Below are 143,503 nucleotides of genomic sequence, written 5' to 3' on the forward strand. Positions count from 1 at the left end.
TGTAACTCACTGTCTCACTCTTTCCTCTGCTCAGCCTGACAGCTGTGTTTGAGCAACATGTCTGAAATGCTTTAATAATGGAGAATAACTGCTTTCTAAGGTAGCAAACAAACTGACAATATCTGGTCTATCCCCATTAAGAAGCTGCTGTCTGTTTTACACACATAATCCACTATTTGGTTCCCATCCAGTCAACCTACTTCTATTAGTGCTTGAGCTGAACTGTAGCACAGAAGGCTAACCCCCCATGACACTATCATTATCTGGACCGAAGCCCAAGAGCTCCAGCTCATTCACATTTTAAATTCAGTGATTCTTTTGACACCAGCATCCCTCTAACAGAGTCAATTGGCCAAAGAAAATGACAGCCTATCTCTATTTTTCTAATAGTGGTCCTCCCATTCGGTCTCTAATTAATGGATAAACCAGCCAAGGCTGACAGCGGCCCTTTGATGCAGGGCTATCAGCAGTAATATGCCCCTGCGGCTGAGTTTTTATTAGCCAATGTTTTGATATAGTGGGCTGAGCTGAGGTTAAGGGGCTGCTTTGGCCCGACGTCGCTGCAGGGAGCCCGTCTAATAACCCAGATTCCACCCTCCACTCCATCCTAATCCCACATACCTCATATGCTGATGGTCAACATATTTTCTTACTACCTCTCGATTTCAGTCTTTCCTATTAGCCTCTCTCTGTGGTTCTCTCTCTGACAGCTGTCAATCCCATGCAGACATTTGGTGGCTTCATTGAGACCAAATAGAAATGTGAAATTGTGCAGCAATGCCAGTTCTTCCTACCAGTTACAGTCGACTACCCCTGAATGCATGCTGCCTATATTAAACTGGAAAGTAATTGCATGTATCCAGTGAATGTACGACTCAGTGAAAAGAAAATGCATTTGATGTGTTCAGACAGAATTACAGGACTACATTTTGAAATGTTTTGGCTGTCTGACATAATTGCAAATGTATCCAACACCCATAATTCAGTCCGAATATTATACACCAGACGAAATGAATAATATCCTCTATAGTTGTTTACTGCGAAAGCATAAGATGTTCAAACATGCTGTCTTCAGATAATGGATTTTTATTCCTTCTTGTCCAAAAACTTCAGATGAGCTTGTTTGGTTCCTCATCTGCAATATTTAGTTGTACCCGAGTGGAAAATTGAAAATCATGTTTGCCTTCTGCAGGAACCATTTCTGTCTGTCACAGCTTGGTCAGGTGTACCTGAGGAAAATACCTCATTGATTCTCTTTACTCTATATGTCTATTTTTTTTAGAGCACTGAGTCTGCGAGGAATGCCAGAATGCTGTGAAAGAGAGCAGTGCTGTTACACAGACTGTCACACACCTGAGGCAACTGTGAGGAGAAAAAAGCGAAAGGTTACGAAATTAATGGCAGAGGAAAGGCAAAGTATGCTTATTTGATGCAGATAGCATGTGCAGACATGGTCATTACTGCAGGCAATGCTCCCTTAATGAGCCACACTCTGGAACTGGTATTGAATTACTATTACTAATGACCTCCCATGCTCCTATATAGATGAAATGCAGAGCTGGTGTGGAGAAGGTTTTGCAGTATTTTTAAAAGAGAATCTATGTGATGCAGCCACATTACTGCATTGTTATTTTGGAAGAGTTAACAAGCTTCTGTAAAATTGTCTGCAAGCAATTTTAGCATTCACTCTGATGTCAGATACCAGGCAGTGGCGATTTTCAGCATCAGATAATATAGAGATGTGCGCATCACAAGCATAAATGGGATGCTGCACACAAATGAGTTCTCGTATAGAACTGATAGCTTTGTGAGCTTTGACAGCAGCCAGTTTTTACAAAAATGCTGTTTTCCTTGTGGCCGTGCTGATAGTTTCAGTTTAAAGGGAAGCTCTGAGATACGATATGCTGCTGCATAGTGCTGTAAAAAACAACAAAAAGAAAACGATCAAACAGATCTTTTGTATTTTAACTCAAAGTTTGGTAAGGGGAAGTGCACTGGCAGGATAAGAAATAACACACTCTTTCTTTAAATTAAAAATGTATTCAAATGCAGCTCCCATAGCCTAATCCTACACTACACTGTGAAATCAATGTGGTTCTGTTCGTTCTCTTTGTCTCTGCTGAGCTCACTTTAGTGACAATAAAACATGTAACTTCAATGTAATGTTTCAGTTGTGTTTAATCTGTGGTGCCAAATCAAAAGTGCTTCAAAAACATTTTTTCTCAGGTAGTTTGGTGTCTGCCTAGTTTCCTAATGGGCCAAAGTGCCATGCAAGAGATCAGTATGATGGTGTATTGGTCAGATGGCGCTGCTGAAGTACAAGGCGCCGCTTGTTGGGCTTATGCTGCAGTCCATTGCCGGTCGGGAGTCAGTATTCCTGGGGTCCCAGTGCATTTGCTCAGGAAAACATGGAAGCCAACAGCAAACAGATGTTTGTATGGCAAGTCTGTGAACTTAACAAGCGAGACAGGAGGAATAGGCTCGGAAACTAGAAAGTTGTTGTTATAGTATGTTTCACAACACAGACACTACATGAAGTAAAAAGTGATGAAAAAATAAAAGGTAATTGTCCACTATATGCACGTGTTGTCATGTATGTTTATGTCGGTGAAGTCAGGCTTGGTGGATCTTGCCCTAGCTTCCAACTCTGAATTCCAACAATGACTGTTTCCGTTTTGGAGGTCCATTTTTCCGAGTTAGGAGTGCAATGTATCGCACAGTTAATTTTTGAATAAGACATGACAGCCCCATGCTGAGACAAGCCCTTCTATCTCACTCCCCTTGAGACTTCTGTATATACAAAACTGCTAACCATATGGTGCACAGTTCCAGAGACAGTCCTGTCCATGATACTGGAGTCAATCACTACACACAGTGCCTGTTAGCCTGTAGTACTATTATTACAGTAGATAGTTGCCTAATTGTCTTGCAATAGTGAGACTCACGTTGTACTTAATATAATTGATCTGCATATTCATTTCAGCCTGTAAGAAAAACATTTTTGTCCCACATGTAAGCAGTGGAAACAAGCTGTGACTTCATCATTGGCATATCAAATTGGCATGTCCAATATTAACTCTCCTTTTGGCTCAGTTTTTGGTCTCTACCAACTCCTGAGGTAAATATCTGACTCTCCAGCAGCTAAATGCTTCACTGTGTCCACAGTTAGTCGCTAAATGGGTCTTTCTGCTGTTTGGTGCTGAGCAGGTAGTGTGTTACCCCGTAGTCATTTCATACACTATTACTCAGAATATCGATGAAAGCCACTTCCAATTCGCTGGTAATCATTAATGCTACTCTTGTGATACAAAATGCAAAAAATGTTGGATTTATGTTTAGTGACTGCAAAATAAAACACAAAGAGAAGAGGGGATTGCTCACAGTAAGTGAGTGATTGGGAAACTAGGTAGCCGGAGAGGGGTGGGTTGTACACTGACACACTTTCACACACACACTAACATTAGATGCACAGAAACACAGATAGCAAAAGTTATTTGGAAGGTCTGTTTTTTTATGAATTTGACAAAGAGTTTTGTTCTAATCAGTGGGTGTGTATTTGATGTAGCCATATCTCTGACTCTTGTCTCAGTTTTCCAATATGTACAGTATCACATAGGCTAATCATAAGAAGCAAATGCATAGTGGGCGACAAATTTGCTTCCTTTATAGCTTTAGGGTGTAATCTGTCCCCTCAATCCCCCACAGGAATAACACGCCAGGGTTATGTAGCTTGGGGCCAGGCCTAGTTTTGCCTTTAGGGTAATCAATTTTTAAAAATATTATTCTTAAATTAATCAGGAGCTGGTGAAAAGAGGCCAAGATAGGAGCGATAAATATAATGTTTCCTTGAGTTGGTTAAAAAGCCTTGAGGCTCCATTTTGAACCAGCTGGGACAACTCTCAGTTTAGGCAGGCATAAATGAGATAAAAGCATGGATAACTTGCTGAAAGACACCAGGGCATTAATACAAGGCTGTTTTACCGAGATATAACCGAAAATGAGAAAGCAAGATTGTACAACCCCTAACACCTGAGCAGCTAAACAAAAGACTGTATCACATAGGTCCGGAGCTGGAAGCTTTCCACTGGCTGACAAACAACTGCCATTGTGAATTGCCCTAATGCATTAAAATGCATTAAACTCCACTTATCTGGTGTTCAAAGAAGGAGAAAATGAACTCTGAATAATCTACTATACAGTTGATATTGAAAAAAGGTTTGGGACTTTACAATCCCAAGGCTCACTATATACAATACAGTCTATATATAGTGTGTATGTGTGTATGTGTGTGTTTTTGTGTGTGTGTTTGTGTTCATGTGTGTGTGTGTGTGTGTGTGTGTGTGTGTGTGTGTGTGTGTTTGTGTGTGTGTGTGTGTGTGTGTGTGTGTGTGTGTGTATACACCAATGCACCAATATGTGGGGTATGTGTGAGGGTGCTTGCACACGTCTATGTCCATGCTAATTAATTGGGACAGGAACCAAGGGAGAGTGGATCTCCAGCTGCTGCTCCCTGCCTCTGTACCCCTGGGTTAACTCGCTCCTCTGAGACCAATACACACACATGCACATGTGCACACAGAAACACAGGAACACACACAAGAAATAGAGAAAAAGAAAGAGAGAGGCGGTGTCAGTGGGAGGGAAAGAGAACAAGAGGTTAAGACTGATAGTTTAGAAGAGGCAAAATGGGAGTCAAAAGTGACATTTGCAGCTCTGAATAGACCACTCAACTTGCTGTCAGAATCTTATTGAGAAAACAGCCCCCAGGATACTACTACAGAAGCTGGGTGCTGAATACAAAAGTGCTCTGGCCCAGCCACAGCAGACTTTAGATGTACAGTGATCCATGACACTTTGACTTTGGGCCTTCTTGCAGGCCAAGATAACCAAGTGAAAATAATTGTAGCCCAATGGAGTGTCCCAGATTATGTTAAAGGTTTCTTTTGGTGCTGGTGATATGAACTCAGTGCAGTAATAGAGAAACTATGATGAACTAAAAAATGTATCCTTTCAGTTGAAATAAATGGTCACAGAAATGGACTCAATTTTGCAGCTCTTCAAGGAAAGAACCTTATATGACAGTGAAAAAATAGAGACAAAGCTAAAGCCTGCTGCCCTCTGAGTGTCATTCAAGGCAGTCGGTGATAAAGGTACCCAGGGAGACATGGGTCGAACACAGGTGCTTGGTGTGAAGGAGATATAACTCTGTCGACTCCAACAGAGATGATGACTTTACAACTGACTGCAACACTGACAAGTCTGACACTCCAGTGAAGAGAGCTTTATACTGATGGAGACTGAGACTGGTGACAAGTGATTGGCAAAACTGATGCCAGCTCTTACAACTCCCTGACAGCTGGTACTCTGTAGGTACTGTATGGCTTCCAGTCAGGTATAAATTTAGAGGCATGTAAAACATTGAGTGAACTACAGATAATATACACAGCCATCTTATTAGTTTTAACCAGACACATATCAAAATATTGGTTTATAACGTTGTGCATTTGGATCTGATATGCAGGAAACACAACACAATGCACAAAGAGGGAATGAATACAAAAACAAAAAGTAGGTTTTTTTTGTTGTTTTTTTCTTCTTGAATGTGTCAATGACAGTTGTGGTACTGTACAGTCGATCTGTTATTGCACAGCATGTTGTTATGAAACTGTAATTACCTGGTAATAACAGAACTATCATTCTAAATGTTACAATCTTGATCAGACTTACAGATGTGTTCTGGCATGTGTTCTTCTCAAATTTCCTTTCTTCCATTTCCTCTTTACCTGAGTGAAAATGTACTCTGACTTCTGCATAAACTAGATGGTGTTTTAAACTCTTCAATCTTAACATTAAAATCTGCTGCAGAAAAAATTATGAATTACTTACTTTTGCTACTTTCTGGAGTTCATGTGAGCCCACTCTAGACAGAGAGCCATGTCAGAAGTGGCAAAATTGACTATGCAATGTTTATTACGTTTAACTTCTAACTTTGTCTGCAGTTTCTCAATTCCTTCCTGTGACAGGTCACATTGATGTTTTATGTTGTTATACACCCTAAAGGCTTCCCTGAGCACTTCTACGCTGATGATAGTCAGTTATTCTTGTTATTTCCCACCATGTATCGCTTATTGTGCGGCCCACATTAAGGGAGAGGCAAAGCATCACCAAAATCTTGCCTTTACCTGGACAAGACTGAGCTTGTGTTCCTTCAGGGGACACCCACTATCACCATTGACCATACTGAGGTGATGTCATCTGGAGAAGTGAGAAACTCTGAGTGTGACCCAGGATGACAAAAATCTAAACAGCATTTGTCCCTTCTTCACAGCTCAGATGCTTATCAAGGCATGTAGAAACTCATGATGCCGAGCAACACAGCTTGTGGCCTTCATTGGGGTCATCATGAAACATATTACAAACAACATTTAAGACATGAAGTGGAAAAATTTCACAATGTAATCAATCTTATACATCCATACACATATCAGCCAATGTGGCACCAACAAATATGGGTTTGTCATATGGTCATGGTCAATGCAGGCCAATCGTTGACCTGGATGGGCTGAGAGGAAAGAAGAGAGCCAAAAAGGGACATGGGTGACATTGTATTTTGTCCATAAAGTAGAGGAGAGCAACTAAGAGGTGGCCATAAATGTCCCTATTTGATATGGCATACTTAAAAAACACAAGAACATTTTAGAAAGAGCAACAAGATACATGATGAAACATAAATAATACACCATAAAAAAAACCCCACATAGGTGAAAGATGAATTAATTGTCTTCCTTTATGTCACCTGGAAATAAACTTTTTAAAAACAAAATGAAATTTGACACAACCACATCTTTGACTGGAGTTAATCACTTCCATTCCTTGCAATATAGTTTCTATATACTACAAGTGTTGCTGGAGTTGTGACCTCTGTCGTATGTAATGTAGTTACTGCGGATACACTAATTAAGAGTGCATGATGTAATGAAGACATGTAATAAACTGTAAAGTAATAATCTGACTAAAGTGTAATTAAAATGAGCTTATAATGGGACAAGTTTTAGCATTTTATGCAAGAAAGACAAGTGGACTCGTAATTTTTTTAATAAGCAAGCTTCCATGCTTCCCCAACTTAAAACTATTCTGGACAAATACAAAAAGGTCTTTGGTGTTGCAGTATTCACTTTCAGGAATTCATATTCATCAGGACAGTTGTCACAAACATGAAAAAGGTCCTTTTTAGCTTCAGTGTAATAAAATATGTCGTAGTATTAAAATACTTTGTAGTATTTTTGTAGTATTTTATTATTTCCCTGGACCGTGAGCCATAATATTTCTCAAAAAGATACACTTTACAGGACTGGTACCATAACAGGTCCTCAGCATTCACTGCATGGTGCCTGACAAGAGAAAGTCACCTTTGCATTATGACCCAGAATCACACCATAAGCAAAAGCTGTTTTGTAGACACCCACAACATGATTTATTGTTGCTTTGCTCGTGATCATGGTGAAACTCGGGGCACAACACATTGCAGTACATTTTAGATCTTAACTCAGTGAGACCCATGAGGTTCCTTTTTGAAGCCACTGAGATGTAAAGCAATGCTGGCTTAAAGTTTTATTCAATTCGCTGCCTTAAGATAAGAAGGTATATAGATTTCCCGGCCTGCTCTCTCTCCCTCTCTCATATGGATGGTTTCACATAAAAACATGGAGCGGACAAACTCTCACCAAGGTCTTTTTCATTGCCATGAGCCAGCTTTAGCATAGGGCCAGGCTAATCAAGGTCCTGTCCCTCATCTGCTTACTGTAGCACTTTTTCTCCCTCTTGAACAGGATGGAATAAATTCAGGTGTGTCAGATATGGTCTCCTTTTGAATAATCTGTAGGGAGGTTACACGTCACTCGGGGAAATGAATCACTGAGTATGTGTGGCCCTCACTGTACTGAGCACATTGATGTTACCCCTCTGGACCCCGGCTCTTATTTAATCATGTTTGGCTCAGACTCTTTCCCTTTGATTGCTGCCTAATCATACAGGAGAAATATGTGATCTACCTTACCTGATAGATTGCAGCTATTAGTACAAAATAGGACTACAGAGATGCATTGACTTATAGGGGGTGCAACCGTTTCTTTACTGCCTGTGCCTTTAATGGCGCAGGCAGGCTAAAAAAAGGGGGTTAAGTTCACAGAAATCAGCAAATAGGGCCAGTAGACGAGCTCCACTGCTTCTAATGACAGCATCATCTATCACTGTCATTTAAAGGCTCAGGGAGAAGAAGGCTTGAATCACTTTCAAGTTAGCCCCAGATGGCAAAAACTGGGCTTGCTGTACAGTACAGTGAGAGCCTTGTTCTCCATGTGCACGTGGCAGCACTGAGACAGGAATATGGAAAATAAACACATAGAGACAGTGGCTGTTATTGCTGAAACAAAAATCAAACAGTCTACAGAAATCTTGATTCCTCAACACTGAATATTTCATATAGAATATTTCGGTGTTACAAATGTAAAATATGCTTTCTGATGCTCTTTATTAACTTTTAATGTAATTTCCCCCGTCGTGTCATTTGAAAGAGCATTACAAATAAGAAAACAAGAGTGTTTGTGTGACATTTGCGCTGTCAATCTTCGAAACAGCATAAAACCTGTATACAAAATAGGCACTCCCATTACCGTGACAGTGCTGACGAGTGGATTTTTCAAAGGGGCTCTTCTTCGCCACTCAGAGTATTCGCTTATGAATATCATTCAGGCAGGAAAAAAAGATTATTTTGAGGCATTATGAAACCATCCACTTCTGTCAGTATTTTTACATTGTTTTGTGTGGTCATTACTCGAGCCTCTGTATCACAAGCAGACAGGGAGAGGGAGAACGAGAGAATTGACCTCTTGATATCGTGGGTGGGCATTAGCACATCGAGAGCTGGTTGACAGGTACAAAAGGCTTCAGCTTACTCCAAAAAAGTCGATTGGATATTGAAAAAGCGACAACACATTATTATGTAAGTGCACATTACAAGCAAAGAAGAGTTTTCCCATAAGAGTGCAATGCGCCGCCCAATTATACATAGCAGCTCTGAGTCTATTTCAGAGAAAAAAGATAGAGGCAGAGGCAGAAATAAAAGTAAGAAAACAAAGTTTGCCTCCAGCTTACAATATTAGTATGCACGCAGACTTTTATTTATCTGTATAAAACAATAACAGCAAGATCCCACGCAGCACGGCAGATCCCATCATCACTCTTCTGGATTTACAGTCAACACGACCTGATGAGTGAAGTGCACCCATGTGTCAGCAAACAGTTTTATTGAAGAACAATGAAGGTAAAATAGCATGACAGACATGCAGGGTCTGTCTCTGCTGTACCCTGCCGGAGTCACCATAACATTCAGGTCACGTGAATGTAGTATATAATCCAAAATTATTCAGCGATAATACATTAAGGAAAGCGTTGAATAAGGCACATGGTAAAATGTGCTTGCTCATGGTGAAATCCTTTATCCTTGATCTGATGTGCTGTAATGAGCAGCGGTATTGTGTTAAACTAGATATGATGGATACAGACTAGTAATGAGTGCAAGTCGGACATTACATCCATCTCTCCTCTTCCAGAGTGAGGAGGAGGCAGCGTCTGTCCTGCATTATAAGTCAACTCATAATGTCCTCCAGTAGCTCCCATGTTAAAACTGTATTGATTATTGTGGAGGTGGAAGGTCTGTACATCAGATGCCTGGGACGTGGACTCAAAGTTCAAACTATTAAGCTTAAGTTTTGATATCTTTTATTAATGTCTGGTTTCACTGGGGGTAAATCAGTTGTTACATTTGTACCTAGCCCCAGCATTACATCGTGACGACAATGTTAACTATAGAAATGTATATTTGTACACTACTGACTTAATAAAAGTTAATATTTGAGGTTGAGTCAAAGTTTTTTCTGCACTCCTTACAGGCCATTCATTCCATTTATGTCATTCATTGATTGGTTTTGTTCTGATTCTGGTTTTGCAGTGCTACCCACTCAGAATCATTAACCCACGTCACGCTGTCAATATGTTTCATGTCAATAGAAGGACGTTTGTCTTCACATGGGGTTAAAAATACTTGAAGGCCCCGAAAACCTGTTTTATCAATCAGCTTCTTACCATTTGCGTTTGGTAACTTCACGAACACCACGTTTTCAGCCAAAGTTTGAACAGAGATTTCTGTATATCTTCATTTCCCAGTGCTTTTCTCACTGGTTTAAAGTAGGCAGGGTGCTGAAAATCCGATGACATTCTTGAGGTTGCTACTGCAATGATTTGCAGACAGTTATGAGACAGAAATCGATGGGAGCCTACAAATACAGCTTAGAATAAACTGAGTGAAGTTTCCCAGGATTTACGTAATAGGCATCCCAGTTACCATGACAGTGCTGACAAGTGGATTTCGTAAACAGGATAGTAGACAGAAAACAGAAATAATCTCCAGGAGCTATTGTGCATGCCTAGCACCAGCCCAACCGGCTAGCAAGCTAGAAGTTAGCTCGCTAGCCGCAGGAGTTCAACATCTAGCTTGATAAGTGTAGTCAGTATGTCAACAAGCTTCAAGAACCAATTCATTTTGCTGTATCTCTCTCTGTAATGACTAGCCCTTACAGTAAGATGGCACAGGCATGACCATATTCTCAACCTGACCCCAACCAATCTCACTCCTTGCCTTAACCTAACCAACCCCAAACAAAGAATGCATAGTGTACTACTACTACTTTCTACCTGCTGCGTGCAGGTCCATCTAAGGCTTTAGCATATTCACTTTCCTCCATTCCCAATGATTCCCAACCGGTGTTCTTCACTTCCTGCCCCACATCTGACTTTGACATGTCATCAGGATCACATGACTGCAAACAAGCTATAGGCTAAATGTGAATTAACAATCGACACAAAATGGTGGATGCACTTGGCACAGGTAAGTGTTGGATCCACTACACTGCTTTAAAAGTATGACAGGCCGGTGTTTCCTCCCTGGGAATGTGTACTTGTATGAGGAAAATACTAGCCCCCAGGAAGAGCGCCAGGCTTTGAAGCCAACTTTCATAGTGGCCAATTTTTGTAATTACAACGTTACGTGAATAAAAAAAAAACTTTTTCCATAAGCTTACATTGTGAAAGAAGTGGCTGTAAAACACTGGATCCAATAAAATACAATTGAGAAGGTCTAGAAGAGCCACAAGATTAAATAATTTTAATTCTATTCAAATTAGCTGGGCGCTAAACCGGATGTTAGCCAGCTCAGTCGGCGGAAGTCTCTAGTGGGCACACTCTATAGGCAACACAGCGCATAATATCCAGGTAATTTTATAGCCAGGTGGCTTCATGCGCCACCGAGCACCTGTCATAGGAATTAATGGGGCTCCGTCACTACTGCTGTGTCCAGATTTTAATGTAACGTCCTTGGGAAAATACTGTGATTATTATTATTATTATTATCACAGCTTAAATTAAATAAAGTAAAACACAATAATAATGTGACTTTTAAACAAATACATTTATAGTGATTTCAAACACAATTTTATGTTTTAATCAGCTCTTAAGAATTATTACTCATGAATGTATGATCTTTAAGTCTTATTACAGACAAATCACTATGTTTTTAACTTAAAACAGATATTGAGTTTAATATCTTTACATCACACTAATTTATACTGTGAGTCAAATCTGATCAGAGCAGCTATAGTATCCTGATGAAGCAGATTGGCTGAGTTTTTGAGTACCAAACTCACTAAATAAATAATACCATTAATGTTTTGGTTTGTTTTCTCCTTTAGCTTCAATTTAATTTACTGTAATACAGAAATTGTCATGGTTTCAAACTAGGGGTTTCAACAGTGAGGGCCATTTGGAGTCCATTCATGCCATTAGTTAGATTTTTGGTCGTGTTCAGGAAACATCCACACCACTCTGCCACTATAGTTGCCTGGTGCAGCATTCAGGTCATGAAGCATGCGGGGTCCTTTGCCATCTCCAGTGACACAAAATAAAATAAAATACTGGGTCGTGTGTGAGGAACAGTACGCACTGCTGCCGCCTCCAGACAACCAGTCCTGGAGGACAGGCAGACAGATGTACCAACAGACTGACAGACAGAGTGGTGCCAGGATAAAACTCCACCCTCTTTGGCATAACAGAAGGAGGACAGGATTGTCAAGTCACACTCCATGTGTCGAGCGGGATGACCGTCTTATATAGCTTAGCCATACAAACAACTTGGAAATTTGCACATGGATCCAGAACAAATCAGTATATCCAGACATACACAGTGATTTATAATGCGTATTGAAGGTCAGTCAGAAAAGGGCTTCTTCGGTGGTTAAGAAAACAACTCCTGGTCTATTCTCTGACCTCCAACATCTATTCTGCCATGGCTGTAGCTCAGAATACGTCATCTGTCTGTGTCACTGCCACCAGACAGATTGTTGCATATGTATGGTGTTTGCTTAAATCGTTTGTCATCACAAGTTTCTACCAGAGCTGTAGACTTTAGCAACACCTGACTTAGATTTACTGAAACACTGTATGCATTTAAACCTATTACTATGTAGCTGAATAAATAAAATCAATGGAAAGAGTAAAACAAGGACATGTAGCATAATTTAGTTAAAGGTCCAGTGTGTAGGATTTAGTGGCATCTAAGGGTGAGGTTGTAGATCGCAACTAACGAAATACCCCTCACCTAATACTCCTCTATGATGGCCACTAAAAATGTGTTTTCATTCTAACGTAATGAAAACAACCCATCACCGGATTAAATGTTGGCAATGTATGACTCTGTAAACCACAGCTGTGTTGAAATTTTTCTATTTTTACGTTTCCTTAGGTTAAATTTTATGTTGTGACAACGCTTTGCCTTATGATTTGGTTACATTCAGGCACAGCAACCACTTGGTAAGGGTTAGGAAAAAGATTGTGTTTTGGCTTACCTGGTTCTGCTTCCACCGACATGGCTGGAAAATGCCCCAGCGTCTTGTTAAAAACGTCTTGTTTCATGCTTACAAATGTTGAAACGCCATCACGAACAAGGTCTCTCCAACCCAATCACCAGAATAAATGTTAGCTAAGTATGTTTCTGTAAAGCCACAGACAAGTTAAAACTGGACGTTTCTTTACGTTACAACTTTCCGTTTGTCCAGGTTGAATTCTCTATTTCTCTTTTGTCACACACTGCGCTTACGCTCTGGTTAGATTTAGACACAAAAATCACTTGGTTAGGGTTGGTAATATTTATGGTTTGGCTTAAAATTCCTGTTTTGGTCACCACACTCTGCGGTAGCCAATTTGGCAGCATTGATAGCTTGTAATAACACCACCACCTTCCCCTTCACCTCCTGCTGCTTGCTTGGAAGCCATCTCGCGTAGCTTTAATGCCATCACTATCCCCTTCTCCTCTGGCAATTCAAGTCAACAGCTATAAGAGAAAATACTGACAATAAATCTTGATGCATTTTTTCTGCGCAATAAAAATGAAAAATAGTGTGTTTTCAAGGCCAGTTATATTACATCACATATTAGACCAGAAAGCTGTCTAACACACTCATGTGTGTATCCAACCAAACCGTGCATCCATAGCCTACCACACCATGATGGCCATACTTAAAGAGGTCATATTATACTTTTTGGATTTTTGCCTTTCCTTTATTGTAAGTGAGTTACCCGGAGTTACTCCTGCACTGCCTGAAACACCTGGTTTGGAGTTGAGCCTTTACTTCTGTAACTTATGTGCATCACTGTGTAACAGGCGTTATATAAATATATATTTTTATCTATTTATTATAATATATAAATACTCCAGTTAGTCAGCAGACATACAGTTGCTACTGCTGTAGCAGCGTTATTTTAGATCACACTACCTTGCTCGGCATGACCCGCCCTACCCTGCTTCTAATTGGCTACATCCTGCCCGTCAAGTAGTGCGCATGTGGAACTCTCACCAAAGATTGAACAGATGCGAGATGTCTCACTCTGTAGCTAAAACGGAGCGTTCAAGACACAGTGTGAAAAGGGCTGCTGCAGCAGTGCACCATAAAAACAGTGTTATTTGAGTATGTAAACCTGTTCTACGAGGACCCCCACATAAAAGTATGAACTGAAAATTTGCGTAATATGACCTCTTGATCAATGTTGGCTCTGCTTATCTAACTGTTCAGACCACTGCACAAATACGGGATGCAGGTTCTTGTGAAGAGTTTGCAGTGGTAACAAATAGTGTGCACTTATTCAGCCATTGTGAATAAATCATTGAATTCCGAAGCTGTGTACTGGTATGTACAATATCGGCCCTCTGCTTCGCTACAGGCCACTTGAGAAATGCAGGCACATGCTGTATTTATTAGGCCCTAAAGAGCTGCAGGAGTGAGAGTATTATTCGTGGGATTTTATCTTATCAAGTTTCTCAGGTGCAAGTAAATGTACATCTGTGTTTTCTTGTGGCCCAAATTTAAAGCAAAAGGTTTTATTTGACATTTTAATGGAGGCCATTAATACATATTAAAGGGACTTTTTTCAAATAACACTATTACCAAAGCTTCAGGAGAGAAATGTTGAAATCCTCTTGATCTAGTGCCATGTCATTGTAGCAACCTTTTTACACGCAGTTTTCTTGGGAGGGCTTGAAACGTGACTCGCTCTAACAGACTTGTGGCTCAACTTGGACTAAAACAGGTCCCATTTCCTCCAGCGTAACACAGCCTTCATAAAATGTGACTATAAAACTGTCACTTGAGGCCACATTTGCATCTCAGCAGCCCATTTACGCTGAAATCACAATGTTGTGTCATATTTAATGAGTCCACAGCAAAAACAAATACCGGGCTTACATAAAATGTTCCTTTGGCTGCCCGTGAGGAAATAATGATGGCGTGTTAGCCTTTAAATCAGCTGAGTTGGCTGACCTTTTGTGCTGTGCAACAGATACATGGAACCACTTAGCATAAAGTGTTGTGAATAAGTCTGTTTCTATTTTTTACTCTTTTTTTTACTGTTTTCTTTTTTGTCTGATGCTATTTTTGTGAGTTGGCTCTTCAGTTACAGAAGAAAACTGCATTTCACACAGCTTTTTCTCAGACTAAAGCATCTGTAGGGAGGAACGGATGGAAATCATACCGACACTCCAACGTCACATGGAGGCAGTGCACACATGAGAGTCAGGAAAAGGGGCTTTATGAAGGAAAAAGCAGAACTAGCAAAAAAAATATTAAAAAAAGAAAAAACTCACTGGAGAAAAGCAGCTTATAATTTTTTCCCTCTCTCTCTCACTCTTCTTATTTCCTACTCATTCTCCCAGTTCCCATGGTAGTGTTTGCATGAGCACCTGACTCACGGCAGCTCTCTGGGCTGTGGGGGAGTTATCAGAGAGCCAAGCCAGATGCCCTCTCTCTAGGTAGCTGGCTACATACTGTACCTCTTCTGCCTCTTCCCACACAAACTGTCCGCTGGGCTCCTAACACAGACACACCGTAGAGCCACGTTGTGAGTCTTCTCTATTTTGCTTTTTTTTTTAAACAATGCTGGGAAAAAAGGAGGCTTCAGGTGTCTTCAGTAGATCGCTGTGTACCTGACATCATCCGTTTAATGATTCCATGAAGAGAGCCAACACCAGCAATGGCTCTTCTGCTTTTTTTTTTTTAACCCCAACCCTTGTGGCTTCTAAAATAAAGTGTTGCAGCCCTTTCGTGCAACTCTCACCTGCAAAGAAGATGTGTCCTTTTCATTTTTAATGCGTTTTCATTTTTCACCCTTCAACCCTTGTTGAGGTGCATAGTAGAGCCCAACAAATATATTGTTTGGCGGATATTATTGGCCTATCACAGATATAACGGTATTAGCGTAAATGTTATCAGATATGCTGCGATATGTCTTCGGCAACTTTAGCTGCCGTTGACTAGTTAGCTCAGTTAGCCGTGCAGCTAGCAATACGGAATCGGTTCAGAGCACCAGGAGAGAAAATTCTTACATTTTGCATCTTTAAAGTGTTTGATAACCACATTTGAGGGATTATTACAAAACATGTGTTTTTATATTCTGTGTGTATATATAATAAAATAATATCGTCAGACATATCGATATAGATATTTACTCCCTAATATCGGTGTCGGCATCAGCCACAAAATCCAGTATCAATCAGGCTCTAGTGCGGAGTCTGCAACTTCATAGTAGGATCTATGAGAGGATCATCACTTCTAAGTAAAAAACAACTGCTTCAAAGTAAGATGTTGCACTGGCAGGCTGAGAGCACTGTGCAGAGAGCAGATGGCGTAATGAGATATACTGTAATAATGATCACACGGTCAGAGCTTCTGCCTGCATGAAACTGCACTTCCACATTGGCACAGCAATCATCACGGACCATGTGTTTTTCTATGAAATTGCTGCATTGTACAAATTACCACCAAAGCGTTTGGGGTCATAGTGCACTGTGGGGTCTGCCTGAAAGTTCAAAGCTATGCATTTTAAATGAATCTTATTGTTAAGTGCAGCCATGGGCTCATTTGGTATACCATAACATGCATACATGGCTTTGTAGGGCTCAGTTGGTACATCACAGTGTGATCAGTGCCAGGGTTAGGAGCTTAATTCACATGGGAGCTTGCCAGGCTAAAAATGTATACATTCACTGTACCGTAAGATGCTTTGGTTAACAACACTGTACATCACATGTTCCTTCTGAACTACACTTTGGACTTGGGGGTTCAAAGGTGTGCTTACAGTACAATAGACTGTCCTGAAAAGTCTGACCTGATTTTCAGTTGTCATATAAACAGCCCGCAGATTCACACAACTCCTGTTCAATTATGTAACTCCCTGTTGTGTAAGGGAAGTCAAGTGTGAAGTGATGGGGCTCTTTCTTCTTCCACTTCCCTTGTGCTGTTGGGAAAAAAAATGCATATCAACCATTCTTCTAAATTCATATATTTTGGAGGAGGCGACACAGGTAAGATGTTTTTAGCTGTTTGGTAAATCTGAGTGGAAACACATGGAGCAATGTGAAACCCGTTTGTGCTTTTTTTAAAAACATGTTTGAAAACATGAGGAGGGGGTGAGAAGGGATGGTTTCACAGTATGAGACAATACCCCCTCCACACATAATGGATGGCTCTCACGAGGGAAATGATGAGCTTCAAATGGGCTGTTGTTTTCTGTCAGATTGGGTTTCAGTGGCAAGGAAATCAGTTAGCGCCAACAATTGACAATTCTAGTGAAGTGAATATTAGGGTAGGCGTTTGATTGTGGTCTCTACCCTGCTGCAAACAGGATTGTCATCCGTATCAGCGATATGCAGGCAAAACACACAGATTCTGAGCAGAACAGAACACACAGCTGTGCTAATGTGCAATAGCAGAATTAGTACATGGTAGTAGAAACCGTTTGATAGTTGTAGTAGTGCGATGAGCAGACACCTGCGCAGTACATCTTTCTCACAGTCTGACCTTGAGGAGGAGGTCTGCATCACTATTCAAAGCACTGCACTCAAGTGTGCATCACATGATGTTTTACATTAATGAAACACATTCACACTAGAATATCAGGAATTTGGTTCAATAACTTACTAATATTATTATTATCAGTTAGGTAGTAGTAGTTGTTGTATTTCAGAATTTACTGTACATCCCTGATATTAAAAGCACACTAAATGTCTACTGTCAGTCTGATCTCACTTGAGGACCTGGACCCTGTCACAATGGATGTTGTACCACCATATGAGTAAGCCTAGTTTATGAATGCCAAGGGCACAACTCCATTCATGTCAACACTAATAGAGGGTCGTGTGTACAGGGAGGAGAAACCATCACTAACATCTGTCGCCAGTGGCACATGTATGTTAGTCAATCTCAATTATAAGTGTTGTGCAATCTTCTGGTCTTCCAGATGTTCATACTGTACATGTGCCTCCTAACACATGTGCACTACTGCTAGTTTCGCTGTTACCATCACCCCCAGGCACTTTAAGATGGGCTGCTGCATGACTGCACCATGTGCAGTGCAGTAGAGTGCTCACTGTATAATGTGCATGCAACAGAGGCTCTCTGCCATCTAGTGGTGACAGTGATACTAAAATTAATGCCGAACAACGACTCAGTGCAGGGTCACACAGGTTAACTTATGCAAGTGCATTGATTTCCATACAGTCAGTCTGCTCAGTTATTCATGTGAACATAAATGAGTTCAATGACAACAAAAATTCAAGTCATTTTGATTTCCTCGTAATTATAAATTTATTTCATTCTGTACAATAAAAAATATCCAGTGGTACCATTTACCATCAGTTTCTGAAAAAAAAAAGATTAAATAAATTAAAAAACAAGACAACTGATGTAATTAAAACTCAAGTGAGCAAAATACAAGAAGTATTTCCAGTCCAAGAAATCTAAAAGTAAAGTGACTCTAATCCAGCTAAGTGTATAAATCATGTTTGTAATCAATTCATTTTCCTCTCATTCAAACTAAAATACATTAAAAGCAAAGTTCTCAAAAAATCCCCACAGTTTCTAATACACCTCTTTACTGATGATACTGATTTTTAGCCCAGAAGATAAAACTGAAAATGAATCTCCAACCATGTTGAGTGTATACCGCAAGAAATAATCCAGGCTGATTAGTTTTACAGCTCAATGATATGCATGAAATCTCCGGACAAATAAACAAAACAAAACAACATTTGGGCTGAAATGGTTGATTCCTACGATGTGGTAGTCATAAGCCCACATATAGCCCTAAAAGCAACATCAAAGCATTGGAATTATCCAAAAATCCCACTTAATCTGACGCAATTTGTTTCCTCGAAACTGGGTTGTCACAAACAGACAAATGGGTCACCGCATGAATAGTGAAGTGTCCTGCCAGCTAACTTTGAAAGTCATGATTCAAAACCCATAAAAGTTACAAACGTTATCCAAAGTGCTGAGCCATGTTACCAAAGGTTGTTCTACTGTTCACAAATCAGTCGAATCACTTTTCAGTTCTACAGAATGTAAGGTGCCAGGGAGATAAACATTCTTCAGAGCTTCACTTGCGTCACCACATGATGACTTAATGCAAAATGTCTTGTATCCCACTGCAGAAGGCACATTAAGATCTGATTTGGATCGGGCGACGAAAACCAAATACATTTTGGTTTTTGAAGATTTTGGATTTAATCGACTGGAACAAAAAAAAAAGTGTGTGTATCATAAATGTGGGTGCAGGTACAAAATGGCTCCCGATTCCTCCAGTCGTTTTAAGGCTTCAGCTTCATGGCTGAGGTCATGGTAGGAGTTCTGCAACAGAGAGAAAGAAGAGGAGACTTAGTACCCAGACAACTGAATGCTTTTCCTGTGTGCATGTTAAAAAACACAGACTAAATTTGAAGTACTGTAAATGGATGTGACCCACCTTCATAGACTTCATGGTGTCATATCCGTAGTAATGGATAGGAATCCTTTGGCTCTTTGTGTTAGGGTAACCAAAACCAGCTATGTGGACCACATCACAGTAGTTGAGAGCAACAAACACAGCGAGGATACCCGTGGTAGGATGCACCGGCTGCTGGAACAGACGAAACTTAATGACAGCCTACTGAAAAATAAAGCCACATCTCCTGACAAACTTTTTACAGCTCCCATGTAGAAGACTTGAACATTTCTGACATCGGCGACTTGTAGTAGTGTAAAAAAAGAGAACCTGGCACCAAGAAATGGGCTGAAGGTACCACAAAGACTGCACCAAACCTCACTTGGATTTTGTCATTTTTTATCAAACAAAAACACAAGATCAGAATCAATTAAACATCCTATTAACAAATTGAAAACTTGAGATAGATTAAAGGTGCATAAAGTAAGAATTGGACACCTGTCGGATTCATACTCCTGCCAACTGCTGCTGACTATAGCTGCTTTTAGCTACTAAGCTCAGTTAGCCGTGCAGCTAGAGAGCGATCGCATTAGCTGTCTCTGCCCGGACTGGGAGCTCGGAGCACTGGGGGACTGTTGGTATTGTTTACGATCTGACTATCATCTCTTGAGGTCATCAAAGTAGCTGAGGCTAGCTGGTTAGCATGCTAACTTCCATAGATGTCTCCGATACGATATCCAAACAGTTTTTTCTACTTTCTTCGTAGATCATTTTAGTTTCACGTTTTTAAATGCAAATGATTCCATACTGCACCTTTAAGCAGCTCTTGAATTAAGCGGTTTGTCAATGAGTATGTTGTGATGTTAAATAAAAGGGGTTTTGAAATCCACACAACCTGTGCTGGACAAACAAAATAGGTTATTAAATGAGCATTTATGTCAAAAAGCACAAAAGGCTAAATGAGCCTGTTGTGTGGTGAAAGCTACAGTCAGCAATACTATGACTTAACTGCAGCCACTCATTACACCACTAGATGGTAATAGAGGGCAGCATTAACTCCCGCCCTTGACCTTAACAGTGAAGTTCATCAATACAAGACTTTTCCATGTGCCGAATACTATCCAGTGACCTCAGCGTTAATTGCTGTGATTCTCTAGGAAAACTTACAGCACGCTCACAATTTCTGATGACATCTATGGCTCTCGTTCCAGCTGAGGCTGAACACGCTTTGTGTCAGCCGCTTTGAGTAAACTCTCTGCCAAACTAATGTTATGTAATGTAAAACATGAAATGTCATGTAAGCTTCTGGCAAAATGAAACAAAAAACCTTTTAAAGGAACATAGCATTTCTTATAATAACATTATTAAACACATTTATTGAGTTTAACTAATTTACCAATAATGTTATTGGTAAATCATTACTAAGCTTTTCTTTTTGTTGCCTTACTATGATTAATACATACTTTCATATGCATTTATTGACAGTCAACTATGTGTTTTGCAGCTACTGGTTATAAAGTGAGAACAGTGAGTAATGCCTCGCAGGTCTGAGGCAGCTAATTAACACTGGGGTCAAAGCACAACACACTTGTGGGCACATGATGTGTTAATGCCGTCACTGCTGATGTGTTCAATGTTTTTCACAACACTACCTGTCCATGCAAAGCTCAGTGTTTTTCCAGCATCTTACTCAATACTATAATAAGATTTCTTGGAAGACAAGCACTCTCGATGCCAGTAACTACTGTAGTAACAACTCTGGGCTGTTTTCCAACTTGATGTTTTTTCAACAAAAGAATTGGGAAAGTGGTTGACCTTCAGCAAGTGCTCTCCCACAGAAAAAAAAATCAGAAAAGATTTGGATATTTCAAAAATAAAGAAGAAAAAAGCATTCTTAAAACCTTTACTGTTTTGTTCTTGGAGCAGATGACAAATCGTTTCCTGCTACATCTAAAAAAAAAACCCCCGAAATCAGTGACTGAGTGACACAAAACTGAGATTGAGCTCCTAACAAGAGCTACATCTTTCTCGGGATACATTTGAATCATGATTTTAATTGCTCAAAACAACACTTAAGTGGCTTTCAACCATTGCGTGACCATAGCCGTGGTCACACAGTGTTTTTCCTCCTCAAGGAAACAAACTCCTCACAAACAAACAAGAACTCCATCAGTAATCATGTAACCGAGGGGTTTAAGGTGCCGACCATGAAAAGCAGCATCTCCCGTTCAAATCCAGTCAGGGTCCTTTTAGCTGCATGTTGTTTCCTCATTTCCTGTCCAAGAAATGCCTTATAAAATCAACTTGAAGGCACTTTTTACAGTCCTTCCCACAATTTCTCAGACCTAATTGCTTCAGAAAGCTGCAGTTAGGATACCGAAATCACATAAAATCCCTTCATTTGCTGCCTGTAAGCAATTCAGTTTTTGTTCCCAGAGCATTCACCTCCTTTGCTCATTGCAACAAATTGATTAAACCTTTTTGGCAATGATGAACAGAAAATCTCTTCAATGAAGGGAATGAAATCTCAAGTATTGACCCCCCCCCTTCATGTCAATATTTGGTAGAGGCACTTTGGGCACACCTACTGCCAGAATACAGCTGATGTGGAGTGCTCTGCACATCTGGATAATGACTTTTCCCTCGTCATTCTTTCCTCATACATACTGTCTTCCAGAGGGATTGGTCAGAATACGAGATATAAAGACATATTACACAAACTCCCCCTTATTCCTCCTGGCTAAGTCAAATTCTAAAGAAAAAAAAGAAATCAAAGGGCATCCAAGTGGGCTAAGCATACCAAGTAACTACCCTGATTAGATTAGATTCCAGCGCGGGAGCTTTGTTGTCTTCTCCCTCTGCCGTTTCAAATGTTCCATGTTGGTTTCAGTGTCAAAATGCTTATTTTCAAATAAGGGGAAAAATGGAAATGTCCTGTGTAGCCCCCCACAAAAAATCTTTGTCCTAAAAACACTAACATCTGCATTTGCTTGTCACTTGTGATCTGCCTTTTGCTGAAAACAGGAGAAAAATAAAGTGACATTATCCGACCCCACTGACGTCTATTTTGAAAATAAAACTAATGCGCGATTTAATGAGTTGAGACGTGTTTGTTGTGTTGTCCCTGGCGGGCCCTTACTACAAACAGAGGTCTCCCTGTGTTGTTTGCCATTTCCCATAAGACTCTGTGAATGATTATCCATGTTCACAGGCAAGAAGAAGAATCACTTCCACATGACCGCGAGATAGACGAAACTTTCTTTTTCCATCCCTCCCCAAAATGCTGCGTGCTTTTCCCAGCAGCCTTTTCATATCTCTTTCCTCTGCAGCTTTCCATGTTATCACCGGGCTGCCTCTGCGAGAACGGGTGAATTGCTAGTGTTTACAGTGGCCTACCTCCCTTATTTCCTCCAGCCAAGGTTTACTGATTGCTTAAAACTAAAGGCTCTTTGTAAGCTTTGTAAGAGTTTGATAAAATGATGCTGTTACTGTCTGGACCTACACAACAGAGCAGCAGACACTCACACTTTCTCCGGGAGTGAAAGGGTGTCCCTTCAATATAAATGAGAGTTGGCAGCAAGATAACAATATAGGATTGGAAAATAAAGCTCTAAAGCTCTAAAGCTTATACTATATAACGTGTTGTTGTGGATTTACAGGGCGTTGCTGTTTATTGACCGGAAGCAGTGACTTCCTCAAATCTGCCGGCTGCCTGACAAAATGCTACTATTGGTTAACAGTTTTTGTCACCTATTAGCGGAACGATATGAGAGTGTCGATCTTCTTATCTAATTCTTGCCGAGAAAGGAAATAACCCCCCCACCCCAAAAAATAAATAAATAAATAAATAAAATATGCACTTGTATGTTCTTACCCTTAGCACTTAAACCATGTACTTAAGGTATCCTTGATAAATAGCAGCTACCATGCTCAGATGAGGGCTTAAAAACTGCTTCTATTTTCTCTTTTCTACTTTATCGAGGGTGATATGTTGTGGTTTCTTTCTTGTGACAAATGTACTTTGCTTTGGACGAAAGCGTCTGCTAAATGCCCTAAATTTAAATGTATTTGAAATGTAAATGTACATGTAAATGTAAATGCAAATGTATATGTAAATGTACATGTAAATAAGCATCCTGCAAGACCTTCACCAAAGCACAGTGTCTAATAGTTGAGACGATGTGCTAAAATAACTTTTTTCAAGTGCCCAGCTCTTCTGATGGTGAAGAAATTGGCTCTCTAACTTCTGCTTTATCTGATGAAAACCGAGTAAGAGCACAAGCACACATGTTTTCTGGCAGTGGGTGTGTGTGTCTTTGTTCAAGGTTTTACATGGTTACCTATTACTAAAATAGAGGTGTTTCTAAACAACCCTGAGCTCTGCAGCCGTTCTACAGAGGGTGATCTGACCATGACAGCCTTGATAAGAAACTGATACACATCCTCGTCCCTGAACTCTTCCTTTTCTTCTCTCCAAAAACATCACACCAAAACAATTCCCTGTTGCACTCTTTCTTCTTTAATTCAGAAACTGACGAGCACCCCGCAATGGGACACAGCTGACATTCTGTGTGTATTAGCCTCATGTGGTCGCCAGCACACGGGCGAACACCAGAGCTCTGCAGCGGCCCGGCGCATAGTTTGGACGCAGGCCCATGGAGCCTTGGTGAGAGGGAGGCGAGGGGGGCTGCATACTGTCACCACTGCAAGCCAGAGCTAGAAGAGCTCAACACAGGCCTGCGTTCAGGGAGACGGGTGTGAACAGTTGAAGAGTTGTGCGTGCGTGTGTGTGTGTGTGTGCCTGCAGAGCGAAAAAGAAAGGAAGGAAAAGGGGAGTGAAGAGAGAAGTGGTTGCATGTGTTCAAGTTTGTGTGTGTGTGTGTGTGTGTTGAAGGGGTCCTTGTGTATCTGGCAGGGTCATTAGCAAGGGAGGGTGGCGTGTCTGCAAAGAGGAGGTCTGCTACAGTCAGGACTCCTGCTGGTATTTGGCGAGGGAAGCAGTACCCGAGGAAGAGGACAAGATAGAATGAAGATGGTTTTCTGAGCATTGCTTGAGAACAAAATATATATTTGCAGCCCTGAAGAAGCTAATCTGTAAGCCCCAGATCTCACTATCGCTACTTCCCTCCATCTTTCTCCTCCTCCTGCCCACCATGCTCTTCCCTCCGGCCCTCTTCATGCAGCCTGTGCAGATGGTGCGGAGCTCCTGTCGGGCGAGCCCGCTGATCGAGCTGCCTTCCCACTGCTCACTCGTCTCATGCACCAGCCAGTTGTGTTTGTACTAAAAGTCCAAAAGGGTAACCCCCACCCCTCCAGCCACCCACCCACCCTTCCTCCCTCCCCTCGTCACTCTTTGACAAAAAGGGCTCAGGAGAGGGAACAACCAGAACCAAAACAAAACTTGGCTCGGGCCCACGTCGGAGACAATCCCCACCGAACACACAACAAGCCCCGCACGGCAGACGGGATGCAGCGGGCCAATAAAAGCTTCATTCTACATGAGTAATCGTCCAAGTCAGATCACGGGGTGTTTCAAAATCCAATCGCCTCGGCCAAAGAGGGAGATGAGGTCCAATTTGTGAAACAAAAACAGATCAATGGTACACTGGGAAAAAAAAAAAAAAGCCATGCGTCATGTTTTCTTATTGCAAAATCGCTGTTCTCCAGTCACAGCTTCGTGAGTGAGTTTACGGCTGTTTCCACTTATGTTTGTTGTGTTTTGATAAAGTTATCTTTTCATGTGTTCATACTCTACTTTCATATTTGTTTACTGTAACAGAGCATGCTCAGTGAACATGAACAAATGAAAAAACAGTGACAGTCACCAAATCTGTACTTGTTCCTAATAAAATGGCAGTTATTAACTTTGCAGAGAGTGTGCTTTTTCTAAAAAAACAGAGCATCTGGTTGAAATTTATACAATATTTTGGCTTTCCTTCAAAAGCCAATTATTTCCCAGGGATTCACTGTGCAGCCTGGAAGACATGAGGAGCTTATCTTGTAATGAGATGCCAGAATGCCAAGCAGCAGCTAATCTTCATCATGTTTCGCAGTAATTGGATCCACAAAATCACTATTGACCCAGCTACGTTTCAAGAGAAATGCCTCTCGCAGTGAACTGTTTATCACAGCGCTCAAGACGTATCACTCGAGGAGCTGTGGCTAATCAGCGGATGCTCCATCCAGCCTTGTTAACATTCATGTGGGAAGTAGTGAAGGGCAAAAGAGGAAAAAAGGGAGGTATGGAAGACGGGGAACAAACAGGAGGGAAGGCTCTGGTGGGAAAATTCAGCTGAGGATGAAGGAGAAGCGTCGCCACCACAATTACAGAAAAACAACTTTAGACTAATTAAGTTCGGTTTGGTTAATGACAGGGCAACAATTCAATGTGGGCCCGGACCAAAACATCTGGCGATAAAATTGTGAAATCCAAGCCTGTGGCTTGTGGAATTGATCTCTCACCTGTCTGCTCTTGGGGTACAGAGGGATCCGCAGCAGTCTGTCTGCAGTCTGGTGCAGAAAGTGAGGGTCCAGCACTCTGATTTTATTGACGTCACCTAACCAGATTTGGGGAGGGGGCTTCCAAAAGCCTTTCCTGACCTAGAACACACAAACACAGAGAAAGATAAGACACAGGATGTTGTGAAACTGAAAGGAACAAAAGGACAGAAAGAGATTTAAATAATGTTATTTTTGGACTTCATTTAGACAAACAGAGACACAACTGAACCTATGACTCCCTCATGTCTGGAGGCAACTAAATCGATGTGCAAATTAGCAGGTAATGACCCTGCAACTATTATTGGTCCCAGTCCGGAGGTGCCGGGAGCAACAGAGTGAAGGATGTCTGCGATGGAAAGTACATTTAACTCTGAAGGGGCCCTGGCATCACTGAAGTTGAACCTTTTAAGTATTTGTTCCTGATATGGATGAATGGCAAGGGCTGGAAAAGAAGCTAATAGGAGTGTGTTTATACGAGGCAGAGAGGGAGAGAAAGCGAGCGAGATGGAAAGTGTGTGTGTGTGTGCGTGTGTGAGAGAGTGCATTCTCACACATATCCTGTACCCTCTTCTCATTATATAGGATCTCTTTGAGCCACCGTAGATCTTGCTGCTTGAAAGGCACCAGGACCATAAGCGTGCCTGGCTCGTTGTGCAGTGCAGGGTTGTACGAGGCCGACTCCGGGTAGAAGAACCTCATGGTGGTCTTGTTCCCTACGTCTTCCTCGTAGCCTCTCACTGGGGCATCGTTCAACCTGAGGCAGGGACACAATACTGTTGTCAAGGAGAAGAATTTTCAGGTTTGTTTCATTAAGGATTTCAATTTTTGCAGTCAGTCATGCAGAAATACAGTAGTTTTAATCGCATCAAGGCCTTTGTAACATTGAGCATCAAAGGCAAAATGGCAACCCGGATGTTATTTTCATAAATGTGTCTATTCTTGCACATGCTAACTTTGCATTTCCTGCTTCCATTGTTCATAAACTTTACGTATCATATCATAGATTTTGCATAGATAATTATAAATGCTTATCCCTGAGTCTGACTGAAATCAAACAGTTTAGAGAAACCTAAATGAAACTGAAACTTACGGGTTGTATTTCAGAAGTAAGAAAAACTCAATCTAAATTCCACTGGTATTTTTAGCTAAGCTAACATCTAAAAAAAACACTGCCTCGGAACAGAGGCTTTCTCAACAGTATGTTATATAGTACACTCCACGTGTCTTGATCAGGACAGTATTCAAGGGGCTGCGGCTAGCCACATTGACAAGTGTATAACTTTTAAGATCTAATGCATTACCAGTAAGAATAAATATTTAAGAATATAGTATTGGTGTACGGAAGCCTTAAAGGGCCATGCATTCATACATTTTATTTCCTCCATTTTCAAGTGATAACGAGTTAATATCATTTGTTTTCTCGAGATCTCGAGTTATTATCTCGAAATAACAACTGCCGTTTTCCTGAGATAACGGGATAATTTTCTCGAGATCTCGAGATAGCGAAACTTTGTTTTCCCGAGATAACGACATAATTAATTCGAGATCTTGAGAAAACAAAACGATAGTGTAGTATATTAAATCATTGCAGGAAACATCATTCAGTGTAGCAATGTCAGAGGAGCAGGAGCATAACGATCACCGCGTCACATATCTTTTCAATCAAGGCCTGACACAGGCTGAAATAGCATTATGCCTTGCTATTACAGATAATATACACATTAGTGTGCGTAATCTAAAAAGACGGTTAGCAAGGCTTCAGCTATATCGGCGGCGCAATCTAAGTGAGCCTGATGTCTTCGTTAACTACATAGCTGACCAGCTACGAGGTCCCGGGCGTCTCCATAATCTATCACAGTCATTATCTCGAGATCTCGAATTAATTATATCGCTATCTCGGGAAAACAAAGTTTCGTTATCTCGAGATCTCGAGAAAATTATCCCCTTTTCTCGGGAAAACGGCAGTTGTTATTTCGAGATAATAACTCGAGATCTCGAGAAAACAAATGAAATTAACTCGTTATCACGGGAAAACGGAGGAAATAAAATGTATGAATGCATGGCCCTTTAGGGCTTCCGTATTGGTGAATGTTATGAAACAAAGTTAGGATGATGTATATCGCGCTGCCAGGCTAGTACGTTTTCATTGGAGCTTTAGCTGAATGCTAACAAGGTAGGCTAACTGTTTGTTAAAATCATGAAGGTTTCGATTACTAGCAACAACTGTGGTTGAGTGGATGCCAATGAGAGAAATGCCAATTACAGATTGCAGTAGCTAGAGAAACAGAGGCTAATCCGTGACCATGGCTATTAGCTATTGTCGCTAATGGCGTAGGGATCAATGCTACCTATGAGCCAATGAGCAAGATGTTCATCTGTAGTAATAACAAACATCTAGTAATGATATTTTCACATATATCATGATTTAAAATGTCACTGTCTAAAATGATTCTTTTCATTGTGACTTGCTTCTCCAACCTGAGTGAGTGTGATCAATAGAAGCTAATGTTTCTTAAGCTAAATCTGTACTATGTTGGCGTTGGACAGGGAAATTTCTAAATCTCAAACTATTAGTATTGAATATTTGTATGTCGATTGTAGGGTTGGGTACCAGACTCTGTACTCACCCCACTAGATCGATGCTAACGGGTCAGCATCGCTACTGCGGTTAAAGTAAATTTACAAATGAGACGTTTTAAGTCACATACTTAACATAAAACGATATGTGTGCTCATATTTACAGGCGTGTACAGTATTTAATATGCTTTGGAAACAAACTTATAACTGCTGACTTCACATAATTAACTCAATCTGCGACTGCAGCTTCAAGGGGTCAACACACAAACTCAAAATTCCCAGTCGACTTAAAACACAGCACCCACTAGTGGAGACCTTGTGTGGCAGGAGAAAGCAGCACATATGCATCTTAATGTTTTCTATTATATTTATTCTTATAGAGCTAGGTTGAAGAGCAGGAACAGTAAAAATGTAGCAGTTTACTCTATAAAGTGTTTTATTTTACAGATGTATATGCAGTATAGCGTGATGCTACTGAAATAAAACTTAGATAGATTGACTTGTGATGCATTGTCACTGGAAATATGACTCGTGATATATTGTCTCTAGAAGTTAATGATTTAACTGGTTAGAACTGAAATAAGTACCACCATTGTGTATCGAAAACCAGGTACCAGCATTGGAAGGTTGGACGGTTCAAATGTGAATGGTACCCAATCCTAGTCGAGGCTGCTTTATTGATATTACATGGTGTATCATTAAATAAACAACCTTTGTACTGATGTCCTACTTCTCCCTTGACACATCCTGTCATTTCCAGAGCTGACTGTCTAACAATAACACACCGTAAAATGATCCAACAAAAAAGAACAGGGAGCGTTCAGGGCTTAAAATTTGATATCCGTTCTGGAAAACATCCCCGTTTTATTGCCTTTAACAAACTCTTGACACAACATCTTCGAAAGACCACATCATAACTCTATACCGAACAATTAAAACACAGTAGCACAGACTGAGGCCTTGTTTGGTTAAATGATTAATCTGCACTTTGGAAAGTGGAGTCTCGACAGGCTTTAGTAGGTGTTCCTACGGCAGAAAAAAAGGCTTATGACGTCAAAGTCTCCAGCATGCATTGAATTCTCAATGTCAATAACCTTACTTTACTTGGCCAGGGAGCGATTAGCTTCTGAGAGGAGAGGGAGAGATGTGAGAGAAGGAGGGAGGGGGGCAGGAGGAGCTGATGTGTGGGGGGGGGGGAAGGAGAGAAAAATGCATTGTGGCCAAGCCAAATTCTGGCTGTTTGAAAGAGGCTTATAAAAACTCAGAATGCATGTGTTCATTCCAAGGCTGTAAAGTCAGATTTGCAGAATGCCTTTGTCCCTGAGCAAACTAAACACTTTCTTTTCTCCTCTAAAGAACTTCACTTGACCTAAAAGTTTGCTAATTGCCCAGAGGACGGCTCTGTGTCAGGGTCAGACGGTCACACAGTCGGATACGATATGTCCATCATTAGTCTACGGCCAAGTGAATTTATATCCCGCTCTCACCGCAGGTCATCAAGCAAGGGTCCGTCTGTTACTTCATTTCTCAGTCCTCACAATCCCGAAACGTGAACGTGGTTATGAAGAGGTCTCGGTATTAAACATTGTATTGTTATTGTTGAGTCATTCCCTAAAAATGCATATCTTGGAGTGCAATCAAAGAGGGTCAAAGCTAGTTTATAAAACGAATAATAACTGAATGTGATAATACCGATAACAATACGCTCATCGGGCGTTCTCCTCTGTGCTTACCGAATGACCACATCATATTTGTTGATGATGCTTCCCAAGGAGCTGTTTTTGATGGCAAAGCCGTTGCCTATGACTACACAGGTTCTGCATTCAAGGCTGTGGAGACAAAGCCCAACACACACACACACACACACACACACACACACACACACACACACACACACACACACACACACACAGAGAGAGAGAGAGAGAGAGTTCAAATGTGGGACATTTATGTTCTCCCATCCTCCTGTGAGTGTTTTCAAGTCTTGTTTGAGGTAAAAGTAAATATCCTCACATGTATGAGCTGTCCAGTGCACTGATGTACAGCCTATATTGGTTTTCTTTTGGGGTTTTTTTCATTGCCTAAGCCTGTCAACATGGCTGAATGTTTGGATTGCACAATGTATCCCAAGTTAAATCTGATTTGTTAATACTACAGATTACAAACAAAAAAAAACGACAGGAAGATGAAGTTACCATTTATTTACAGTGGTGGGAAGCAACAAAGTACAAATACTTTTTTGTTGTTACTGTACTTAGTAGATTTTTCAGGTGCATGTACTGTACTTTACCCAAATATCTGTACTTTCTACTCCTTACATTTCAAAAAAGGCTCATAACTTTAGTCTTAATGCATTTAAGGGGATTATCTGTTATTTTTATTTTGCGTCATTGCGTGCCGCCTTCCCAACATCGCAAGACTGATTTCAACCTGTGCATATCACACATGGCAGATATAACAAGACAGAAACAGACAGAGAGGGAGACCTGAATGGGGAGAGTGTCTCGTATTGTCCCTCTGTCTGGATTTTCTCATTTTGTCAATTTGTTGCCGTGCTCCGGGAGCTTCACCAACCCAAGATGTCGATATTCGACATCCTGGGAATGAGACTTAGCAATCAACTATCTTTCTGGTGCATTTACGAACAGCTTGGACAAATCCTACTGATTCTACCTAAGTTTAATAGCGTTTGAATTATATTAATATGACGTTAGGTTAGCTTTGCACAGAGATGGCCGGTAGAAATGTCCTTCAGAGGGATACTTTTGACTTTTATACTTTGAGTACATTTCAGAGCCTGTACTTTCTTACTTTTACTTGAGTAAAGAAGGTTTTTTTTACTTTTGCCACCTCTGTTTATTTATCCTTTATTTGTGCAGGAAGATCTTAGGATTTATGACTACTTATTTAGGATTCTCTGAGTTTTTTCCACAAAAAAAAGTATGAAAAAATACATTTTAATGCAATTTTAGTTTTTATTTTGAAGTTTCAAGAATATTCTGATGATTATCAGGATAACATTGTGTTGCAGTTATGTTGGACGGGGTAGTCCTGATGTGAAATTTTCAAATCGTCCCATGCCTACTTGAGACAAAATTGACAACTTATTAACCACAACAGCAAAAGCGTGCAAGGGGTGCTTTTTTTGTTACTATCAAGTACAACAGCTATGTGTTATTCATAAGTTATAAGAATGAGGCACTAATAGCAACTCATAAGGACCTACACAACAAACGTGTTACAGGGTATATACAATAGGAACACCACTATCTCATCTAAGCCTGCTGTGTCATATCTTTATATAGTGAACACTGTCAATAATAGTTATCATATTCACTATGGATTCAGTTTATAGCACACAATGTACAATAAATGAATGCTGGCTAGACGATAGACACCTGGGTTGCAGTCATAAAATGCTGAGTTTGAGTTTGCATGTTCCAGGTTGGCTTTAGTGTGCTCACACTTACTTTTCGATGTTGGCTGGCAGCTGATAATTTGCAATCACAGCAAGAACTTTCAGTAGCAGCAGTTCTGGGAGGGGAAGTGAGAAAAGGAGCCGTTGAAAAGGGCGTGACTGTGGAAAAACTTTTAACACAGCAGTGCAATTCACATAAAAAGACTTTGACTTTGAGACAGTAAAGCATCACCGATCTCATCATCGAGTATTAATGGAGTTATTTTCAGTTCTGTGAAGCTGATTTGTGAACACATGAATAAAGTAGAGAACATACTTTCATAAAACAACCAGTAACGCCAAGATGGGAGACGTGCTGATTAAACTGAGCAGAAAGAGCAGAGGATAACGTCAAATCAACATACCACTGCCCTTAATGCCATAAGGTAATGCCAGCTTTGACAGATGCTCCCGCCAGAAGAAATCCTCCAGTTTCAGGAAGAGCTGCGTCTGTCGGCTAATACTGCATGAAAAAAAGTCAGAGCAGGAATTACAACATGCGTTGCGCGGGATTTCGCTGTATAAATGAGTTATAATACAGGAGGGTTTGCGGCTGAGGATATGAATGAGGCGCGAGACAGCGAGGATGAAGGAAACTACCACCGCACAATGGACAATACCAACCGTGATGCCAGACAGTACAGTGTTCATACTTGGAAACATGGAAAAGCAGCTTGATGTGCGCTTTCCCAAACGTTCTGGCATTTATAAAGTAGGTAAACCAGACTCATTATAAGCAAACCAGCCAATTACATGATGTCATTCAATAGCAATTTCCCTCATTAAACCTCTCTGTTGGCATCTCTCTGCTGAGGAGAGGGAAAAGAAAACAATAACTTTCACAGAGCCCGTGGAGTGAGACAAATGTGGCAGGTTGTAATATGTAAAACTGTAGCTGTTCTGTGTTTCGCTGGCTTCGGACTCCAGCTGTTTATGACCTACTGTTTCTGACAGTGAGTCCCTCAGACATTTATTGCCCCCATGTGCCAGCAGCTCTTTGCAGGAGACCCGGATGAATCTCTGGGGAAGGGTCTAATTTGAGAAATGTCACTGAGATTGCCTGGAAGGCCTCCCTGTGACTGTAATGAGTGATGTGAAAACCCAAGAACAACCAAGCAGCCACATATTGAGAAAATCCAAGTCATGTTCTTTGCAGAGAACATGAATCTCGACCGCTCGAAAGGTCAAAGGGCGGGCAGTGGAAGGTCTACTGAGCTGAAGAAATAAACAGTGACCTTGGAGGAGGCCCACAGATGGAGACCATATCGCTATTTTGTAACAGAGCACAGCCCACAAAAAGACCAACAGTAAATATACAGCTGAATAAACTGATAATAGAGCAAGAGAAAATAAATGAGAGGGGGCTCAGGGTTGTGGAACAATGATTACTTAACAAGGCAGAACCTGAGGAGGACAAACAAGCTTTTGTCTGGCTCTGTAAGAGTGCAACTTTATCAAGAGCTCGTTCTTAGCCAGCGTTGGGTTTTACATCAAGTCTCCCTCTCAACCACTTCATCAACGCATTCCTCTTGAGTGACTGAAACTTACTGCAATCATGATTTAGATGGAAAATCCTTTCTTATAATAAGTCCTGGTCTTTCTCCCTAAAATATGCTTTCCCTACTTGACTGGTAAAGAGCAGCCCTAACGGTTCCACGGAGCCTGGCACCTTATGTTCAAATAAAAAATGTTGGCATACCTTACACCCTTAATAAGCCATCCACTCCCTCCAGTTTGTAGAAAAAACACAGACATGCCATTACTCACTTAAAGTTAAGGCTCTCCCACTTCTTCTGGGTTAGCCAGCCACCACACAGCGACTTGCTACTGTTCAGAGACTTGCTGGTGCCTCCGTAGCTGAAAGACAGACAATCACCACAACTGGCATGAGAACTACTGCTGAATCCATAAAATCACAGTGTGCCAGTAACTAGGTCCAGAACACTCAAAAAGTGCAGAAATGGGCAGATATGAGGGCCTAAATTGACCAGCGGCTCAGACGGCCGGATGATAAGAATGCGGCTTGTCTTCCAAACTTTTAGTGACTCAGCACTGTGCGGACCTCATGCTTACTTTTTTACCAGAAATGGGCATTACTTTAATGGTGTGACCTCAGTACCAGAACAACTGAGAAATAAAGAAGAAACGGTTGTGTTAGCGTGTGGGATTACCTCTGAAGTATGGCATAGGAGCAGTAGTATGTGACGAAAGAGATGAAGAAGAAGAAAACTGGGAGAAGCCTAAGGCACCATGCTGGAGTCGAGGGAGACAAAAACAGACAAGAATGAAAAAAAAAGAACAGGATTATTAAAAGTGTACATACAACACAATGTGGCTGAAATGTCTTGGCTCCTTTCCGGGTGTAACGTGTAAGATATGGCCACCTACTAACTGCTGCTCACTACACTCTTTGCTAGCTATCTTTGGCTATGGCGACTGGCTGCTGGCTAGCTGGCTCAGTTAGCCGTGGAGTCGCTGGCCTTTTTAGATGACTGAAATCAGCCTGGATCACGACCTCTCAACGGGGCTTAGCCGCCTCCCAGTGAACGCGGCCGGACACAAGGCTTCTGAAACGTCGAGAACATGCTGTTTGCGTAGCCCCAGCTGAAACTACAGGGGCCATCGAGATATCGCCGAATGGTATTACTAGACAAGACAAGCTAGGGCTAGCTGGTTAGCATGTTAATTTCAGTCAACATATCTGCAACACAATACATGGATATCTTTGAAATAATGTCAAAACTTTGTTGATAATTTATGTTTAATTTTTTTGAATATTTTAAACAAGAGATTCTGGCCACATCTTACATTTCTTCCTGCTCAAGAGTTCCCATGCCATTTAACGCAGGTGTAGTATCAGTACCAGGCTGGGTAATGACAAGTGGAACTGATGTGTTGCTATTTAGAGACAACTGCAACGGCATACAGGAAGCACTCCACCCATTATGGTTTCAATTTGACAACAGAGGTTAAAGTCGAACTTAATGAGAATCCTTTGAATTCATAAATACTTAATAACTTATTCAATAAGACCTCAATGTGTTCTTCTTTGAATCAGATTTAAACACTTGAGTGATGTTGAATATGAATTGTAATCGTGAGTTCTGCGAGCTTGATCTGATTTTGACCAAAACTGAGTGAGTGAGTGAATGAGTGAGTGAGTGTTAAGTTGTTCAAAGACAGGAAATGTAGACATATCACTCTTCATTATTTTTTTTCCCCCATTTTTTCACACTCTATGAATCTCAAACCGCGTGTGGAGCTGAACGTCAGTGGTATGGCCTCAGTTTTGACAGGCCACTATGAGAAGTACAAATACCTACTGTACATGAATTCATATTTATGCGTGACGAAATATTGTCATCTTCTCTTCAAACTGCCCGTCTACAGAGGAACAGGACTATTTTTAGGAACACGCATAGAATTCCAAAATAATAAAGGACACTTAAAACATTTTGGGAAGTATAGGTATTCAATTGCTTTCCAAGATTTACTGTATATGAAAAGATTGATACGGCTCTTTTATGTGTAACAAAGTAAATTATACAGCATGTAATATGTATAACAGAGTGACATATTTATATGTAATTTGGTGTATTATAATTACAAAAAATCTGTAAATAGTTATAACCTGACATTTAAGCCCATCCGAGTCAATATGTGGATCGTTTGACACTCAGTTCCTGTACCCCTTTGTTCATTTTTGTGGGTCCCCCTATATATTATATTTCCCAAGTTAGCCGCTCCCTTTTTGCTCTTGTGCCTCACAGGAGAGGTAAGCTGCACTGTTGTCTGACATTTCTGTGTTTTAGCCATGTTATTTCATGTTTGTTTCGTAGCTTAAACTTATCATGAGTGTGCTGAAATATTTCTGAATCATTTAATTTGTGTAGGAGCTGACATTTACGGGCATAGTTGACCGAGGAGGAGGAGGATTTTTGTTATTCACCTGTTGTCGGGTATGTTTTATGAGCTTGTATTTTCGATACATTGTGTACAATATTATGGAAAATGGCGGACACAGCTAGCCAGGCTCAGTCTAAAGTTGACATAACAAGTTATATCTTGTTTAAAGACAACAATTTCAAGTGTTACAGGAGGTTGTGTGTATCAAGAAATCTACTGTAATTGACATTCAGTGACAGCAAAATACAGCAACCTTCAATACAACTGTCACTGCAGGGCTGTTGTTGAAAATGAATCACTGCTAAGTCCTTGTCTATGGCACAAAGGCAAGGGGCCCTTCTTTAAATCAAGGAACAAAAGCTTAAAAAGCATCAAGACAGCTTTGTGTTTTCCCACGGTAATTTACAGCGGGCAACATCTGGAGTAAACAAGACTTGACATTTTTGAGATGTGTCTGAATGTTGTGTGGCTACGAGGACAGCGACAAGACTGCAACATGTAGTAGGGATGGATCTTATTGTGGAGCACAATATGGTGTGCAGAATTCCAGTATGTGACCTCAGAGTCAGTAGTTCTAACACTGTGCCCATTTCAAAGGCGACAGACCCAAATGTAACTGGTGTGCACAGGCATGAAAAGTAACTGTGATTATAATGCTATGGATCTCACCATCCATCTGTGACAAATTTTGGTCCTTAATCCTCTCGTTGCATGTGAAATAACACAGATGAGATTAGTGCTTTACGGAATATCACGAGAGAGGGAAGTCCCATCAAAGTAATCTGCTGGATGTCCGCAACAAATCAGAACAAACCATTAACGTCTCATACAAAAATAAAAAAAACCCCACAGATGTCACCAATCAACCACTGCAAAAGAGCTTACTTTTAGTTGCCTTCTGGGACATCTTCACGTGCTCCTCGGGTCTCTCATGTCGACTAAGTACATGAGGTTAGCCTGGTGATAGGTACAGGAAGAAGAAAAAAAGACCGCATACATTAGCACCTCCTTTAAGCTGCTCTCTGAACAGCATACTCAACTGGAAGGATGATTTGAAAGAGGAAACACCGCAAGATGAAAAACACAGTGGTTAAGAGTCATAGTAAGTTTCAGTTTCTTGAAGATGTTTCACCTCTCATCCAAGAGGCTTCTTCAGTTCTGACAAACTGGAGGGGAGTTTGCAGGCTTTCAACCTCTGTGTGGGAGTGTCCTTACAGACTCTTGAAGGAAACGTGTGAGCTCTGAGTTTCAGGGCCACTTGTGGGACCCACATGAGACGTGCAACGTCTTCGAGGAACTGAAACAAGTCCAGTTGCCTACAATACAGCAATTAGAACTTGACAATAACAAAACACAAACTAAACTTTGGCAACTAGACATTACACAAAGACAAAGAGGTTAGGGGGTTGGACCAGGTGTTAATAGAGCTGTGTTCAGCAACACAATAGAAGGTGAATGGAAGAAACTTAAAACAGACTGTGCTTGCATCGTTCAAAGCTGAGAGTACTGAGAAACCAGGAAATCAAAGTATGGACTTAGTGTCGTCTTATTCTAGCCTGCACTTGTTGAAACTGCAGACCATCCAGATTATTATCCAACCCTTGTGAAGTTTGTATACCTGACGAGGCTGCAGGGGAAGGAGAAGGCGGTTTATAAATCTGACATGGTGGCACTCTCAGCTTTTAAATGATACCAAATACATGAATTAATACAATATCACATATTCAGAAATGCATGATAAACATTATTAATTCAGTATGAAATCTTATGAATGGCAAGTAATTTAGCATTAACAGAGAATTAAAAACAACACTCCAGGGATGGTTCCTTCTTCCCTGGGTGAGGAGACTGTAGGGTGAATTAGCAGACAAGCATGTAGATTTGCATCTATACAGGCCAAGGCAACCTGGGGTCTGAGGTCCTGAGAGGGCAGTTCGCACGTCTTTGTGAACTCTGGGCCATGTCTGAAGAGGTGGCGTTGATGACAGTTTATCAGATAGGTGGGAGTTTGGGTCCTTTTGATGTCCTGGAGACGTGTCTTGCTGTGTTCAGTCATTTTGTGACTCTCAGGGAGAGGTCCTGAAGACACCGGGCTGGCTGGAAGGTTTTCCAGTCACATGCAAATCAAAGCGTTGTTGACAATCCTACATTAGCCCTTTTCAAACAGAGAATCCGCATTAAAGCCACAAGGAAGGCTTTACACTGGCTTTTTTATTTTCACACTGAACCAAGCAGCACTGTGTCATTTCATACAGCATGACAGTACACATCATAACCTTCAGATCCGTGTGTTTTTTTTGACTGTGAACACCTTCAGTCCGACACACCCCTGTCCCATGCTGCCGGCTTTTCCATTCACACAGATGTGTGAAGATGTGCCTCTGTTGCAGCTTTGTTACCACCTTTGGCTTTGTTGATCTGGCAGATCAGAGGCGGTACGAAACTGTCTCCCCATTTCGCCTCTGTAACTTTCACACCGGCAGCGAGGCAGAATATCGGCGCAAGATACCCGCCTTGAAAAGGCAGTGTGAATGGGGCTATTGATGCAAGGACGCAAAAAACGCAACAGGAGGGTGCACAGAAAAGAAAGAATGGAAGAAAGATAGAAAGATGCTGAGAGAGTAGGGCAGCAGATGAAGGCCAGTCAGTTTAAGAGGATCTGAACTGAGGGACATTAGCAGTCCCACAGCATCACATCAGCTTCAGCACTGCGTGCTGGGTTCAACTGTGCTTTGGAGGGTTCAGATTACGGCTTAGATCAGATTAAAAGGCATTTAACGTGACACACATCTGACTATTTAATGCACAATGCACATCCTATCCACCATCTTCCTGAGGCCAGATACGACCAAATGGTTGTGCTGAATGAAAGTGCTTCAGAACTAGCCCTGAAAATCAATAGCAAGCTGCAGGAGTGCACAGCTGAAAATCTATTTTAAGACGTGTGCACATGCACTTGCTACATTGCGACAACAGTAATGTAATACTGCTGTAAAGCTACGAGTAAATCATGCACATCCAAACTTGAAGACAGCGGGGGAGTGCAAAACACATGATCGATTAACACCACCGCGGGGACTCGCGCAGATTTTACTCTGCAATATGGACACAGACCTCCCTGTTCACATAAAACATGACATGGTACAGGCTGTAGTTTCTCGGGCCTATAATGGAGTGGGTGTGTTTTCATCCTGAGCCGGACATGAGGCCGGTCTGTGTTTGTTCCCCAAGTTATTGTTTAGGAAATGACGAAAACACTGAAGAATGTGGAGAGGAGCAAACCTCAGATGCATCTTTTTCTTTTATGAGGGGTGATTGTGTTTTCCTCTTCCTGAGATACTGTTCCTGTGTTCATATAGAGCTCGACTATAGTGCTCACCACAGTTGTGCTCAGTAGTTGATTAACCCACCCATTAGTCCAGAGACGGAAATAATTGAGCGTAAATGCTACAACATTTGCATGTCCCAGCTTGTCAGATGTGAGAATACGCTACTTTTCTCAGTCTAACAACAAAACCAATGATCTAAATGTGTTACTTTAGGCTTTGTAAAAAGTTGTAATGGGCATTTTCACTGTTTTTTGACATTTTACTGACTAAAAATTCATCACTTCATTGAAAAAATCATTGTTTGACACCTTGAAACATAGTTGTTAGACGTCAGTACTTCCAAGTAGACTAATATTGAAAACTGACGGGTAATTTTCCAATGAACCCCTGCAGCCACTTATTACATATCAACAAAACAACATTAAAGAAACATCTTACCTTTTCCCTCTTTCATTTCCAGTGATTAAATCCTCAGGTACATATGTAATCAGTCTGGGCTTCTCCCTGCAGTAAAAGCAAATCATTATCTGACATATACAGGCAACTGGATATCTGCACAATTAACTTGTTTTTCTTTCTTTTCTACTTGTCTTTGCAGACGATTAAGGGGCTAGAATTCAATTGCAGCTCTGAGCGGAAGGTCACTCCTAAACAGGAAACTCGCGGCAGAGATTTTTGTCCACAGGAAGTATGCTTTGTGACGAGGATGGGACGGATGCTGCGGGACAACAGACGCATTATTAAATTACATACATGAAAATATGGAAATGACAGCCATGATATGGGCTGATCATCTCTGGGCTGATTATTATGGATTAACCAGTGGATTCAACAAAATTAAACAACAACCATTTTGATAGTTGTTGCTTATTTATTAAGTTATACCTTATGAAATGTGTATATTTGCTGCTTTTCTCTGTTGTTGTACATTGTAATTTAAAGCTTTTTCGGATTTGGACTGATGGTTGAATAAAAAGATTTTCTGACATTTTCTTAGACTTAACATGCCCTACATCAACCCCTTTAGCCTTTATCTGCATCAATATCCATTCTAAAGTACTGCCTATCTCCCTGAACATAAGGGAGATACAACAGCTGGACATAGTGTAGCTCCCAGGAGCGTGAAGCACAGGAGGCACAGGACCTCCTCATAGACACCACAGGCAACACAAAAGCAGAGCAGCACAATAGCTGGCTGTGTGTGATACAGTGTGAGCTGGAAGAGGGGCGGAGGGAGGGCTGGCTGGGACTGGGAGAACCGGGGAGGGGGGGGGGGGGGTCAGGCGCTGCAGTGTGCAACGCCGTGAGGCACGCTGGTCGGCTGACTGACACTGGCAACAATCTCCGAGATGTGAGGGACCAGCAGAGCATGATTTAGTCCTGTCAGAAATGCCCTTCACCACAGATGTTCTGAAAGCATTTTTGCAAGTCTAACCGTGGATCACGAAAGAAACGCAGACAGACCACTTAAAGAGCTTAGTCACACACTGTAGTGATTAAAGATGAGTCAGGCAGCACAGTGGAAGTAATTCCAGCAAAAAGCACTCCATGGGAAAATGTTGTCAGTGATTTATTGGTTAAAGCTCCTTCCTCCCAAATTCCCAGGGAAAGTGAGGGTTGACAAGGCTAATGCTATAGGTGCTTATGCTAATGTTGTCATTAATCTAGCTAATTATTACTGCTAAGTATTTATGTCAACACACTTGGGTGGTATTAAGATGGGCTCTGCACTTGAGGGCAATGTGTTATAGCCACTTTGGGTACAGATGTAAACAAACCATCATTACTGCATTCACATAAATCAATATTAGCAATCAAATTAATGTTTGTATGATGGATTAAAGGTCCCATTTTGTACAAAGTAAGATTGAGTGTCACAATGCTATGTAAATACTGTGAAAAAAGTGTCCAAACGCTCAATAGATGGAGAAATGCACACAGGCCGTATGAAGAAACTTTGCCTTTAAACGAGCCATCAGGACTTCGGTAAGGTTGTGATGTCACAACTATACAATCACCGCCCTCAGCCACGCCTGCAACCCCCACCCCAGCACGTTTTTGGTTGTAAAAAGACCGGAATAGGTGATACTCAAACCCGGTGGATGGTGCCTGCTCAGGCCTGTGAGAGCTGACCAATCAGACCACACTGTGCTTTTAGAGAGGGAGGCCTTAAAGAGACAGGACACTCAAACAGAGGGCGAATAGAGGTGCTGCAGCATTAGACAGTATGAGAAAAAATATGATTTTTGAACATTAAAACATGTAAACTTTCCCCCTAAATAAAACTATAAGCCTGACAATGAGCATAATATGGGACCTTTAATCTTGAGTTGTTGTGAAAATGTGTCTTCACACACATACACACACACACAGACGCAACCATGACGACATGTCCTTGTGCGTCTAATAATTTGATTTACTGTAAGATTTTTTCGGTCCACTTTAAATGGGTAAAGTGAAAGTCCTTGCAATGCAGTCAGTCATAAATGATGACTCTAAATGACCTTCTCCTCTAAACCCCTTTCACCTACCAGCTGATTTCTCTCAACCGCCGACACACTCCCTAAAGAAAATCACCGCCGTACTCACAATAGGAAAAAACGACTCTAAAACACATAATCCCAGAATTTAATCCAGTCAGAAGAGCTAAATCTGGTGCCCATTTGTAACACTTTGACCGCTTTTATGACGAAAACCTTTCAAAGACATTTCTTTGCACGCTATAATCAACCGTTTTCCCTTCTAAAAGCATCTGCATGTAAAACAGCATCTTTAGGGAACTATAAGTGGTACTATACAGGACTGGATCCTGGGATGTGGCTTTTCTCCAATATCTAACTTCCACATTCCCATATTTCAGAGGGATCATTATTAGATATCCATACGGAAAGATCTCCAGAGTATTCCATATATAGACAAAGAATTTTGAAATAGTTTTTTCCTTTCGTGTTATGGGCCATGGTGCAGTTTGAACAGGATGAGTTTCAGTCTGGATTGTGTTGAGTGGTAGGCTGTCTGTCTGTGAAGGGATGGAGTAGCAAGCGGAGCGTAGTGGACGGGTTTGGGTGTCCTGGATGTAGGATGGGCCTCAGCCGCTCAGACCATGGTGGGCAAGAACAAGTGAACTGAATCGGATTCAAGCCAGAGGAGTTCTGTGGACAGATAAGCTCTGATTGCCACACTCATGACTAATCCACAGTTTGGTTTTATTGCATCACTTCTGCTGTAACTGACGTAGAATTTCCTCCACTGGGTGCAGCTTCTTGTTGCTCTCCACCCATCCTGTGCTCTTTGTCATCCACTTGCTATTGTGCAATTTAGGTAAGACTTTCTTCCATTCTTGACTGTACCATTTGTTTGCCTACCTCCTATGATATATTGCTATGAATACACGGAAAGTCGACCAAATTACGGTTTAACAATATCATAATATCTGGAGTTGTAACATCAGGATTACCCTCCATTGTAAAAGAGAGCTTAAGATGATATCCTTGTAACATCGGGAAACAATTATGTGATGTTAAAGCTTCAGAAGAGAAACACCACCAGGCCATTTCTGCTCGCTCGCAGGACTACATGTCGACTCACACTAATCAGATCACATCTTCCATGGTGGAGCTTTCTTTGCCAGCAGCATCGTGATTCATAGTAGTAGTGAAGTCTTATTAATGATGGCACCGGGGCACTCTTCCTGATGCTAAAATTAAATGAATTGTGGGCCTTGCTATATGTCATGAGACATTTGCAGATGTTGGAAAACAAACAGGCGAGAACACACATCGGTGAATCAGTACATCAGGCTTCCTGCTCACTACTTTGGAAATCAATCTGGTCGTAATTAGTTCTAGCAAGAGAGAGTTTGCTCGGTTGTACTTTGGCAGAAACTGACCATTTCCATTTGGCCATAACAGACTGTTCCCACACTAACATATTGAACCAAGATGACACATATTTTTGGTACTTTCCACCTCCTTACCATTACAATTGTGCTGCATCTATAGGTAGTAGAAGGCGTACTCATCACTACAGCAAGGTGCAGTAAAAAAGCAGATGTCTGTATACTGCACTCTGCTAATCTATGAATGCGTGATATTACCTTTTTATTCTAAAGTGGTTGGACACAAACATCAGCAGTAACTGCATCAGGGAAATGAAGCAATACCACAAAATATATGTGACTAATTTTTCTCTAGCAGGCTGTTTCATAAGGCGGGAGCTCCAACAGCAAGAATCATTTGTTTTTAGGTGTTGGCCTCAGGGATGGTGTCCAGTGTTTTGGAGGACGATCTGAGAGGTCTTATCTGGGTGTACGGCAGTAAAACTTCTAAAATGTGACAAGAGAATGTGTCAGGATGGGATATCACCTTCAAATAGCCATACCTTCACTCCCTTATCGTTGTCTTTTCCATTCAACTATAGAATCAAATCAGAGGCTCCTTTTCTTCATGGTTATTAATCTGACCTGGGAACCACATGAACGGATATTTTTACCATAAGACATTCAATTAGTGGAGATTCTTACATTCTTACTGTTAAGGCCAGACTTGCCCATTGGAGGTGCTGAGGAGAAAAGGGCTGAGGGTCCTATTGATACCCTGGTCAGCCCCTCTCTCAGCATTATGTATGCCTCCTGTGCCCTTCAAGCAAACAAATCAATAAATGCATTTAACAAATTACTAAAGGGAAATAACAGGATCCTCAAACAAGATGTGGGTGTCAAGATTAACACGATCGGTATACTGACAGTGTGTATATTTACACATTTACAAGTATTGAAATGACCAGAAAGCACACACAGGCTGTGTAAGAAAAAGGTTTACATATACTCTGAGAGGGGTGGGACAAAATATCATCACTGCAATATACTGTGATACTTTCGTCTCAGTGTCAAATTCTGGGAAACTGACACCACAGTGCTGCAAAAAAACACATAAGTTGTGCACTTTGCTATTTTAGGGGTATTTTGTATTCTTTAGTTAAACAGATATCGTCATGTATCATTAGATGATTGTCTTGCAATGTACTGATGATCACAGTTATCACTGTATTGTGGTTCATATGTTATCGGGGGCGACGTATTGTGAATAGTATCATGAGTTACTCTGTGATTCCCAACCCTACTCTGTGATAGTAGTGACTAACTCAGTAACAATAAGATGTTTTCAGTTTGGTACATCCAGGAACGCCCACCCAGGGTTCACGGAAGTGATCAGTGCACTAGGGTATGATGAACATTTCCCTGAGATGAATGTTTTGGGGGCAGATGTGTTGTTATTCATCAGACTTTTTGGACCCAGATTGATTGATTCAAGCAGAAGTGAGTCATTACTGCAGAGTCGCCCTGAGCAAAAACATCTCTAAGCAAAAGAAAACTCTCCCTTACTGTATGAGGCTACAGTGACTAAATACAACAGCAGGAAAAAAGACTAATATATCTATAACAAAGTTATTTAATATCTACCTGTCTATCTAGGAAAAAAAAATATATATCTAACTGCCCAATGTCCTCATCATCTCTGACCAGTTTTAATCTTTTCATTAAGAATGCCAAAATTAGCTGTATGGTAATTTTGTGGCCATGATTGCTAGTATGTTAATGGTGTTGTATTACAGTGTAAGTTTTTTGGTTTTTTTGGTCAATTCAGTCCAATACAACAACTGAAATCTATGTGCATACGTGGCAGACCTGATATTGCCATGTTGGTTTGGTTCCAGGATCATCATATCCTCCTACAAAAAAGTAACAAAGTCCGCTCTGGAGCAAGCCGCTGGGGCTGAATGGGACGCTCACCCAGGAGACAGATATTTGTATCCTGTTTGGAACATATAACAAAAGATGGTTTTGGTTTGTATAATGTTCACCTGGGATAACTTCTCCCATGTGCGTACATTTCCCGAGTCAAGAGGCTATGAAACTGGACAAACATTAATTATGATATGACAGGAATAACAGCGACGTCAAACCATAAGTGTAAATATATCGGACAGACGTTAGTATCTGTCCATCCCCCTAATCAATCCAACAAACCGCTCTCTTATCTCTCTTATCTGTTAAGGTTGATCTCCCAAGATAATCCACAGAAAACTGCTACTGTAAACACTCAACTGTCAGCTTCAGGTGTGAATGAAAGACTAATGAGAGGCCACTCAAAGAGACAGTAGTGAAAGACTGCATGTTATGTAAGTTTGTACCACAATAAACTGTGTGGATAAGGTGGATTTAATCAATCTCGTAGTTTTCATCTATAAACATTGCATTTTACCCTTGAGTTTGCTCGTTTTATTTATATTATAAATGTCTTTTGTAAGTTAAATTGACCCAAGTGTATTTTACTTTTATGGAATTGTTCATATGGTTGAATTTTTAAAAAAAATAATTAGTGAAAGTAAAAGTTCCAAGTTCATACTGTGCAAATGCATGAATAAAAAAATGCCGTGAAAAGGTCAGCAATAAGAATAACAGGCGCTTTCAATTTGGTTTTTGAATTTCAATGGAGATTCGGTATTTCTGCATGTCTATTCTTCCAGGAAGGTGACATCAAGGTTCCTGACGCCCACTCACAATCAAAAGATGAAAAATGTAACAGTTTCCACACAACACTGAAATTATACAAAAGGGAAATGAATGGTGGCAATACATCACTAATCCCTAAAACTCTCTCTTATCCCAATTGACTGTGTGATAAACCTTTGTAACAATTGCAGTTCAAATTTCTGTACCTAGTTTGAGCAGTAGGGGTACAGTCGGATTTCTGTATGCTTTATAGTGCTGGAAAAAGTACATATGTCAGGGTTTTCATTGGCCTGTTTGTGAGCAGATAGCCTTACTGGTGACAAAAAATGCAGAGAAAAAGGTTTAGAAATGATTTCAAATTGTACTCAGTACTCAATTAGGATTTTTTTTAAAGTAACTAAGTAGATTGCATGGTGTTATGCATAAAATACAGACCTGGAGAAAGTACAAGGACCCAAACAAATGACTGAATTACAATAGTTTGAGTAGCTGTAATTAGTTACTTCCTGAGTGAACTGACCTCAGAATAAAAAGGTAGGCATTTTACATTTATACAAACCACAGATACATTCAAATCTGTATGTATAATATGTGCCTTAATGACATCTCTACAATACGTGTCATATCACATTCTCATTACCTGCATATGAGCTGACTTTCCTGTTGGGAGGTAAAAGGGATGGCCAAGATGTCAGGATATTTTCCAGCTGTGATAGTGGCAACAGAACCGGATGTTGTCAGAGGATACAATTTTAAATATAACCTAAATTAACAATAAAGGTGCAATATAGAAAAATTTGAAGTTTCAACATATCCGTGGTTTGCGGAAATCTCAACTGCCAAAAGTTATTTTTGCCAATTGGGTTCCTGAATGTGGTGCAGCCCTTGAACGAGTTCAACCAAGACTTGCTTCTCACTCTGCGCCTTTGTTAGATTGTGTTTAATGGTGTGATCAGAGGCACAGAGCCAGACGGCAACAAAGATCACGTAAGAGGACTTAATTGGGAAGTTAAAGTACAGTAGCAAGCCATCAGGCCAAATTGCAGCTGTGATATCACTTTAATAGTCTATGTTCATCAGCAGGGTGAGAGACATATGGCAAGTGAAAGCCTTTTTTTATAATACTCATTCTTAGTCATTCACTTGCTGTTGCTAAACTAAATTACACAAAGTGGTTCTGTGCTTTTTACTACTTCGGCAGAAACCAAATAATAATAAAAGACTTTAATTGAACTTCAAACTAAGATGGATGTTTACAGTGCAGATGCGTGTTTGACACAGCTCGGCTGGTTTTCAGCCAAACTGAACCGACTGACTGATTCAAGGAGGAGTGCTTCACAGCAGAGGCAGTGCTGCAGAGGGCACTGGTCATCAGCCAGTTCGCTTCAAGTTGTTGTGTGAAAAAAGTATATTGCAAATATCACAAAATGTGACGTCATTAGATACAAATAAAGAATACAATAACGATACAAATGCACTTTTCAGTTCAGGAGTGTGTGGCAAATGTGTGCCAAGTGCAAAAACTTAAAATTTGGCTTTGCAGCAACTGATACAACAAATACAATACACATTCCCTGGTGACAATAGCTATCATGTTACAAGTGAGAACTTCTTGCAACTCACTTGTCCCTGAACTATCAATATTTGCCAAAAATGTGCCCCAGAGTATCAAGGCCTGATTATTAGAGCTGCTGGGAAATAAAATCAGCGGTGTTTAGTGTCAGACTGTAACCTTAATTCCACTTCAAGATAGATCCAGTGCCTCTGATCACAGGGAACATAAGTACTGTCTGTGGTTGAATAAATTCAGTGCTATTATCCTTCATGAAAATGATGCGGCCAAGTATTTTCCATCCCAGTCTACATTATCTATCCAAGCCAGGCAAACAGAACGGAAAGAAAGACATCAAAGTAACCACAGTGACACAAATGTACAAATCAGAACTCGTGCCAGCCAAATTAAATTTGATATCTTGTGATCCAGTGAGGCCAGCTACAGCAGATCAGTGTTGTCTCCTGCCGCCCTACAAGCATGCACAAAACTCCCAGACTGCTGCTCCGTGTTCGGGCTCTGAATCAGCCTTACTTACCAGCAGTGCTGTCCGACAGATGAGCTTTAATCCGCGGAGCGCGAGCCTGTTGTACTGTACAATGATGTTGAAACCAAGTTCACGTTGCTTTTTGGTGTCATTCACTGCGTGGGAAAACGAGAAATTTGCGTCTGAAATTTGCGCACACACGCGGGTAGATGCAAGGGTGTGATGTGAGCATCAGAGCTCATCTCTCTCAACAATGTAGCGGAAACGAGAAGTGCAGAGAGGAGTTTGCCGTGGTCTGACGGGCATGAAGTCCTCGGGCAGATATAGCGGTTTACTGGAACGCTTTCTCTCCGTTACAGCGCGTTCCCTTTCCTCTCAACGCAGGGACGCATGCGCACGTGTGGTACGCGCACTGGGCCGCCGGAGTAGCACAGATCCAAATACCATCGCTGCAAAAATGTACAAGCCCAAACCTGATGGTGCTGGCCGTACAAGTTAAAGTACACAAGGTTATCGAACCCTTCCATGTGACCCGCAGCTTATTATGATTATTTGCCCCGTGCCTCCTCCAATCCGCCTCGAACTCGACTCTCATCCCAGAGGGAACAACATCTGGAAAGACTTTGCAGTTGGCTGTGATTTCTTTTAAAAGCTCTGAATGCAACAGATAACAGAGCTGAAACACAGGGATGTGCGCTCAGGTCTGTGGAAGTCCTGCATTCAGTGTGTTGCTTGTGTAAAAGTGCGCAACAGCATCAAAATAAAGTTGGAACAGTGAAAGTTGAGTAATATTTATTATTAGATGATAATTAGTGATATTAATGTGTCATCATCACTTAAACATGTACATATATATGTATATGTTTATATACAGCAGTAGGCTGTATAAAGTGGTTAAATTATATATGATTTATATATATAAAGAAATAAATTATAATGATTTATGCTGCTGCTGTTCCCTGTGTGTTCATGGTGCACATATGGCATAAGGAAGGCGGTGTCGGTGCAGGTTTCAACACTGCTTTGCAATATGAAAAAAATAAGTCTTAATAAGTTTTTTGTGCCCACAAGAAAGCAGTCATGTGATGTGAGCTCATCCCTAATGAACTTGGATCCAGGCAGATCCAGACACATCCAAATACCACGGCTGCATGAATACAGTGTGCCTGTGGGCTCAAACTGGTGGTTGTGTTGAAGTACACAGGTTAATGAACTTTTCCATGTCAGTGATCTTCTGCTAATGATGATTTGCCCTTACTCAACCTGACAGAATATCTCTCCCAGAGGGAACAACATCTGGAGAGTGTTGTTGCTGTTAGCTGTCATTTTGTGAATCTCAGTTTGTAAAGTAGATAACAGAGTGAACTCAAGGTCGAGATCAACTTCATTCTTTCATCAGGCATTTACCCAAGAAATCCAATTTATTGAGCGCAATGGCTCTTTTTCAAGTCCTTTATACTTTTATCTCAAAGACTTGAAAAGTGTGATGAATAAATCTGTGTTTGAATGAAACAACAGAAACATTGGTTTATCCATAACTTTATTTCAGAATACAAATCTGTTATTTTTTGTAGATAACCGCTCACTAAAGATCTCCTCTAATGCATCTGCTGTCATCTAATTTGTTTTACGCAACCCTACTGATTGCACCTTGAACAAATGTTTGCTGGCTACACACCACTGAAAACATCAGTGTCCTGTACGTAATCCAAGATAGCTAGAAGGATGCATTCCTGTTTTTACAAGCCTACTAATTCCATTTCAGTGTTTCATCATCAACTTGTGGTGCCTGTAATTCATGTCTGAGTCAGTACACCACGGGTAGTGTTCATGTCTGTACCAAATGCAGGAAATTGTAGAGAACAGCTTCTTGGAGACATGCAAGAGAGACTTTTTGGGGTTTTTTTTAGACAACATAATTTCCTGTGCTTTGTGTACAATTTTCATTTTCAGACAATTTGCCAAAAAAATGTATCCAGGTGGTATTGAGTCCTGTATTTTGTATGCATCTTCCTGCAACATCAATTGATTACAGTCTAACAAAAAGAAGGAAGGTTCGGCTGGAAGGCAACGTAGAAATTATTTGTAATTTATTTTGTGAAGCTTTTTAATTACTTGGGGAAAACAGACTGCACTTCACGAAGCAGCCTTCTCATGTCTCATTGCACTGTATAGTCTACGTTCACTGAAACCCAATAAAATGTTTGGATCTCCTGCTCTCCTTTAATTAACCCAGCTGGTGCTTCGCTGTAGCACGGCAAGCTGAATGTACTCACCACAGATAGAAACATCCAGGTCGGTGCTGCCGCGCCCAGTAGAGACCACCGTGGTGACTAACAGCTGAGTGCTTTTCTGTACTGTTGGTGGTCCAGAGCACACCAGCTTGCCACCCTGCGGCCTGAACTCTCTCCTCTCTTTCATTTCTTGCTTCATGCTTAAATTGCTGGGATGCTGACACTTAGCATGACTGTGTATGGGCTTCCCAGCACTGAGCTAGTGTTAATTTCCCAGCTATTTTTAGATTTAGTCTTAGTCTTCCTAAGATCAAAGGCCCATGCGTGTTTTAGTCATATTCACGGAACTTTAGTCAGTGTTTACATGTTAGACTTGTCTTATCAAAAGAAAAAACAAAACAAAAAAAGACGTGGACATTTTAGTGAAATGAAATGTTTCATCAAAGGTCCAATGTGCATGATTTAGGGGGATTTATTGCTAAAAATTGAATATTAATAATGGGACAGTGTTGTGATGGGTGTTCAGTTGGTTGCAATCTGCAAACTCACCACTAGATGTCACTAAATCCTAAATGGTGGACCATCTAATTTTAGGCTTTAGATTTCATCCAAATTGACTGAAGGCTGACCAAAACTGGGACTGAGACTTGGCCAGAAAATGTTACTAGCCTGTGTTTATAATAGTTTGTACACTACCATTAGCATACATTTGGAAAGAAAATATTTGAAACATCTTTGCTTAGGCTACAAAATCATCAGACCCTGATTATGAGATGTGTGTGCATCTATGATAGGGTTGCTTTAACATGGGTGGCAAATTTAGCGTTCCAAATTAAACAAACCGGTCTTGAGCAAGAAGACATCTATATGCCATTTTTGCGGGGCGCTTTAAGCCAAACTTGGCAGAACTAGGGCCAGCTGGACCGACGGTTGGAGACTCCAGGAAGTTATGTGTCTCAGCCAAGTAATAGTCAGATGATGAATGTGATTAAACCTTTCATCCCTACCTAAGTTTCTGTGTGGGGTGCCTCAAGATGTGTCTTCAGGTTTGTAGTATTCTTCCCAGCATCTTTTTAGCTGTAGGTTTTCTGGTATTATATTTGAAAGGGGTCCAAATGTCAACCCATGTTTTAGTTTAAGAAATTAACACCATCATGTAAAGTGAATGATAACTAGATCTTTAGACTGATGTTGAGACATACAGATTATATTGACTGTTAATGGGAGGCTATGGATGTTGAATTTGACTTACTTTTCATTTAAAGTAACATTATGTAACTTTTTGAATTTAAAATAACAGCTTAACAGCTTCTTGTAAGCAGATGGTGGGAAAAAAGCCTTGACTGCGTCAATATTTATGTAAAATTTTAATGATATTGAGAATTATAACATTGTAGGATCACTAAGGCATCGCTCCAGTTGATTCAATGAATACCTGATATTTTACACTGAGTCATCCAAATGCCAAGTATCTGAAATGAAGCACTGCCAGTATGTTTGATTCAGAAGAGAAGCTGCTGCCAAGGACATTTAATCATACCTAACAAGAGAATTGAAAGTTTTTTTTCTTTGGATTTAAGAGAAAGGGTGTTCCTTCCAGCTCTACAACATGTTCAGACTTTGTTCCAACTAGCTGAGCCTAAAAGCACCCAGTCAGAAATATTGTGACTAAAAATACTAATAACAGCAGACCAGAGGAGTGATCTCCTCCTTTGTTTGAAGAGATAGTTGACAGAAAGTAAAAGGAATGTTTAAGTTGGCTCTTTTCTCAATAGGATGTACACTTCCTCTATTATTACTCAAAGTCCGGTTGAGAGAAAAGGTCATGCCACAATCAGCAGTTTGGTAAGGGCGGGTTTGTTGCAGTTTTATCTTTCACCCTGACAAACACACACATAAAAGATACACGTATGGTTTATAATTGTTATTGTAACATGCGGATACCGGAGACATCACACCATCATCTTCCAAAGAACACTCTCTACTGGAAAGAACAGGAAAACACACCACCTAGTGGTAAACACTATCTGTATCACAATTAACTGTATACAACCGAATATTCTCTCATTACTCCATTAAAAGGAGGATTGCATTCATTTATGATGCCTTAGTGTCCTTGTAAATTTAAATTGTGGGCTGCAGTTTCGACTGACTCGTGTAACTAGCTGAGACAATGAACACAAGTTCCCACATTATGTGTTCATAATTTACATTTATTGCCGGCTATTCAACTAGGTCAGGCGCCGTACTTCTCTAGATCTGACAGGAAATAAGCCCCTGCTGCTTGGAGTCAAATGTTTCCTGTTCACTGTGTGAACATCCACAGCACACACTCACTGCTGGTAATTATACACAAAAAAGAAGGAAGGTCCATGTGACTACACAATAAGCTTAACGTTCTTTTAAGTCAGAATAAATAGTACAGTACTTATACGGGAAAAACATTTAGGACTGCAACTAGGCAAATAAAATCAGACGATTAAACAACAAAATTCCTGACATTAAAACAAGATAATAACAATGATTATAAAACCAATAAGACTTTGAGTTAAACAGTGTGCTGGAATTAATAAAAAGCTTTTTATTTCATTTTCTTACAAAAGTAAAGTTTTGTGAAGTGGCTTTAAAGATGTTACCATCAGACGAGGAGTTCCAGAGCAGGGCCCTGTAGCAAAAGCCTGGTAACCTTTAGTCTCGGGACTGAGAACAACCAGCAGAGCCCTGAGCGTCTGAGGCTGCACTCTCTGATAGGGTAGCAGCGGTTCAGCAATGCAGCTGGGAGCTGAATCGCACCATTCTTTAAAGGTAATCAGTAAAATCTTAAAATTAATTCATTAATAATAGTGGTAACAAGTGAAGTAAGACTAAAACAGGTCTGATGTGATCTTGTCTTCTAGTATTTGTTAAAAGCCGAGCAGCTGCATTTTGTCCAAGCTGAAGTCAATCTTTTTGTTTAACACTGAACACATTGAAATACAATAACTTAACCAAGATGACATGAAGGCGTGTGTGACCTTCTTGATATCGGTTGAGAGATACAACCCAATTTTTTTAAATACTCCTCAATTAAGAAAGAAAATGGATTGATGAGTTTTGTAACTAGTTTTTCAAATGAAATGTCACAGTCAAATTTTATACTTGGGTTTCTGGCAGCAGGTTTGATATTTGTTTTGTACAAATTTGTTTTCATTTAGCTAAAGAAAGCTTTGGGACATCCAGCACTTTAAATTTCTGACAGACAAGATTATTACTGTTGAAAATTGGGTTCACCGGTATTTAATGGGACATACATTTGCATATCATTCATATAATAATGTTACTGAATTTTGTCTTTATGTATGATATGTCCCAGTGGCAGCACTTATGCACATAACAACAGGAGGTCAAGGATGGAGCCTTGAGCAACACCAAAGGAGGCATCAACAACCACAACCGAAAAGCTCTTTTTGATAAATGATGATCATTTGGCAGTATCCTTGATGCAGAAGTACTTTTGAAGGTGATCCAATAGAATAAAATGATCATGAGCATCAAATGCTCATAAGTATAGAGTGTTTGTTACTTTAAAGACATTAGTTTCAGTGCTATGATGTGAACGGAAAGTGAGTGGGACCCTCCACTGATTGAGCAAGATTGAAAGATTTCATAATGTCTATTAAAGTAAGAGTGAAAGAGGAACTGCTGTAAGTAAAAAACATCTAATATTAAGAGTCTGTCAAAGCAGGGCACAGTGAAAGCTAATGGATCATCCATCCGGACTGATTTGACAAAATAAAACTAAGGCAGAAAAACAATTTATTTCTGACATTTAACATTTGATCTGACATTAAACACCAACTAACACTACTAAGTCAGAAGATGGATAAAAAACAACACTTGGCCAAGGAGGCATGAGATGAGGTAGCAAGGCTGACAGGGACCAGATATTAGCATCGATTCACTGTGCTGCTGCGTTTACCAGTGAAGGTCAACAGCAGCAGCGTTTTCCATTTAAAGCCTGTTGCTCTTCATCACAGACTTTCACTCTTAATGATGGCCAAGACAATCATTGTTTAAACTCCCATCTTCCTTCTTTATCACTTCCAGTGGGATGGAAGTTTCAGCGGGGTCATTCTTTCACATCAGAATGTCTCCCCCTGTTTTTGAGCTGTCTCCTCCACTTAATTCATTGCTAGAGCTGTCCATGTTGCGATCTAGTGTCTTCTCATTTTTAACCAGGTCTTCCAAGTCTGGAGAAGAAAACAAATGGAGATTATTAAGATTTTTTTTTGTTGTTGCAACATTTACAAGAACCCACATGCTAGCTCGCCTGGAAGGGAAAAAACAAACTGTGGGGTGACCACAGATTTCAGCAGATATCAATTTAAACTTGGGACTAAGACCAGGCTCAATTACAGTATATGAACCTGGCCCAAAGAACATAATTTTTCTATTCGCTACTTACACTTGAGCACAGTCTTGTTGAGGAGAGAATACCCCCAGTCAGGTTTACGGTTCAGGTCGATGCAATAGTAGAATCTCAGTTCCTGAGGACACTGTGAGCGGGGCAGGTTGTGAACCAGGGGAATAATCCGATTGGACATAGGCCCCTCTGCCAGAGCCTGGTGCATCATATATGTGCACCACTCATCCTGCAGGAAGTTAGGAGTGATAAGCAGAGCCCATAAGTGGCTGTTCTGCACAGCCTGGCATAACTCTGTGGAAACTGCAGCTCCTGGACAGTCGTCCCTCTCCCGTAGAAAGCACCGAAGGCTACGGGGCGACGCCTCCAGGAAAGAGACCAGGCGTCCGGCCTCTTCACTGTCACTGTCCACAGAGCTGTGGCACACAAACACGTCATACTTTCGGCTCCATCGCAGCAGTGAGCTCAGAGCAGACTGTGCTTTGGAAGGGGTTGTCCCTGGCGATGATGATGACGAAGAGCAGAATGATGAGGCAGGTGATGGTGAAGCTGATGCACAGTTGACTGAAGACGCGGAATTTTTTGTCACTTTTGCCTCTTGTTCACGTTGTGTCCCAGATACACTTGATTTAAAAAGTTTCTGGATCCAACCTGAAAAGAGAAAGTCAATGTGTAGATATGTCTAAATCGATTATACATTTTGATATCTATAAATCCTTTCTTGTCCAACTGTAAGTCATAAAGCTATGGAAGCATGAATATGAATCAAGAGCAGAAGAGTGTGGAATGATACATTAGTTAGCATACAGATGAAACAGATACAAAACTAGCATTCAAACATTTAAAGATGACATTTGTATTGAAATCTTAACTTACCATGCATGTTGATGACATCATCATGTTTGTTCAACACCTTGCCAAAATATTTCCAGTGAATAAAGGATTTTCTCCACCCCATATGTACATTACTCATAGACTGTAGCTGGACAAATGACAACAACGTGACATAACCCAGTAACAGCAACGACTAAGTGAAAACCTTTTCATCTGCCCCTGACATCACCAGCAAAAAGAGGAAGCTGACGACAACTGAAAGTGACGCCTCAACAAATGCAGTCAAACTTCAGATGCAAAGTGTCTCAAACTTTATACTTGACTGAGCAAGTACTTAACCCTTCGTCCAAAGCATGTGTGCGGTCAAATCCATGAATTTCAGTATAGCTGAGTCCTGCTTATGTTCAACAAAAAGAACATTTTATGAGCTACTTTCTCATGTGTGATAAAATTCTGTTTCAAAGAAGTGATAACAGGAAGGACGACATGAACCATTGTAAATCCACAACCACAGATATCAGATGCCTAAGCCTACCAATTTACTTCTTTCATATTTAAATATGTGTTGTATGTAACTCTTTTCATTAACCCTGACTAGGTCATTCCTTTCTATTGTGTACAAAATGTTTAATTCTGTTATGCAAAAAGCAATAATAATAATAGTAATTAAAGCATGTGTAGTATTTCAACATGAGGGGAAGTCAGACATGGAGTCGTTTTGTTGTTGAGCAATTTAACCAGATAGAGGTGCACGTAGACAGACTTGTGCTTTCATTTCACATTTTCTTTCAGGATCAGGTGAGAGATGTCAAACGGCAAATGGCTCTGTCTACAAAGATAAGTCTAATAAACGAAACACCATAAAAACTCCAGGGAAATTAACAATGGAGTGGTAACCGAAGTCCGTAGTCCTTCCCATGCTTGGGGAGTAACGTTATGTAATTACGTAATTAGGATATTTCTGGGTAAGTTACAGAAAAAAAAGATGTAATTAGATTACAGATACCATAAGTAAAAGGGGGATCACAACAGGATTGCAATTTTAAAATAAAGAATGATATACTAGCCTGTAACCATGCAGTCTCACACAACATCCCTGTGGTCTTGAGAGAAACTGAATACACAAGTGTGTATTCTTACAGAATATGTCTAACATAATACACACTCGTCATTAAGATTAGGCAAAATTAAAGTCATTTTATGGATATTTATTTTCTCTAGCCTTTATTTGTATATGTTAGGTATTGACGTTATCCAAAAGTAATGGCAAGTAATCAAGTTACATTACTTTAAAACTTTAATACTGTATCGGAATACATTTTTAAAGTAACCCTCCCAACCCCTGGTCCTTCCTATGGTGGAGGTATTATCAGATCTTTTAGGCCGACTTGAGTAAAAGTGGCAATAGACTACCAAAATGGCCTCAGTTATTACCTACTGTGCATTATTATTCCTGAAGCACTGGATTTTATTTTAATTCCCTTTATATCCTGTTGTATGGTTTAATCTGATGCATTCAACTTTGAAAAGTGACCATATTTGTGTATGTTAATGGTACACTTGTAAAGTAGGCTACTGTGTTCAGCTGGCAGATGAATAAAGTGAAAGAGAGGTAGGCCACAACATTTCTCTAATGTATAGTGAAGACGTGTAAAGTAGCAGGAAATGGAAATACAAAGTATTAATTACATTAAGTAATCAAATTTGTAGTTGTGAAAGTAGGCTGCTTATTTGGGCTGCTAAGTTCACTGGTTTAAAGGTGCACTATGTAGTTAAGGGGAAGACGTTTTAATCAGAAGAGAAAGATTCATTTTTATGTCTGAACAAACTGAATAAACAAACTGACCTTAAAGGGCAACACAATTTCCTAGTGTTTTACTTTGTTTATATGTGGCGGACCCTGCCACCTTTCTAGCCTCAAAGTGTTCTGGTGACCTTAATTTCCTCTGAGAACAGCTTGTTTATTCAGTTATGGGAAAAATAAATATTCCTGAGTTTGTATTATTACCTCGTTAATACAGTAAATATTAAAAAGTTTAGTTTGAATTTCTTCTCCAGAACTACATAGTGCCCGTTTAAAGAGTGTGGAAGTCTAAAGACGCCACCCTCAGGCGGGGTATAATAATAACATCCATGGGCAAGCGATGCTCAATGCTCCGCTATTCAACAAATGCGCATGCGCGAATTCAGAACGTGCCGGAAGAGAGCGTCACTTCCTGATTCTGCATCTGACGTGTCGAAAACAGTTTCACACTGGTGGTGGATTTTACTCGTGGGGGATTTATTATCTATTGACGTATTATTTGGTAAGATTTGACATTTTTACCAATATCTCCTAGCAGATTAAATGTTTACAGGGCCAACCGTTCATCGCAGGTCTCCCGTCTCACTCTTTTTTTCCCTCCGTGTGTGTGTTTTAAATCCAGATACGTGGTGGCAAGATGCTAGATTTCTTCACCATCTTCAGCAAAGGGGGGATAGTGTTGTGGTGCTTTCAGGGAGCCGGTGTCACTGAATCCTTCACTGGGCCTGTCAACGCACTGATCCGCTCCGTGATCCTTCAGGTGGGATAATAATGACACGTCAAAACTCCGTGGCAGCTGTGTGTCTAATTCTCTGCGTGGCTCGGACAGCTAGCTAACTGATGCTAACGCTAGTAGGTAGCAAACGTTAGCTTCTTGCGTAACGTTAGTGTACACAACAAGCGACTTTTGAGGTGTGAATGGCCTATTAATCACAGTATTACGTATTATAAGCTGAATTTTGATGTAGTTTGTTCTACAGAGACTTCTTTCACGTTGTTAGGGACACACTGAAGGCTAGCTGTAGCAGCAGCGACATGTGAGCTGTGTGTGTAGCTCTTGTTGACATGTCAACGCTGTTTGTGATGTTACAGGAGCGAAGTGGGAACAACTCATACACTCATGAGGCCCTGAGTCTTAAATACAAGCTCGACAATGAGTTTGAGCTGATTTTTGTGGTAAGTCTTCGAACTGCACACTAAATCCATTACACTCAAACACAGTTGAGATTTACACTGCAAACCTGCGATTCATTCATGTCGAAGATCACCTTTATCTCGGGCCTTTTCTCTGTCCAGGTGGGTTTTCAAAAGATCCTGACGCTGACGTATGTGGACAAGTTCATAGATGACGTCCAGCTGCATTTTAGGGATCGTTATAAGAACGAGCTGGAGCAGAAGGGGGCTCTGAAGCATCTCAACTTCACCTATGCATTTGAGGATGTCTTCAAGATGCTGCTCAGGTAAAGATGGTTTTATTCATAGAGGGGATTTAGAGAGAATTAAGAACTGCAGCTCAACTGGTGTCATAATAAACAGGGCTGCAACTAACAGTATTGTCACTGATAGTTTTCTTAAGTAATCGATTAGTTGTTTGGTTTATAAAATTATGAAAAATGTTGATCAGCGGTTCCCAAAGGCCAAGATGATGTCCTCAAATGTCTTGTTTTGTCCACAACCCAAAGATATTCAGTGTTGGCAAAGAAATTGAAACTCAGAATTTTAATATTTACAATATTAACGAGGCAATAATACAAACTCAGAAATATTTATTTTTCCCATCACTGAATAAACAAGCTGTTCTCAGAGGAGAGTAATGGTCCTCAGAACACTGTTTGAAGCTAGAAAGGTGGCAGGGTCCGCCACATATAAACAAAGTAAAACGGTATGAAACTGTGTTGTCCTTTAAGGTCAGTTTGTTTCTTCTGTTTATTTATTTATGAAAACGAAGAGAGTTTGTTTAATTAGTTTGTTTAGGCATAAAAAAAAGTCAGTCACTGAAGATCTTTCTCTTCTGGTTAAAATGACTTCCCCAAAACTACACAGTGCCTTTAAGCAATTACCAAAATAGTTGCTGATTAATTGTATGAGTTGACAACTAATGGATAAGTCGTTGCAGCTCTGATCGTAAATATGAATAAGAATTAGACCAATGAAGTTGTGAGGACCAAAACTATATTTCATCAACATCTAAAGATGCTTCATTAAACAAAATAGGTTTTTGTCCTGCCCATGCTGACACATATCAAATGTTGACCCCAAGAGAGGCGGAGGACAGCAGCAAAGCTCGGAGCCCCGCCCCCATGCGGACCTTTAAGGAGTCCGAGAAATCCCAAAAAACTGTGAAGTCGATGATTGAGGTGAAGGGTGGGGACAAAGGCAAGGAACCGGGTGGCAAGAAGAATAAAAATACCAAAAAGGAGGGTAAGTGCTGTTGGAGGAGGTGGTTCTAAAATAGCTCATTCTAAATTGCTGGTTTAAATTATTGTAACAAATCCTGACTTTATTTGATATTCCAATCTTTTCCAGCTCCTGCAGCTGAGCCTGCCAAAGTGGATCAAGGCAAGAACTCATCCTCTGGGCAGAAGATGGTCGAGAATGGTAATGAGGGCTTGACTGCTGACGAGATCATGCAGAACAGGGAGAAATTATTTCGCAAGCGCAAGGTGGTGCCTGTTGAAAAACCCAGGTAAGAGAAAATACAATCATGTATGTCAAATAAGATATAGCTGAAATACATGCTATTCATACAGGCATATTTTGATTCACTTAGTTGTCTCACCAGCAGCAGTTTAGAGATAGCATGCACAGAGCGATCTGTATGTTGTTGACATGCACCCTCTAGTATCTGCATCCATTTCAGCAATATGCACAGTTTTGATCCCCAAGTTGCCTGTCATCACTTTTTTTTTTAGATAAGCCAAGAGGTTTTGTCAGTTAAAGATTTAATTTCTTAATTTTGATTTCTTAATTCTGATATTCTGTCATCCTTCTCACAGTAAGTCCCCAAAGCCTCAGAAGCCCAAGAAGAAACAAATGCGTGTTTGGCACATGGGTGGTAGCAGCATCAAGGACCTGGACCATAGCTACAAGAATGGAAATTCAAATGGTGATGAACAGAACCTGGAAGCACAGATTGACCCAGTAAGTACCCCTTCACCTTCGCTCCACCCCTGTATGTTTCTAGTTAGAGCGTCTGTGTCAGTCACATTCATAATGTTCACAAAAGAAGTCTGTTGCCAAGTTCTCCTGTCCTGGATGTGTTTCAGGGGATGCAGCTGAGCTCCATGAAGGGTGACCTGCTGTCTGTGGACTGTGAGTCCAGTGAGGATGAGGAGATGGAAGAGGAGGAGGAGGAGGAGGAGGCAGAGGAGAGAGTGGTTGTCGGTCATACAAGCAAGACAAGGTAAGAGAGTGTGAATTAGATTTTTGAGGGTATGCTGTTCTATATGTTTTCTGCTATTTTTTTCACTGTCAACAACATTTGTTTTGTCGATTTCAGCTCCAAAAAAGGTGGCGGTATTGGGGGCATGTTTGGGATGCTGAAGGGCCTGGTGGGGTCCAAGAGCCTGACCCGGTCGGACATGGAGTCTGTACTGGATAAGATGAGGGACCACCTCATCGGTATGATATCACATCTCACTCCCAGTCACCCTCTTGATTTTCTGCAACATCATGAAGTGCATCATCAAAAGTGAAATTCATCCTTCTCCTTTATGATCCTGTAGCAAAGAATGTAGCAGCCGAGATTGCCTCCCAGCTCTGTGACTCTGTAGCCAAAAAACTGGAGGGCAAAGTCATGGGCACATTCACCAGTAAGTAAACTCTCACACCTATTTAACATACTCACAATAGACTCGATCCTCACCCACTTTCTTTCATTATTTTTGATTTGGTGCAAGGACTCATTACAATGCAGTGTGGATCTTCTCTACCATCACTTGTCCTGTTCTGAGCGGGCCGGTCTACATGCTGGGAAAAAGTAAATGTGATTAGAGTAATACAGTTTCCCCAACATAGTCTGGATGATTACAGCAGTGAGTTGATTAAAGTGGGATCTTCCTCTCAGTTTCTTATACACAGGATGCGAATAATCAGACCAGGATTTTGTATAAGTGCTTAGAAACATTCCACGCATATTAAAGGTAAAGGGGACAAGTGTTGCAAGACCATAGGACTGTTCACACTGCACTTAGCCGTGGTGTAAAGCATTCTTAGAACCTTCTTGACCCAGGCTAAGAAAGCTTTCACACTGGCACAGTCCTGCACATGTCAGATTTTCAAATTTGCAGGGTTATCCCTTGAAAATTCAAGGTTCAGGGTTCATTCAGTTGTGATTTTACGACACAGGGTTGCACAACAAAATGCAAGTTGTAGTCCCTTTATGCTACACAAGAAAAAAAACTTACTGTTTTTGTATGGTTGACTGTTGTAAACATTAATCGAATTATTGCCGATAAATTAAACCGATAATACAAAGCCAAATTGCTTTCGTTGACTTAACAAGTGCAGCATTTACACACAGTATGTGGCGGTATGCACCTTTAAAAGTTGGTTTGCCAATAACACAGAGAAGAAGAAGAACAACAATAGTGTTGTCGCTTTCATGACGGAGAGCTGCTGCACCTCTGTAGAGCCACGCAATCTAAACATGTCGTCACTGGAGTGGGCGTTGTATTTCAAGTTCAGAAGAAAACACAATTGTAACTTGCAATACGTGTTCTGCAAGCGTTCGGAGAGGAGGGAGGAAGTCTATGAGTTTAATACAATAAATCTTATTAGAGCTGTGACTAAGGTAATTATTGCTTATCGGCATCAGCTGAAAAAATCCATATTGTGCATTCCTAGTGCTAAGGGTTTTAACTGTTAGCCCATGGCTGGGGAAAGCCCTAGGTTAGGATTATGCAGTTTGAAAAGGCCCTGTTGTATATCGTACATGCTTCATTGAATTACCCCCCTACTTGTTGTGAGATCTAGCAGTAAAACCTGCCACTGTGTGAAACCTCTAGTAAGCCATCTGTGTCATTTTGCATTTCATAAAACATCAGTTTTCTCAATATCAGCTTATTATTTTCATAATCAGAAGATGTCTCAGTGTCTTGTGGAGGTAATGACTCAAAGGCAGATCTCTGACAGAAGTAAGCAATGGGAAGATCCTCTGTGGTGCCCTCACCCTAGTCTAAAAGCACAATACAATAACTACGATGTATTTGTCATGGTAGGAGACAATTTGTTTCAGTAAGTAGCAGTTTAGCTTGTAAAATAAAACTAACAAAACTTTTGTGTTTGTGCGTTTTTAGCTGTGGCCTCAACTGTAAAGCTGGCCCTGCAAGACTCGCTGGTGCAGATCCTGCAGCCCAAGCGAAGGGTGGATATTCTGAGAGATGTCATGGAGGCGCAGAACCAGCGAAGGCCCTTTGTCATTACTTTCTGCGGAGTCAACGGGGTTGGAAAGTCCACCAATTTGGCCAAGGTGGGTTGTAACCTTGTTAAATGGGTGATGCCTAGAACCACGACTGCACCATTTTTCGGTGAATTCCCCTTCGTTAACCACACCAGAAGCCAGACTCGGGGCTTTACTCTGTGGGTTTGGCCTTGTTTTGTAAGAGTTTGTGGTCATGTATGGTTCTATTATTAGAACATGGGAATTCACACGGGGGCTCCCTGTGTTTCAAATATCTACACTGAGTGCAATATCTGCAGTATCTTCCATATTACATTCAAATTATTTGTTAAACCCATTTTTTAAACATAATTTTTCGTTGATTTAAGCCTGTATAACTGAACCAGCTTTTTTTAGATGGCTCCTTCAGTTTAGCACTTGACCTACATTTTGGTGAAAAGCAGAAATGTACCCAGTGTAACCTCAATCTACTGTAATGTTCCACCCTTGTCTGCTGCTAGCCTTGACAAAAGGTTTGTGCGGGAATTCATTAAAGAGTCCTGATTAAATATGTGAAACTGTGAATATAATCAGTAGATAGAAGTAGCAGTTTAAGCTCAAATGTACTATACAGACATTAATATCGAAATGTTAATTTTCACATTACATCGGGGCAATTATGTTATTCTACTGAAGTATTGAAAATCACCTGTGGAGTGCAGTCAAATGAATTAACTTATTCGCAGCACACATTTTAACTAATAATGTGTAACTAATAACAGTAATGATGGCTCTATGCTGCGGTTCTGCTTTGGGATTGTAGGACGGGTCTGCTGCCATCCTAAAGCGTCAGTTTTTGATGAGCTGGGAATGAGACTCAAAAATCAACTTTTCTTACAAACGGCACCATTAAGTGACATTTGATGCTAAAATGAGTGCTGTTTAAACAAGAAAACAACATTTTTATATATTAACAAACACATTAATTCAACTATTGAAATTAAACTACATTGAATTTTAATGTTAAAATATCTTTTGTGAAAAAAGCCCTCTTAAATATGTAAAAACAACTAACGATATTGAATATTTGCCCAGCTCCCAGTAGTTAGATACCATATCTAGCTTCTTAACTTTTCAAATATTAGTGTTAATTTGTTACATTTCTCCCTCTCATCATGCCCAGATTTTGTCCTTCTCATATTCATTTGTGACACAAACTTCTCTTTGTCTTGGTCCAGATCTCTTTCTGGCTGATAGAGAATGGGTTCTCTGTGCTGATCGCAGCCTGTGACACGTTTCGTGCCGGTGCGGTGGAGCAGCTCCGCACTCATCAGCGCCGCCTGAACTCTCTGCATCCTCCTGAGCAGCATGGAGGACGGCCCGTAGTCCAGCTCTATGAGAAGGGCTACGGGAAGGATGCTGCTGGAATTGCCATGGAGGCCATTGCCTATGGTATGTTGAGTCCTTGTTAACCGATCGGATTCATTATAAATATGAAGTTAGCTTACCAGGAGAATGTAAAACTATGGTCCCTTACCTTATTGATTCCTACTTGCAGTACACCTCTGTTGTAAAGAAGAGGTGTAGAGGTGGTGATAATGTGTATAAGCTATTCATGATTAATATCACCCATGTGGTAAATTTACATGTACATGTACACCTTCTGTCTCATGCCTCCAGCCCGCAACCAGGCCTTTGACGTGGTGCTGGTGGACACTGCTGGGCGTATGCAGGACAACGCCCCCCTAATGACAGCCCTAGCCAAACTTATTGCAGTCAACATGCCTGACCTTGTGCTGTTTGTTGGAGAAGCTCTGGTTGGAAATGAGGCCGTTGATCAGCTGGTAAGACCTCAGACCATGCACTCAGAGGAAATGTAACAGATGACTGATACTGAGAAGAAGGAAGCCGGCGCACATAAAGTTCTATTTTCCAGGAAATCTCTGAATCCTTTCATTCACCACTGAATACTAATGAGAAATTTGCGTCGTTATAATCATACATAATGATGTGATCAGCTGCTAGAACTTGGTACTGACTGCAGCAGAGATCGATGGTCATGGCTTGGTGGTGGATGGTCAGACCTGTACATTACCCTCAGTCTTAACCGCCTTCCAGAGTTCAGCCTTCATTGACATCAACAGTAATGACTTTATAAGAAAATGCCTTGGGATAAACTGTTTCTCTTATTTCTAACTCTCCAGCAGAGGTCAGCGTTGTTCCAGTCATCTGCTGTCTTGTTAAACAGTCATCGTGATCGTTTCTTCTCTTGAACTCTTTGTAAAGACTGAGATGGAAAGATGGTGCTATACATATTAAATCTGTTGTCATCAGTGTCCCCATGAATGACTCAACTTTCTCCTCCTCGTGCCTCAGGTAAAGTTCAACCAGGCTCTGGCAGACCACTCCATGTCTGATAAGCCTCGCCTCATCGATGGGATTGTTCTCACTAAGTTTGACACCATCGACGACAAGGTACGCATTCACTCCTGGCTTTAATCATGTGAAGTGACCTTTACAGGATCTTTTGATTGCAGTTAATGATTTGTCTGTGGCTGTTTTATGACTTATGGATCATTTTCCAACCGGAAAGCTGATGGCACTCATGCGTCATCCTTCCTCCCTCACAGGTGGGTGCTGCCATCTCCATGACCTACATCACAGGCCAGCCCATTGTGTTTGTGGGCACGGGGCAGACCTACAATGACCTGCGCAGCCTCAACGCCCGCGCCGTGGTCAGCGCCCTGATGAAGGCTTAAGTGGCTGCATGTTCCGCTGTTTATTCATCGACGCAACAAAGCCAACAATACCTTTGCCATGCTGCCGTGAGATGTTCCAGCCCTGCTAACCTGCGTATCTCATCCTCCTGTCCTGCCCTCTCTCTAATTTGCATCAAATGAGGAACTCATGTCATGCACAGGACTTTATTCTCCCAGTAAAGGACACGAGTGCACTCTGAAAGACGGATCATTTTGCAACAAAGGCAGAGGGGCCTCCCTTTGCATCATTTCTTATCTTTTTGGGCATACATTCAAAAAGTACCTCAGATCAGCCCGAGTTTTGAAACAATGAAGTCGCATCCAAATGACATTTTAGGATGGACTGAAGCTGTAAATGTCATCGGTTTACTGGTTTAAACAGTAAAGACTTAAAAAAAAAAATCCCCTACCTGGCATTTTGTCAGTCAGTTTTCCCTTCTTCATGTAAATGAGGTCAGGTCATGATGGCTTGCTGAATGTGACATTTCAGCAGCTGCCTGTGCCTGAGGAAAGCTTAGTGACCATAGTGCCTATCTGTCTCCTGTTTTCTTAGTTAACACTTTCACTACATGGGTGGTGTTATCCATCAAGAGTACCGTCGCAGTTCAGGTCAGAAAACCCTCTAGTCTTGAGGAGCAGTCTGAATCTGTATTTCGCATTTATTCATAAAGTGGGCATGAACATCGGCACTTGTCAAATTATGTCGTCGGCCCTTGTCAAAAATTGGGGGGGGGGGATCATGTCACAGTGAAGACCAGGCTCAATCAAAACAGATTTTTTGTACAATGGGGCAGTGCATCAACATCTCCTGGACGCTAACAACTATGGTACACTAGGTCTGGATGGATTGTTTTATAAAAATCATCTCCCAGAGCTCCTTCCCTCCCTAACAGTTAACACATTTTCATTACAAAATGGAGACTTTGATTCCTAAGTTTGTAGTTGATGAAAACCAGAAAAATATTTTGTAAATTAATTTTTTTTAGTTCTTACAGGTTGTCCATCAATTTCAGACTACGCCTTCTGTGTGGTCACTTGTTCTTTTATCCCCTTTTATTTATGTTTCCCCCTCTGATTTACTCTTCATTTGTAAGAAGAAATATAAGTCTTAAATATCTCTAGCCCCCTTTTAATTTGTGGTAGTGCAATATGAGAGAATCAAGAGTTATACAGAAGATTTGAGCTAATTTATGAGAATGTAAAAATTTCTAAATAAAGCTGCTATATGCTACGACAGCCTGTAAAGTGGAACTTGTTCTGTCTTATGTTGCGGTTCCAGTTTGGTCATTATTAGGCATGCAAACACGACAGGACAAATGGGATACCAAAAGCTTTATTTTGAAAATAGTACTCATAAATACTATGTCAGAAAACACATGCAAGTATTAAAAATACAAAAAAGGTTTACAAAGAACATTTTCAGCACAGGAGTGGCCAAAGTGATTGCTACTGGCTGAGCGCCTCTCTGCTATTAAAAACATCTTCTGAGGACAGAATCATAATGTGTTTGCAGACCAAGTAACCATCTACCACTGACAATCATTCCCACCCATCCTCATTCCTGACCCAGTAGTGTGCAAATCAAGTTTTCCTGGTTTCAGGGTTGAGCACAGATAAAATCCTTATGTATCAACACAAGACTGTTTTCAGTTAAGAGCATGTGATGTGCATTATAGCTTGCACCCAGAACTTCTCTTGCAGGGGTAGGCAGGTCAAGCTGCTGCAGTTTGTCTTAGTGCGTATTGGAAATCCAAATCCATACAGTGAATCAATGCAACACAGTCGACCTCTGTCAATGGATTCGGATCGATCATTTTTGTCGAGATAAAGTGAGAACATACCATTCAATCATTTGCAAAACTTTTCAAGTCTTTCTAATGTAGCTTCTCAAAAGTTGAGCAACATTTCAGTACAGTAAAGTGGGACTGTGAGGTTGGGTATTGGTGTTGACAGTTACTTTAAACATCTCCTTTCCCTTTTAAACAAGAACTGATAGAGGAAAATAAAAGACACCTGTAAAATACTGACAACGGCTGTTAGGTCTCCCACGGCCCATAGTGTTCCTGGATTCCTAAATCCATTGAATGAAATCAGACTTGAGTACTACTCAAAGTAGACTGATCTCGTGCTGTGGAGGAAAATGACTGATACTGATCCCGACTTCTGTCTGTCAAGAATGATAGTCTGGGGCAGAAAGAGAAGGAAGGGACATTTGAGAAACAAAGCATCAAGTGAAATGTTGCCACTGACTGCCATGCATGCAATACTGCAAAGTCAGTTACATCTTTGTGTAAAGGAAATACCAGCAGGTCTTTGTGATACTGAAAATCAAGAACAGCCTTGAGTTTTCTATCTATCAGCATGCAGTAGGAAAACAAAGAGTCCTGGACAGTGTTTTATTGTATGATTCTGCAAATGTCTCTTGCCAAGTGGCCACAGCCTGAAGTCAGAGAAGAGAAGCATTCAGTCCTAACCTTGAAGGAGGCTTTTCTGTGTGTTAAAGCCGTTTTGCTGCTCCTCCCCATTTTGTGAAGGGGACCCTGCAGGAAAAGATTTAAAAAAGGAACATTATAAAATGCAGGCTTCCAAAAAAAGAGGCTGGCAGAAAATATAGGACTACGGTCTAGGGATATTGCTAACAACTAATTGTTCTGATGCTTAACAAAACCATTTATGACGTTTAGACACGTCTATTAGTGTCAGAGACAAAAGCATGAAATACTGAGAAAACTGAGCACAATTTAATCTATACAGGTAAACACTGAATGTTTCTTTAGTTTCTTTAACATTGCAAGATATGGCATTTTTGGACATTTTTGTTTCCAACATTTCTCAGGAAATAATGCATGTGTCTGTCTGGACCGTTGGGCCTCGGTGCAGGTATGCGCTCTTTTGAGTGCCATTCTGTTACAGCAATATTATAGTAACGTGTGGCTGTACACACAAATGTACAACTGTATACAGTTAATTTGTCATATGCAAAAGTTAATATTCCTGCATGCTGTTTAATTAACTTATCAGTAATAGTAGTTTAAGATGAAAGATACGATAAGACAAGACAAAATGATGTGTTGAGAAACTTCCATTCAGCTGATGGGACAACAGACACATAAATGAACTGTGATTGACTTTAGTCCTCCTTACCCCAGCCGTTGGTAGACACGTCACGGTTGCAGATCTCATTGGCCAGCCTCTCGAAGTACTCAGGCAGGTCGCCATACTCGTCTCCATAGGAGATGACCTTGATGCCCTTGTCAAGCATGTTGTCACGTAGCTTCTTGAACTCACCCACATCCTCCCGCCGCACAAGCATGAAGTGTTCCAGGTCCGACTTGTGTTTGACCGCCTCCAAGAACAGAGCCTGGAAGGTTGTGTCGTCTACCGTGCGCCCGCAGCCGAGAAACACGAATGATTTGGTCTCGTACAGCTTCTGGATCTCACGCTGTTGAAACCAGTGGTAATGTATCAAAGTGCATGGATGGAGGCAATTTGGTACTACTACCTGCACTTCACTTTAATATAATACCATAACGTGCCATATAATTTACACTTTTAGTAAAGAGTCTTTGCAGAATAAAGTAATTTATCAGAATCATAACCAGTAGTGACTCACCATAACCTCAGTGTTCCTCAGTACATTCTGGTATCCAGCAGGGTGCAGTACAATACCACTGGGGTTGGTGTAAACACCGTGGATATGCAGAACACTTAACCTCCGTTTCTCCTGAGCCCACTCCAACACCTAGACACGCACACACCCACACACAAGCACACACTTAACAGTCCATTGCACTCAATCCTGTTCTGGCTGGGCAGGGAGTAAAATCACTGAACAGCAGTGAGAGGATATTAGCCCTGATGGAGACAAGGTATAAATACCAGAACTGAGAGGCAGAGCGATGGGTCTCTCAGAAAACTCTGACCAGTTCTTTCAAATGTGTGTTCAATTTAAGGAATATTCAAACTAACTTTAAATCAGCTGGGACATAAATTACACAACTGAACAGCTGACATTCTGTGGAGAAACCGGTCCAAAGTTAAACAAACCAGTTTTACTGGTAAAACGCACACACTTCCCCTTCAGCGAAATCTTAGGCCAAAAGCAAATACTGTTCAATCTATAAAATTCGACAGCAGCTGAGTAATGGCTAGAACTTTAACCTTTCTCCACCTGTCAAGAGACAAAAGGCTCTTTCAGGTCAAAGCATTATCTATTTTCCTCCAAAACCAGCAGACAATGAACTACACAAGATAGACAATGTTGTAAGTGCAACTCTGACGGTGAAGTGAGTGAGTTTCCACAAACGCTAAGAGGACAACATACCATTCAGGCCGATTTACCTGAAAACTCCCACTCTGAGACAATCACCAACTCTGGTTTGGTTGAAATAAACCCTTAATCCACCCTGGTAGAAAACAGCATGTAGAGCCAGAATATTTCACATTATTGCACTGAATTAAGGGTTTATTTCAACCAAACCAGGGTTGGTGATTGCTGGAACAGTGGAAAGACAAACTAAGGTAGGTAGTGAGTTTTATTTTGTTTCTTGTCGAGTTTGAATTAAGAATGTTTTACAATGATAAAATTACTGTTTCTGTAAATAGAGTTTGGTGGATTTAGTGGCAAGCGACATAGCGGCTGTTTCTGGATAAACAAGAATTTTACTCCTGAATATAAAGGTCTTTCTCTGTAGGGATCATTACAGTCATCTTGTCATACACTTGGAATAACAATCTCAGGCTGTCGGAGGCAAAACCAAGTAGTATTTATGGACTTTCTATGACAGTTGAAGTGAGGGCTGCCAGTAGTCTTGCTCATGCCCAAAGGCACCCCAGGTGTCTGAGTATTTTAAGACCCTTTGGGCCAACCCATGTCCCAGGGCTCCAGACGCTAAACTGAACTGGTGTTTCCCAACTGTTGGTGGCCCTGGTTGACATTGACCAGACGGATTATGTTGCAGCCATTACAGCCCGTGTCACCACGGAGGTGATCTACTTGGACCAATTCCAACATTTTTTCTACTGCTTATTTACACACCAACATATGTAAACATAGGGCCTAGGTCTAAAAATACTGGAATTCCCCTATAGGACTTGCTTTACTGCATGCTTTAGTGACCTTTGTCTCATCTGAAAAAGCTGACTGAATGCGTTGTGACAGGAAAGAGCAATCAATTCCATAACATAATCTAAGTGCTGTTTACCTTCTTCTCATCTGTCAGGTCCAAAGACTCCAGCTTGGTGCCCTGGTGGGCTGCATAGATCTCCAACAGGTTGTCAAAGTTGGTAGTGAGGACCAGTGCACCACTCTCCATTAACTGTAGTACTGAGCGCAGTAGATGTTTGCCTGCATGCTCCATCTTGCACTCCAAATCGTCAAACACCTCGTACAGACAGTCCTTGAAGAATGTGGATCGCACATTGCCAGTTCTCTGTAAAAATAAATACATAAATGTAAATAAATAAATGACAGGAAATGCTAGGAATAATGATGTGTTGGGTAGTAGAACTGCAAACTACTGTACATGCCAGGAATGATCCAATTGGGATACTTTTCAATTGTTTTGTAGGTCTGAAATGTCAGATTTCAAGTTTAAATATAATTAATACTTTGATAACAAAGTACACTGAATGTACAAGGATAAGATTTGGTGATGTCAGAATAAATACCTTGATGAATGACTATGTTTTAATGTACTTTCTAACAAGTACAATAACGTCAAGACTTCATATAGTGTCATATGGACTTATGTCATCCTACTTATACTTGATGATCAATCGTGAGCCAAGTACCTTTGGATGGTACTGAAAGGTATGATAACAGCCAGAGAGGAGGCGCAGCAAACAACCAGCAGCATGGTGATCTAGTGTGCTAAGAGAAAGTAAATCATGCAAAAAAGGGATCCCTGGGGCACTGATCCCGAGGCTGGTATGTGTCATATTTAAGTTAAGTACATTTGGGCTGTGAAGAACCGTGGCAATGTGAGACAGCTTTTTTACCTAGAGCCCTGCCTTTTCACAACAAACAAAAAAAATGTGCTGACTGTCCTCAAATCTGCTCTGATTAGTTGAGTCTTAACACAAGAACGGTCAAATTGGAGAAAAACTAAATCTGCACTCTTTGTTAACACAGATGAGAATTTACACTGTTTAAAACCTAGAAATGCTATCTAATGCTGTGTGCACCTACTAAAGACTGATTCATAAAATAACCTGTGGCGAAAATGATTAGGAAAGAATAAGAAGTCGTTAGATATAATTTGGCATATTCCTCGTTTGATCAAAACTTGACATTACTCTGAGTTGCCCCATTGGAACTTGACATTTCCAGATTTAGAGGAACTAGCTTCTTTGTCCTGTTTGAACATGAGCAGTGGTAATGCATTAGCCTTAGGGGGGAAGCGTACAAATTAAAATAGCGCAGGTCAGTGTCAAATTATTGCAAGTGTGATTCCAAGTACAATTTCACACAACAAACTTTTTAATCGGATTGAACCTCGGAGTACACAGTTTTACTTATCATACCATGTGACCTGACTTGGTGTGTATCAAGTGTCTTAAAATAAATGTTTCCATTTGAACTGAGATTGAGCGACGGCTTAATTATGTTTTTCATTTTGTGTAGATCATAATACTAGAATACACGTGGTTATATACTATATATACCATGATGCAAATTTGCCAAATTACTATCCTTGAAGAGGAGCTTGGACCCAAACTTTAGTGCTAACCATTCCTATAGTCATGTAGTCCAGGAGTTACATGTGACAGAAGAAGGCATCAACATGTTTTATTTTGTTTTAACATGCTTTCCAACATGACTTCTCTTTGACGCTGCTCTTGACAGAACTTCCAACAGGCATGTTAAGTGCTTCCTACTCTCAAGTGAGACTTCAGGGGTGTGTCAAGTGCGCATTGGTTTTCAAAATATCTGCTCAAGGGAGTTTTTGTTCTGTATCAAAACATCACCCTCTTTGAACCTGTCCACAGCCCCTCAAGTAGCAACTCACATATGACCTGAGTCTGCTAAGAGATTATGGGCTGTGACTACCGGGTCTGAATCTCAACCTTACCTGGCAGAGCCTGTTGTAAAAAAAAAAGAGAAAAGAGCCAGGTGGCTAAGAATAGCAAAGGGTAGAGCAGAGATGCAGTGACCAAGGTGATCCTAGCGCAGGGAAATGCTCCGCTGACTTCCAGAGATTACAGCTCTAATGGGCTAAACAGCAGGAGTCATTTTGACAGGACGAAGCTCATTATCCACATCTAGTGTCTTCAGCACCTATCCTGATCGCCTTGTCCTTGGACTGTCTCAGGACTTATGTAATAAGTGCAAGTAATTCTAAACATCTATCCTGAAATAATAGATTACGTCTCATTAATATATTTTGTACATTTTATGCTAGCTCTGTGGACATGCAAGGAGCACAACATAGAACAGACTGCCTCAAAAGATTGTCATCTTTCACATGTCCATTGCTACTGGAAAATGGCTGTAATACAGTGAAACGAAGATCAGAACGCTTGATCTTCATCCAGGGAAAGTTGTGATTAATTTCACTATGACTGTTTCATTATTCAGCAAGGTGCACAGAGGGATTTAAAAATCTTAGATTATCACCAAAATGACCATCAACAGATTATTAAATGTTCCCACCACTGACCCTGTGGAACACATTGCTTATATTTCTTGCCTGGTTTGAGCAAATAAACTGGTCAGCAAAGTTGTAATTAGCCTTGTTTTTTTCCAAGGTCAAAGGTGTGAGAGGATTTAAAAGAAAAACAGCTTCTTTGAGTTTTAACTTCAGATTACCCTCATTACCGGACACTGCATGCCTGCTATAATCGGGCTGATAAACAATTCCATGGAAAGTGGGTTAAACTCTCACAGCCTACTGTTAGTGGAACTGACAACATAACACCCTCATATTCTTCACGTATTTTTACATATTGTCTCATATCATAACGCTATGATTCTCTCTTGAAGAAATTATTTTTCTTGGGTCAGAGGTCATCAACTCAGGTCTAGTGCTTACATGTGTGCTTAACTGGAACACTGACAATATTGCAGATGAGGTTTTGTTAATTGACTCACTACACATTCACACGCTCTTCTTTAAGTTGCTGCATACTTGCTGTTTGGGTTGTGCTTCAACTCTGTCTGACTGGGAAGTCTGGGTTGGGGGGCTGCTGGTTCATATTATTCTATGCTTGTTTTTTTTCCTCAGCGTGCTACAGCCTGCTGTGTCCGTAGCCAACGGCAGTGGGCTGGTGTCTGCACGACTGTGGATTGAAAAAAAAACCCACGATGGATAAAGCCATAAAAGTGCTGTTTGTTCCCTTTGACAGGCTGAGGGCTGAAACAAAGCGTGTTTTATCAATGTCAAAGGTGCGATGAGACATGACTAACACAGGAGGCAAACGGTATTAAGGCTCCCATCTGTCAGCCCTGCTCCAGACCAGACCGGTCCAAAAGAAAGAGAATTGAGTATATGGAAAGCCAATAATGTCTTTATTAGTTCCATTTTTTGCAATTTCTAACTATCCAGTTAGTTTGCAGCTCAATGGTTGGTTAAAAAAGGAGAATCGGTGTTGTCTCACTCAAAATGTATGACTTTCTCTTAATCACTAGGGAACATTTAAAAATGTTTTGCCTCTGTGGTGATATTGGGCTTGTAAAAGCTTGTCAGATGACACCGCTGAATTCTAAGGATGAGATTGCGTGGAGGTATGAATTGAAATTGTTATGTAATATGATCCATCATGCACCTTTATTTGCAACTACAAATGGGGATGTCACACTACAGAATTGGTGGTTCAAGCCTGACGTCTCATATATGATGCCCAGCTTGTTGTATTTTCATTTCACTTTGGAAAACTTATAATTATCTAAATTTGTATGCATAAGCTATAGCTGACACCAGATGACAAAAACAAAATGAGCACCAGACTAAATAATAGGAATATTTAAAAGCTGCCACTGATCCACTAAACAGCTTTTGGAAGTTCTTTCCAATGTAAGCTGCTGTTTGCTGATAAGTGGCAACTAAGATTGCCCACACTAGCCTATAATCTTGGCTTTGTGCATTACTCCCTAGTACTCACCGATGAAAGCTTAACCTGTATGGACTTTCAAGTTATTCAGTTTCAGTATTTTGGACAAAGAAAACCAGTTCAATGCAGGTTTGTATGTTGTATATGCTGTTAGCCCTGATTAAGGTGGGAAAGGGAGAGTTAAAACACTCAGGGTTCAGCTTCAGGTGTTTGTTTTTTTTCCCGAGGGAGCCCTGAGGAAAGAACTGGTTGTAACTGAGAAAGATAAAACACAGTCTCAGCCTCACATCACCTGACTAAAAACTTGGTCTGTATTGACCAAAATTCATTTCTCAGAAAAAGCCCCACAAACAAGCCTGTTGTCATCAGCTGTGTCTCTTAAAGAGATAAGACTAAGATGCCTTATCTCAATCCATGAAAATGTCCCTGGCTGAGGAAAGGACAGTGAGCTGGCAGTCTGTCTGCCACGTGTTTGTACATGTGTGTTAGGGTGGTGTACAAAGGAAAGGAAAGAAAAGGAAAGGAAAGGAAAGGAAAGGAAGAAGGCTGAGGCTTACCGGGGAAAGTTTCTGAATGAGGTCATGGGCCACATGCACCAAATTCTTATCTTCCTGCATGTGCTTCTGGAAACGCCGACTTTCCTCCTCCTCTAGCAGGTCAAAGTCATTGGCTGCATCGAGCAAGGCCTGGATGAGGCCCTTCCAGGAGCGGAGTGCAGGGACCTGAGGGGCCACTGCAGAGCTTACCCCCGTGCCAATCACAAGGACCAGCTCAGGGGCTCGCTTGGTCTTCAGGCTGGGCAGCAGTTTCCTTTGGGGCAGGCAGAGATTGAGTGACGATGGTTCCAAAGATGATGTTTCCCAAATCCTTTCAACAGCATGAAGGTTAAACAAACTATTTTCAAGCACACTTATGTGCAGTGTGGAACTAAAACCTACCTTTATTTAGGACTGGGCAAAAATGAGGAACTCAAGAAAACAAAGATATTAAATATTCAAAGCTGTACACAAAACTAATTCATGCAGAATGTACCTGGGCTTTTTTGCATTTGAGTCTGCATCCTGAGAGTCAGCTGCAGGTCTCTTCTCTGTTTTCACTGCAACAACGGAGGCCATTCAGCTCCTGTAAGAGAAACATGATCAACCACGTGCTTACACTGATAACTACTTCAGCTAACAATAAGCAACACAATACAACAATTCTCGGTATGAGAGGCTGCTACATGCATATTGACTATCTTTTAACGACCTCATCATCATGTTGGACTCGTGTCATACAGGACACTACAAGTTACATATCAATACAGGTCAGACTTGTCATGTTTAACACTGTGTTTATCATTTTGCAAACAGGAAATCATTTATTGTTTTCAAGCAGACCACACACCCTGTCTGATGATGACATAGGCTGTTAGTCATTACAGAAGTACGACCTACAGTAAGGCTGTTGTTTCAGGAAACTGTAACAGACAAGGTGATGTTAGCTATTTTTGTTGACTAACACAGTCTCTTTGATTGCTAATGTTTCTCACTTTAACATAAAGTCGATGCCCCACCGTGACATTTAGCGTTAGCATTTAACCCAGTCCACGTTTTTAATACCAACATTCAGTTCTGGAGACACAACTACCAGTAACATTTCACACAACAGACACACCTTTACCATTACTCACCTTGATATCGGTAAGTTAATGCCCAGTGTTTATTCCTGTTCAGGTGGTAATCCTTTTGATTCGAAGTCAGCCAAAGTCGTCTCTGTATTTACTTCAGTCACGTTAAATAACTCGGAAATTGACTTGAGTTCGGTGCGTTTAGCTTGATTACGGAGTAATGCTAACCTGATAATAACTTTACGTCAACAGCCAGCTGGTACTGTGCCACCAGAGCATACGGGACGAACAAAGCCCGACTGACGTTAACTAACAACTAGCGTTAAGCTAACGCAAGTTTGATATCTGCTTTGAGCTAGGTTAGCTATCTCCGAGGTTGTTAAAAGCACAAACCTACCTGTATTTTACTTGTCATTCTGAGGGTAGAGTAATTAAAGTGATGTATCTGTTGTTAACTAATTTACTTAGCTAAAAAAAAAATCCCCCTGTACCGTTATACACCAGCAATGCTGTCGACTCTCCCGGCTTCACCTCCACACATCGCCTGTCTCTGTGTAAGTTTTACTGAGCTGTTGAAGTCACCGCCTGTGGTGATGTGCGCCCGACCTCATGATGCCTTCAGGTGCTGTACGAATAACTGCCCATTAACCTTACTGTCCCGCGTGGAAAATGTGTCAGTAAGGCAGCAAACGACAACACAGACACCACATATTAGACTCAACCATGAGTAAAACTGTATGATAAGACAGCAGCGCCGTGTAATAATCTGAATTTTCGTGCCATTTTCTCGTCATGATCAAGCTTGTTTCAGGACAATAACGTAACGTCCCCCCTGACATCCGAATATTAAACGTAATATGGTTTATAAATTAGGCTACTGTAGTATTCAGTATAATTGATATGCATATATTATTGCAAACAACAACAAAGCATTTATTAACAATTCAAAGCTAGGAAGTGGGAAATTTACAAGGAGCACTTGAAGGCAGCAAAAGCTAGAGTCTGTCTGACTTGGTGACGTCGATCAGAGAGGCTAAACATCAACAACCTGAAGGACTGTAAACTGCACACACAGCTGTTGCTCGTTGCATATGCAATGCACGTTATGCACTATAACATTAATGCAACGATTGCAGCCTTTTGTGTAGAGCCGCACTTTTCACTTTATAATGGAGCTTCATTTGGATATCTGTATGCAAATATGCAATATTAGATTAGAAATCAACCAGTAAGTCTTGATGTCCAAGGCCTCATAATTATACAATATGAATAACAAAAACAATAAAGACATTCAGAAACTTTCAGCAAGGCCTTGTTCACGCTCACTTTGCTTCTTTATTTAAATGCCAGAGCCTCCATAATTGAGAATAATACCATACTTTGATTTCACTTGATCAATCACTCAAATCACTGTTGTAGTCATGTTGGCTTTTATGGATACACACAACAGCAGATGTTTTCCCAGATGGCCTGTTTTCTCCCAATACATGTGGTTTTTCCTCATAACTTATGCTAAACAGGAACACGTCAGCATAGACTGCCTCAGGAAATCTACCACTAGCCTCTGCCATCTCCTGTTCAAAATGAAAACTGCATTTTGGAAATTTAAATTCTCAAGTGTTTTCTCTGATGTAAACCAGTGTATGTTTTGTTAATTGTACCAACAATAATTACATACAAATGTGCTAATGCTCATGTCAAGTTGATTACATACTGTAACTGCAGAATCAGGGATATAGAAATTAGTTCTGATTAGATTGCGTGGTCGCAGTCATTGAATTGTTACAAAAAATAACTAGGTGCTTGAATCTGTAAAATCAAACAAAAGCCTACAACACAGTTTGTGCTTTGATCTTTCAGAAGCACACATTACTTGTTTTTTTGGGTTTTTTTTTTTCAATTTATTTGAGAATCTGTCCAAATTAACATTTCATGATCAAAAGGGCGACATACCTCCCCCAAATTACCAAATAAAACATCAATATATATTGGAGTGAGATGATCCACACATGTGTTCACCTGGTGAGTAAATAAGTTAGAATTATAGTGCAATACATATTGTGTATAGGCATATATTAAATGATAGCCCACATCAATGCATACAGGTTAGTATTAAATATCATTTAAATACATAACTGAATCAGCAGACACATTTTCAATATATACATACCAATGTATTCCAAGACACAATCAAACATTGAAAGGCATACCGTTTGTCAATCTTCAACATTCAAAAAAAAAAAAATCTATTCAACATATTTTTATCCCAAATAATCAACTGATTAGGAACATTACAGCTGTAAGATTTCACGTATCCTCATAATAAAAAGGCTCCATTTGATAACAGGAGAAAAAGGCATACTGGTCACATTTCATAACTTAAACCAATGCACTCTCTCACAAACAATTTCAGTCACTGGTTTATATTTGCAAGAAATATCTAAAGTTACAATAGGCTGCTTGGAGTTCAAAAATCTGAACCCAAGCTCCTTAAGAGGTAAAATCCCTAAGCAAAAGCAAGTTTTCTTACTTTTCATTGTTTCCCTTCTTAAAATGCAGCAATTAGCTGAGATAGCACAACATGAACCTGAAAGTAGCATGAAGCACAACTAAAGCTTTAGTTTATCGGCTGGCAGATCTGGAGCTATTGTATTTTTACTTAAGTAGAACTTAATAGTTAATAACCAAAATAAATGTATGATAACAAATTAGGTAGGTATACGTTGTAATCATTGTTATAAATGCTGGTTTATGAACAGTCACCCTTTGATAATGAAATATCAGTCATGACTCTGCAGATGTGTTACTGGTATGATTCTTGACTCACCTGATGAGGAAAGTAAGCGATATTGCAACTGACTGCTCATAAACTCTTAAAGAAGATCTGCATACTTTAAAGTCATTTCCTCTCAACAAAGTGAAATATGGCTTTAAGGGCACAAAGGATTAGCATAGGTCTGGTCAGTGCTGAGTATCCAACAGTATCTTCTTCCTATAACCCTTCATAGAGCCTGACAAGTCTATGAAGAGCCAACGGATAACGGAAGAGGACTGCACTGTTTTAAGAAATCACAGCTGCTCTATACAGAAATAGAGCCCTCTCTAAAGTTGGTCTTCCCTATCAGAACATTGAGAAGTACAGCCTTGCCCTCCTGGTTCTCCCTCTGAGCCTGTTTGACGATGTCGCTTAGCCTGTCCTCGTCCTCACGCCCTACAAGGTAGCCTTTACCACCGTAACCGTCTGCCACTATATGATAATCTGCAAAAAGGAGAAGAAAATATGACAGTTGGTATCTGCCCAGTCATCACACATAAACATACATTGATTTTGTTCACAGTATGGGTTATAATCTGTCCATATTGAAGCTATCACAGCAGCTAAACAACATCCTGTGCAGAAAATGTACCTGTAAATGCAAGGCCGCACGCCACGTTGCTGCCGAGTATGGGAACCTGCTCTCTGGATATCTGACTCCAGCATGCATCATTTCCCACCAGAGCTATAACTGGTGTCTAGGAACAAACAGGATAAAATGAGGATTATCAGAAGAAGACAAAGAGAAAACATACGTGCAAAGAGAATACTTTTAGTGATTTTTTGATTGCAGAAAAGTCTTTAACAGTGTGTCAATCAAAGTAAATTCAGCGTTACAGCTGTTATACTTCTGTATGTCTAATTAAAATTATAATCATGTAATGTTTCCTATAGATGACATCTGTGGTAGTGATCAATTACACAAAAACTATGATACAAAACTGCTGCCCTTTCCATTATATAGGATGAGGACAACAGTGACTGACTGACTGATATCACACACACACACATATTTTAGCTGATTAAACATCCCCTAAGGGACTGTGTTGGCGTGTGCCAACTGTTCTTTATTGACATCTATGTCACTCTCCTGTTGCACTTGTTCAACCAGAATAACTTATACTAGTATTTTATTACTAGTTTATTATGGATGATTGAAGAGTGCAAATATTGTGATCAGTGATTTTACCTTATGTCTAGTGAATGTGTCATACTCTGCGACACTGTATCCTAAGGAGCCATCACCATAGACTATCCACACCTGAAAAACACACAAAGTAGCATTTAATCCATAAAGAATGAACACTGATCAAAAGACGATCAGATGGATCACTTTTAGAAATGAGGAACTAAATCAATACCGTACTTCAGATTCAGGCCGGCACAGTTTTGCCCCCAGGGCAAATCCTCCTCCAACTCCCAGGGTCCCAAAGGCTCCTAGACATACAAGAAACAGTAACGTTATCTTCACATGACTGCAAAGAAGCATGATTAACCTCAGAATACATTGCTATAAGACAGACTTGTGATTATGTAGGACTTGACTCACAGTGTTTGGTGCACTGCTGTAACCTCTTTATATGGCAACAAAAAGACAACAAATCAACTGACTTGAAATCATTATTTCTTTTCGCTGACATAACACTCTCCTCTCACATTTTAATAATCAAACATCCACTGCTTTAACCACAACAGCTCCTCATAAAATAACTGTTGTTTGGTCTCAGAGATCTAACCTGGATCTAGCCAACGCATAGGTCCTCTTGGTCTCATTATGTAAGCAGCACTTCCAACAAAATCGCCCCCATCGGCAACGATGATGCTGTCCTCTGACATCAGCTCGTCCACACAGTGGAGGACTTTCAAGGGATTTAAGTGGTGGTCGGTCTTCTCATCAGCTTTAGCCCTGGAATAAAAAAACCCTCCAGTTTATGTGATGGATAAATAATTTTGTAGTCAGAGTTGTGGTTGCATTTGCATTAACATTACATGAATTGATGTGTTTGCTTTCTCGTTATTAGAGATCAAACTAATCAGGACCTTTTGTTTTTTTTATAATAATCATGACTAGACTAAGTTAAGAGGAAATTTGTCCTGGTGACACTGATGGTTTTTCAATATACTGTATGCTGACACATAAACACACAGAACAGGGACCAGGGATCATCACCTCGGCTTACTGTACCTGTTTGCATTTTCTTTGGTCAGATCTCCTGCTTTGAGGCTCTGAGGCCATTCCTCTGGACAGCGATGGCCCTTCAGGCCTTTGGAAAGCCGCAATAAGAATGAACCAGCATCACCTAAAATAGACAGATGTTTTTAATGTCACAATGCTGAAACAATATAATACAGACTTTATGGTAAAAAGGATTTTTTTAAATGGCTTTTTCTTCACTAATCACTGAAGATTTACAATGATACATTGTTACTTTAATTGTGATCATGCATCATGATGGCAGCTTGTGAACGTACCCTGGATTGCTACAGTCGGTTTCCAGAACATATCGGAGTTTTTCAGCAGCTGTGTCTTATCTCTGTTCACAGCGATGATCTTACTGCGTCTGTTGAGAACTCTGCCGTAGCTGAGCCGGAAGTCACACACAGTGCCTGCAAACAAAACACCCCGTCTTAACATTTCTTGAGCAGTTCTGGCTAGCCTGTGGCTATACTGGCTACTTTGAAAATACAGTAAATATATAGGATTAAGACTGTTTGTCTGGGTCTGACCTGCTAAGAGCACCAAGTCTGCATCCTTCAGAGCATCTCGTCTGTTCTGTCTGATGTGGATGGGACTGTCTCTACCCAGCATGCCACGGGACATGCCCCCTAGAAAGCAGGGGATGCCCAAGTCCTCCAATGCCTTCCTATAGAGCAGGAAAACATTTTGATCAGATGAGCATCGCCAAGTAAAAATAACCAAACACTTCAATGCTATTCAAATGCTATTAAAATTTCTAGCATTGATAGTGAGCAACCACATAATCAAGAGTGCCAGAGGGGGGCATAACAATTGTCTGTTACCTGATATTATCAACAGGTGTTGGGGGTAGTGTTGCTTGGCTTCCCAGCAGAATAACAGGTTTCTTGGCCCGACTCACCAACTCTATGCACTTTTGCACCTAATTTGTATTGAAGGAAAAAAAAGCAAAACATTTCAAAGTCTGGTTTCTTCATCTTAATATTGTACTGTACTGTAATATACTTAACTAAATAACTGTTACAGCCACAAGTTACATCAAACCTCTACTTCTTACCTGATCGTCTGTGGCTTGTGGGATGTCAACAGGAAGCGGAGACACATCTCTTGTTTCCCAGGCTCCAGCAAATAGGTTCAATAGGTGATTATTGAGGTACCTTACAAGGAATTAGACCATCACCGTCACATGAAAACACTTTATATGCAGAGAGAAAAGTGCCAAAGTTTAAGGTTGTGTAAAATATCTAGCTCAGACTCAAGCCAAAGATGTTTACAAGTTATCTGTTGTAGACTTGTGGACATTCATTTATGTCTAACAATGTTACAAATCTCATATCAGTTCACTTGTTAAGTTGTTGACAGCATGACTTGTATTATAAATACACTAAATAACAAAGTGCAGTCATGCTGGTAACGTACCATGTGACAATTTTTCCCATCAGGCCTTTGGGAGGGTTCTTCACTCCAAACTCTTTGGACACAAGATGGAAGGGATAGAGCGTATCGATGGGGAACTCTATAAAAACAGGACCAGGAGTTCCTGACTGAGCGATGGCCAGGGCTTTCCTGACAGTAGGCACAATCTCCCTGATAGTCCTGATGGAGGCACAAAACTTACACAGCGGCTTGAAGAGAGACATCTGGTCGATGTCTTGCAGCGCTCCTCTGCCCTGTACCAAAAAGACAGTTGGTGGAGAGGTTAGACACCTGAAGATGAAGTATTTTGTTTTGTAATGTTATTCCACCTGCTCATAAATATTATAATGGCATCAGTATTTAAATCGACTCCACCTGAAGTAGTGTACCAGCAGCTCCTCCCATGAGCAGCAATGGAGATTCAGCCATCTGTGCATTCTTCACTGCTGTCACTGTGTTAGTGAGGCCTGGGCCAGCAGTCACTGCTGCTACACCAACAGTGCCTGGTGGGGAGACAATCAAGAACATATCAACCAACTCCAAAGAACACACTTACGACCGACTCAATGAACTATACAAGATACTGACATGGTTGAATCTTAACTTAATACTATACTGGGGCCAATGGATCTTTGAACTGCAAACTCTAAACCTGTTATTTCTATTTATTACCGTGTATTATTTTATCATGTCTTTGTGAAGCACTTTGGGCTGCATTTTTGCATGAAAGGTGCTATATAAATAAAGTTATTATTATACCAGGGCCAATGTCATCCAGCCACGATTAATGCTGTTAGTTGTCAAACAAGTCAAGACGGCGGCACACCCAGTTCCTTTATCCTTCATGCCAGCAGACATGATGTGAGCTCAAACAAGACTGAGGGTCATACATTTTGGCTAATCTATTCTTGCTTTCTTCTTGTCTGCACCTGAGAGTCGTGCCACAGCATCAGCAGCGAAGACGGCAGTGGCCTCGTGTCTGGTGTCCACAATGCGGATGCCCATCTTCTCGCACGCCACCAGGATAGGTGAGATGTGTCCACCCACAAGGGTGAAAACGTACTTGACCCCATGGGCACGAAGCACCTCTGCCACGCTCTCCCCGCCATGCCGTGGGCTCTTGGTCTCAGTCTGAAGGGAGACACAGGACAGAATAAAAGTTAAGTCAGAGAGGAGGATATTCTGATGATTCCTGTTACTTCATGATTTCACAGAATACACAAGGTTGTAAAAAAAGCTCTACCATAGATAACTATCAGTGTGAGGTGAAGGCCCCTCTAAAGGTCACCTGTGACACTATCTCTTCACTCCACAATAACCATATATTGTTCTGGCTTGCTGCAGTGGTGTGCCTGTGGGCTTTGTGCAATCCCACTAATAGCCTGAGTGATGTGATGCCCTTTGTGCTAGAAACCACAAGGCTGGTCAAAGTTTACATGAATGGAGTTCAGCTTACCTGTCACCTGTGGCAGCCTACAGTATACAGGTGATTCTCTCGCACATGGAATGCATTAACTGGGACTGACCTGTGCAATGCTGCCTTTACATAAAACGCATGAGGAGAATGGAAAAGCAAAGCACGGAGGTCATAATAATTAACGTGCAATGTTGAATTGTGACAACCTACCTTGTGAAACAACTGGTAGAGTAAGCCAAGTTTGTAGGCTGCAAACACAAGCCCTCCCACCACAATGCCAGCAGAGCATCCAAGAACGGTGCCAATGGCTCCAAATGACTCCATGTTAAGATGCGGAAGCACACCTTTATTTACAAAAAGTCAACTTAGCGCAACTTGATATGTAAACCTGCCCTTAACTGGTCCAGTTCAGCTCAGCAGCTGAGCTCGGCTAGGCTAAGATACTGTGGAGCTGCTCCTACAACCGCTATACTCCCATTGCTAAAGTCGTTATTTGACTGCACATTCACGGTGAAATTAGCTAATACAAAGTTACTGACGAAATGCTGTGAAGGACATGTAGCAGACTCTTCTGCAACTGACAGGGAGGTCCAGTTTCCGCAATACCTGTGTGCCAACACAGGAACTTCAGCGGATATATTTACAAGTCGAGCTAGCTGGATGTACATGTGGAACTTCCGGGTATTATTTTAAAAATAAACTCAACAACGTGCTTATGAATAATTGCTTGTGTTTAGTTTTCACTGTATGCTTTCGCAAAACACACTCATGATAATATATTAATATAGGCAATAAAATCAGACTATTGTATCAATACTATTGACGGCAATTTTTTCCTGCGCTAGCTAGTCTGACAAACGTTTTCCCTTTATTGTGAAGGATGAGACGACTTATTTCTGTTTCCGTTACTACGCTTTGTTTCTGGCTGCGTGTGGTTGGTGGTTGGCTTTTGTGAATAAGCGTCGTTCATGTGACGGACAAGCCTTTGGTCCAATGAGAAGCTGGTGCAGGCGTGTCACAGTGTCAAAGGTTCAGACAACGTTATTTCCATTCAGAGCAAAGTTCATGCTGGAGTAAGAAGAGACAAGACAAATCAGACGGTGTTGCACTGTTGTGTTTAAGGCAGCAGAATCAATGGCAACATGCCCAGGTATATATATTATGTTACTGACAGAGGTTTCTTGTTTATGCACACCAGCAAATCTTGTAGAAAGAGAAAATACATTTAAAAAAAAAACCGTCACAAATAAATGATTTTAAAAAAGAGTCAATGGCAAGGTATAACATTTCACTAAAGCTCTGAATGAAAAATAAATAAATAACCATACTGCTGTACAATAGCAATTTAAAATATCATGGCAAGTAAATCTAGCTTCAAATCATTGACAATAAAAGCCAGTATCATTAAACCGTGTGTCAGAGTCTGTGTTGTCGCTGTACATTGTTTTTTATAGCAGTGTGCAAAAGGGGAGTTTGTAAACATCAATTGTCTTTCCATGATCAGGACTTTCAGCAAACAGTATTTTGTCGTCCGCTTTTTGCTCCTCGAAAACAATAACCTGAAAGAGAACATTAAAAAAAGTATAATTTTTTTATGGACGCAATCTGCCATAAATTGTGTAGGAAAAAAAGTAGAAAGCAGAGGCAAACTTCACCTGAGCGAACCTAGAGCACATGGTGTTTACCTGATTCTCTCCATTTCTGAGCCAAGCTCCTGGGAGATAAAGGAAATGCTGGGGGCCGATGGACCAGTGACGCCCAAGGTTCTGCCCATTGATGAACACGACTCCTTTACCCCAACCCTGTGGATGGATGCACTGGTGTGATCAGTGAATGGACAATTTGGGAAGTCTACCAATTAACTACATTAAAAACATAGAGTAGTAAAATGTAAGGCTTGAAACATATTGAGGGTGCTTCACAATGTTTTTTTTTCTCAATTAAAGCATACATACACATGTAACACAAAGACTAAGATGCTGCATAATACTGTACATACTCTTATTAAACATGCAATGCAAAGCACTGCTTTTTCAACATACATTTGAAATAGTAGAAATAGTAGATCAGTATGTAACATGTCCTTGTTCTAATAGATGCAGTTTAAAATAATAAAAAAAATGACTGGCTGTCCTACTCACAGGGAGTCTGATGAAGGTGTCTCTGGGGGGATTGTCCACAAACAGTCTGGCCTGGAAAAATCCTGGAATGGAAGCTGACTTGAGGTCAGACTTCCACTGACCTGAGCTTGTTAATCTGAAACAAGATCAAACATTAATTTGAAACACTGACTGTATTCATGTTAAAACTGAAATCAATGTGGACTTTATGAGGCAATAAGGAGTTGGCAAATCATGATGACTGAGTTCTGCAGTACAGTTATTGGTTTAATAGGCTTTGTGATGAGGTGATTGGGTCTACATAAAGGCTACAAAAAGGCAGCTAATCATATACATACACCACTAAACACCAAAATTTGCTAAATTAATTTGCTTTTTAATTTACAACCAAGAAACAATCGATCTAGTATCCATGAAGAGGTTAAGTATTCTGGACATTTTCACAGAATGAAAACTTAAACTCAATTAACTAACCTTTTCATAAAGCCTGGCTTCATATCTAAACAGAAGGTGGTAAATCCTCTCAGAGGGGTGTGATTTAACAGAACGTCTCCCACAATACCTGTAATACGATATTAGACAAAAATATGCAGAAATACCAGCAGATCAAACACAGTTACCAGGCACATGCGGAGTGTTCTATCCTATGTGCAGTAGGTATCGCATCGGGGTGGTGGCCCAGAAAACATAGCGTAGGTCAGAAAGTTTTTACAGGCTTAAATAATGTTAAAGGAGTAACTGCCAACTACAGCTGCCATTAGCTAGTTAGCTCAGTTAGCCGTGCAGCTAGCAGTCTGGACTGGGAGCTCGGGGAAAAGTGAGAGTGTTGGTGTTTAGCACAGCAGCTTTGGACTGTGATGGGCCTGGGCTAGCTGGTTAGCATGCAATATTCAGTAGATATCTCTGCAGCGATACATACATGTCACAACAAAAACATCTGTTGATAAATTCAACAAAAAATCTTACATATTGCACTGTTGCAGTACATGTTAAGAATGGTTTGACTCAGGTCTGGAAATTATTTTTAATATGAGCAGTTCAGGTCTGACATATACATTAGCAATACACAATCAGTAGTAATACATTCAGATGACTAGATTACCTTTGCGCTGTTCATCCAGAGCTTTCCCATAATTCACTCTTCCACAGTTCTCCACAAGCAAGCTCAACGTCCTCTCTCCCTTCCATACACAAAACAGAATGTCATTCGGAAAGTTATTCAGCAATAAAAAAGTGATCGCCACGAGACACTCCGGTATTTCTGTCCTTGTTTGAATATGGCAAATGAAAATAGTGAAAATATCAGAGAATACTCTGACATGCCGACATGTACAGTGTCTCAGAATCACATTTTGTTGTAAGTTCTACTAATTCCTGTTGAGCCCACTTAAAAGTTCCAAATTAAACATATTATTATTAAACTGTATATTTAAATCTGTGCCTCACAGTAATGACTGCCAGCTGTTGCTGCAGGTTTTGTTGAATTAATCATAATACTGCAGATAAAATGTTTTTAATTCATTGTTTTTCAATTATGAATAAGAAATATACAAGTGAGTATTATGCTATCCTGCTATAACAGAAGGAAACATGGACTAATTTCATTCTAAATTACTCGCTTGTACCTGGACACCATCTCAGCAAAACACACAGTCTTTTCTAGGCAGCAGTTGGATATCTTTGACAGCTATGTAACAGGTATGAACAGTGACCAAAACCCACTATATTGTATCAAAAATCCTTTCACCCCAAAGAAAAATTTTAAGACTCTTTAGAAAAAATCTTTCTGGGATGCTTTAGACATATGTGCCCTTGTACTTCAGTGATTACCCTCACCCTAAATCTGATTATAATTTGAATGGCTGGCATGTTCAGGACCCATAGAAACAGTCAGTACCTTTCCATCAGGGAGTGTCAGCTCATGAGTCTTGTAGTCAAAGCTACCAACACATTGCCTGTCCACAAAAACCTAAAATACATCAAAAGTCACAATGACAGGATTACGTTAAACCATCTTGTATAACATTAGAAAATGTATTTTGAAACTATATAATGCATGTAGAGTATGTGTGTCTGTCTGTGGGTCCTGACCAGTGCTCTGTCTCTGACGTTGTTCTTGGAGTTGAGGGCTCCTCCACTGGTGATGGTAGTCTCATACAGTGTGTAACCGTATGACTGACCGTTGTTATTGTTGACAGGGAGATTCTCCGTGTTCACCGGGCTCTCTGACCTGTGTGGCTGAATGAATAGTCAGACATTAATACATTACATGTAAGAATTAGGCAGAACACATCAGTAAATATGACCTCTGAAGACAATGAAATGTAATCTGTATCTGTGGTTGCCATCACTGCCGGAATTAGGAAGCTCCATTCTCACTGATGAAAATCACAGAAGAAGGACATTGCGACGCACTTGGAATAAAAGAGTATGTGACAGAAACTTCCAAAAAAAGACAAGCAAGACTGCTGACACCTTGATGTATGGCCGAAGTTGCGTTGCTAGGTGTGAGGCATCTGTCTCAGACTTGCGTGCTGATAACAGAGATGTTCTGTCTGTCTGAGGCTCACCACATCTTACAATTTGCTCTCATCCCAGCAGGGCTCCTATATCTATCCGACAGTAGGGTCTATACGGTGTTTGACTACAGCATTTTCCATTCTGTGGATTATATAATCAGCTGTCACACCAGACGGGTGCTCACCTTGTCGGTGAAATGCAGGCTGTCCCAAAGTGACAGGTGGCGCTGGATGACAACGGGGTCGTATGCTTTCCTCTCCTGAGGAGAGGGCACTTCAGGAAGAGGCTCAGCTGGAACAAGAGTTGATAAAAACCTTTAATTAATGTTACCTCTTACAGACTCAATTAATCATCAAATTAATTGCTAGGTGTGCATAGTTTCTCATTCAATTTGTAATGCAACTGATGCAGGTGGATGTTTCAGAAGACATTACAGTGGTACTGGCTGAATAAATTCCTCAAGAGTTGATATTTTGGGGTGTAATCTCCAGCCTCGGATAGCGGCGCATCGTAATCTGCAGTGAAAACATTTGCAGTGAGAAGCAATGCATTTGTAAAGGGAAATCATATTCATCAATTATCTGAAACATCCTTTGATCTCTGAACCAACCGTAACTGGTGACCTGAGGTTTGTAGGTGCCAAAGTCCATCGCTCCATTCATGAAGCCAAAGCTGGTTCCCCCATGGAACATGTACAGATTAATGGAGACACCTCTCTCCAGGATCTCTGACACAACAGCCAGCATGTCTGTGAACCACATGATAATAAATGACCACATAATACACAAAGTGAGCCAAAGAGCAATACACAGCAATGAGTAAGTTGTTGAGTGTGGCAGTAATGCTCCCCTGTGCCGGTTGAAATGTCCTTGAACGATACCTGAACCCCACAACTCATGAGAGATATTCTGAATTGCCTGCATAAATGCTATCCAAAATCACACACTGGCCATTGTGAAGCTTATAAGTGTGTGAGTGAATGAAGGGAATGCAGAGCGATGCTGAAAATGAGCAGCACTCAGCAAAAATGTCCAGAGGAAAAAGTGCTGGTTGAAAAGTGTTTCCTTACCCTCAGCGTGGAACACGTGGTGATGTTCTCCCCAGACATCAAACCAGCCAGACCAATACTCCATCACCATTAGAGGTTTCTGGGGCTACGCAGAACACATGCCTTTATTACATACATATCTTTCCCTCGACTTTAGTTTAAGTTTAATGGTCTTACACAATAGTCTAATAAATGCAAAAGCAGAAATGAATGATAATGTTTGTTTTTTGTTAGAAGTTATCAGTAGTGAGTCCAAAGGCCACGTTGCAAAGCTACCCTTTATGACCACTTACCTGCATGTCAGCTAAGTACTGGATAGCTCCGAACGACAGTCTCTGAAGGTTTATTGTTTTTAGAACTGAAATAAGCGAGATAGAAAGATTTACAGCAAATGAGGCACAGTCAAACAATCACAAAGCACATTATGTGTTTCAATCTACTCTACATCACACAGTACTTTTTTGTAAAAGATATCCTCAAAAATTCAACCATGTCTCCTTGAAAATCTCTTTGCATATTGCAAACACATAACATTGTTATGATGTAATGAGATTTGTTTGTAGTTAGCACCTACATTACATATGACAAATTGTTACAGACCTTGGATTTGTATTTCCAACAGTAGTGTTGCACACAATTTTTTTTGGCAGAAAACAAATTAAATACGTTGTCAGAAACATTTCACTGGCATGGTAGGGTATGTTGATTAACAACATTTCCTCATAATGTTATAAGAAGATAACTTGGCCGGCAACAAATTTCCCTCAAAATGTATTTGCTGTTGCAAATTAGTTGTATACAAAAAGTAATTTCTAGGAGACAGGGCTGCAGAAATGATACACTGTAAGGGGTAAATGAAAAAACACTAAAATATATGTTGATTCAAGGGTTAGTTATCTTCATTACCCCCTTCCATCCCTCCATATCTCAAGCCTTCCCAGTTATCTGAAGTCAGTAGGAGCTCCTTGATTCCTCTGGACTGGAGACACTGCAGGAAAAAAGTATTGTTTGCGAAATGAACTACATTACAATGTATTGTAATCATTTCAGTGATAAAAAATAAATCAATAAACTCACGTCCTTTATAAGCGGCATGTATTTCTCATCTTTGGCGTATGATCCGTACTCATTCTCCACTTGAACTGCAATGATTGGGCCTCCGTCTTCAAACTGAACGAACAAACAAGGAAAAATATTTATACTTATATTTTTCCTTGAAATCCCCACTAATTCCTTCAGGAAATGTTGACATGAAAAATTATTTTAAAAAAGTTTGAGTTTAACTTACCATCAGAGGTTTGATAACAGAGACAAGCTTGTCAAAATAGAGGTTGACAGCATTGACAAACCCAGGATAAGTTGTCCTCAACTGCATGAATTTATCCTGTAACAACCAGCTGAAAGAAACACAAGAGCAAAATTGGTGGCTTGCTAATACTATATGGTGATATTTTAAAGCAATGGACAGAGGATGTTACCTAGGCAACCCACCCAGGTCCCATTCAGCGCAGATGTAAGGTCCAGGACGTAGGATCACCCACAGACCCATCTCTGCTGCTAAAGTGACATAGGCCCTGAGAAAGGCAGAGACACCTTCTGCTTCGTTTAAGAAATTAAATATGAACTATTCTGCATGTCTTTTGGAAACATTAAACAAACTACAAATAGAGAGAAAAAGAGTGTGAATACTGTACTTGAGGTCCAACTGATCCTGAAAGTTGAATGTTCCTCTCTCCGGCTCGTGCAGATTCCACGGCACATATCTGAAAAAGTGAGCAAGAAAACAATTCTTTTTAGCTTATAAGTAATATTCTGCTCCAGTGGCTCATGAAATCCTTGTTTTTGGTTTGTTTCTGTTGCATTTTCACGTGAGCTGTTTCAACATTGCATTTTATACAAACACATTTGATCTAATCCGATCTGTGTTTGACCTTCTGCAGCAAAAAACAGTGAAAATCCTGCTCAGTCAAGTTGTCAAGTTGCAGTGGGAGCCTACGTCGTGAGAGTATTGAGGCCACAGGCCTTCATCTTCAGCAGACGGTCCTCCCAGTAGGCTCTGGGGACTCGGAAGTAATGGATGGAGCCACCCAGGATGCGGAAGGGCTCTCCCTCCAGAGTGAACTGAGATGAGTTGGCCCTTAGACCCTCAACACGACTCATTCTTCTCACTTCAAGGGGATGTCTGGGGTGGAAAAACGATTAGATAAAATGGAAAAAAATCCACCTTTCAAGCAGGTCATATGTGTTGGATAATAAAATTCAAAGGTAAACAGAAGTATTGAAACATTTTAACATGTTGTAACAACTGTAATAAAACTTATATATAACAAATAGTAAGCTATTAAATTATGCATTTGATAAATTGTTCATAGTGTATTATGAAAAAGGAACTGCGCAGAAAATGATACATAAGTGTGATTAAAAGTAAAAACTTACCGAGAAAAAGTCCCAAATGCTAAATAACTGAATATCCCAATCATATAAAAAACATTGTCACAGCTGTACCTTGATGCTGAGCTTGTCAGGGTGCATTTGAAGGGAGGATGGTGCTGGGCGGCCTCGAATGCTGTGGATAAGGGAAACTATTGTTGTTTCAGAACAAAAATATAATAGTGCTCTGTGTCTGTCCCTGTCTCTCTCTGTCTCTCAGTAGTGCTCAGTCAGAGCAGGGAGGTGTTACATTGTTCACAGTGATACTATAGTTTACATAAAGACTGTACGGATACCCTATAGTGGCTGTAAATATAATTACAATCCTACAGATGATGGATTATGTGTGAATAGTAATACATTACAACGCAATATCATATGTGTGTGTATCATATTATTAGGCCTCTGTGTCCCTGGTAGTTGAGGTGTTTATTCTTCATTGCCTCTCAAAGTACATCAACATTTTATGATAACTGATGAGATAAAATGTCAAAAAAAAAGCACCACAACAAATATTATTTGTTATATTATTATTTATATATTTTTTTTATAAAAATAAATATTAAAGAATATTGAACAAGAGTGCTTTTTGGAACTACACTACAAAGCTGAAGAGACCCTTGGTGTATACTTTTTGGAGTTGTTCCAGTAATCTCAATTGCTTTATGACACTGTTGTTGACATTGTTCTATCCTCATTATTAATCACAAAAATAAGCAGATATCAGTCAAATAATATTAAAGCTGTGAGGAGGGAGAGGTGTCCTTAAGTCATGGGGCAGTACATTTAGAAAATAATTATTACATGGCATGAAAATTGAGAAATTATTTCGCATTGTGATTACATTTTGTATACCATTCTACAAATTGTCAGGTTGGAACAATTTACATACAAAACCAAATTTAATTTTGCACTTCGATGGAGAGCATCCTGGGAACTGTCATGGCTGTAACCTGAAGGAGACTGTGGGGCACGCCCCTTCTGGTTTCCCTCATGGGACCTTATTTTGGAAAAAATACATATGGTAGTGAATGGAGAGAGACAAATACTTTTTTAAACATGTTAACATGTAACATGTAAACATTTGTTTGGAAGTTTAAAAGAATGTATATATATTGTCTTGCTCACGAAACTGACTAACCTTTCTCCCAACTGCAGTTGTTAATGTGACTTGTTTAATACCTTTTCTGTTACAAAATGGTGACCATGATGGTGCTGGTGGGACCTTTGAGGATGACGATGACGATGTAGTTCACTGAGCGGTTTCACACAAAACTAAATGATATTTTACTTTATTTACAACAAACCGCAACTTTCTTGACTTTGAAACTGACATACGTCATATGTGTAATTAACAGCACAGTTAATCTGAATTAAGGTCCCATGAGGTCCACCAGAAGGGGCATGACTTCAGCTCTCTTTACTGTATTCTTTTTATTTGCCCAAATGTGCAAAAAAGACGGGGCTAGGCAGTCACTAAAAAGGAGCTGGAGGACAACTGCACTGAAAGTATGGATGTTGAAAAAACAATATTACTATTAAATAATTAATTAATTAACAATAACAATAACAATAACAATAATAATTAATATTACAATATTACTATTTTACTATTATTATTATTTTTTGAAGGAAATACATTTAGGGACCTTGTGGTTTTGCGTTTTTATCCATCAGCGTAACAGTGTGACGGTCCCTGCCTGCAGACAGTAGTACAGTGTGCGTGTGCTTGGAGATAAGTTACATGAACTGCTGCGGTCTTCTGATACAAACCGCTACCAGAGGAAACTACGTGTAATATCTCTCTTTTTTTAAAAGGTATTACACCCGGAAGTAACCTTACAACACAGGCTTACTAGCGTTGTGTGAACATGGGGTAGCTTCTGTGGTTAATATTAATATGTCATTTTTGGCGTGGCGTGACATGCCAAACTGGACCGGCTGGTAACTTTCTCGTAGAACAGGAACCGTAAACAAAGCAAACCAAACGTCACAGAGTTAGGAGCTGCTCAAGTCGTCTGGTCGTCGCCGATGGAAAGCCTCCTCTGTCGTCGTCTGTCCCTGAAACAAAGATATTCGCTCCTGCTGTGTTTCGCTGTCGGAGCGGTTCTTGCTTATCAGCTGACAAGGTAAGGGAAACACTCGACGAGCTAACACGAGTCTCAGTGAGGTGAAGACATATCGAACCACTCTAATGCGAGTCATGCATGAAGATGAGCAGCCCGCCCACAGACACTGACAAGAAAACAGTCGTCTGTTTGTATTTCTTCATACTTGCTGCCTTCTGCTTTTAAGTATTTTGCACAGGACTGTTTTGGAAAAGACTTTCACAATAAGAGCCCGTGAACTCTCACCTCGCTCACCTGTTGACTCCGTGGACACTGAACACGACTACACGTAACATGTTACTTGTCACTGTGCTCGACCTCAGTGTGTCCTGTGTTCAGGTGTGTGTGCACAATGGCATACTGCAGATCCTTTACTTGTGCCACCTCTTTTACAAGTATTAAAACATGTAACTTAAAGGGGCACTATGTAGTTTTGCAGAAGAAATTCAAACTCAGAATTCAAATTTTTAAGATATTACTCTTAAAGATCTTTGAGATATTATTTATGTTTTCCATAACTGCATAAACAAGCTGTTCTCAGAAGAAAATAAGGTCACCAGAACACTGTTTGAAGCTAGAAAGGTGGCAGGGTCCGCCACATATAATAAAAGTAAAACAGTATGAAACTGTGTTGCCTTCTAAGGTCAGTTTGTTAATTCAGTCATGAAAACAAAGAGAATGTGTTTATTTGGTTTACGCATAAAAAACAGTCAGTGAATATCCTTCTCTTCTGATTCTTCCCCCAAAACTACATGGTGCACCTTTAAGTAAAAGTTTGTAGGTATATTCAGGAAAATGCACTTAAATTATTAAGAAAACTACAATGTACCCTGCTGTTCTGCTACTATATCAATGAATCATTATTACTCATGCGTTAATGTAGAAGCAGGATTTTTACTGTTGTCGTTGGTTGAAGTGTAGCTCATTTTTAATTATTATGTTCAGGACTCTGCAAAAGTTCTGTAAATAGCGAGGGGTGCTGTCACAATTCCTCAGAGCCCAAAGTGAAACCTTCACAATATTAGCTTTGTTCATCCAACAGCCCAAAACTTTATTAAAAATACACTACGATGATGAAAATGATTCAAAGGAAAAGCAGCAAAGCTTCACCTTTAAGGAGCTTGAAATCATGAAAAATGACTTAAATGATTATCAATATATTTGCAAATTAATTCTGTGTCAACTGACGAATGGTTTCAGGTGTACTTGTATAAACGTCCGGGGTAGTTTACCTTATAACTTAACATCATATTTTATGAACTCTTCATATGTTCTCTGTGTAAAAATCTTCATTCATGAAGTAGCTAGTAACTAAAGCTGCCAGATAAAGTACAGTGTACAATACTAACCTCTGAAATGTAGTGGAGTAGAAGTACAAAGTGGCACCAAAAGAAAAGACTGCACAAGTACAGTACTACTTCAGTATATGTAATTAGCTAAATTCCACCATTGGTTATTGTTATATCATTATGCAGAATTAGAGTGTATGTACATGGAGAAGACAGCATTACAACAGGATGATTAATTATTGTAGTCAAATGACTTAAATCTAATCCATCACAACTGAAACTTGCATAATGTCCAAGAACATCTAGCCTCAGGTTTTGCCTCTTCTGATATGATTATAGTACATTCAAATGCAGGGATAACACATGAAGGACACACCTATGATATGAGCTACCTTTTATCACTATGATTTACATGAAGGATTTTTCCTAACAGGTGCAACAAGGCTAAAATATTCATTCCCGAAGCTGACTTCCCATCGGAGAAACATGCCTAAAATGTCTTCATGGCATCTTTTCTCTATTGATTTTGCCCCTAGGAATCGTCCTGAAGGAAGAAGAATGAGCCGTGTGGAGGGTCTGACGGCCAACTCGTCTCAGTTCACTCTGGAGAGAAAACCCTTCCGCATCCTGGGGGGCTCCATCCATTACTTCCGAGTCCCCAGAGCCTACTGGGAGGACCGTCTGCTGAAGATGAAGGCCTGTGGCCTCAATACTCTCACGACGTAGGTTCCCTAGCTGCAACTTACAGCTGGTTCCATAAACCTTAAGGCACCAGAATGACCAGTGTCAGATAGTTGTTTGACTGGAGATGATTATGCACAGATCAAACAAAATCTGAGTAAAGCAAAATAGACTTGACAAAAATCCTGAGTCATAGTTTTATAAAATGCTTTTGTAAGAAAACAGAAGGACAAAATAATTGATTTCTCTCAAGAAATGATCACAGTCTTACAACGACTAATATTAATTGCATTACAACACTGAAAAGCTCACTCAAAAAATCATTTTTATTCCTTTTTTTCAGGTATGTGCCGTGGAACTTGCACGAGCCTGAGCGAGGGGTGTTCAACTTTGAGGATGAGCTGGATTTAGAGTAAGGAATGATAAAGGGAAGACACTGTTGGAGTGCAGGTGAACCCCTGCAGATGGCACTGTTGCATTGCAGAAGGGCTTAGCTCGCCACAGTCCTGAATCATTTGATCCTGCTGAGAAGGTGTACGTTTACCCTGAAGAAATTAATGAATTAGTTGTGTGCTCAGTCAGTCAGTATTAATGATCCTTAATTTATTGACTACAAAGGCGTAGATCCGTCAAATGTAATGCTTGCTGTCAAGTCTAGTGCGAGGAAAGAAAAAAATATGATCTGAAAATGAAAAAATAACTAGAGTGAAATATTTAAGAATGAATACATATCATTTGCAAGTGAACATCTGCTTCATTTTGAATGGAGAATGATTATCTGTCCCTTCTTTATATCTGCTACATTAAACATTTGAACTGGATTGATAATAAACAGACCTTGTTGACAGCACATGTTGTATCCTTCTCTTAGAGCCTACCTCCGCCTCGCGGCCAGCCTGGGCCTCTGGGTGATTCTCCGTCCGGGGCCGTACATCTGTTCTGAGTGGGATTTAGGGGGACTCCCCAGGTAAAAATTGCGGAGCCACAATTAAGTGTTACCTTTGCAGATATTTTTTTTTTGTATCTGTCTTACAGGCATAGTAACATGGTAATGAAATATTTAAAAATAGCCAGCGGGGTGCTAAATTAATCCCTTAAATTGGCTTGGAAATGAATTGTTCAGTCAGGTAATCTGTTTGTAAGCTTTGTCTTTGCTGCAGGCTAAATCCATTCATCTCTCAGAAAGAAGTCACAGTTTAGTTACTTGAATTATTTCAAGCGTGCTGTCTCTGCCATCCGTTCGGCCAGTTTTACCAGGAGTCTGGCTAAGAATTTGTCTCGGTGAGATCGGCCCACTTTAAAGTGTTGCACATACGTGACACAAAGACATCCGGGCTTTCTACATAGTGGACATCGACACATCATATAAGTTAACCATTAATGTTGCTCACATGAAAGCCAGTGATGATGTAGCAGACTTTTGGGGAGGTATCAGAGAGAACAATAATTAAATCTGACAGGCATGTCTCCCTGAAAGGATGAATTCATTTAATTCTGTAATCAAAATAGATGTGGACAGATAGTGTTTGAGGGAAAAAGACTGGAAGTAGGTATTTTTGGAGTAGTTTTCCCTTCTGGCAATGTGAGGTTGAGGTAATATTTATTTGATAATCATCAAAACAGAGTGTTTCTCAGGGCATGCAGTGAAGCATGACTTCCCCTGCACCACATTTCATGATAGTCATGCTTAGGTTGGTGCGATTATCTTTGATAGCTAAAAACCTAAAGAGAGTTCACAGTACAGCGCTTTGAAGAACTTGTATGTTACTGTTTTGGAGCACTTTAAAGATGTGGTTATTTCTTTTCAGTTGGCTACTACGGGATCCAAAAATGAAACTGAGAACAACCTATCCAGGGTTCACTGAAGCCGTCAACTCCTTCTTTAATCAGCTCATTAAGAAAGTTGTTCCACAGCAGGTACTTTCCATTTTAGCAAAGGGATTTAAAGAGTAACTTCACTGATGCACACACCAAGATATTCAAGTTTTCTTTGTTACATGCATGCAGACATATGTCAGTTCATCTTTTAATGGTCCCATATTGTAGAAAGTGAGATTTCTACAGGTCTAGCTGCTAATTAAATACTGTGAAAGTATCAAAGCACTCAATCCAAGAAGAAATGCACACAGCCCGTAACCAGAGACTGTTAATTCAAACGAACCGTCAGGACTTTTGAAATGTTGTGATGTCACAACCTTACAGTCCCTGCCTTCAGCCATGCCCCCAGCAAAGCGGTGGTTGCAAAAACCCCAGCAGAGCTGAGGCAGAAACACAGTGGGCGGTGCTTGCTCAGGCCTGTAAAAGTTGACCAATCAGAGCAGCCTGGGCTGTTCAGGAGGAGGTGAGACAGGAGCTTAAACAAAGCGTTCAGAAGGGGGGTGAATAAAAAGTTCTGCAACAATGGACAGTATGTGAAAAACAAGTTGTTTAGCAAGTAATCGCTTTCTAATAGACACCCAAAATAAAAGTGTGAACCTGAAAATGAGCACAATATAGGACCTTTCAGCATGCATATGATTAAAAGCTATTCAAGATTATTTTCATGATAGAATCCTTTTACTCACAATCATCTTTTGTTACCACCTCCCACAATACTGCAATAATCTGCTGTTTTACCATTGTTGGCAATGCAATGCACCATACACGCCTCAACTTGTGTCCTCCGAGCCTTACTTTTTACCGGGTGCATGCATCATTGATCAAGCTCTGATTTCCATTTCACAGCGTTTTAAATATTCAGCTGTATTGAGGGTAGGGATGGTCAAGAACTGGTGCCAGGTCCTAATATGTGTCCTCTATTCACCGGCTAATTAATGCACAGTACTCCAAGGGAGGCCCAATTATCGCAGTTCAAGTAGAGAATGAATATGGCTCCTACGCCCAAGATGAAGGGTACATGGCTTTCATCAAGGAGGTAAGAAAACAACATTTTGAATTCACTGGTTTTGTTTACCTTGTTCCCTCTGCTGTCCTTTCCTCACCCACTCTCAGTCTTTCAAAAAAAATCAACAATAACATTTCAGAAAAAACCTCCACTGTTTTGTTTAGTTGCCTCCGTAATCCCCCTTCTTTCCAGGCGTTATTGTCAAGGGGCGTCACAGAGCTGCTGCTGACCTCAGACAACAAGGACGGACTAAAGCTTGGAGGAGTGAAAGGAGGTATTGTCAGATAGGCTGTCAGACAAACAAGACTGAGCATACACACACACCCAAACAAACACACACGCATATACAGTATGGTGGTTGGTGTGTGCGACAAAGAGGTGTGAGCCCGGTGTCAGGCAGCTGCAGTTCACAACTAGATTCTACACACAAAGGATTCTGTGTTGTACCAGAAAGTTGTTATTTTTTTCATGTACTCTGGCACAAACATGAAATGGAAAGTAGAAGTCTTAGTTGTTTTCTTTGACCCTCCTGCTATTTTAATGCACATGCATTAGCAACCATTGTTTTAAAGCCACAATGAGGTTGTTTATTCACAGTATATCTGCTTTTATTATTACTGCAAACCATGACATCATCATCATCATTATCATTATCATACTAACGGGACAGGATCTTACAGGGTTTTGTAATAATGTCCTCCTCTGTGAGTTCACAAAATGTTTTAATGCATCTCTTAAGTATCTTTTGTATATTGTGCATATGAAGTCATCCTGATTTGCATGTTATATACACAGAAAGGTGAAGAGCTAAAATTTGATGCCTTGTTGGCTGAATCCTGAGGAAAATGTAGCTTTTTATTAGGGTTGGGCATCGCAAGCAAAAATGCTATTAGATAGTCACTGGGAACTATTATCTAAGATAGTTAGCTAACTAAGATCGACCTCATTGTCGTTTATTTTTTCCAAGAAGTTCCACACAGAACCCTTTGATAGCTGTACTATTTTTTGCATGTTGCTGCTGTTTGTATGTACTGTAGCATATAGAGGCTAAGGCTTATACTGACCTCGAGTGGAAAAGGCCATGCTACACACGTTTTAGTAATAACACACTTCTACCAAGGCCTGTAATATTTCGTTATTTCCAGGTCCTGGTAAAAACAAGGGAAAACAAAAGCTATTTGATTTTTTCTAATTTAATGACTAGTCAAATTTTGGAAAATCATGATCCATCCCTACTTTTTATGGACATTCCAGGTGAGAAAAGAAGAATGTGAGGGTTTAAGTACAACTCTAAACAATAACCATCCCATAAAGCTATTAGACGGGACCTCCTCTGCAGTTAGGCATGGTATTCATTTGAAATGTTGGTCTACATCTTTGTTATGTGTTTTAATAATATTGTTTTCCTGTTTTTTGTCTGAAGTACTAGAAACCATCAATTTCCAGAAACTGAACCAAAATGAGATCAAGCATTTGGATGGAATACAAGTGAGTTGTGTCTCATTGCCTTCATGTTATTATTATATAATGATATAATAATAACACTTCGGATTTTTTTCGGATCCAATCAAACATCAGACCGTACATCAAACAGACATATCATTAGCAATCCTTGCTCTTCCCAGTAAGTACACTATCCCGGTATCTAAGTGAAAATGAATAGCCTTACCTTTAAAGGAAAAGCTGGAAGCCTGAGAGAATATCTTTAATCTGTTAAGACAATTTATCCAAGGTGTGTGCTCCTGCATTAATGTAGTTACTGAAAACAACTGTGTCTTCTGTTTAATTGAGTGTGTGTTGCTTTCTGTAACTGTTCTAACACCAACCATTTCTTTCCCCCCACAAGCCTCAGATGCCTAAGATGGTGATGGAGTACTGGACTGGCTGGTTCGATCTTTGGGGGGAGCTTCATCATGTGTTTGCAGCTGAGGGTAAGACTTCTCTTTAGAGCGTCCTATAGGATTGCTGATAAGAGAGAGACAGGTGTTCTCATCAGAGTAAGACGGGATTCCTGCTGATGGATTCTTTGTTGAGGGTGAAACAGTTTCTCTCTGTACAGAAGGTCGATAATACTGTCTAATTTGAGACTGGGGTGAGACAGGTTTCTTGCTGCGAGCCAATACAGAATCTGTGAAGGTAAAACAGCTTGTCTTGAGGGTAAGACAGAGTCTCAGTGCCTTAGGGTAAGAGAGGCTTAAGACAAACCTTTTTAGCTGAGAATGAAACAGCCTCGATGCCAGAGGAAAGGCAGGGTAAGGAAAAACTAACTGCTATGGGGGCTGTGTGCGATAAATTCTCCAGACTGAATGTGAGGCAGTCGCTCTAACGCTGAGGTTCCTTCACAAAAGGCACAGAGCCCACTCAGTGCAGCTAGGGTGTACAGCTTAGCATATGGTCATTTCCTCCTTGTATTGTGGCTTTGTCAGAGATTTATATACTTTTCATGCATGGTAGGTTGTGAGCCAAGTATCACAAACCAGAGTGTGTGTGCCGCCCCCTTAACTTTGACTCTGGGACATATATTTAATGTTCAGAGGCCAGATTTTCAAACACTTCCTTGTACAGGATTGTTCAAAGACGTGCTCCACTGATTCTGACAGGTGGACGAGTCACATTCATCTCATGCTCTCCCACTTCCTCTCTATCCACATGGGCTGTAGTTCCAGATACATACTGGGATTGTCTTTCCCTTTGAGCATTTAATAAGGTTTTAGCGAGATCATACAGTATCAGTACACGCAACGTGTCTTAGAGGTCACATGCTGCATATTTGCCACAATATTTAACTGCCTGCACCTACACAGAAGGCATAACAAAATATATATTTGGACTTAAAAGTGGAGTTATTTTTAAGTTCACTGTTTCTTACAAAATGCATTGTGTGTATCCTTGAACAAGGCCTAACAAATGTGTGTGTTTTCTTTTTTTTTTTTTCTTTCTCATAATACAATTGCAGAACAGATTTTTGGAAGAAATTGAAATCTACATTGTTTACAATCACATTCACTCTCTAGCAGATTTCTTCTTCCTGGCCTTTGTTGGTGCATTGCTACATTTCTTGGCTCCTTACTGCAGCAACTGTCGATCAGTAGGGGGATAAGGAATTGTGTGAAAACATTGGCATCGGCCCATTTCATAGTGTTATGCTTGGGCTGCCTGATTATGGAAGAAATCATAATCACAATTAAACTTGTCTGTAGATTTCTTGAATTTTAAATATAATTCAACAAATAAATGAGACAAAATAAAACGAGAGCAAAACAGAATGCAGTGCAGTAATAGTTTTATCCTGTTTTCATAATTGTTGTAAGCCCAAATCATTATTGTGAAACAAAATTTGATTAACCGCCCAGCCCTATTTTATACATTATATCTTTGGATCCTTATTATTGATGCGTCAGTGAATAGAATAAAAAAGTTTTAGTGCAGTGTGTGTCTGTTTTGTCTGATTCTTGTTTTTTTGTTGCCCCCACTAATTGATTCATTCCCGTTAGGATCACTGAAAGACAGGGTCCAATAACAAACTCTACTCACAGTCCACACAGAAACAATCTAATCACAGTTAAATCCACTTTTTCAATCCCCGTCAGCCTTCCTTCCTCACCTCAGGTCACCTTGTACCTGTTCCTTCTTCATTAGAATTCTTCAATGTTACCTGCTTTCGCTTGGAAACTTTGTGTGTTTTGAATAAATAGAAAGACCCTACCACCTGTGTTTTCAGTCTTGATTTTTTGTGATATGAATGCTACCCCTCTGGTTCCTCTCTTACTGTGGATTTTATAGACATCGTGCATTCTTTTAATCGTAGTTGAGGGTCCCAATCATATAAAGGGACACACACTGGACATTGTTCTGGCTTATTTTTGACAGCGCTGATCTTTGCAAGGCTAGTTTGTCTGCCCACAAAGCCTTTACTTTTAAGTCTTTACTCGACTCTGCAGCACCTCGAAAATTCTGGAAAGTCAAACCATATCTTTGTTAAATAACACCACCAGAGGAATAAATAGAAAATGCAGAAAAGAAGAGTGGAAATGGAAAAACGATCATCTTGTGGTTTCATATCAAATTGTGAAATGACTAGGGGTGCGACGATACACTCAACTCACTATACGAGACGATGCAAGATATTGGCTTCACGATAACAATACGAGACGATATTTTAACACTATTTTTAAGAAAACTTAAATGATGGAAATATACGACTGGAAAAATAGTCTTTTATCCGATCTAAAGTCACAAAATGCAAAACAGTGCAGGAATTTCATTTCAGTTCTACTTTCTGAGTATGAATTATCATATGCAGTAAGAGACGCAAACAATATGTAAGCACTGTAAAAGATTTTGCCACAAACTGAACTGACTGGCTTCTCTCCTGTATGATTTCTCTTCAGACCTTATGACTGCATGAACTATGTGTGAGCTTCTAACTTCTAATTGAAGCTGTGTGTGATCTTCTAACTGAACTCCTTTCCACAAATTGAAAGTAAAAATAAAAACAGTATAAATAACAAAAATAAATAACACTAAGTTTTTCTTAATAACAATAGCGATGCCATGGTTTGGCCTTTTAAGCTCCCAGTCACCTTTGGCTATGTTTGCCCTGTGTGGAACTCGAAAAGTGGGCGAGTGTGCAGTAGAACACTTACTATTTCCCAGGCATTTGTCAGCATTGTCTGTCTGGCCTTTCACTGTTTTATTCACAGGCGCGGTTGACTTTAGTAGAGAGCTGTGGTGGTTCTGTAGGTGTCTTCGCAAAGTGCTCGTGTTAGCCGTGGTGTACAGCACTACTTTCTTACAGCACTTACATATTGTTCGTGTCTTGTCTGTCGGAGTTTATTGTTTCCACCAAGTACCCAAAATGCTGCCAGACAAACAATTTAAAATGATTCTTTTAAAATCCATTGAATCTGTAATTGACCCTCTTCAAAGCTGGAGCCACCCCAGTGATCTGTGAAAAAATGTTTTATCCTTCTTCACAACCAAATTAAATGAAATAAAACTCCAGATTGGTCATGCCACTGGTGCCCCATCTACACACTGCAACCCCTCTGCCTTGCTGATTACCTTTGAGGCCTTTCACTGTGCACTTGAAAGGGCACAACGGCCAAATTAAAGCCTTCATTGAGTCTTTTAGGTTTTATGCCTGCAAGATTTCTTCAAGTGATTTTTAACACTGCTGGTCTTGATTGTAAATAGCTCTCTGTCGACTGGCTGTGTTTTATGAGCATGCAATAGTGCGCCCACTTGTTTAAAACTTGAGAGTTTCTTTTATGAATATTTGTGACATTTTTGACACATTTTAATCAGGTTTTTTGAGCACCGAATCTGCTCTTATCAAAGTGACAAACAACCTCTTACATACAGCTGATGCTGGTGATTGCTAAATTTTAATTTGAGCTCTGCTCTATCCTATTGGATCGTCTTGAAAAGTGGGTTGGCATCAGAGCCAGTGCTTGGTGTAATTCCTATTTAGCAAACAGGACATTCTCAAAAGTCATGGGTGACGCCTCGTCTGTCCTGTAGTGTTCCCCAAGGCTCCATCCTTGGCCCTTTGTTGTTCTGTATGCTACCACTGAGACATAAGATACATTTTCAATTCTGAATCGAAAAATCGATTAAATTTATCTTTTAATTTATATCACTCAATTCAGAGGCAGTGACATCTTTCAAATAACCTCCCAAAATGTATCTTTTAAAAGGCCTTTTATTAATTCTAGCGCACCGCTTTATTGTCAACATGTCTTATTTGTTTTATTATCAGTATTTGTCATTGTTGTTCTGGGTTTTATTCCATTTTATTTCTGCATTATTTCAACTGTCTGATTCAGTTCTTAAATGTTTACATAAATGTTTCAATTCTTGTTAAGCACTTTGTAATGTTGTTTTGAAAGTGCTTTATAAATAAAGTTTATTGTTTATTATATTGTAATTATTGTCAATGAAATTCTTGATTTTTTTTTTTTATTAGATAGAAAGTCCTGCACAACATCCAAGATCCTGAGGTTGTGTATTTAGATTGCTTGTTTTGTTTGACAAAATGTCCGTACTGTAAACTTATTTGATTTAGAATGATATCAAACAGTCAAATATTTTTTACTTTGAGAAGCTACATCTAGCATATTTTTGGCAATTTTTCTTGAATAATGAACAATTGATGGTTTTTCAGAAATGTCAATGAATTCTCTGTTTATTGAATAATCAATTAATCTACTAGTTGTTTCAGCTACACGTCACAAGCACACAAACCATAAACTATTTAGGCTTTCCCTGCTGTTGGCAATGGGCCCTAAAAGCATGAGGGGACCTAGTTAAATATTAATGTAAAAGAGCCAGATACTGTGTCAGATGTACTGTATAGTATATGCCACATAACAACCATATAACAGGGTCCACATTCTTCAGCCAGCAGGGTGATATTTCTTAGTATATTCTATAGTCATGACATACATGATAGCACCTATTTCACCATTGTAAAGATTAATGGAAATCACACACCTTGCTATCACCATCTTGAGTGCTCTCGGAAACCTCTCATTTCAAACACACGGTGCAGAGCCTCAAGCTTCCTTTTTACTCCCTGTCATTCCCAGCAGCCATCCACATCTTAACAGAAAAAATGTTTTGGAAATGAAAAGGGCTTTCTTATGTTTCTCCACCAGTGAGAAAGGGGGTAAAAAAAAGGCCTGCACCACACAGAAAGTGTCACAGCTATGAAATGAACGCTGGAATATTCAGAGGGGATTCATGTCCTTGACAGTTCAGTGCTCTGCAGACTGCAACACGCCCAGCAGTTGGTCACAGCTAGTAACACCACCACCACCATGAAGCCAACCGCGTCCGGCTCTGTCACTCACCCTGTTCAATTGTTATTCACTAAGGCTCATGCCCTTGATTCAAATCATTAAAGTCAGTCCAATTTGACCATTAAAGTTCAATTTGAATACTTAATTACATGCTCTGCCATGTTCGCTGCAAAATATAAGTAGCTAATTTGTGCAGGGAGGGAGGGAGGTGATTTTTTATGAGTGTGATCAGTCCCTGTAATAAATTGTAGTAACCTGTAATAGGATGTGTGGCAGAGGTCTGTACATGTTTCAATTGAAGTGGAATTGAGGGCGATAGGATTATTGAAACGGTGGCTCTGGCTTGTTGAAGCAGAAGTCAAATGGATTTTCTTTTTTCTTTTTGTCACTTAATGTTTAGCTTTGTGTTTGTAATTCTCTGATTCACTCACTGGTTAAATTAGAACAATTAAGATAAATTATAGACTTGATGTATTAAATGGGGTTTGTTTCTTTCACTTTCTTCGACAGACATGGTAGCTGTGGTCACAGAGGTCCTTAAACTGGACATGTCTATCAACCTCTACATGTTCCATGGAGGGACAAATTTTGGCTTCATGAATGGGGCAACTGCCGTAGGAGTCACACTACCTAAACCGATGGTGACAAGCTATGGTATGATGTGTGTGATGAATCTGTTTTTGACCAGCATTTTGTGACATTGGAATAAACACAATGACCTGTACCTGTGAGGAGAAAAAAATAGAAGGGGGTCGAGGGTCGATTCGTCAGGGATAAACTAGAATTTGTGCCGCTAGGATTCAACACAAAACTGCATTTTAATAGCATTTTAATATTTAATCAGTAGAGAAGGATCTTCATTTACTGATTTTATTACATCTAAACAAACTAAATAAACAAACTCTCTTTGTTTTCATGACTGAATAAACAAACCGACCCTAAAGGACAACACAATTTCATACTGTTTTACTTTGTTTATATTTGGCGGACCCTGCCATCTTTCTAGTTTCAAACAGTGTTTTGGAAACCTTATTTTCCTCTGAGAATAGCTTGTTTATTCAGAATAAATATTCCTGAGTTTGTATTATTACCTCATTAATATTGTAAATATTAAAAGTCTGAGTTTGAATTTCTTCTCCAAAACTACATAGTGCCCCTTTAAAGCCTTTTAAGACTCAGGAGTGCACATTATCATCACACAATAACCCTTTTTTGAAATACAGACACTAAGTACAGTCAGAGCCTATGAGCTTGATACACATATGAACAGGATAGTTCGATTTAAACATGATTAGAATATCATGTTTTCTGTAGATGAGGCTATCCCTACTCATGAGCCTCTGACCTTCTGGGGGTCTTTGAAATTTGAATATGCAGTGCACACTAATGAATTCATTACCTAATAAAATGCACGGGGAAATGTAAATTAAAGATGGTACAATGGGTTTTATATCCTCCTCTAGGGTATGTAACATTGTAATGACCTCGTTCTTGAGAAAAGAGGAGAATTCTGAAAACCGCTTGGCATCAGGGAAGACCGCCTCTGACCTCCCAGCAGTCTTCATACCTGTGTTTACTCCTCTGAATGCCCCCTTTACCTTTTCGCCTCAAAACGGCTCCATTTTCTGTCAAGATAACCCAAAATGTGTCTCGGCCCGCTGCTGTCTCAAGATGTTTGATAGGGGGAGTGCAGTGAAAGCATCTGCCACGGTAAGAGGCATCCCTGCCTCTCTCTCTGGCTCCCGAGCCCGCTGTTCTGATAGCACATTATCTTTCAGATTACGATGCTCCATTATCCGAGGCTGGGGATTACACCACCAAGTACCATCTTCTGAGGAATTTATTCAGCCTCTACCACAGTGAGTGTTGTGTGTTGTTGCCGAGACGGGCCCCACATCTTCCGTCTCTCTTTCTCTCCTTTCCCTTTCATCTCCCCACTTAAGTTAATTCTCCTTGTAGAACCTGCTCTCTGTTGGCTAAAGCGGGATAACTTTGCATATGATTACAAGCGTGGATTAGATATGGGTTCGTGTGTGTTTGTGCATGTGTGTGAGATTTCTGCCCAAGACCAAGACCCTCAATTACCACCCATTGTGAAAATTACATACTAGGCCTTTTATCGTGTTTATCACTGATGCAGCGTTCTCTAGTTGTAAAACAAGGGTTTGTGGTCAGGGGCAGAAGTCTCAAGTGTTTTGTGGCCAGAACTGGAAATGTAGCTTTTGGCAATCTGGGATTGGATCCAGCACAACAAAGTGATAATTTGCCCAGAGTCGTGGTGATTGAAGATAGTTTGAAAGGCTGCCTGACTGTGCGTGATTCATCCTTATGTTTTGTAGTCTGCTGAACAATGAGCAGTGGCCTGAATATGAGAGTCTGAGAAGGCTTTGTGTTCTACTCAGCAGCCACAAACACATGACCTAATTCTTTAATTAGATCAGCTTGATATTTTATTGTTGTTTAGTTGTCAAATCATGTACATTGTGTCAGTAACTCTTTTCCCTGTGGTGTTGTTTTTGCATAACTTGCCATGGATTCAGGCTGATCTGACAAAAGTCTTAACAGTGATCTTTGAGAACAGCGTAAAGCTTAAAGTAGACCTGTGACATGTACGCTTGGGGGTTTTCTTGTTGTTATTATGAAGCTGTCAAATTGCAAAAAAACAGTATATTGTATTAAAACAGTTTACCTTTAAGCATTATAGGATTTTAAGTATTCACCTCCTGTCTAAATGATCAAGTCAGATGTCAAATCTGAGCAATTTTGAACCCAACCAATGTGATTTTCCTGCCTAGCAACACATTGCCACAGTCTCCTCTGCACAGGATTATATAGATGATCTGGGATAACATGGGCTTTGTCGTGGGAATATTTCCAAATCAGTGACATAGTTTCATAGAAATATCTTTTCAGTGCATTCTTAGGTTTGACACATTATATACATGAGCAAAGGCACTGGCTTGTAAGTGTCGTAGAGACCCATTTAGGGGGAAAGGTGTCGACCATTATCCTCAAAGCTTTCCTTAAGTGATCCAGCTGTTACCACTTGTATAAGGAAATGCTGTCGAGCCTTTTCCAGAGGGACCGCTGGTGTCTCTGCATGCTTTAACACCTTTAAAAGCAGTCTGAGGGCGCAGGCAACCGCTATTAATTGTTGTAAAGGGCTGTTTTGTGACTGTTTTGGCTGCTGTGGAGGGCAAACAACTCACCCAAGAAGCCTTAAAATCAGCGTCCAAGGGATGGGTTACTTTAGTGATCGGTATTAATTGATTAATATGAAGACGCCTTTAAGAGAATGCCGTAGCTTTCTTTTGTATAATTTAGGGATTTGTTTTGTTGGCAAAGGTTGTTTTCCTACTTTAGCACCAGCTGTACCAAAAATCTTGATATAGTTTTCTTTAAGACCTACATGGTTTGCAGTTTTAATTTACAGAGCAGCCCTCTTTTCGCTCCCTCCCTCTTTCTCTCAGATGTGTTATGTAGATGCAAAGATGTGAAGGTTCACACATTTGCAATTTTAAAGAGATTTCTTTAAAGATCAGAAATATCCAACTTCAACTCTCTTCTCTGACTGAATTTGCATATGTTTAAGAGTGTATTGATTCATGTCTATTTTTGTGTGATGTTATTAGACCCATGTTTATATACATGTGGACAATGTATGATAATGATCTAGTAGTTATAAAATTCCCTTAGAAGCTTAGTTTGGACCCATTTCCTGGGTATAAACTGGATAAAACAGGATAAACTGATTAAATTTATATTCCAGGTAGTCAAACCTGCAACCAGACGTAGCGTTACCCTCATTATTGCTGCTTGTTTTCAGCCCAGCCTCTCCCTGAACCGCCTTCTGTTCGGGAAAGAAGAGCGTACCAGCCTGTTGTCGTCCAGCAGCACCTGTCTCTGTGGGACAGTCTGCATTTCGCTGACAAGGTAAACTACCAACGCACAGAGAGTGCCAAAAATTTGAGGCAGCAAAATAATAAACATCATCTCTGTAGCATTGTTCAAAACACAATTACAAGGTTGTTGACTGACAACAGAAAAACATGAAATACTAAAGAAAATCATACACAAAACACATTAAAAAATGTATTCTCCTGCTCAAAGAGCCTGCCTGAGGGAAGGTGTATTGACAGTACACACAGTTATAGTCGCACAGGCTCCTTATCACATTTTTTTACTCAACACTGTTATCATACAACCAATCAACATTAGAAGATTATAATATAACAACCCCAGCCCCCGGTTACGTAGGACAGATAATCAGTGTAGTTGCCTGCGCTCCAGTCTCGTATAGCCAGACCTTTCTCCTGCTCTGTCTGGCTGCACCAATTCTTATTCTGGTATAAGGAAAAAATGCTCAGGGTTTGTTTTTCACTCTTTCACTCTTGTACTTGTTGGCATTGGTTGTTTCTTCAGATTTATGTTTCATATTTGATGCTCGATGCACGATGTATCAATGCTTTAACTTGCCATGCATGTGATGACGTTAAGTAAAGCTTCATTGCAACACTTCCATACCTCTGTTGAGTTGAGCAGGTTATGAACAGTATGCTCTGATAAAAGTTATCATGAGGGATACACAATTTATTATTATTTTTTTTCAGGCAATATTGTTAGCTGATAATTACCTGCTTCTCATGGCAGATATGGATAAGTTAATCAATAATTTCACATATTTGTATTTTTTAAAAAGGTTCCTTACCTGTAGGTTGTTTACACCTGAGGGTGAGAAAAGAAATACTTTGCCAGTATCGGGTTGATATTTATCAGACTAACATTTATTGTTTATTGCACTTCCAGGGTGTTGTTTGGTATAAAAAATTCAAGACATACAATAGCACATGTTTTTTTTAATATATAAACCAAACTTTATATAGAATCATCTAATTTCTCGGTAATAAAGTGACAGAAGTGAGCTCGCAACAATCAACCACCATCAGCTTCATTTACTTGACCTATAGAGAAAATTTGAGAAGAAACAAAAAAGGTATATCACTAACCTCTTAATGAACACATGCTGTTGGGGTGCCCCTGAGCAAGGCAATCTCTCCTGCTTTAAATGCACTAGTGGCATGCACAGGGACCAGCGGTAACCAACTGCGCACAGCTTTATGACTGTAAAGCAGGTTGTTGTGGAAATAAAACATGTACGCAACAGAAAGTCTCCCTTTGCCAAACAGAAAAAACAAGATTGGTTAAATAACCTGTTTGGAGGGTGTCATCACGTCTCATCGCTTTCATGTCCACCAGTCTAGTTTGGCCGTTTACACCATGCTCTTGGGGACATTTATATTCCAACCAGATGTAGCACGTCTGGCAGTTGCTTACAACATTAATTATTCACTCCCCATCGCCATAATTTGCTTCCCTCCGAGACGACAATTACTTTGCCCCTGACCAGCCACACGGCCTTGTTTTAAAAAGAGCCTTTTTTCTCTTCAGTGGCTTCAGAGAGACTGAGTGGGATGTGCGAGTTTGATATTGTATCTGCGTGTTTGGAGGTAGGTGGTTAATCGTGTCATAGCGGGGAGTGTTTATTGTCTTGTGAAGAGTGCATAATGCACCTCCCAAGGGTATGCAAAGGATTGCGGCTGAATAAAAGAATTGCTCTGAATGCCAGACAGGAAAGCTTCATTAGGTTTGATAAATCATCACTTTGGGTGAAGCCATCTTGCAAGTGGGAGATTGTGCAGCAGGAATCATAACACCCCATCTGCAATGAGAGTTGTTTTGAGATGTTTCCACTTTAAATAAAGCAAACATTATGCAATCTTGTCTAAAAATATATATCTCCACAGCGCCTGTTTTGTGAGGTACATTGTTTGAGCGGCAAACCTTATGTCTGTCTCAAACTCTTCATTTGCATTTTCAGCCTTTGAAGTCAGAGAGGCCGGTGAACATGGAAAATCTGCCTGTCAACAATAACAACGGTCAGTCATACGGCTACACGCTGTACGAGACCACCATCACCAGCGGAGGGTACCTCAACTCAAAGAACAGCGTCAGAGACAGAGCACTGGTAAGGACAGGAAGACAGACATAATGAGCATGTTCACAGTCACACACTTACACTTTCCATTGTGAGAACATTGAGAAAACTGTTAGAAATCACAGCCTTGCTCAGTGAACTTGTGGAGCACAATCAACAAGCTCAGGCTGCAACCAGCTGCTCTGTTGTTAGAGGGAAACACTTACAGGAGCACTGGAAGTGAAACAATGTAATGTGAAGACAAATGCTTCATGCTGTTTTGTTGTTTAAAAATATTAACTCCCCATTTTTTTTTCCTCCCAGGTTTTTGTGGACAAACATTTTATTGGTGTTCTGGATTACAAGACGCAAGAACTTTCTCTTCCTGATGGGAAGGTATCTCGTGTGTCTGTGTATGTTTGCATCCTTCTGTATGTAGTTGAGTCCTAGTCTTCTATAAGCTTATTTCAGATGGATAAAGTTGTTAATATTTAACAACATGCAGCATGTGGGAGCTTCAGGGGATGCTGAAAGATGTTTTTGGCTGCAAGGTCCCAGCAATGAGCCGACAGCAAAATCATCAAACGACTATTTGTCTGAACAAATCGGAATAGTTACCTCTACAGAAAAGTGCAGACCAGCCTTGATCACCTACTAAAACCAGATCAGCAAAAAGGAATTTTCCCCTCCCTTGTTTTTTGTGCATTCTTTCCATTGACGAACACTGCTTAATGTCAATGATGCCTCTCATTGTTTACATTTTTCTCCACTGAAGGGAAAAAGAACTCTAAGTTTACTGGTGGAGAACTGTGGAAGAGTGAATTATGGGAAGACCCTGGATGAGCAGCGCAAAGGTACAAATTATTCAGTAAACTGATGCTTTTGTAGATGTTCAGTCAGCACAATTCTTGCTTAATGATCTTTTACACTAGAGACCTAGAACGGAACTGATTAACAGTGTCTTAAAAAGAAAAGAAAAGAAAAAGTTACGGAACCTTTGACTTACCTTTCAGGTCTTGTTGGAGATATCGAGTTAAACAAGCACGTCCTCCGAGACTTCATTATTCATAGTCTGAGTATGAAGCCGGGCTTTGTAAACAGGTTTGTGTCTTTCAATTATATTCCAGTTTCCTTCCGTGTTTGTGTTCCTCTGTCATTACACATGCCTGCCTTCAATGCAGCTGATTATCTCCCCGCTCAACACAATTACACTGGGAACTTGACAGCAAAATTCAGAAATCAAAACACAGCCCTCCAGTTCAGCAGTACAGTCGGTAGATTACGAGGCTGCAGTTGGTAAAGAGAGAGAAGCTCTTACCTCTTTGTTACTAAAATACAATCTGGTACTTTGACAGCACAAGGTGTTCATAATGTACACTACTAGTATAATGCACCACATGAAACCGGAAGGTAGAAATACACTTAATTTTAAGTTGAATATCAGTTAGCAGTATGTGTCTGACAGCTTAAGCATACTGCAAGGAGTTTTTTTTACTGGTTATGAAACTATTTCGATTTAATACTGGTGCCTCTATATGACCTACATACTGTAAGTAAACAAGATCTTCAGCAAGAAGCTATTTCTACATAGCTATTCTTAATATCTGCCACCAGGTTGGATGCAAAAATATTACAAATATTTTTTATAGTGGAGTGCTGAAGATGAATTGAGGAGTCTCACAGCCTGAGGAAAGAAGTTAGCACAGCACATACTTCTGTATTGCCAGACAGCAGCAGAACAACTGGCTTATAACATAACATTTTATGTTGGCCTTGCTCCTGAGCTATGTCTTACTGTTGGCTTATGAAGTTGTTATGCTACAAGGGAATGTCGATAACTTTAGCTTGATCTTAAGTAAATTACTACCACCAAGCAACTAAATCTATTAGCTGTAGGATGCAGCAGTTACAATACCAATACAAAGTTTACTTTAACATAGCCACAAATGAACACATTACCTCACCCCCATGCTTCCTGCAAATAGCTGTATTTATAAAAGAAAAGAAGTGAAAAACTGAAGGTCTTGAATGTGTCAGCAAGAAAATCTTTACAGCAAAATGTCAGTCTTGCAGCATCAAAGAACAGTAATTGAATATTGAAACAGAAACATGGATAACTCTTTCACAAGGATAGTTATTAAATAGTACTATACCAAAGAATTAACTCATCAACTCAACACTGAGACACAAAATAGACAGCAGTGCAATGAATAGGAGTCAAATGGTCCGAGCGATTTTAGATTTTGATGCAAAATGTCTCTTGCCAGCTGTTAAACATGTTATGGGGGCTTTTAATGTGGCAAAAATCACATAATATAATAATCAGTTCTGGTAATTTCTCTATTACAGCCAATCATTCTGAGGTCTCATTTTGCAGGACTCAGTGCACCCCAAGGTGCAAATGCATTTCCTTAATGATGTTTCCATATTAGAAGATTATAATAGCTTCCTGTATGTATCACATGAAAGATTAGAGTCGGTATCACTAGTTGGAAGACACAATTTTTCCCAATCACAAAATCTTCCTTAATTAAAAAAAAAAAAAAAAGAAATACTGTATTTCGGAGCCATTATTGAGTCTCTCCTCATTTACTGAAAAAATTGCATTTTTTATTTTTTTAACTCAGCACCATCCTGAAAATGTCAAGGCCTGAAGCGCTGTACGAATGAACACTAAAAATGCATAACCAGGGAAGGAAGTTTGGTCTTATATCATGGCAACCTTATATCATGGCAACCTTTTGAATTTACTTAGAGGCTAAATAAAACCTACTGTACAGCCAAAACAAAGATAGTGATTCTGAATATTTCCCCTGGCATCCTTATGCAAACTTTCACTTGACATTTACTGTAGGCATATAAATACGAATGACATGATACACTGTATACTGCTGGCTGAGCACCTAAAACTCAAGATTGATGCACTTTTTGGTATGTAGCAGGGTGTATCTGAAAAATACGTCCATGCCATGAAATATGCAGCATTGTGAAAAGTGTAATCTTTAAGGAAGTGTGATTTGCTCTCCTTTTACAGACTTGAGGGTTCACGCCACTGGACGTCTATGCGTCAGCGGCCCTCCTTCCCAGGTTATTTCCGGGCCACTCTCTATCTGAACAGTTTTCCTAAAGACACCTTCATCAAACTCCCTGTGAGTAGGACACCCAGGAGAACAGCAGCAGCACCAACAACAGGCTCAAAAACTGACATCAATGGAACCATTCAAACTTCCAAAAGATAGTCTTTGTTACAGGGCTGTATTATTAGATAGCATTACTGTGTATTGACTGGTGTCAGGGTAATTGAAAATTTAAAAAGATCAAGTTAAACATTTATTAAATCAGATATCAATGTCAGGCTTTACTTCCTCTAGATTTTACAGAAATCAATCTATACTTTCATAGATAATTTACACGCTTCTCAAGTTCTGTATAGTATACTAATCCTGTCCTGCCTGCCCTACTGTACATTTCTCATTTATTAGCTTGTAACTTCTCCACATTTTTCCAGTGCTGAGCCACACAGTGACATGGCTGGATGTAGAGAAGCTAAGAGCTATTATTAACAACAACTCAGGATGTATTAAGCAACAGATGCAAATCGTATTCAAAAAGGAATGCTTGCCATGTGTTGTTTGTGGTCATCAACGTGGTTCTTTGTTTTTACCCATCTGTGTTTAATCGGCTGAGCCTGCCTGTTGTCATGGTGAACAGTCACTGCTTGTGTTCACAGGGCTGGAGCAAAGGTGTAGTGTTCATCAACGGCAAGAATCTGGGACGATACTGGTCCATCGGCCCTCAGCAAACTCTCTATGTCCCCGGACCCTGGCTTCACCGGGGGGACAACCAGGTAGAGTACTTTTGTCAGATCTACATGTGCTCATTTTTGTCAAAGTCACTAGCACATTTTAGCATTGACGATATCAACATTTTAAGTGATGTAAAGCTCTGTACAGGGAAACTTGTTTTGCGAGAGTTACATTTCACCAAGGGTGTATTCAGTCCTGTACATCTGTGACTTAAAAGTTCCCATGAAATCAAAATAGATGTATCACATATGTCTCGTGCACATTGACACAGCACTATTAGCTACTGTACTGTCAACCAAGGCTATTATTATTGTTGACCAAAACTAAGTAAAAAATGAAAACTATATATGAAAAAACATTTTAGTTAACTGAAATAAAAATAAAATCTGCTACTAGACTAGACTTTATTTAAAAATAAATAAATAAAAGTATATTGTGTACTTACAAAACCAACCTGAAAATCAGTTGTAAAAACTATCTTTAACTTCCTAAATTTTGCCCTTGAAAACTACCCCCGTTATTATAATAATAAAAAAAAATCTAAAATCTAAACTATTACTGAAACTGGACTAAAAATAAGCATTATTAAACAATAAAAACTGAGATGAAACAAACCCACTCTGGAAGCAAACTGAATTAAATTAACTGAATTAAAAAAAAAAACTAATGAAAAATACATAGCTATAATTACTGTGCTGTAAACGCCAATCAATCCTTGTGACAGTTCCCTCTCTAGCTTCCTGTTTTTTATAGGAAACATGTTAATATGTGGATTCAAATAGCATTCTGCTAGCTGTTTCATGGGAACTTAAACAGGATAGATAAATAGATACCAAACACATTATGTTGATATATATGTGCTGTCACATCACGGGCCATGGAAGAACTTTGTGCTGTTTAGATTTAACCACATCTATAGATACATGACATATTTGGATCATCATGAAAACTAGTTCACAGATGCCCCTGGGTCTTCTTGAGAAACCAAATTTAGCTTTCCACTCTTCATCACTGATTGGTCTTCTGGTTATTTTCTCGATTAATCAATGACTTGTTTTGCCACTGAAAAACCACAATATTCAGCGAAGCATCAAATCTTCTTGCTTGAGAAGCTTTAACAAGCAAATGTTTGTCATTTTTGTTTGATGAAAAACTCCAATGATCAACCAATTATGAAAATAGCTGCTTGTTCAATTTTCTGACGATCAAGTAATTTCATTTCTACATGTAGTTTTGTTTCATCTCTGAGCGAATTCTCCAAAACTGGATGGCAGTTCACCTAATTATTCATTAACACACATGCCCTTACACTCCTGGTTTTTAGGTATCTTCAAAAACTCAACGTTTAAATCTATCACTGTGTGTATTTTGATGCAGGTATGGATCTAGATGCAAATTATAAACTTGTATATAAAACATTTTATATTATAGCAATAACTAATTAAAAGCAACACTATCTAGTTCCTACTTTATTATGGTCCACACGTCCTCTAACTGGCAAAGTAAACTCACAGCTCAACAGTTGCACAGCTATTGATATTCATCACCCTGTGGATTTGATGGTGTTGAACTCTGCAGCACTTTCTAAATAAAGGCATCAGCGATATCTACTGTATCTGTGATTCTCCCTCTTGCCTCTGCCAACTCTTCTTGAGTGTCCATGTATTGACGTTGGCGCTCAACCACCCACTCTCAGTGTCCTTCATGACCTCGGCTAAGCTGGTATTTTTTGCATCATTACAGGTCATAGTGTTTGAAGAGCAGGAAACAGATGGCAAGATTCAGTTCACCAGCAGCCCTGACTATGGCATGTCTGTTGATGTCTAGCGAGGACAGGAGGTGAGAGGGGAGTGTGGATGAGGACGGGAGGATGATGGGAGAGTAGCTTGGGACGACACGACTGAGGCCGTGAGCTACTCCGGCCCCGACGCCCTGCCGCGACCAGCAGCACTCAGAAGTCACACACGTCAGTGAACATGACATTTTGTGTTGCCACAACAGCAGTGATCCAGACTAGCTTTTCATTCAGTGTTTTCATGACATTCTGTTCAACCTTTAATTCGGTTAAGTAACAATATCATTAACCTGCACTCACGTACTGCTTAACTGGAGACCAAAGAACTGTGACAGGGAATGATCTGTGTTAAAGTGTTATAAAATCTCCTACAGATTTTTTTGACATATTTCAGGTTGTGTAAAAAGAACAATGAATAAAGGCTGGTTTGACCTTTGTGTCAGTAGCTAAGGATGCTTTTGAACTGCTTTATTTATCCTGCACTAAGAGCCTGTTTGATATAACACTGGTTGCTTTTCAAATGTAACTTCTTTATGATGGGCTGTGAGCTCCTGCAGAGAGCTCAAGATCACACACTGTTTGGAGATATTTTTTCAAAAAGTCGTCTGTTGTGTGGTAGCACAGCCTGGAGACCATCACAATTACTTTCTTTAAAGACTGATGCCACAGTGAAACTCTGCCATCACATTTGAAAACCAAGCAGTGTATTTTGACCAAACATAGATTCAATCTCAGCCTGGTTATGTATCAAAATGGTTGCTTAGTGATTTAGGAAAACTTCTGAGTTTTCACAACACAAAGTAATTCTTAGATAGAAAGTGTAAAGTTTTTATAAAGTGTAAAAAGAAGCTATGGAATATTGTCGACACTTCAAATGAAAATGTTTAATATTGATGTAAATGGATTTTCAATGACCTTTCACATAAACTACAAAGCTTTACGCTGATTACATTAGACTGAATGATGGTAAGGTAGCAATATCCGAGTCGAACTTCTTTTTGAAACCCTAACCCGCTCAGCCTGTCATGGATGTTTAAAGAGCTGTGGGTCTGTTTGACTGAGGGCGGGGCCGAGCTACACACTCTCACGCAGAGAGGCGAATATTGGACAGAATGAGGCATGTGCGTCAGCTGCATTCACAGAAATCTGACAGGATTCGCAAGATTGTGTAGAGGTGTGGACTTAATAAAACTAAATTTTTCTTTAGAACATAACCACCTTGAAAACAATTTCTCTGATTCTCTGCCTTGCTCTCTAACGCACCCCCTCTCTTCATTTCCTTTACTTTCTCTCTCTCTCTCTGCTGCTCTCCTTGAGCCCGGTAGGAAGAGCAGGCAACTTTGGATGGTCCCGCATAATATACCTTTAAACTGCATACATATTCAACAACAACAACGACACACAGTGAACGGACACGGTTGAGGTTCTTCTCAGTTATTTATTTCTCTTGATTCAACTAACATCTTTCTCTGAGACAGAACTGCTGTGGCAAATAAACAACCTTAAGAGTCACATGCATAAAATGTGAATCACATGAGGCTGGAAGATGACAGTGGAGATGAGGAAAAGGTAGGACTTATGTGTAAAGTGTATTGTGCCTTCGAGAAGCCCTCAGAGGGTAATGCTCGTTAATTGACATTAAATACTGAATAATCTGTACTGCTATAGTTGATGTAGGTTGGTGCTAGTAGACTAATTATTTCTGAGTATTAGGTATTGCTTAATACGTCATCCGTCGGAAAATTTCAAATCAGATGTCAGGCAAAGTTGTAACAACGTTTCTTTCGAGGTGAAGCCCTTTGAATTGTTCCGCTGCTTCAGGACACACCGCAAGTTATACAACATTTTCAGGAAAAACTTGTCAGCACAAAATGAAAACAAGTTAAGATGCTTTTTTTAAACGATGATGCTCAAATTTAGTTTTTTACACACTGGCATTTTTCCATTTTGGAATACAACTCTTAATTTGTTTCAGCGCTAAAAACATTTCAGCTGGATTCTTTCGTTTAGATTAAAAGCTGATAATGACACACAGGTAGACTAAACAGCGATGCTATAAAGAGGATGGTGTGTGTGTGTGTGTCTGCCTGTTGGTAGCACTAAAGTCTTACTGATCTATATGACAATCCATGTGTACATTATACTGTATGTGTGCATGCTTTTTTTTTCGAGAGCAGTTGGAAAATACAGATTTGAGGGCAAAATGTGATTCAATTGCACATCCACACTTGAAATAAATACATAAATAAATATATTAAATTTGATTTTTAATAAATAATGGGAGGCAAGTTGAAGAATAGAACAAATCCAAAGATCGTCTATGATCTCCATGGCCGATCCCTGTGCAGTGTAATATCATGCAGTCAATGAAAACAGCCCGTTTGATGAGAGATACAAAACAGCTATTGTCTGAATGTGTATCTTATCTTATTCCAAGTGAAATATGTAATAACGCGCTTTCTTCGACTGATGAGCCCGAGAGGCTGTCACGTCTTTGTAAGTTTTCATACTGCAGCAGTGTATTTTGGATGTTGAAGAGGGGGTGCACGCAGATAATCTGGCAACAGTACAGACAGAGGCTCAGTCTGAATTATCTCCAGCTACTTCTGCCGGGCAGTATTAGATAAGAACCGCCACTGTGTATTGCACCAGACGGATGATTTATCAAGTCGAGGAGAGATTCTATTATATGAGGTGTAGAATAACTTTGTTACAGTGTTTAGCCGTACGGCGTCATAGCTAGTGATGTCTATCGTTAGAGGTGCCGCGACTGATCCAGTAAATGTACAACGGATGGATACTGATACAAAAAGGAACCCAACATCAGTGGTGTGTCGACGTTGCCACCCGATCATTAGCAAAAATAAGTCTTATTTTTGTTGTGCTTTTCTTTAGCCTGCTGTCAATTCAGAGTAGCATCTCATTTCTTAGGTGGAAGCCAAAGTTGTTTGTTAAAAAACAAAATATTCGGGGCCGTGCATAAATTATCTTTAATTTATTATTCATAACTTATAGCAGCTGTTTGAAGGTGAGTTTGTATTAAAAGTCAGCAGATGTAGCCTGAGCGTCTAAATGTATGTTTTGGGGAAGTCTGTCTCCTTTAAATGACGGTGAAGTGTGTTTTCTCTTCTTTTTCAGAGAGGAGAGGGACTGACAAGCCCAGTAAAACACAAATTCTGAGGCTTTGATGCTGTTTCATCCTGCTCCTCTTTTTTTTTGTATTTGCACTTGAGCTGACCTTTGTTAGCCGGCGGCTTGTGTACATGAGCGTGCATAGACGAGGGGAAATCATAATAACTCACTAAAATGACACACTGTTTCCCCGCAATGCCAAAAATGACACCTATGTGAGAGCTTCAAGTGGCAATTAGGTCAGCACTCGTGACGCTCCCGTCTCGTTATGTCATGAAAGTGGAGTTTCTGTTACCAAATGACGTCGGTGATGTGCTATTACTCTTTCTGTGAACTGAACCTGTGCCTTGTCTGAACGTGTGTCATTGTGAGGACTTCACCGAGGGGGGTAAAGAGAAGAGACTTGTTCTTTAAACTATAAATACAGTAATTACAATGCTTTTGTCAAAATTTGTCACCTCTGATTGTTCTCGTGTTGAATTACTATTTACACATGTTGCCACAAAGGAACATCAGTTGTGTATTTTCTTTTTTTTAAGTGCTAAAAAGAGTGTTAGGAATTTGATGTTCCTCGAGCGCAACACGGGGTACATGTCAAACAGCAGTCTCTCCTCAAGTGTACGGGGGTGGGGCTTAAATGCATGAGTTGTAATGACACTATAAAATGAACAATGATAACCCAAGAGTAAATGCAGGTAAGAGAGTCAGTAGAATTGAACTAGCAAGTCAAGTGCATGTAAAACACCCAAACCAATTAAATTAAATTAAAGCAAACATTTCATAGTTATCAAAAGAACATTCCTTCCCTTTTTCTGTGTTTGTGTTTGCTCAAAGGAAAAATCCACATGAGACATATTTGTCCTTGGAGTCATGTTTGTATCCAGGCTGATGATGTCCTTAAATCCATGAGGAATTTCCCTCTTGAACCATGTGCAGATCCAGACGTTATTTTTTTCTTTCTTTCTTTTTTTTTTCTTGAGGTGAAGGATGTTCTTTAACCTGCATGTTTGGTTGAATCCGCTGGCTGTATGCTTTTTATATTGTGCTGTCTCTTAGTTGTCAGGTTGTCCTCAGCGGGCCGTGAAGGTGCAGGTCACATCTGTCCACAAACTGACCCTGCGAGGCGTCCTTTATGTCGTCGCCTCCTCACTTCTGACCAAACAACGGCCGCCTCTTACTTATCTGTGCTTTAATATGATACATTTGTACTGCTTTAGTCCATATTTTAAAAATGTCAGACTCAGTCAAGAGGATTAAATCCCCTTTCAAAGGCTCCCCGTTTCCTTTTTTTTCCTGATGATTAAGACATGAGCGCTGGCTGCACTTATCAAGAGACTCGGCCGTTTCCTTCCTCCGCAGGTCCAATCACCTGCAAGAGAAAGGATTAAGATATGCTGAGAGAGAGGGCTAAGCCTTAATTGAAGTTAATTGAACCTGTTTATTTCATTGGTGGCATTTAATAATGGAAAACAGCTGCTTCAATTGTGCCTTAATAGAAATCATATTAAAAAACTATTATACAATGTCTTAGGAAACATTAAAACACCTGCTCTTTGTGTAGTCCAACTGAAACCAGGTGGAAATGATCGTGACATTTCGGTTTCACCCTCTGAAGGCAAAATCTGGACGGATCTGTAATAGGAGGTATTTCGAAATGTCAAAAATAATTTTTATTTACCGTGGTCTGAGGGGAAACGGTCAGATCTCCACATTGGGGTCTGTGAATCCTTTTTTCCCCTCGTTTACAAGGACAGGTTTCTCCGTTCTCGTGTGCCAAACGAGTATCTGGTGGGGGAAAACAAAAACAAGAGCAACATAAGTAACATGCTGTTCCCCTAATGCACCCATTCACTCCCCTTTCAGCTCCTACTCTGCCTCATGTTCTTTCAAAACAGTCAATACCAGTTATACTTCCATCAAGACCATGTGTAAAGGGCTACTTGAGTGCATTAGAAAGAAGTGAAGATGGACCACACGAGTGTATCTTGCAAACATGGCAGGGCCCACACAGCTTGTCCTTTCTTCTCCCGATCATTGGAAAATGGCCACCTTTCAATGAAAGCCGACTAAAAACCTTTTCGATACAGTATGTACAAGGTAGCACTACAGTTCTCTGCACAGGGTATGCTATTGTGCTGTCGAGCCTTCAGACTGGGTTCATTCGGCCCCAGAGAGCAGCCAAACATCCAGGAAAAGGATGGCAAGGCGAACAGGGGAAGGGGGGGGGAAAAAAGTGAGTGTCGAGCTCATTTTCCCCGCTCTCCTGTGTTGGAACCTTCCTTCCTTTCATCTCGCCATGGCAGCGGCCATGAATTATGCATGGGGCGTGTTTGAGATGTGCCAGGAGCCCACTCCCACTTTGCTCAGGTGTAGGGGGAGGTTAATAGTCACGCTCACATCTGAAGTGGTAGATTATAAGGAAGCGAGATGCCCACGCACGGCTTTCCGATTTTTTTTCTTCCTCTTTCCCCGCTGCCCTTCTCTCTGTCCCCGCGCTCATCTGTAATCAGTGTGATGTCCCTACCGCCCCGTCACCCCCACCTCCCCAAGTCCAATTCCGCTCTCTCAGCCGTTCCCTGAATCCCCTCTTTTCATTTACCCCTCTGAATGGCTGGGGGAGAGCAGGAGGAAAAGCTGGCTGAAAGTATCTCGATCCCTTCCTTTCCCCCTCTCTCTGGCTCTTTCTCTCTTTGTGTGTGTGTGTGTGTGAGTGAGTGTGTAGCGGTGATTGCGGTGTGGATACTGGCTAGCTAAAGCCCTCTGGCTGACTCCTCTTTGCCCAGAGAGAAGCTTAGTGATGTGACCCAGACCAAGGGCCGTCAGAAGGAACAGTGGAGTTGGCATGGAGAAGAGCGTTGCTGTTGCTACCCTCAAGCCTCTTACACAAATGTGTGTATGTGTGCAAGAGGGCACGTGGGCAGTGCAGAAATATAATCAATGATATACAAGTTTCTGCAACATATTTACACTAATTTACATGCTGACCGTTAGAAAATCTGCAAACAAGTAATCTCACAAGAAAGTTTTCGGCATCAAAAACATACAATACACCCTGGCAATCGAGGAAAAGAAGCCCATTTGCTGCTAAGAAAAATTATGTGAGGTTGCAAGAACATTTAAAATAAGTTTAAGGAAAATGGGCTGTGTCTCTTAAAGAAATAGTACGGGAAATGCACATTTTTTTTCTTGCCGAGGGTTAGATGAGAAGATCAATACACCACTCATATAAAGCCACCAGAAGTCTGTTAGCTGAGCCTAATGTAGCACAAAAACTGTTATCAGTTCCGTCCAAAGGTGAGAAAATCTTTCTACCTGCACCTCTAAAATGTATATAACTCCCGGCAAGAAGGCAAACAAGAGCATATCCCAAAATATCCAACTATTCCTTTCATGATTTATGTTGTAATGTCTCTGGGAGATATACTGTGCACAACTGTTCAGAGTTTGAGCTCCTGCTGTCTTTGATTCATTTGTTTACAGGAAGTCACAGTTTCACACGCCTTCATGTTTTGGGGGTAAGAGTAGTGTACTGTATCTTGCATCATCATGCAGTGTGCTCGCAACGGTGTCAGTCGCATAAAGCTACAAAGTTTGCTGTTATATAACTTATGAAAACATAATAATTCTGTCTGCTGCCGTGGGTGACATTCAGTCTAGAGCCTGATTTCAACCCAGTGAAAAAAGGGATGGTGGTTTCTTTCCACTTACTTGCTTCTGAATCTGAATTTTCAGTAAAATATAATTTACCCAGATGGTTTGGCACTTCAAAACATGACGTATTTAACAAGACCTGTTCAAGGTAATGTCACTGGGTATGCAGGATATGTTATTAGTTATCTACAGCCAAGTAGTACTTGCATTTTCTGCTGCTTTATACCTCTACTGCACTGCATTTCAATGTAAAAATATTGTGCTTTTCACTCCTGCATTGTGTCAATTAAACATGTTGCTCCCAGTCTGTCTGGCTTGTGAACACTGTGCAGTCAGGGGTCGTTGTTATGTTTCAGATATCTATTAGTTCCACTAAAGAGGCATTTCCCCTCAAAACTCGATGGGTCTCAGATGATTTGATCAAAATAAATTATGAAATGTAACATCCAATATTTCACAAAAAATAGAAGATGAGAGAATTGTAGTAGAATAGTACAGAGTTGTGTATCAGGACTGTTTTTTCCTCTCCCCTGCCTCGTTAATCATCTCACAACCTTATGACCTTTCAGAGGGGCTTGATCCCTGGGAACGACTGGACTACTTCCCTATGAAGAGTAGTTAAATTCATCAGTATTAAAGATCTAGTAATGTCACATATGATAATCTATTGTACTGCAGAATGTGTACTTTTACTTTTGATACAACACTTTATAATAACCATCAGTAATAAATGATAAATGTGTCGTTAATTTGACTTCATTTAATAGTTATTTCAATGTAATCAAGCAATTTTTATTGTGAAGTTGCAACAGATTTTTACATTACTTTGTAAATGGTTAATAATTTCTCTGTACTTAATCAATTAACATTATTTGGATGTCCATTAAAAAATTGCATCTGATGTTTATAAATCTTTACAATTGATTAATAAATGGTGTATAAAGCATTTCACTGTTTTTTAACAGTGAAATAACTATTAACTAAAGTTTAATTAACTTTAATTTTCCATTTATTAATGATGGTAAGTATAAAGTGTTTTAAAAGCAGGACTTTTTCTCAAGTAAAACATCTGAATACCTTGTCCCCCTCTGGCTACATCAGGTTTGATTCCTTCCAAACCAATCCACACAAACTGTTTAGGAAATCTGCACAAGTTAAGCTGCTTAACAGCAGTTAACATTTAAAAAAAGGAAATTACCTTAGTGCAATTGGCTGCTTTAGGCTCCAGGTCGTTGAGTGTGACAAGTTCTCGGAGCAAACTACTCTCCTGGTAGCCTCCCTTCACCCCGCGAAGCTTAAAATACGCCTGTGGCTTGAAGAGGATGAGCCTCAGGTTGATGGCGAAGCCTGCCATGTCGATGGCAAAGGGCCGATGGGGGTCGAACACCGTCTTCCAGCCGTAGACCTTTCCAGCGGCATTGACCTTGGGGGACTCGTATCGCAAGCCGCCCACGAAGGCCACAGGCCACACTGAAACTTTCCGAGTCGATCTCATCTGCCAAGAGAAGAGTCGAGAAAAAAGAAATGGAGGAGGGAAGAGAGCAAATTAGTCATCTGAAAAAGCGTACATGACAGTGAGACACGGTGTTTGAGCATCAGCTGCCAGCGTTACAGCAGAGCTTGGACGGAGGGTTTTTAGAGCCGCGGCTATTATTCATTCTGAAAGACAGTGAATATTGACCAAGCCATTGTGCCTGTGCAGCTGACACGCTGTTAGATGAAAGCAGATCACACACATTGTTTAACAGCTGCCCTACGATGAGATAATTAGACACAACCATCTTTAAAGTGGACGGAGCCAAGAGGCTTTGAAGGAGCCAAGCCATTAGAGCAAGTGGCTCTAGTTGCCGGTTGGCTGAGGAGAATTTTTTCAAGGTAGAGCACCGCCAGCCTCCATTTTTTTTCTTCTTTAATCTTCCAGCATCAAAGGATCTTGCCGCCCTTTTCTTTGTCTGCCTCTTAGTGAGTCTTGGTGCTGCAGTCATAAAAGCTACGTTTCTACAATGAGGGTAAAGGAAGGTTTGGAAAAGGCAGTCATTTAATCAAAGTCAGTGGAGCAGAAATAATGATGCTGGTGCCTGTCAGCACTGAACAGTATCAAGTGCATATAAGAGCGTGTGTGAAAAATGTCTTTTCTATACGCACGCTTGTTTGCACATATGTATTTGTTAACGCACGCATGTGTTTAGAGATGAGCTGCTGTGTGATCTGATGGGCTGCTGTGTGGTCAGTCCAGGGGGATCGCAGAGTAGCATGGTGTAAACAGCACAAGGCGAGCTGGGAGCTTATGGGAATCTGTGGATTTGAGCTTTAGGGACGACGACTGTGCCAGGCACCCAGATAACGTTTGGCAGGATGTTTCGGTCTTAATGAGCTCTGGGTGTTAATGGTGGAAGAGAGATTGAGTACTTCTATGCAGGAGATTCAGCTCCATTAATTTTACACACAGGATCTCCTGTTCCTTTGTGGCCGTTACGTCCTACATGTGCTTCGTTAGCAATGCTGGTTTTTTCATACTGTTTCCTCACACCTGATCACAAAGTCTGCTTTTGGAAGTTAAGGGGCTCCACAGAGTATTTTCCCTAAAGGTTGTCAGGTCAGGTTTTTTGGCCACAAACATAGACGGAGTTTGACATTTTACATTTTATCAGATCACTTATAAATACAAGAAATTGTTTTCAATGCCCCCCCTGACAACCCGCAAATTCCATCTATGGCCACAACTGAGTCCAGCCATGGTCACCTGCCCGCTTCCGTCTTATATTTAAGACAACTTAAATCAAAAGGAAGCATAAGTCAGGCGCTCTGCAGACGATGTTAAGGGGCCTGTCATTTTCCCATCTATTCTGAAAATGTGAGAATGAGTGTTCCGCCTGCTGCCTCTGGCCTGGGAATATCAGCCAGGGCAAAACAACACAAATCACTCTTCTGCTGGCTCCCGAGCAAATGAAAACGCAACAAAGTTCCTCTTTCCGGTGAAGGTGACATATGTTTGAACAGAGTTTTTTGTTCACTGTTGCTTCAGTTTCTAATCAAAAGCCTACTTGTGCATTTAAGCTCCTGCTCCACTCAGAGAGGACTTCAGAGACAAAGTGGCCATGTCTCAGAATAGCCGGAGAAGCGATACAAAGAAAATAAATCCCAGATTCTAACAGAGAAAACGAGGCAGGCATCCAGGTACATTAATCAGTCCTTAAGGATCCAGAGCAGATGAAAGAAAACAGAACTGTTGTGCTTCGTTGCCAATGGAGGAACTTTTGGATTTAAGTCTTTGTCCAAGCAATAAAAAAGTGCAGTTCTTAAAGGTGAGGTTGAGATTTTCAAAGTAATGGTAGTAACTGAGTGTAAATGCAAAGCGGGGTTAATAAGCTCATGGCCTATAAAGGTAGAAGGAGATGAGTTATACAGCTCTCGTTCCATGCATCTGCAGTCCAGCTATTTGAGTCATCATGCAGAAAGCTTTGAGGTTAATAACTTCTGTGGTTTTTCTGTTTTTAATAATTTAATATTGCAAGTCAGTACTGTCTGAGAAAATGGACAAGCCCCACAAGTCCACAGGGGCGATGGCTGCCATCCAGGAATACGGATTTGAACACACCAGCCCCATTCACCTGATTTGACACTCTCAGACTACTACCTCGTCTTCCCCAAGATGAAGAAGGAGCTCAGTGGTCGCATTTTAACAGTGACGATGACGCTATCACTGCTGTGGAGCACCTTCTGGAGGTCCAACATCTCTTCTTCTACAAAGAAGGGATCCACATGCTCCACGACTGCTGGAATAAGTGTGTATGTAAATGTAGGAGGGGAGTACGTTAAAAAATAAATGTGTTAGGGTTTTTAAATTTGCTCCCTCTATTGTGGGCCATGGACTTATCAATCCCGATGTTGATTTTGGAAGTATGACATTCTTGATGGTCTGTTGGATTTAAATTGTTGACAATTATTCATAAAGGCTGAAATTTAGAAGTGTGTGTTGGATATGCTAGTAAATAACTTCATGCCTCAATAATGCGTGCAGTTCTTTACAGGGTGGTGTACTTGTGTGTGATGGTTTTCTTTTATTTATTTTCTTTTATGCCACTGAAAGACTGAGATTGTATTCATACTGACACTAATAGCAATCTATGGCACCGAATTCTCTAGCAGCAGATATGATGGAGGTTCAATTACAACAATTCCAGTCAAGATTTGTGATCTGTGTGCCCTCTCTGTCAGGATGTGTCAACATTTTGCCACGACAAATTAGTGCAGCATTAACTTTCTGTGGAACTGACCCTGATTTTACACCACAGTGACATCACACACTTGTTAGTCTGTTATTACATAACGTTAATTAAACTTAACTTCTATTGTAAACCTTAAAAAAATAATAGAAACTGTTATTATATGGAGGATATATCATCATTTTAACATCTTACTTTCATGATAGGCCGACAGCTCATCAGCATGTAGCATGCAAGTTTTCTTTTCTTTTTTACAATTAGATTTGAAAATGTTTTCTAATTGGTCAACACCAAAGAATTAGTTCACAAAAATAATCAAGAGAAAGTGGCTTTTTTTTAAACAAATGGAGCAGCACGCTTTCAACCTTGTCTCTGCACTGGAGCAGTCACTTAAACGCCTCTCTGTTTTCAAGCTGTTGTGACTCTCTGAATATTTACTATGGTGTCAGCAAACTACTGAATTTTTACTATGGTGTCAGCAAACTCTACTGTAGTTGCTGTCAACTCTCTGCTTTTTGTCTATCTGGCTGTCACTTTCTCTTTCTCTCTCATTCTTTTTCTGTCTCCGTCTCTCCCCCTGCACCTCTCCCTCTCTCGCCCCTCAGGGCCGTTACTCCTGCCCATAAATAGGCCTGTTGGAGGTGATGGAGGGCCTCTGAGGGAGACGGAGCACTTCGGCTGATTCCCAGAGAAAGGTAATGACAGGCCCCGTCAATACCCGACGCTCCATTTACTACGGGCCCCGTCTGCACTACTAACAAGACTTGAGGCTAATACTCAGAGGACCTAGACCGTGTCCGCTCAGGTAATTCAACTGATGTCAAGATGGATGGCTTGAGATGTACTGATTACATGCCCAAACTTCTCTACACTAGCTCCACATCCCGACTGTGCTTGTTAAGTGCTTAAAAAAATGCTTCAAGTAACTGGAAATTTATGGTTCTACCTCCCTCTTACAGTACATAACGTACAGCCTGCAGTATAGGCTCTGGGAAGCACTGTATAATATATACTTTATATATAAACTAAAGCTATAGGGACGGATCCACAAGAAGTAAGAAGAAGTAGACATTTATATTTCTGCAGATGTATTTTTTTCCCAATCCAATACAACTGCAATGGGAATATACTGTACACTACAGAATATCAGTGGCAATAACATTCAAGGCATGCACAAAAAGAATTCAAACAAACAATATAACATTTTGCAGCTCAGTCCTTTCTAAAGCACATTTTTAAAGTGCAGTGAGCCTTATTTTACTGGCTCTGATCTTGGCTCTCCTGATCAACTCCAGTCACTCCTCTGTTGGCCGAGTGGCTGCTGAGCTTTTGAACTTTCAAAACAGGAGAATTGGCTTGCCTGTCTCTTCTATGCTTCCTGAATTACCCACTGTGCACTCTGCACATGGTTGGTTTCACTGAAACTCAAGTGGACATCAGCAATCATCGGCAGGGAGGCTTTTTAATGGTGGACCGAGCTTGAGAATGGTGAGTACAAACTTCCTGTTTGGGTACCTGACAGGTGAGGCTTTGGGGTAAGATCACAAATGCTTTAGTAAGTTTATGCTTTAAGTTGGAGATACTTTAGAAATTGGGTTATTGGGTCATGGTAAGAATCTGGGCAGAACTTATTTTCGTAAATGTAACAACACTAGAATCTATAAGAGCGCTACAGCCCCTGTAGTAGTCCCTAGTTTCCAATTAATTAAAATGTCCCTTCAGTCTGTTGTTGACTTCAGTGACACCTTTAAAGATCTGTGAAGACCAGGCAAATTAGTCCACTGATGACAGACGACATCATTTGTCATTTTTTGATGTGTCAAACTGTAGATAATAAAAAACAAAATTGGTTTGCGGTTGCAGATTTTTAAAAATGGCGTCTGAAATAAAATACGGCAAGTATCAATCAGAAATGTTCAGCTCCTGTCCTGTCCTGTCCTCCAAAATACTGTGTTCATAGCAGGGACTTTTGGGGTGTAAAATAACGTCCTGGAACTTAATTTAGACTCCAGTCCCTGCAGGGGAAATGCAGACTTCCTTCTAAGGATCCCAGTCCACTGAAAATTAGGCCCTATGTTCCCACAGCCCTATGTTCCAACATTTCTAGGACATTTTCAAAATTAGGTTAGGGTTAGGGTTAGGAACATAGGGCCCAATTTTGAAAAAAATCTTAGAAATGTGGGAACATAGGCATGCTCCCGCTAATTCAGCTACAAGTACATGCTAGCAATTGTTAGTTTGAGGAAACATAGCATTTACATTCTTTAAAGATCAAACAATGCTCTCATTGTGCATTTTCTTGCTCGCCATTTTCTATCCAATTCATGAGACTTCGTAAAAATGCATTAAATACACCAGCACTGACCTCCTCAAACAGCTCCAGGCTGTACGTGTTGTCATCATCAGCAAAGTAGACGATTCCAGCTTGGCTGCTGTTGGCGTTGAAGGTCTCCCTCAGCCACCGCAGTGCCAGATTCCTTTGCATGGTCCCCCTGGGGATTCTGGGGTCGCGAGTGTCACCCCGCAGCTTATAGTTCCTGGGTGTCTCTACATTGAGGTGGGTGTAGTTCAGCCCTGTTTCTCGGAGGAGCCGCGTGACAAGAGGCGTCCTCCGTTGCGAGTCCTCCACCAGGATCCAGTGCAGGTTGGGAACGTGGAGGAAGGTGTTTGCAAGCCGGGTGAGCTCCGCCTTCTGCACCGGCCGACTATATGTTGGGGTGATGATGTGGATGGTGGGCAGCACATCGGACCAGGGTGGAGGTCGCGTGTACACATACTCTGTCCTCACCACCTCCACAATGTCCTTATCTGAGGCACAGTATTCCTTGGAGTCCTGTGCCTGGCCACCTGCCTCCCTCTTGCCCTCAACACCATCATCTGCAGATTTGGGGATAAGAAGACATGTAAGGCATTAGTGCAACCTTGGGCTGCCCTTTGTATATTTGCCTCAGGTGACTTAAACCCAATGGGGGTAAAGTGTACCTGAGAGCCGGTGGTGGCGGACTGCAAGCCTCTCTGGAATGATAAAGATCTCTTTTACTAGGTGGTGACAGGCTGCAAAAAGTGAAAGCAGGCACCGTGAGAGGATAACACAGCTGATGGACAGAGAGACAGCGCAAGGAAAAGGAGGGGAGAGATGAGTCTGTCTAGTCCCCCAGCGTTGCCTTTGGGCTTTTCTTTATAAAGAAAGAAAAATGTGGGTATGTGGATCCAGAAGACATGCCCTCTATTCATGTCCTGACTCCAGCACAGACTCTCTCATGCTCTGCTTGCCCCCTCCATTTCCCTTGCTTACTACGGCTGTGTTGCTTTGCTTTAGCTGAAATCAGGAAGTCTTAATGTTCACGTGTAAATGTTTTATAAATATGTTTTATCCAAGAGATCCATAAACATGAGAAGAACTGCTGTGTGTATGAGCTGGGTCATGCAGTTTGAGTTGTACTCATATCAAGTAGCAACTTGTTGGCCCTCGATTTTGTTTGTGAGCATGAACTGAACAAGATCGAAAACAGGCCAAAACTCCCCTACCAAGATATTTTGGTATTCTGCTCTATTCAAACATAAATGTATGTATTGGTAGTAACTACACTTTAATGCACACTGGTTTATGGAGTCTGGAGAATTCAGGTAACACAAAATACACTTTAAAAAGTAGAAAACTATATTAAGCCCAACCCAAATACAACCCTTGCCCCTACCACCCCTCTGCGGTAGGGCCTGATGGGATAAAGGGGTAGGGTGAAGTGTTAGGGCTTTGTGGCCCTCAAAACAGAGGTTTTTCAGATGCACACTTCAAACTGAGGGTTATGAGAAGTCTCTGTTGTTTCAGTGTATTTTGGTCCTTTTCTTCAAAATGAGCATGAAACAATCGTGACCAGTTTGCTGATGTCTCTGAGGCTAAGTAGCTAGCTCGCTAACATTACATTATTATTGCTGATTTGTGTGTGACAGTCCCACATTTTTTACCTATTTCAATGTTGCATGCCCCCCTTTGATGGCATACAACGGCTGAAATTTAACTGTAGTACAGGTTGCTAGTGTAAGCCTATAAAGCGCCGTTAATGTAAACAGCCCATGTTCTTTTTCATTTGATGACTTGATTGATTGCGTGAAGTTGTGACTGAATCGCGAGCATCCATGCTTTTCTATCCCAATCAGATAAATGGCAAGTGGCTTTGTGATCATACCAGGATTGACACAGACAAGCACAAGAGACATCACCGCAGTGGAAGACGCCATGTTGGAAATGTCCGGTCATGACGTAAACGCCATCAACGTCAACTGATGACGTACAGTATGAGGGTCTTGAGAGATTTAGGCTTTTTAAGATGTTGTTGTTTAAAACAGGGGTGAAGGACACAAAGCTTATATTAGGTGTGATTTTGTCAAGCTGTTCTTAAAGGTTAAATATGTGAGATTTAGCAGCAAGCAACTGTTTGCTATTGAAAGACAAAGCTGGAGTTATGGCATCCTGAACAGAGAAGGATATCACACTCTGTCAGTGTGTGTTGTGATCTGTGCTTCTCTTGGTAGCTGGGATGGCCGTGCATTCACGTTAGATCATGTGAACGCATATGTCAATGCATGTGAGGATCCAGGCTAGTGCATATGAGGTTTACCCTGTCCTTCCTGCGTCCATTTTCAATGTGGCAGCCTGGTAAGAAACTTTTTTTTTAGCTAGGCAAGAAAAAAGCTATGCAGTAACAGAATATTTTCTTTCATATTTGATCAGCATTGCCTAGTTTTTTGTGAGCAGTGTGTGCTCAGAAGCCACGTTCTTTTCTTCCAACTTTATTGAGCAAACATTGCAGACATTTGTTTTGATCTGAGATGCTGAGGCTCTGGTGTGATATCTAGTGGCAGTGAATGTTGTCTATTTCATTTTAAAAGATGAAGTCTTTCAAACCATGAATGTTCTGCTGAGATTCAACGTCTGGTTTATCAGCCAGCTGACACATACTGACTTGACTCCAGGGGCTGTGATATTTTGGCTCAGTAGTTTTGGCCGTGATGGATAGAACATGATTATAGGACCATTAACGTTCCTTTCTTTTCATTGTGCCACAGCTAATGGCAATCTTTGTCACTGTTCTGTGCGAGCTCCATTCCACCTTCAACATAAGGAGGATTTTTCTGCAGCACCTGGATTACCACAATCTGCTGATGGCCAGATGTTCAACAGAGGCTGCCAGCGAGCGAGCCGCCAAATAAACCGTGAGCTTCTCTTTTAAGAGCAGCACACAAAGGGAAGCCTGTGTGTAAAGCTGGGTCAAATAGCACTGAAAAAAAACAATTCTTTATAATTCTTCACTGTATTTTCGAAGATATTTAAATGACTGTATGCATATAATTGTTGACACAAGTTTTTAAAGGTCCCATATTGTAGAAAGTCAGATTCCCCAATGTCTAAAGCAGGTGTAGGTGCTGTTTAATACTGTGTAAGTAGCAAAATGCTCAATACACGGAGAAATGTTTACAGCCTGTATTCAGAAACTGAATCCTTAAACAAGCAGTCAGGGCTTCTGTAAGGCTGTGATGTCACAACTATACTGTCACTGCCCTCAGCCACATCCCCCCGCACAGAAAACACAGTGGGCGGTGCCTGCTCAGGCCTGTGAGAGCTGACCAATCAGAGCAGACTGAGCTTTACAGGAGAGGAGCCTTAAAGAGACAGGCACTAAAACGAAGAGCTCAAACAGAGGGTAAATAGAGGTGCTGGATCAATGGACAGTATGAGAAAAATAATGTGTTTTTCCAACGTGAAAGCATGTAAACATTTTCCAGCAGTAGTAATAAAACTATGAACCTGAAAATGAGCATAACATGGGACCTTTAATCTAATTTGCAGCTTGTGTTGACTCCAGACCGCCTTGGCTCATTTGTGTAAACCTGTTTTGTTTGTTAACCCCTGTATATGTATTCATGACATTATAAGAAGAGGGCAAAGAGCGCTATTGATTTGCTGTCACTCTAATTTGGGTTTGTTTACTCTTCAGCATACTTGGCATTTAAGACTGTTGGTTCGTGGTCTCTGGGGGGATGATGGGGAGGCTCATGAGTATGTGTATTAATGACTTTATGACTCAGACTGGTGTGCAAATGTGATATTACACATGGATGCAAGATATTCTGTGAAGCCAAACAAGCAGGAAGTAATTATTTTAAAGAAATGAATTTCCACTGAGTGAAACTGGGGAAGGGTTTAAACGTAAATGGGGAAACGAATGATTGACATGCTACATGCTGTGTGTGGTTTGAGTGTCACGCCAAGTAGAAAACGTGGATTGACGGGCCATGGCATGTGAGTGGATAGCCTGTGAAAGGACATTGTTTCGTAACATACCGTACTGAGCAAGTAATTATCAACATGAGGAAAAGGAATGCAGATTGTAAAACGCTGAACATTTCATTCTGACAGACTGAATATCTCATAATAAAAAAAAACAACTTGTAGATGTCTGCAAGTGTATTTGTGACTTCTAAATCTTCAACATGCACGTACACAATGTACCCAGATGAGGTTTACAATGACTCGGCCAAGTGTTATTGAGCTCTGATGAAGCCGATGGTCATGATTACTGAGTGCCTCTAAATGAACGGCCTGTTGTCTATGCCTGAAGTGAAGTGTTGGGTTCGAGGACCCACTTCAGGTTTGATATTGCCAGTGGAGTGTGGTGCATTGCGTACCCTTGCGGATGGCGAGGAGTGGAGCGATAGCGCTTTGGTGCCAAACAGTGATGAGCAGAGTCCAGGGTAACACTATCAACACGATGGCAAGAATATCTCTTCTCTTCGGCATCTCCAGGATTGGTTATTTGGCTCGGCATTACCTGAAGGACAAAACATGGATGTGTTATCATTCTGCATCTTAGAACACACATAATTTCAAGTCACTTTAAAAACCTTAAGAAAATTCAAGAAATCTCATAACATAACAAACATTTAGACAAATAGCCTCCACCAGACTGAAGCAAATCTCAATTACTTAGGCATGGGGAGGCACATTCACAGGACCTTAATTATCATTAACTGCCTCAGAGACACCATACAGGCACAGAGGACACTAATATTCATGAGGGGGTGTCATTGGGGAAAGTTAAAAGGTGACAAAGAAGGTGTGTACCTTCTATTAAAGCTGTTAAAATAAAATATTATTATGCAGCAGACACAACGCCATTAAAGCCTCACCAAAAGATATTAAGAGTGACATGATGGAGCAGGTGATTGTTGTTTAACCTACGCGGAAATCTGTAAGAAGTCCAAAGAATAAAGGTTGTGAAATAAAACTGTAACTATAGCTGTGTCACAGCCAGTGAAAGGAAGGTCAGAGCCACTGGAGGAGGCCGTGGAGCAGGAGCTTGTGCCCTCTGCCAGCCCGATGAGCTCATCGCTGCCATCACCGAGGACGGGGCAGTGACTTCATGCCCAGTTCTGCAACTATTCACCGGCCAAATGGCAGGAAACGATGTCACCATACTGCGGGTTGACTGTTTGGCAAATGTGCAGAGTGCAGATCACTTGGTTCAGCTTTCTTTCTCTATAATTACAGCATTAAAGACATTAACTGGGAATTAATTGAAATGAAATGTAATTTATTTATAATTTCTCACAATTTGATCTTACAGTAGGGGGGATCTCTTTAAGCAGCTCATTAAATGTACATTTTAAAGGCAGAATGAGAAGGACTCTCCTAAAAACAATGTATAGGCTTATACCAAGATAGTCCCCCTTGATCATGAAGTGTTTGGTGGTTTGGTCTGTATCAGTAGAGACCCTGCCCTGTATTTTCTTACAGTTTTCTTATTTTGCTGTGTTTGGGATGTCTCTGGCGTTCACCTTTGGACAGGGGGTATGTAGCCCCCATGCCAATAACACTGCAGGTGTGAGGTCGTGACTCTAAAGAAGGGGCGGGTGCTCCTGTTGTCATTGAGTCAGGTAGGAAGGGGCAACTTTAAATATGTGATTACAAACAGCAATCAACAAATACTACTCATTCTGGCTTTAATTTACAAAGTTAAAATGTTGATGCATTGTGTTTTTAGGTCGAACAAACGTTCCAGTATTTATGGTTAAATATAAATTTTAGGACATGGGCCTGTGCATTTAGACACTTCATCGGTTCATGTCAGTTGTTGTGAAAAGGACAAATGAAATGAAGATTGTTCAGTTTTGATTCTACATTGTGTGATATTAAAAAGAAAACACAGAACACCTTATGCATCATATAAAGTAAATTCAGATTGCATCTTTCAACCTTGAAAATTAATATCAAATTGAATCATAACCTCTGACACAGTCTCAGCAAACACTATTATGTTTCACAAATTAAGAATTTGGTGTAATTTGCTTTGGATTGCATCATTATTTTTCAGGATTTCTCCTTCTCCATACGACACTTCATCACCACGCAGCTCATTTGCATTGAATTTAAAGATGACAGGCCTCCCCATCTCTCCCAGGGTCTGTCTCTCCTCCTCCTTAATAGACATCTGGCCGAAAAAATGCAGTTAATAACTGATCTGCTCAATTAAACAAAGGAGGAAAGCAGACATAATGCGAGCACAGGTGTTTACCGTATTCATTCCAGCTTTACACATGAGGAAATAAGTCACCACATTCCCCACAGTGATCCTGCTCCCACTGCTGGGGAAGGTGGCGGTACACTGAGGCTTAACATAATAGTACATGCCAATTATGTTTATTGAGTTCTGTGAATAAATATACCATTAGCAGCCATGCTATCAGGTGACAACAGCTTAAGTGAGGACAGTTCTGACACGAACAAAGCTGCAATTTTTTTCTACTTCAGTGGAGAGGTGACTTACAGCAGAGTCCTCTGTGGAATATATTACTGCGCATGGCTCCGAATGCTTATGTAGAAGTACAATAAGTGATACAGATAATGACATTATCCCCCTTGAATGAATGGTATGGGAATTTCACTGATAAACACAGTAAATGCATCCCTTTGAGCCGTGCTTTTCAAGGGAGACACGGGGAACAGACGGATACCCAGTCTTCCAGCTCCACATGAATAAAAGTAATCCGCGCGCTTTTTGAAATGACAAGGTTTGACCGTGTAAAAGAGAAATAAGCCTTTTAGACCTTTTCATCACACAATTATTTTACACGTTTACAAACACTGGGAACGCAAAAAATCCTTTTACAGCATATAAATATATAAAAACCCATGTCTACTCTATCAATCATGAATACAGTAATTTTCCAGGGGAAAAACAAAATTCACCACGCCACCTGGAAAGCACTCACTGAGAACAAACTCCCACTAAGGCCTAATATCTACCCATCTGATATCACTGCTATTGCTTATATTATATGTGAAATGGATTTAGTGACCTTGTGAATATGCCCTGAGTACTGGGACGTATCTGTCTCTGTTTGATTTAAAATGGTGCATGGAAAATGATATTTTTTAATGGAAGAAAAAATAGAATTTTCTCCAGAAATATTCTCTTTTTATCCAAAAAGCCAAATACTGACTGTATTATAGACTTTTTTTATAGGAACACTCCACTTCAATAAATTTGAAGGACTCACTAGAGACAGATTCAAATTACAACAGTTAAAATCGAAGCAGCAGAGGCAGATATCCTGACTCTCAGTCCCAAGTGCAGCTCAATGTGATCCAACGCTGTGATAACCCTAATGACATCACTGTGACTTGACAAAGCTCCTCCAGAGCCACAGAAAACATCAAAACTGATGCCACAGGTTGAGCAGTTCTCCTTGTGACCTGTCAACTGACCTTGATGTGTAAAATCAGTGGAATGCCCCTTTAAAGTTATAATTATGTGACATTTCTGCATTAAAATGCCTTCAAACGACTAGTCCATGTTGTATATTATCTTGAGTTGTGTACTCATATATTCCCAAATATTTCTAACAATGTTCAAACCCAGAGAAATCTTAATGCAGTCAAGGTAACGCTGTGTTTCATGTGGCCTGTCGCTATGGCTTCTGGGAAGGAGTCAGAGTGAGAGTCAAGGAAGTCAACAAACGTGACTGAACATGATTTGAATAAAACTTTAATACATTGCCTGTTCCTTAAACCTTTCTGCCTGAGTCGCTGTGGTTGTTTAATTATGAAAACAACAACTCCCATGATCCCACACTACTTCCTCACCCTGAGCGGCAGAGGTGACATACTTTGCATTCAATCTCATCGCTTGTGTGTGATTAATATGAATCGAAAAAAGGCTTCGGATGCTCACCCACAGTTAGAACTGGATCATGGCACCACTGGTGATGCGCAGTTGGGAAGACCACACTGCACACTGGACGAGCTACGTAGCGGTGACATCCTCCATGACGCCTCAGCCAACCATTTTCCTTTTCCTCTTCCTCCGCCGTGTCTACTCACGCAGACAGGCAACACCGGGCCTGCAAAATAAGGACATTTCAGTGAATAAGAGAAGCGGGATTGTGAATGCGTCTCTCTTTGTTCTCTAACAGTGTGTGTCTTCATGTGCAGTACCCCCCCCGCGCGCGTGAGACATTCAAGGACAGACAGCCAGGTTTAAACATAGCGGTTTGGACAGGGCCGAAGAGTCAAATGCCTTACAGAGATTCTTGGCTACATACACCTTCACGAGCAGTGTGGCTGTGTGACGTCTATTCATTATTTAACATCAAAGAGCCCGGGCTGAAAATGCAAACGAGGAAAAGTGTGTCAGTATAAAGTAATGAACTCTAATTTGGATGCACACCATATCAGATTCACGAGAGGAATCCCTCCCCCGGGGGCTGGTGATATGTAACACTGCAAGCTTTACAATGCTGCTGTTTCTGCCCATGTGTGAAATGGTTAATACTGTATATTGATAAATCATTTTACCTCATTGACTCCAATCTCAACTGCACAGACACAGACTCAGTATTTTTCTTTTTTTTTTTTATTCCTAATGCGGAAACTGGAAGAGGTTTAGTCACAACTCCATTGCTTGCCAACAGTCTGGGGTGGGGGATGTTACAAAAATAAACTGGCATCATGTCTTATTCAAATACATCTGAGGGAACGCTGCTTCTATGGAGGCTTATGCTTCACTCAGCCAATGATGTCTGCACGCTGCATCAGCTCCAAAACTGGATGGCTGAAGACTGTATTTCAGGGGCTTTGTAACAGAGAGTCAAATAAACTGCAAATATGTAGGTTTAAGGGAATGAGTAGCAGGAGTCCCAGAACCAGTTAACTGGGGCACACTGTTGTATAAAAAGGCAAATTGCCTGTGATTCAGAAAATGCAGTAGTGGGTGTTTGTGCTTGATATGCACAAGATTCCAACACAATCTATTTCAGGTTGCCCTGACTCATTGTCCAATTTCTCAAACTGAGGGATTGACGTCAGCTGTGTCGACTAAAAGAAACGGTCCTCATTGGTAAGTGCAGCTTCTGCAGTATTTGTTTTTAACAGTATGACAGCGACAAGCAAGTGCTGTAGTGAAAAAACAAAACTAACAGCAGCGATAGAAAGGCTTTACAATTGCTGCCAGGTACTGTCATGCATGCAAACTCACAATGACAGTGTTGTCGCTCTGATTTCTGTACAACACTCCCCTCTTCTACACATTGTGATGGAGCTAAACAGACGGAAACACACAAAGCGAAACAACCTGCCAAAATTTCAGAACCTCCGACAGGCCACTGCAGCGTCTGAGTGCTAAATATTTTTGAAAGTAAAATGTTTGGGAAAACAAAACGATGTGGCAAGTGCTGCCAGCTGAAGGGAGCTGGAACTCACACTGCTGTTGTTAAGTGGTGAATATACAGAGCTAAAAATCCATGTTTTGTGATAAAATGCGTTCATTAAAAGTTCTGATATCTTCTTTTGCACAGAGCTGTTTACACACTTGAGCTGAGTTGGACCATTACCCTATTTATCATGTTCATATTTTTAGTTATGATAGCGGCTTATCGTTTGAAAAGCTTATATTGGTTGGGTTGGTCCACCACTTTGGTACAGACTGACATTTCCCAACAACAATTAGACAGATTACTGTTTCATTTTGTACATTTATGTTGCCCAGAGGATGAATCCAACTGAGTTACGCCATCCACTTTTCCACTAGCACAGGGTTGACCTTTGGTTTTGAGAAATGTACCAACAACTGTTGTTATTTGTCAGTTTGGTAGAGACATCCATGCCCCCCTTTGGATGAATTGCAATGACTCTGGTGGTATCTTCAGCTCAAAAATGTAATTAGTACAAGGTTCATAGCCTAATATCTGACAAATCTATGTCCAAGCTGTACTTTGTGTTTGGTGCTAATTACCAAATGCTAGCATGTAACACTGAGTCCACAGGATCAACTGTTTTCAGAGTTTCGAGAGATGGGGCATCGCGTTGCCCACTCTTTATTTGCATAAAGTTGAAATCTGGCTTCTTCATGCAAATCAGTGGCATCCAGTGTGACGTGTTACTGAAAAACTATACAAACTTAACATTGTGAAGTTAAAATAAAGAAAGATTATGCAACTGCATAGCATATTTCTCTCCTAAAACATCTTCAGGAACACATTTATCTGAACTACCTTTATTAATATAAGAGAAATGTTGGGTCGGTTGGAAATCCCAGAGCACATGGCCCACAAGTGGCGTTCGTCCAATCAGGTGCAGACAGTGAGTGTTTACATGGCTGTCGGAGGGTCTAGCCTGTTTTTTGTCGTAAGTCGTAAGTTAGCATTGCGATTGTAAGCATGTTAGCATGGTAATGTTATTTAACTCGAGTTGTACCTAGTAAGTACAGCCCTAAAGACTGTTTATCATGTCCACAGATTCAAAGCTGTGGAGCACAATGCTGATTGAGGTGGGTGATAGATGCACATACAGTACTGTACATACACACAAAACAAAACTGTTCCTCCAAATCTGTTCAGCAGGCAGTCAATCGTTAACACCATCAGAAAACTGGATAAAGAGGTTCGGGTAGCGAGTCCTCTGCACCACACAAGCACCCAGGTGGCCTGTTTGTGTCTGTGGCACCTGAACTGTGTGATGTGGCAAGAATGCACACCACAGGCTGCGGCAGCCAATGGCAGACAATGAGGCTTGACAGCCTTTCACATCAGCACGAGTTAACCAGCTGTGACGAGAACACCTGCCGCTGATTAATAAAGAATCACAGCAACAATGCCACTTGTGAAAATTGCTGTTCTGATTGTCGAACTAATGCCGTCACCCCTAAAAGGTGAGGCGGGGTGGGTGGGGGTGGGGCGGAGTGTGTCTCTCGTGGGTTTGAGTGTTTGAGAGAGGTACTGAGTGAGATATAAAGGACGGGGAGATCTGGACAACTGTGTGTCTCTGATGTTCTCGCTGGTTTTAAGACCTCATGTTACATGCAACTTTTTATGATCACTCATAATCATTATTATGACTTTATGATTACAGCATAATATACAAGCATCCGCTCGTTTGCAGCAGCATATTGTTACCGTACAGGGCTTTCATGGTTTTTATACCATTCACACCCACATTCACACCTACAAGAAGCTAATTTAGAGGGACCAATTAGGTCACCTATCCTGCATGTCTTTGGACTGTGAGAGGGAGCAGAAAGACCCAGAGGGAACCCACACAGACACTAGGAGATCAAATTACACACAGAAAATCCCTGAGCGCTAACCATTGCACCGCCGTGCCACGCCTCAACTAGCATCAGCTTTAAAAGAATGCAATCACATCGTAGGGTTTATACTGCATGTAGTGCCTCAAAGCTATTACATGAAGACACAGAGTGCCTCATTAAACTCTCCTTTGAATCTAGCGTCATTTCTTTTGGAGAGTAGTATCTTTTATTCTTTAACTTTAAACCTCATGAAGATTCATCAGGCAGCAACTGCAGCAAAAAAGGCTCCGAATCACTTCTCTGTGGTACAGGAAGACAATTTTATTCCATGTCATACACTGTGAGGATGGACTTCATTATTATTATCGTCCAGCTAAGACTAATTATGAAAGGCTTTGTTTAACTAACCCGACCTTTGTGATGTTACTGAGTGATATTCTCGTTAAAATACTGTCATTTGTAATATTAAGGTGCACTTATTAGCTGTTTTCTGAGGCTTTCAACTACATCTCATGGTCTTCCATGGTGGATGTTATTTTGTCTTAACATAAAAAGTTGAATTATACTGAAATGCGTTGCTGTTGTCTGGATTATAAACATACTTTAATAGGCACTGTCAGTACTCTGATTATTTATTATTCAGTCCCTGACACTGACAAATATATATCAGAGCCATCAGATCAGCACTGGCAGCCTCACACATTCTCTCTCTCTCCCTCAGATTTGTAAAGCTGAGTCTTCAAAGATGAAGCGGGGGCAAGTTTCCAAGTTTGTAATCGAGTCTGCCTCTGACTTCTGAGCTCCCTTGGCCCTGGCCAGCTCCTATTTCCAGAGGACCAATAATAACATCATCTTTTCCTTGCTCGCTTTGTGGCAATATTTTGATGTACTCTCCAGTCGGCATGCGCTCTGAAGATACTGTGTCCTGCTATGTCCAATTGTTCGCCTTCGTTTTCGGAATTCATTGGTCTCAGACCAACTCGGTAAAGCCCAGAACAGATGTCAGGGGAACCCTAGAAGACAAGTCGCTGCAATAGATCATTATTGATGTTACTGTCACAGCCCCAAAAACAGCTTCGCCAAGAGCTGTCATTAAACGTGAATTTTGAATCTAATGCATTGATTCAAACGGGCTTTATTACTTTTGAAATACAGTAAGCCAGCAGCAGGTGATCTGTCTATGCTTGTCCTGGTTTTTGGGTTTCAGGGCACAGAATCCTCATAACATCTTCACAGTTTAATAAATGTTCGGGCGAGACATTTAGCTTGATGGGAAATATTGATGTAGAATTATGCAAAGTTTTGGACATTATTCGAATGTCAAAATCACGGTTGTTTCAAGTTTTTCTCGTCCTCCATATTTCCTCGTTGTGGGTGTGTTTTAATTAGTGTACAAATACACTTGACACTAATTTATATAAATTTATTAGTTCCTCTTCCACTCAGACAGAGAAACTGTAAAATATAATGGACGAAGAAACAATTAGCGGCTGCCACATTGGTGTATTGAGAACAGTCTTGTGTTTTAAAGACTGGGGTGCACCGGAGCAGTGGAAATCTTTTTCTCACAAACTAATTAAACTCATTTGCGGGCAGAGGGGGGAAGTGGTGAAACACTGTACAGTGTTAATTTGAAATCTCGAGCAGAGTCGGCAATTATTTCGCGTCTCAAAATGTGAACGAGGGGGGTTTAAAGTCGTTGGAATTCAAACAGGCACGAAAAAAACTATCAAGAACCTTCATGAGATTCACGGCTGAGGAAGCCTTTCCTCTGTTTAAATGAATAAAAATGGGAAGATCTTCTAGGCCTGCATTTCTCGCGTTTGCTATTGCTACCATTGAAATTCTAGGTT

General features: G+C 40.5%; 8 protein-coding genes across 10 annotated transcripts; 2 read left to right on the forward strand and 6 right to left on the reverse strand.

The window, feature by feature from the left end:
* Positions 1-18,220: 18,220 nt before the first annotated feature.
* Positions 18,221-48,080, reverse strand: st3gal4 (ST3 beta-galactoside alpha-2,3-sialyltransferase 4). Of its 3 annotated transcripts, none has more exons than XM_073483263.1 (13): positions 47,734-48,080; positions 39,568-39,633; positions 36,686-36,757; positions 36,470-36,585; positions 34,066-34,147; positions 33,662-33,751; positions 32,260-32,357; positions 31,908-31,971; positions 30,171-30,266; positions 26,425-26,614; positions 25,822-25,959; positions 19,402-19,551; positions 18,221-19,286 (listed from the first exon to the last, which is right to left on the reverse strand). In XM_073483263.1, exons 4-13 carry the CDS (start codon positions 36,474-36,476, stop codon positions 19,197-19,199), a joined length of 1,005 nt encoding a protein of 334 aa, XP_073339364.1. In that variant the 5' UTR covers positions 36,477-36,585; positions 36,686-36,757; positions 39,568-39,633; positions 47,734-48,080; the 3' UTR covers positions 18,221-19,196. The 3 variants fall into 3 exon arrangements, with proteins under 3 accessions (XP_073339364.1, XP_073339355.1, XP_073339345.1); XM_073483254.1 differs by lacking the exon at positions 36,470-36,585 and adding an exon at positions 36,933-37,116 and having other exon boundaries at positions 47,734-48,079; XM_073483244.1 differs by lacking the exon at positions 36,470-36,585 and having other exon boundaries at positions 47,734-48,079.
* A 5,525-nt stretch (positions 48,081-53,605) lies between these two features.
* On the reverse strand, positions 53,606-55,273 carry tirap (toll-interleukin 1 receptor (TIR) domain containing adaptor protein). The gene is made up of 3 exons (XM_073491880.1): positions 55,195-55,273; positions 54,361-54,969; positions 53,606-54,145 (listed from the first exon to the last, which is right to left on the reverse strand). The coding sequence occupies exons 1-3, from the start codon at positions 55,199-55,201 to the stop codon at positions 54,033-54,035; spliced, it is 729 nt and encodes a 242-aa protein (XP_073347981.1). The 5' UTR covers positions 55,202-55,273; the 3' UTR covers positions 53,606-54,032.
* A 2,100-nt stretch (positions 55,274-57,373) lies between these two features.
* On the forward strand, positions 57,374-66,346 carry srpra (SRP receptor subunit alpha). The gene is made up of 15 exons (XM_073482682.1): positions 57,374-57,458; positions 57,579-57,716; positions 58,049-58,132; positions 58,253-58,416; positions 59,217-59,377; positions 59,483-59,642; positions 59,953-60,097; positions 60,223-60,359; positions 60,456-60,577; positions 60,682-60,768; positions 62,254-62,426; positions 63,575-63,788; positions 64,017-64,180; positions 64,713-64,811; positions 64,967-66,346. The coding sequence occupies exons 2-15, from the start codon at positions 57,594-57,596 to the stop codon at positions 65,093-65,095; spliced, it is 1,962 nt and encodes a 653-aa protein (XP_073338783.1). The 5' UTR covers positions 57,374-57,458; positions 57,579-57,593; the 3' UTR covers positions 65,096-66,346.
* An 840-nt stretch (positions 66,347-67,186) lies between these two features.
* fam118b (family with sequence similarity 118 member B) lies at positions 67,187-76,326 on the reverse strand. Its single transcript, XM_073482688.1, has 8 exons — positions 75,819-76,326; positions 75,179-75,268; positions 74,704-74,956; positions 70,300-70,527; positions 68,709-68,837; positions 68,240-68,537; positions 67,570-67,635; positions 67,187-67,279 (listed from the first exon to the last, which is right to left on the reverse strand). The coding sequence occupies exons 2-8, from the start codon at positions 75,259-75,261 to the stop codon at positions 67,266-67,268; spliced, it is 1,071 nt and encodes a 356-aa protein (XP_073338789.1). The 5' UTR covers positions 75,262-75,268; positions 75,819-76,326; the 3' UTR covers positions 67,187-67,265.
* A 741-nt stretch (positions 76,327-77,067) lies between these two features.
* Positions 77,068-84,229, reverse strand: ilvbl (ilvB (bacterial acetolactate synthase)-like). Its single transcript, XM_073489783.1, has 14 exons — positions 83,811-84,229; positions 83,113-83,314; positions 82,559-82,686; positions 82,187-82,437; positions 81,825-81,924; positions 81,592-81,689; positions 81,298-81,434; positions 81,043-81,177; positions 80,756-80,870; positions 80,307-80,476; positions 79,937-80,007; positions 79,760-79,831; positions 79,163-79,268; positions 77,068-79,014 (listed from the first exon to the last, which is right to left on the reverse strand). The coding sequence occupies exons 1-14, from the start codon at positions 83,922-83,924 to the stop codon at positions 78,836-78,838; spliced, it is 1,878 nt and encodes a 625-aa protein (XP_073345884.1). The 5' UTR covers positions 83,925-84,229; the 3' UTR covers positions 77,068-78,835.
* A 672-nt stretch (positions 84,230-84,901) lies between these two features.
* glb1l2 (galactosidase beta 1 like 2) lies at positions 84,902-91,457 on the reverse strand. Its single transcript, XM_073489934.1, has 18 exons — positions 91,285-91,457; positions 90,983-91,051; positions 90,767-90,862; positions 90,577-90,685; positions 90,366-90,458; positions 90,195-90,276; positions 89,582-89,646; positions 89,310-89,394; positions 88,851-88,988; positions 88,675-88,755; positions 88,425-88,531; positions 87,812-87,958; positions 87,618-87,689; positions 86,823-86,901; positions 86,195-86,282; positions 85,742-85,856; positions 85,286-85,402; positions 84,902-85,159 (listed from the first exon to the last, which is right to left on the reverse strand). The coding sequence occupies exons 1-18, from the start codon at positions 91,446-91,448 to the stop codon at positions 85,049-85,051; spliced, it is 1,818 nt and encodes a 605-aa protein (XP_073346035.1). The 5' UTR covers positions 91,449-91,457; the 3' UTR covers positions 84,902-85,048.
* A 2,020-nt stretch (positions 91,458-93,477) lies between these two features.
* On the forward strand, positions 93,478-117,508 carry LOC141010131 (beta-galactosidase-1-like protein 2). The gene is made up of 19 exons (XM_073482976.1): positions 93,478-93,847; positions 95,652-95,837; positions 96,140-96,208; positions 96,668-96,763; positions 97,605-97,713; positions 98,618-98,710; positions 98,873-98,954; positions 100,104-100,168; positions 100,527-100,611; positions 105,994-106,137; positions 107,262-107,342; positions 109,310-109,416; positions 111,362-111,508; positions 111,782-111,853; positions 112,233-112,311; positions 112,471-112,558; positions 114,492-114,606; positions 115,188-115,304; positions 117,007-117,508. Exons 1-19 carry the CDS (start codon positions 93,750-93,752, stop codon positions 117,088-117,090), a joined length of 1,917 nt encoding a protein of 638 aa, XP_073339077.1. The 5' UTR covers positions 93,478-93,749; the 3' UTR covers positions 117,091-117,508.
* Positions 117,509-121,888: 4,380 nt separating this feature from the next.
* Positions 121,889-134,866, reverse strand: LOC141015139 (galactosylgalactosylxylosylprotein 3-beta-glucuronosyltransferase 1). Its single transcript, XM_073489077.1, has 4 exons — positions 134,755-134,866; positions 130,433-130,944; positions 125,040-125,336; positions 121,889-121,975 (listed from the first exon to the last, which is right to left on the reverse strand). The coding sequence occupies exons 1-4, from the start codon at positions 134,864-134,866 to the stop codon at positions 121,889-121,891; spliced, it is 1,008 nt and encodes a 335-aa protein (XP_073345178.1).
* Between the last annotated feature and the right edge of the window lie 8,637 nt (positions 134,867-143,503).

This window comes from Pagrus major, chromosome 2 (genome assembly GCF_040436345.1).
Source record: "Pagrus major chromosome 2, Pma_NU_1.0".
NCBI lineage: Eukaryota > Metazoa > Chordata > Actinopteri > Spariformes > Sparidae > Pagrus > Pagrus major.

What these genes read in the sequence shown, in the direction of transcription:
- LOC141015139 (XM_073489077.1), bottom strand. Translation starts at nt 134,866, where the DNA reads ATGCCGAAGAGAAGAGATATTCTTGCCATCGTGTTGATAGTGTTACCC. An exon ending in ACTCCTCGCCATCCGCAAGG is followed by an intron (nt 130,945 to 134,754) that starts GTACGCAATGCA and finishes CCAAATCTGCAG; the next exon opens with ATGATGGTGTTGAGGGCAAG. An exon ending in GCCTGGAGCTGTTTGAGGAG is followed by an intron (nt 125,337 to 130,432) that starts GTCAGTGCTGGT and finishes TTCTCTTGGCAG; the next exon opens with ATGAGATCGACTCGGAAAGT.
- tirap (XM_073491880.1), bottom strand. An exon ending in CAACAAGACTGTGCTCAAGT is followed by an intron (nt 54,146 to 54,360) that starts GTAAGTAGCGAA and finishes TTTCTTCTCCAG; the next exon opens with ACTTGGAAGACCTGGTTAAA.
- st3gal4 (XM_073483244.1), bottom strand. Translation starts at nt 36,707, where the DNA reads ATGTCCCAGAAGGCAACTAAAA. An exon ending in CTGCCAGCCAACATCGAAAA is followed by an intron (nt 30,267 to 31,907) that starts GTAAGTGTGAGC and finishes TTGTCTCCACAG; the next exon opens with CCTTGAATGCAGAACCTGTG. An exon ending in TCCTATATAATGAGAAGAGG is followed by an intron (nt 25,960 to 26,424) that starts GTACAGGATATG and finishes TGTGTGTTCTAG; the next exon opens with GTCAGGAAAGGCTTTTGGAA.
- ilvbl (XM_073489783.1), bottom strand. Translation starts at nt 83,924, where the DNA reads ATGGAGTCATTTGGAGCCATTGGCACCGTTCTTGGATGCTCTGCTGGC. An exon ending in TATGCGTTGGCTAGATCCAG is followed by an intron (nt 80,008 to 80,306) that starts GTTAGATCTCTG and finishes TTGTATGTCTAG; the next exon opens with GAGCCTTTGGGACCCTGGGA. An exon ending in GTGCGGCCTTGCATTTACAG is followed by an intron (nt 79,015 to 79,162) that starts GTACATTTTCTG and finishes TCCTTTTTGCAG; the next exon opens with ATTATCATATAGTGGCAGAC.
- fam118b (XM_073482688.1), bottom strand. Translation starts at nt 75,261, where the DNA reads ATGGCCTCCGTTGTTGCAGTGAAAACAGAGAAGAGACCTGCAGCTGAC. An exon ending in TCATTCAGAAACTTTCCCCG is followed by an intron (nt 70,528 to 74,703) that starts GTAAGCCTCAGC and finishes TTATTTTTACAG; the next exon opens with AGAACTGGCAATGTGCGATC. An exon ending in CGTGTCTACCAACGGCTGGG is followed by an intron (nt 67,636 to 68,239) that starts GTAAGGAGGACT and finishes CTTTTCCTGCAG; the next exon opens with GGTCCCCTTCACAAAATGGG.
- srpra (XM_073482682.1), top strand. Translation starts at nt 57,594, where the DNA reads ATGCTAGATTTCTTCACCATCTTCAGCAAAGGGGGGATAGTGTTGTGG. An exon ending in TCCGCTCCGTGATCCTTCAG is followed by an intron (nt 57,717 to 58,048) that starts GTGGGATAATAA and finishes GTGATGTTACAG; the next exon opens with GAGCGAAGTGGGAACAACTC. An exon ending in AGTCATGGGCACATTCACCA is followed by an intron (nt 60,769 to 62,253) that starts GTAAGTAAACTC and finishes GTGCGTTTTTAG; the next exon opens with CTGTGGCCTCAACTGTAAAG.
- glb1l2 (XM_073489934.1), bottom strand. Translation starts at nt 91,448, where the DNA reads ATGAGTCGTGTTGAGGGTCTAAGGGCCAACTCATCTCAGTTCACTCTG. An exon ending in GACCTGGGTGGGTTGCCTAG is followed by an intron (nt 90,686 to 90,766) that starts GTAACATCCTCT and finishes TGTTTCTTTCAG; the next exon opens with CTGGTTGTTACAGGATAAAT. An exon ending in TCTGGATGAACAGCGCAAAG is followed by an intron (nt 86,283 to 86,822) that starts GTAATCTAGTCA and finishes ATCGTATTACAG; the next exon opens with GTATTGTGGGAGACGTTCTG.
- LOC141010131 (XM_073482976.1), top strand. Translation starts at nt 93,750, where the DNA reads ATGGAAAGCCTCCTCTGTCGTCGTCTGTCCCTGAAACAAAGATATTCG. An exon ending in GATTTAGGGGGACTCCCCAG is followed by an intron (nt 96,764 to 97,604) that starts GTAAAAATTGCG and finishes ATTTCTTTTCAG; the next exon opens with TTGGCTACTACGGGATCCAA. An exon ending in ACACCTTCATCAAACTCCCT is followed by an intron (nt 114,607 to 115,187) that starts GTGAGTAGGACA and finishes TTGTGTTCACAG; the next exon opens with GGCTGGAGCAAAGGTGTAGT.